We start from the raw sequence: 121,896 nt of genomic DNA on the forward strand, positions 1-121,896 counted from the left end.
GTCATTATTTTTTAATTAGCACCGCCAGCGTCTGCTGACAACAGCTGTGTGTCAACAACTGTTTGCACTGCTGATAATGCTGCTGCTGTCAAACTGGAGGCCTGTTTGTTTCTGAGAAAGCCGACATTTAACTGTCTCGCGTTTAGTGGTCTTGAGTTTAATGCACGTATTAACTGTTCGTCTCACCTCCATCACCACCAGGCTGGGCTGATCTGTTATCGAAAGTTTAATTTGATCCACTAATGTGAAGACATGCTAAGCGTTCATGTTCTCCATATCTCTCTCTCTCTCTGTGTCTCTCTCTCACACACACACACACACACACACACACACGCACACACACACACACACACACACACACAAACACACTATGGCAGGTCTGCAGGTCTCTTCCAGGGCAGTTGTTCAGCCCCACAATCAATATGTGTCAGAGAGACAGCTGATGCTCATGGCTCAATGAAATGTCATTAGTTTTGTAGGTGGCGCTAGAGGAAAAGCCAAAGTCATTGAGGTACATCATCTGGGAACTATGAAAGCTTTTTACAAAGTGTTTTGCCAATCTGCACCAAATTCCACGGCATTATGGCACAATAATTATTGAGATATTTCAGCTGGGACCAAAGTGTTGGACCGACTAATCAGAAATGTCATTCATAGAGCAATGCCATTAGTGTGGCTATAAAAATGGAAAAATAAATACCACCTGCATATTTTTCAACATTGAATGTGATTTCTTATAATTATCTAGGTATTTGATGTGAATAAAGCATAATGCTGTTAATATCAGTTTGGTTTTGGCATTAGGACCAGTTGACTGATTTTTTAAATATTAATTTTTAGCTAGTAGGTCTGTCAATCCATTTAAATATTTAATTGCGATTAATTGCATGATTGTCTATGATTATATTTGATTAATCGCAAATGTTTTAATGTACCTCAAAGAGAGATTTGTCAAGTATTTAATGTTCTTATCAACATGGGAGTGGGCAAATATGCTGCCTTATGCAAATGTATATCTATATTTATTTTTAGATATCAATTAATAACACAAAACAATCATAAATACTGTCCAGAAACCCTCACAGGTACTGCATTTAGCATAGAAAATATGCTCAAATCATAACATGGCAAACTGCAGCCCAACAGGCAACAAAAGCTGTCAGTGAGTCAGTGTGCTGACTTGACTAAGACTTATCCCAAACTGCATGTGATTATCATAAAGTGGGCATGTCTGTAAAGGGGAGACTCGTGGGTACCCAGAGAACCCATTTACATTCACATATCTTGAGGTCAGAGGTCAAGGGACCCCTCTGAAAATGGCCATGCCAGTTTTTCTTTGCCAAAAAGTTTGGTGTGTTATTTAGCCTCCTTTCCGACAAGCTAGTATGACATGGTTGGTACCAATGGATTCCTCAGATTTTATAATTTCAAACGATACCTTGAGTAGCTCTAAAACTGAGTCTAATACAACCTAAAAGTCGCAAGCATTAATGTATTATCATGTTAACTTTGACAGCCCTAGTTGCAATATGTTTTAACTTTTTGATGACACTGAAGGCCGTAGGTGTGAGTGTGAGCGTGAATGGTTGTCTGTCTCTGTGTGTCAGCCCTGCGATAGGCTGGCAACCTGGCAACAGGCTGTACCCCACCTTCGCCCAATGTCAGCTGGGATCCCCCCGTGACCCTGAATAGGATAATCGGTTACAGATAATGGATGCACGGATGGATGGATGACACTGCGGATGGATGGATGACACTGAAGGCCCTTTGAGCTTTCTCTCTCTCTCTCTCTCTCTCTCTCTCGCTTCATTTACAGCTAAATAAAAGTTTCAGCTGGAGGAGATCTTGGGTCTGTCTGGTCTGTCTGGCAGGTGCACTATTGAATTTGAGTTGTTACTCAGGTGAAGCTTGACTTCTTTCCATGACATCTGGACCTTTGGAATATTAATATTTCAGCTTTTTAGGAGGTTAATGTCTGGGGCACAAGTGTGGAGGAACAGAAGCAGGATCTGCTATAGACCTTGTGCAGGAGGGTCATTGTGACTCAGAACTGAGACTGAGGGCCGGTTGAAGATAATCCAGTGTTTGCTTGGGTTACATGACAAATAATGATATCCTGCAGTTTGGTTAGGTTTCGATTTGAGCTGTTACATACACGTCTTTACAGAAAATTTTTTCTATAGATCATGCCAACAGAGAAGGCCTCAGTAGTCGCAGCCGGTTCTTTGTTTGTGCGTGTTTACAACATCAGGTCATTTATGATCTCACAGACATGTCTGTAGTCTGAGCCACAGTTAGTCCTGAAAGGAAAAAGGACTCAAGTCTTTGATTTCGTTGGCAGCAGAGCCAAGAGGTGATGTCTGCTTCCACAGTCTCCTCTCATTCAGCAGACAGTCTACAGACCCTGGCTTAGACAAAGATCTGCCCAATTGTTTGAAAATGTCCCCTTGACCTTACTGAAAAACTGTTTGTCTAGACATTAAAACAACAACATGACAACATGATAACTGTTTTAGGGTCAGGGTCTCTTCATGCACCACTGAGCAACTTTCATAGGAATGAATGGGAGCCCGCCGCCATGGCTGTATCCAGTTCTCTTTATACATCCATGTGCGATATATGACTCAGGTTAGCCAACGAGACCAACAAATGTACAGGAGTCCTGGCCAAAAAACACAGCCACAAGAAGAGTTCGTGGAGGTGCCTCATCCAGGGCCGGCTTAAGTCATAGGCCATATAGACGGTAAAAAATAACTCTAAAATAATAATAATAATGATAAAAATAATAATAAAAAAAATAAAAAAATTCGAGGTAAGAAAATGAAGAAAGAAAGAAAGAAATGCATACACTTTTAACCCCTGTAACTGTCTTTCTCACACTTTTTATCTGCCTGGCCGAACATATTTTTTAATAAAAGTGTAAATTGTAGCGAAACTGACTAAAAAATTTTAAGCCAACAATATTCGAGACCAATTGTTTATTTATATTATAATAATGCAGTTATTTATGAAAAAAAATCTTAATAAAAGAAATCTAATTACAAATCCAAATCTGAATTTTACATGGAGGCCTAGATGAGACTCTGGCCTTATCTAGCATTATTATAGTGAAAACCTGTCTTTGGGATGGATTGAGCATATGAGTGAACAGCTTCACTTCGATCATGCCTCATGAGTGTTTTTATGTCTTTTGTATTTCTAACACATACTCCATTCTGTACATTTCACCCTTTAGCTTGTTGCAACTGATTTTCTCTACTTTTGACCATGTACATTTTAAGTAATAAGTCTAAGTCTAATAAGACCAAAGATAGCTCCTGTATTATCTGCTCCATATGTAAACAAACAACAGCTGTCAACAATTTTGGCAGATAAGTGAGCCCTATGGGCTTTAACATATGTGTCTTTAATATCACCACTGTGCTCTGTATTAGTTCACCACAAGTAGTACTGTAGTTTACATGCCACACCCCAAACTGCAGTTGACTGACCACCATATTATTAATGTTAAGGTATTTCAGAAAGTATCTTTCAGTATAAAGTGTGATAAAGTCATGCAAAAAAAAAAAGTGTTAAAAACACAATGATGAAATGATTGCGTAACAATAATAATAATAATAATAACTTGGATTTATATAGCGCCTTTCAAGAAACCCAAGGACGCTTAACAAAGACATAAATAAACACAACAATGGAACATAGCAGTAGCTAGAGGCCATAGGCCTTGGTGAAGAGGTGGGTTTTGAGGAGTCTTTTGAATGTGTCCAGCGATGGTGCGTTGCGGAGCTCTATGGACAATGGCTTCAGTCTAGATCTAAACATGGCTGAATACAGTGCTGTATATGATGCCTCTATTATTTACACTGAAGCTAGGCATGTTGTCTGTGTGTGTATTAAAGGGATAGTTTGGGTGTTTTGCAGTGGGGTTGTATGAGGTACTTATCCATAGTAGGTGTATTACTTACAGTAGATGACGGTTGGCGCGCCCCCAGCATCGAGAAAACAGACAGGAGCACCGAAGCAAAGCAATACAGTGCTGTGGACGGGGACGGCAGAAAAACATATTTTAGCCACCTAAAAGAAAGGCACACACTGTAAAAAAAAAATGTCTGTGAAATTTACATTAAAAAGCTGTAAAATCATGACATGAAAAAACTGTAAATAAAAAAACAATGAAGCAATGTTGGATTTACAGTAATATTCTGTAAATTACTAAACCAAACACAACTGTTAATTTCAGAGTATGTTAAAATAATCATATATCATTGTAGAATTTACAGATTACTGTAGTTTAAACACAGAAAAACTGTAATACAACAAGCAATCCAATACAGTTAAAATTACAACACGACTGTTAAAATAATGTTATAGATGCTTTTTTATACAGAAAGCAACCGTATTATATTTTAAACAATTTTACTTTACAGATAAGAATATTTACAAATACAGTAAAATTGGGTTACTATGAAGGGTTTAAAAATACAGCTGATGTGTATGTTTAGAACTGAGTAGGCTTATATATTAACAATAGGCTAGTAAAACTATAATAATAGGTACTGTGAAACTATAAACTATTTCTATAGCCTCCCTGATAAAAGAACTCATGAGTAAGTTAATAACCAATGGATTTTAAAACATTCAAGTGTTTATATTCCTTAAAACCTGCACACTTTCCTATTTATGTTCTCTCTACAAAATACACATTATTACAAATTATATCCGTTTTAGTGTACGCTATATTTAAAATACTTTCCAAACTGGGGGCACGCCGACCACCATCTACTTTAGGTAATACACTGACTCTGGATAAGTACCCCATACAACCCCACTTCAAAACACCTGAACTATCCCTTTAAAGTCTCCACAAATCAACACTCTTCCCTGGGCGTAGAAGTAGTTTGGCTTCAACCTGGCTTTTTTATGGCTGAAATAATATTTTCACGACAGCTTGAGGGACAGTGACAGGCTGTATGTGTTCTGTGGCAGGTTTGTTCAGGTTTTTGCTCAGAATTTATGGATTTTACTTCTTTAATCACTCAAATATGCAGACATGTATAGATATAAGGATGTGTTAATATTTATATTGAACATTTAAAAAACTGGAAGAGCTAAACAACTTAAAAAAAGAGCTGTTTTCTTATTGTTTTGCTGTTATGAAGCTGCTTTTTCTCCCCGAGGTCATTGCTGATGGCAGGTTGTTTCAGTGTAACAGTGTCTCTGTCTAACTCCTCTTTGATTCCCTCTCAGTAGCATCATCATAAACCAGAATCAATATTGCTATAACAGTATACGCTATAGTTTTTTCAAAAAGCACAAATGCATGCTTTACCAAGATGGGAAATATCAAACCATTCCACCATCATTTGATTTTTTTTCCTCAATTCCTTCATAGTTTCTCAAATTAGCCTTTCGCTAAACCTACTACCTGCAAACAACTAACTTGCATGTCTTTGGACTCGGGGAGGAAGCCTGAGAACCCGGAGAAAACCCACGCTAACAGGAGGAGAACATGCAAACTCCACATAGAAGAGCCCCAAGCCGGGTTTGAAGCTGTGACCCAATTCATGATACATCCTGTATTAATTCATGCATTAAATCATTATGAGTCATGCATTAGTTAAGCATTACTTAAGTATATGATTTGCACCCTTATTATAAAGTGTTACCCATTTATCTCAATCCTTGTCAAGTGTAGGCCTAGCATTAGATGCAATTTGAGACGATCACACAAAAGGTAGAGCTACGTTTGCACTGCCAACAGTACAGGCTAAGTTACAGGGCTAACGCTTTAACCAAACCACAATATCTTCCTAAACCTAACCAACTTAAACCTAAACATTTTTTGTTTTTGTTTTAATTTGCAACGTTAAGTTTCACCTTTACTTTCACAACGTGGTAGGTGCAGTTTGGCCCAGGGTTTGGCATTTTGGCTGTCGCCATCTTGGTATGACACGAGAGGGTAGAGTTAAGTACAACCGAACGGTGAATAAGACATTTGTAGGCGACCAAAAAGGTTATAATTAACTTTCATGAACTGAAAACACACTTTGAAAGGGTTAAAGTTTTACGGCGAAAACACGGACAACACCGAGACCGGACAAAGCTGTTGTAGCGACCTGTCAATCACAAGGTAGCCACGCCCTAAAGCATCCCCTGCTTTATGGTCTATTTGACTCTAAATGTTTACAATGTTTACTGAGGTAACGAATCAAGTGAGAAGTAGGCTCATTTTCTCATAGACTTCTATACACTCAGACTTCTTTTTGCAACCAGAGGAGTCGCCCCCTGCTGGATACTAGAAAGAATGCAAGTTTAAGGCACTTCTGCATTGGCTTCACTTTTCAGACCTGGAGGAAGCCCACTGATTTGGATGGAAACTTCACTGTTGTCACATTGTATGTGCCGTGCAGAACGGAAAGCTTGACAGGCGTAGCAACAGTAACTAAGGGGGGGGGCGGGGCTTAGCAAAGAAAACTTCTCATTTGTTCATTGTATCACACACACATTTATCTATTTAACTCATATCCCCTGTTATTTTTTACTCCTTAAATCTCTTCCTCCTGTGTCAGTATCACATTATCAGTTACGTCTTTTTTTCTGTCCCTCTACTCTGTTTTTCTCTCTTCGTTTTTTTATCGCCCTCTCACTTACAGTGATGTTGCTGATACAGACGACTGATGAGTTCTCAGCTCAAACATGCAGCACTGCTGTTGTAAGAGACTAAAGGTAAATCAAGCTCATCCTCTAACTCATAATCCTTAACACCAGAAGTACGGATATAACCTGATTGCCATGACTGCTCAGGTTTTTTACGATGATGTCATATTCTGGCCGTGGCCACGGCAAGGTACTGTAACTCTGCCAAGTCTGTAAAGATGTCTGGGAAGGACACTGCATCTGTGCATCCTCTGCCAGAGGAGACTTCATAAAGTTTCTTTTCCCTCCTCCACTATTTGGAGAGCTTACAGCACAGTGACACCAACATTAATTTCCAGATCGCAGGAAAGGAGCAGATGATTCTGCCAGTTTGGGTTCCACACCAACTCCAACGGTCCAAATAAATGTCATAATGGAAGCCAAGTTTGACTGTGTAGTACCAAGCTGGAGAAAATATTCTTTTCAATTTAAGGGATACACTAAAAGGATATTATTATTTGAAATTTATTACCTACACCTACCTATAAAGCACATATACTGTCTAATATTGCATAGTGTAGTGCTCTAACTGTATCACGTGCTTTATGTCTTTTATCTATCAATTTTATTATAGTATATTGTATTATATTGTATATTTTTGCGTTCTCTGCTGCAGGTCAGCTTTCCCCTCCGGGCCAATAAAGCCTGAACCTTGAAAACCTGTTTCGTTGCTGTGTTATTAGGGAGCCTAGGCAACAACTCATAACACATATTTGCAAAGACTTCATGTCCGCTTAAAAAATAGCTCTAATTTTGTCTGGATCTACAAGGGTGATTTCATAAGTGCTAAACCATTTACAGACATCACTTGCAAAGAACAACAGCATCAAAATAACGTGCTGCAGGCGTCCACTGAATGCACCACAAAATTATTAAAAAAAACAGTTTGATCAATGTTTTCTCGCAGGTGCGAAAACCGAAAGGTGTACTGCTGATTTAAAAGGACGGGTTCAGTTTGACGTCAGCAGCATTTACAAAGGTGGAAAGTAACTAAGTACATTTACTCAAGGACTGTACTTAAGTACAACTTTGAGGTACTTGTACTTCACTTTATATTTCTACTCCACTACATTTCAGAGGGAAATAAATATATTTACTAGTTACTTATCAGAATAATAATACATATTTATTTATATAGAAAAGCATATGATAAGCTTATAAAATAAAATGCATTGTTAAAACAATGCATTTTTGGCTTTTGAACCATTAGAAAATCCCCCCCCAAAAAATGTAACCATCCAATATTTCACAAAAAAAAGCAAACATTAGAGAAAAGTAAAAAAAACAATAAAATGAAATATACAGAACTTATTTCTTTTCTTCTTTCCTCCCCCGATAATCCTCTCTTGACCCCAGATTTATCTTGTGATCCTTTAGAGGGACCCCTAGATTGGGAACCACTGGATTAAACTACCTAACTGTATATAGGGAGTTAAAATGAGTTCCAGCTCAACCAGCTACAACAGTAAAATGCTGCTTACACATTGATACATCAATATTAGCTTAATAATGTCATATATAATATCAGTCACCGTGGTCATTGTTCTGCAGAATGAATACTTTTACTTTTGATACTCTTACATTTTGCTGATAAAATTTCTGTACTTTTAATGTAATTAAAATTATAATCCTTAAGATTTCCATCAACTATCTACACTCTAACAAAAGTCCGTAAAAATACAGGCCAATGTACCGTAATAATATGAAGGAATTTTCTGTATTGATTTTTCACAGTAGTTTGACCCGTATTTTTAGATACGTATTGCATTGTGGGAACAAGAACCTCCGCTAGCGCGAAAGTTGAAAGAGGCAGAGAATGTCACACACGGCAAAGTTTAGTTCAGATTTCTGATTTGGAGAAAGAAGGACTTAACATTAGATCAGTACCATTTTAGTTAGAAAGCCGTTTTGTTGTTTAGTTCAGCTGTTGTCAACCATTAACGTTACCAGATACGCAAGGAATATTTTGCTGACTCATTTTGAGGCTAACGCAAGTTTGGTATTGTAATTTACGTTTTACCAATGCTTATATTTTAGACTTCAGTGGACGTCAGGTAGAGTTAGCCCCATATTTAGTCTCAGGCGATCCGCAAAGACCGATAGGTAACGTACAGCATCTGTTTTCCCTCCACAATGTAAAGGTTGGGCCTGCTATTTGGCTAGGTACGAAGGATATACTGTAAATCAACAGAAATTTTCATTTTAGGGTTGAAGAAAATATCCGTAAACTAAACGGAAAATTAACTGGTATTTTCTGCAAGGACATTATCTGTTTTTCTACGGATTTTTTTCTTAGTGTACTGTATAATTGGCTGGTACTAGCAATAGCCATTGTTACATGCTGTGTTGTTTGTTGTGTTTCAGCTCTCTCTCAGGTGTCACCCTCCCCCAGCATGCAGCTGTGGTGAGCGGCTGGGCCCAATCACCCATCAGGGCCGGGTGGCATGCGTGGTTTTGAAGGAGTGGCCGGGATAGCCGAGGTGGCCAGCCCAGATGCCACACCAGAATTTCTGCCACATCATTGGCTTTTACCTTGCTTTGGGACGGATGTTTGGCCAGCATGTTCGGTCGTGCCTGTATGGTTGAATTTGTACCGTGTCCCTTCGCAACAACATCAACCCTAAACGGGGGAACGTAACAGCCATTCAATCTATTTATTTTATTTTTACTTTTACAATTACCTCTCTGTATAGTAGCTTTCATTGTTAGTGGCGGAGTCCACATTGCCGCACAGAATTCACATTGCCTTCACATGCACAAGGGATTCATAGGAAATGGGGCATTGTATTGTATTTCTGACAGAGGAACTGTTCCCTGCCCACAGAGTTCTGGGAGTTGTAGTATTAGGACAGAAATCGTAAGGACTATAATATTAAATAGGATTTAGAATGCAGGACTTTCTATATTGGTTCTTTAACTAAAGTAAAGGATCAGAGTACTTCCTCCACCACTGCATGTTTGAGTTTCAAACTGAGCTGAATCCGGCGTGCCGCATTTACTTTGAATTACAGATCTCACATCACGCTGCATCTGCCGATCCACAGTCACAGCGGGGCGGAAACAGCAGAGAAATCTTCAAGACAAACACAAAAAGCCCCTATTTTCCTATAACTCTTTTTATTTCAAAGTGGGTTTCTATGTTGAATGAGACTGAGTAGTTCAATTCTGACTCATCCGAAAGGTGAATCTGGAAAGATGCAATACAATTCCTGGATTAGTTGTGCTGAAAACATAAATTCCTGCTCTTTAAACAGAATATTTGAAACATCTAGAGGTGGCAACCAGCGGGAAATTACACAAATATCGGCGCATCCCGAGCTAATCCTCCACCATCCACACACACAGACACACACACACACGCACACACACACACATGCATCATTAATTTTACCTTAAAAAACACACACATACACTTGGCAGCTATTGACTCTATATACACACACACTTGCGTCATTTCACTCTCAAATGTAAGCACTCACATGCCCCTGGCGGTGGTTCACTGTAAGAAAACACATGCATACTCAAACACACACACACACATACACATACATCTATATACCCTGGGCAGCTGTTGAGTCAGTCAGTGGGTTCGCTGGTCCGTGGTAATAACAGAGGGGCTGATGGGAAGGCAGCTGAATGTTTAGCGGCTGCAGCGGAGGGCAATCCCAGCATGACTCCTCCTGCCAGCAGCCCTCCCCACACACACACACACACACATGCTATCTGCCAACTCCTCCAGTCCTCCCACCCCTCCCAGTCTGCAGCTACTGGAACATGACTGTCCATTCTCATCAGGGAGGAGGGGGACGGGCGGACGGAGGAGATGAACTGAGACAACAGTGTGATATTACCCAGAGGGAACATTCAATAGCGAGATGGAGGAACACGAGGAAATTGAAGACGCAGCTCGGAGAAAAACAGGAAATATAAGTATGAGACTTCATTCATACATCTGGGATTAATAGTCCATTATGGTAATTCATTCTTCATGGGGTCGGTACACGCAATGAGCGGGGGGGAAAGTAGATTCAAGTTCCTGCTGGTACTAGGCTATACCCCAACCTTCATCTCTTGATATTGTTCTCCTTCCACCCCCCAGCTTCATGCATCTCTGAACACACGGTTCTTGATTCTTGTGATATCACGCATTGACTACTGCAACTCCCTATTGGCAAGGCCTCCCTGCATGCACATTCAAACCTCTGCAGATGATCCAGAACGCAGCAGCGCGACTGGTCTTCAACCAACCCAAAACAGCACACGTCACTCCGCTGTTCATTTCCCTCCACTGGCTCCCAGTTGCCGCTCGCATTAAATTCAAAACCCCGTTGCTCGCTAAGTCGCTAGCTAAGGCCCTAAGTTGCTAACTAGATTCTTCTCCTCTGTAGTCCCCCGCTGGTGGAATGAGTCTGTCTTGCCTCCAAAATAACAGGCATGCTCCAATGGCTTTTTTCCATTTATTTTAATAGTCATCAAGAACATTCATACTGGATCCATTCGATCTGCAGAGTCCCTTTCTACCTTTAAGAAAAAGCTAAAATCTAGCTCTTTCATGAACACCTTCGCACCTAATGACACTGATGCTATTGATGACATTGTTGATGTTGTTAATGATGATGATGACAAAAAACATCTGCTTCTATACACCCTGTGCATTGCCTGTCAGCACCGGTGTCCAATCAGACTTGAAGCTGTTGTTGCCACTTCCGTTGTTCCCTCCTATCTAGATCCTTGCTCGTATACAAAACTCTAAGATGTAAAGTTGCTTTGGACAAAAGCGTCTGCTAAATGAAATTGTAGTAATTGTAGAATCAATTCCTGAATGTGTGACAAGTTAAAAAAAAAAAAAGGCTATAAGTGTATTACTGTTAATACGTTACAAAAACATAGTAAATTCATAGTAAGTATTGATGTTAAAATCTGTAATGAGGTTAAAAAGATCATACATTACATCATACTGTACATACAAGGATTGTCTAAAACCATTAAAAGTGGGCCAAATAGTTAATATTTATTTGAAAGGATATCATCCTACTGTTTTGTTTCTGTAACTAAAAAAGCAGTTTGAGTAACGTAAATTGTCGGGGAATTTTTTATAATTACCGTCTCCCTTTGTTGATGATCCTGTTTGTCTCACTTCATTATGAGCTGTTGGAATAAATAGTTAAAACCTGCAGTATCTTATAAAGTAAACAAACATAACATAAACAACAAAATCAAGGTTGTATTTGTCAATAATATTGCAATAGTGGTACAAGTTCGGGTTTTTTTGTACAGTGCTTTAAGAGCTGGTTTAAAGACTACAGTCTGGTCTAGCATACTGCAAAATACATCGCTTTAACCCTTTCATACTGCATACTACTCAGGAACGCAGTATACAGTATACAGTCCATACTGCATACTGCGTTCATCAGTAGTATGTAGTGGGCGTTTTCGAATACAGCCTACGTTTATTCCATATTCAAACCTACACAGGTGTCTCCTCCTCTGGCTCATTAGCTGTTCTGGAACGGCAAGAGGTCTCCAAACTGTCTGAACCAATAAGATGACAAAGATGTAAATTGCCCTGTCCTAACAGGTGTCACAAAACTAATAGGGGAGTGAGGGAGATGTCAATCAAGAACAATGTGTACTACGGGCCCACAGAGTCCTGAGAAGAGCTCTGCAGGCAAATAGAGTGCTGCAGGAATGAGTCCTAAAACCCGCAAATGAGTCAGCATTTTAGCACTTCCAGGTTCCCTCGTCTGGAAGTAGATGGGTTTTTAGTTAGATGCTTGAAACAAGGTCTGTGGTTAACACAAGCTGAAGAGAATTTAACATTTTATTCTATGAGATGAAATACATCAATAAATACCCCACTCGTGAATTTTGAAGCCTTTTATGTTTCTTGAAAAAGGCGGTTGCTAACAAGTGTCTAAATGAGACTACTAAACGTCATCACGCCGACAAAACAAACATGGCGGACGACGGGCAGGAAGAATTAGCGATGTTAGTTTTTGCACTAGTTTGTACTGAAAATTCACGAAGAATGGATGGATGAAGTCATGAAAACACGCTAAATAAACACTCGTGTTGTTTCCACAGATCTTTCCTTTTACTTTATGCTTCACATTTTGTATTAGCTCATACATTTGCCGCAGCCGCCATGACAGTGGTGGTTGTCCTTTCACTTCAGTCAGCTTGGTTTTCAATTAGCTATCGTTCTTTCCCATGTGACTGCGTCATCGGCTGTCCTCCGGTTTCCCCACACACAACAGGATATCCCATCGTAAATATTGTTTAATATTTACGATTTGAAATCGATGTGGCCACGGTGGACTTTTTGAGCCGATCGGGGGATATAAAGACACTTTTAACATCCGTCACACCACAGGAATATCTGGAAAGATAATCTTTAGCACCATCAAAAACTCAGAGCTTTGCTGACAATCGTCAGGAGGAATCAGGCCCAAAATCGTCTTGATTCTCGTGTACTGTGTGCCCGGCATTACCTTCCCTTCATTAGGATATTTCAGAATTCAAATTTCCCAGGCTTGGGTAGGCTCATATTGATTTTTGAGTACTTATCAAACAACTTATACATGCAACCTTTTCTAGCCTGAGACTGATGATAGAACTGATGAAGATGTTTCATCAAAAGTTCAACCAGTTCATTACAGTCTGAAGAAATGCCTCCAGTCTCATACAGCAGTGTAATCAGACCCAAAAATAAGGCGAGTTTCTCCAGCCAGCGTCGGAGACTAATGAAGGCTGAATGAAACAGTAAGCTGACTACGGAAGTAAGGATTTCCTTCCAGAGGCAGGGCAGTATAGGTGAGATCTAAAGACAAAAAGACATTAAACAGGAAACAGAAATACCTAGAGAGCAAAGAGTATGAACAGAGGAGAATATAGAATATTTTCTACTGTGAGTGTAGTAAAAGAAACCAATGACTAACCATGTGTTTGTGCGCACAAACATGGTGTAATGAATCACCATGCAACTGCATCCTTCAGGCAAGAGCTGTATTGACAGGTGTCGTCAACAGGGGGCCTAATCTTGTTTGGATTTTCGCCAGTAGCGTTTGTACCTGTGTGTGTGTATGTTGTGGAGGGGAGGAGTTGTTGGAAGAATTTGTGTACGTGTTCTACATGCCTGGCTGTGTAGATGTGTGTGTGTGTGTGTGTGTTTGTGTGTGTGTGTGTGTGTGTTTGTGAGCGTGTGATGCCTGTGGCGTTTCTCCCTGGCTGTGCCGGCCCACAGAGTGCCGTATCTGGATACGTTTGCATGCAGCAGCAGAGCACTGGACTTCACTTTATTCTCTGTCTCGCCTCCAAAATAACAGGCAACAGGCTTCAACGGAAAATAACTTTTACTCTTTATGTTTATTTTATTATTCATCAAGAACGTTCATACCTGATCCGAATTATTGACAAGGGATCATCAGAAAATTAAAAAATCAAAAGGGGAGCAAAATCATTCATTATTGGTATTTTGGGATTAATTAACGTCTGTGAGGGAGACAGTTTGGGCACTTTACAATCCCACCTACTGATGCTCGGTGTGAAGCCGCAGAGACTGACGAAGCACAACGGGAGGAAAGACTGCAGCTCTTCCCGGCTTTGACTGCCGCTTTTCACTTGATCGCACTGAACTGGACGGATATAAATGACAGACACAGAGGAGTCTGAATAAGGCGACATATATTCTAAGGAAATGGGATTTTTAAAAAAAACCTGAAATTAGTACCAAAACATCGACTACGTGTTGTGAACATGTTTGGGCACCTAACAGCATCCGGCATGAGGACTGGCTATTCAGAGTACCTGCAAAATATAGCTCTGTCTGAGGTGCATGCTCAGTATGCTTCAAACAAACTGCCTGTCAGATTGTTGAACAGTGACTAGAACTCCATCCTTGACATCCAAATTTTTGTCAAGGATGTCTGAAAATTTCTGCAACTAACAATTTGACAAGCATACCCACTCTACGTAATGATTGGCCAGGTGTGTTGAGGGGAGAAAGTCGGCGTCAAGTTGTCTTCCATCACTTTCTGTGTGTACAACCGAGTGCAACACCAAGAAAGGGTTTGAGCAAAGACTTTCCAAAAGTGTGCGCTTTTATCCCCATTTGTACAAATCACTGCATACTGTACAAACACATACTGTATAAAAGAAGGCAGGCTTGTAGATACATGTAAATAAGTTTCCCTTTAGACGTGGTAGGACAACATGTCATGGGTGTGTTTCTGCAACTACGATCACTTTTGACTCTACCAAATAAAAACAATATCAACCTCTGAATTTTAATTTTAACCATCAGAGTATGTAATAAATATAAAGAGGGACACAAAATGACATATAGTGGTAAGATTTTAATCTGCAACATGTTTATTTTTTATGGTTTTCATCACTTGTTCTTACTAAATGTCCTTACCGCAACATTACAATAATGTTCATTTTATACATTTTGCTTTTTTTAAATTCTATAATATATTTTTTAATATTTTTAATTTTCATAAACCTTCATGCATCATTGTAAATATTGATATAAAAACATTTTTTTAAAATAGGGGATTTCATGATTTTCTCTACACCCTGAAAAATGTACACAGTAACCATAGATGTCAGTTTTATCACACAAAATATATAAAATATGTTGTTTATTTATGACAGATATTGCAATTCTAAAGTCTTTACCGCAAGACATGTTGCGGAAATTACATTTTTGCTAATATTGCAGATAAATGGCAGTTAGCAATGTCTGCTGCGTTAGCGTTGACTCTTAGCATCTAATATACATGAATTCTAAATGTAGTTCACTAAGCTGTATGGTAAGGACACACATAAATACTACAGAAGAAAAGATGCTGTTAACTTTGTTTTTCTTGATCTTGAGGGTCACCTATGTGGGCGGCCCAACCTGTCATCCAAGAGCTCACTTGCTAACTTCTGTTTCCATAGAAACTAGATTTGTTTGGCTTTGAATAAAACTTTTACTGTGGTATTTGTTCAGTGTTACGGTAAGGACTCGGAGGTGTGGGACAGGCACATTTAGATGAAAAAATCATATAAATGATTAATAAACAAAAAAATATTTTAATGTGGTGTAAAGCAATATGTATATGAAACAATTCCATTTGAAATAATGTCATATTATAATTGTATTAGTTCATTTTATGTATCTCAACATTGAGAATTTTATTAAATCACATTATTTAGTAAATATTTTTTATGTCAAGATGGGTAATAACACTGCATGTATATTTATCAAGCACTGCACCGCAAATTAAAAAAGAAAAATCCTAAATTTCATAGCTGGGACTGTTTGTTTTTTTAGATACTGAACCCTTATGGAAACCTTAAAATAGTACCCCATTATTTATCATTGTTAAATCTTGATTTACAACAAAAAACAGACAAAATGTGTCTTTATCAAAATAAAACTTATTCCAAGAGTTATGCCTGTGGCAACTTTGGCTGATTGGCTAAAAACCTGATGAGAAGCTTGGCACTAAAATCATCCGTAGGTCTACTAATGGGTTTTATTCAGTGATCCGTAGATTTTTGATTTGCACAGTCTGAATATTTACTGAGGTGCATTCAAAACAACAGTGTAATCACTTCCTGTGCCAAGAATCACTCAACTCTCATGGTAAGCAACATTTTATGCCTCTGAACGTTCATTCTTTTTCTCATAAATTGCTCAGGTTGTCTACAGGTTTTGGGAAGTGCTACTGTATATGTAAGAAAAAAATGCTATTCGTCTGATTTTCTGTTAAATTGCCTCATGGGATGTCACTTGAGTCAGCTTCGGTTGGGTGCTGAAAACTACAAGTTTGAAAATGAAAAAGATGTGGTGGTGTAGAGTTAGTTTACCAGACCTCTGTAGCCCGCTCCTCATCTCTGCTTGGGACCAGCGGCTTGAGGCTACATTAGCTCCTACTAGCAAAATACACCCAAATCTCCAGACTGTCGGTTGTCGAGTTGCATTGTGGGCAATGTAGGCACCAGGTTTTACAGAGGAAGAAAGAATGGAATAAAAAAAGAGGATATCTGTGATTCAGCTGCATCAATGTGATACTTTTTACTGTCCATCACGGTCTGACAGTGATATAGGAGTGCACACTAAAAACATTTTCTACAGGGAAATTAAGGGTTGACAATATGCTCTATATACATAATCTCCAGCCCAGTGTCGCCATGAATTGCATCCCTATTGGACTAGCTCATGCCTCACTATTTACATCCAGTGCCGACATTCAGAAATTAGTGTGCCCTGTTTGTGGCAGAAAGTAATGTTCTAAACTTAACCAAGTATTTTAGTTCATCAATATACACTTGTAGTGTAGCGATACGGTTGTTATCAATCCATCCCTTTGCTCTTCTTCATTTTCACCATTTCTGTATCAAGCTGCTGCTCTTTTGTTCATGCTTTTCATGGTGCACTTTTAATGTTTTCATGAATAGGCAATCACTTAAGATTAAAAAAGCCTTTTCTTCAGTGCTTGTGCACATACATTTGAGAGTGCGTACACCAACCCACAAACTGTGAAATAAGACAACCCAGTCAGTTTTTTTGTAGGCTGCCTAGATCAGAAACACGTGATTCAACAAGCCGATCATATTTGGCTCCCCTTCCTATGTCGCATACAGGTTAATTAGAATATACCGCCTACAGCTTGAGAACTACCTTTGCAAAGGTGCAACATATTTATACAAGTATGAACCTGAAAATGAGCATGATAAGTCCACTTTAAGGGTGCTTTATAGTGAATACACGGTGTTGAAGTCATGCTGGCAGGGGGAGGTGTGATGGCAAGTGACGGGGAATTAGAGAAGCGAGAAAATTGAATAGGAGTCTTGAAGGTGGCTCCTCATAATCGAAAAGGCAATTCCAATCCAACATAATTAAGGCACAACAATGCAATAACTGTCAGCTCATTACAGAGAATAATAAAATTCACATCACAGTGTCACTCTCACAAATGCCAACTTCAGGCGCCAACTGTGATCATGCAGCCAATCCTTCCCTCTTTAACAAAGAAATTACAACGGAGCTTTGGGCGAAGGCCCATCTGCTTCGACTTCTTATCTGCAAGTCCTCTCTGTCACTCGATGAGGATCGGGTTAGATGAGAGGATGAGGAGGTGTTAAATTGCTATACTGACTGTAATTAAAAACATCCAAATAAGTACGAAATAAAGTGGGAAAACTTTATGTCTAAACAATGGTGTGTCCTTATGAGACTTTATTGTTATTTACTCTTCCCATAATGTCTTTTTCATACTTTCTTTTACATTTGAAATAGATGAGACGGTGTGTGTGTGTGTGTGTGTGCTCAAGCATAACACAAATACACTTGAAGCTGATCACTTTTAGTCTTTACTAATTTACAAAAGAAGGCCAGGTTGGCTTAAAGGCATGCAGGAATTTTCTAAAAAACAATGTATAGAGTCATAAAAAAAAGAATCCCTCTCACTCATCACTTATGCCCCACTAGAAGTGTGTGGTGGTGTCTGTTTCTGCAGAGACCCTGCAGCCCTCTGCCTGGAGGCAAAAAATCTGTCTCTCACCTTCCCGCAGGGTTGTGCGGAGTTAGTTGTGTGTATATTTGTGCCTTAGAACGTAACCGTATTTCTGTGATTCACTGCTTTGTCAGCCGGTTCACACGAAAAGTTGTATAAATGCCACGACAATGCTCAAGACATTTAGCGTGCAAAGCCTTTCTTGATTTCTGTGTCATTTATACGCCATGTATCCTTTACTGACTGTAATGTAAATGCATCCGTGTATAAATACTATGGTAAGAATTTACTTAGTTTACTTACTAATTTTAAGCCCAACCATGACGTTTTCCCTTTCCCTAACTAAGTGGTTTAAGCAGAAGTTTGTGTGGCGTATAAATGAATAAAGGCTAAAATGCGTTCTTTTATCATTCATTTGTACACCTTCCCGTGAGACCGGGTTGGCTTTGTTTATCACTAATGCTGCTCCCTCTCTTCATTCACTCTATAGCTCGCTCTACCACCGCTGCTCTCTCTCTCCCTCCCTCGCCAAGGAGGAGGATCCAACTTGGAATGCCGTGTGTTTGCAAACACCAACCGACAACTGTAACATATTCTACCTTTACAGAATAAGTCTGCTGATATTCTATACTTTTTAAACAAATTAAGATTAAGATTTTTAACAAATCCCATGAAAAACCTCAAACCAACATTTTTTTTTTTTCAAAACAACGAACACAACGAGCCCTTCATACACTGGTTGAGTGTAATACAATATCAGGTAGCATAACATATGCCGGGTACACACTCCACGAGAATCAAGACGATTTTAGGCCTGATTCCCCCTCCTGGCAATCGTCAACAAAGATCTGATTTTTGAATGGTTCTAAAGATTATCTTAAGTGTGAGGTATGTTAAGAGCGTTTTTTAAATCCCCCGGCTCGGAAGTCCATCCTGGCACCAATCTCAAATCGTAAATATTCAACACGCTCAATATTTATGATGGGATATTCTGTTGTGTGTGGGAAACCCGAGGACAGCCGATGACGCAGTCACGTTGGAAAGAACGATAGCCAATTGAGAACCAAGAATTGAGAACCAACGCGGCTAATGCATGAGCTAATGCAAAATGCGAAGAATAAAGTAGTAGTAAGATGGAGCTCACAAATGGAGGACCAACTTGTCGATTTGTGGCAACAACATTTTTTAAAGTGTCTCTATGACTTCCTCCATCCATTCTTTTGTGAACTTCCAGTACAAAGTAGTGCAAAAATTAACATCACTATTTCTTCCTGCTCGTCATCCAACATGTTTGTTTACACTAAAGTCACGTTTGATCGTGAGAGATTTTGTGAGATTTCTGTTTTTTTTAGTCGGGACTCTTGTTGTTCATGAATGAATCTGTTAGTGTGTGTTGTGCTGCTTTTAGCCAAGTCGTTGCTCTCCACACACTACAGGAACTAAACTGTTAAACATAACATGTCGTTATGTGTGGGATTTCCTCACATTTTCAAAATCTGTTGAGATCTGAAAAAGTGTTTAGTTTAGTGTGGGCCAGCCTTGAAACACTTTAGGTTCAAATGAGTCCGTGGGGGCAAATGGAAGAAATCCTGAGAGTGACACACCGGCAACATGACCGTCTCCTACTTACCGTAAAAGAGAGTGACACACAGAGAGAGAATGGCGGGAGGGGGGAGGCAGGGGGAGACATGATCTCTGGGAGCACATACAATTTAATTATAGCTGCAATCAATCTGATTTACAGGCACACACACACACACACGCACACACACACACACACACACACACACACACACACACACATGCAAGTGCACACACAAGTCTCTCTTTTATTTAGCACGATCAGACTTTCTCACTTTGCCTTTTGTCTCTCTGGAGTCTACACACACAAAAGACAACAGAGTGTTTTCCTCTGGTTTCATATCATAAAAGCACAGACAGAAGACACACACACACACACACACACATACACGTACATACATCTCTCCCCTGGGAGCAAAAGCAAATAAAATTTGTTGGATTGATTGATTGACTGACACACACACACACACACACACACACACACACACACACACACACACACACACACACACTCACAAAAGTATTGTTCTCAGCAGTAATGTAATCTTGCCTCAGCTGCTGGCTTCATCAGACTGATGTAATAGGAAACTGGTATTTATGTTTTTCAGAAAAGATGGATTGAGCGGGGGGAGAGAGGAGGGTGTGAGGAGGTTACAGCCCTGAACTGACTCCACTCAGCCTGCCAGAGGCCTGAGGGGGGGATGAGAGGGCTGGAGGAAAGAGAGAGGCAGAGGGGGAGATTGGATCAGAAGTGGAGAATGGGTAAAGAGTTGTTAAATGGAGGGAAGGAGAGAAGGACAGGTTAGTTATGCAGGGAGAAAGACGGAGAAATTGTACAAGGAAAGGTGGAGGAAGAAGATGAAAAAAGAGATTGGAGGCGGTGTAGATTAAACAGATTAAAGAGCGAAGGATTGTTTTTTTCTTTTCATTCCATGTTGGTTTTACTTGCCGTGTGTGCGTGTGTGCAGTCATGAGTGCAGTGTAGCATCCCAGTGTAGTGTGATATGGAGCAAGGCTATTACATGGGAGAAATGCCCCTGGGGGGGAATCGTAATGTGTAAAGGAATGTAATACTATGTCAATAGGAGCAGAGTGAATGGAACTATTTGTGTTACACAGATGTAATAATGATAATGAATACAGGGAATGCACACTGCCATGACAGCCAGCAGTGTCTCCATATACTATGTGTGTGTAAGTTGGTGCTTGTGTAAGTGTAAAAGTACGTATCAGGGGGTTCGTCAAGGGTTCTTTGGTTTAGCTAGTTGGCCAGTGTACAGATGGAATGATTCCAAGAGCTCTTTAATTTCTTCCAATAAAATAAAGTGGCAAAGCATGATAATGAAATTAGTGTGGTTCTTATTTTATTACTGCTGATTGGACCACATGATACTGCACTAAATGGTAATCATTACACTCTAAAACAATCTTAGGGATCTTTATTGCATTAAAGGTTTGGGTGTTTGGGAGTCTGTCTTACTACAATACTAACATGTTCATGTACTTTTAAAGAATTGTAGGTAACTGGAATCATTCTTCACTTTGCTCAAAACAAACAATGTGTCTTCCAACCAAATCTGAAGGCTAAAGTGTCAACACAGTGTTACGGGAGTTTGTGAAATAGAATCTGTTTGATTTGTGTACATAGACACAAATTTCCCTTTTGTTTTCGTGACGCTCAGCACGACTTTCAACAACAGATTTTTCATGCTTTTTCCTACAAATGTTCAGCAACATGTGACGCACGTCAATTTCCGCTCCAGTCTTTTCAAAATAAAACTACTTAGTTAGGTATAGGAATAGATCGACTTGGTTAAGATTAGGCAACAAAACTACTTAGTTAGGTTTAGGACAAGATCGTGGTTTGGCTTTAAATAACACCACAGCCCAGGTCTGCCCAATGGGGCTGAAAAGTATCACTTCATTACCGAGGTTGGAACTGAAATAAAAAAGAATAACCTACAGGCTACCACAAAGTTTATATGATAAATATTGAGTTATTTTTTTGAGTTATGGTGAAGGAGTAGAACCATTAAATGTGTATTTCTTGAAACGAAATGGGTTTCACTGTCCACTCATATTTATCATCATGAATTCCAATTAGTATGACTGTATGAAAATATTATGCAACAAAGACGTATAGTTTGTTTTCATGAATGGCCGAATGGTGCCTCGCTTTAAATGTTGTGGCCGCAAGGAATTGTGGGATGTCATTATCTCCTTTCCTTTGGTAAAGGATGGTCCAGTGTATCCTATGCTAAAGGAGATAATAAAGGAATCCTCGAATCACCTTTTCTCAGCATGTAGAGAATTCCACCAGCTTTTATCATGGCTGCTACTTAGATACTTCTGGGTCATTTCACTTAGTTAGGAACTTTCCTAAGCAAAAAAAAGACTTTTCGACCGCAGCCCAGTATCCCCTGGAAAAGTAAGAAAGCAGAGTGAGAAGAGTGAGAAGCTCTAACCACCACCTAACCAAATTGTTTTAGTATTTTATCAAAGTCCTGCATTTTGGATGCCAATCATTTATTCTGACTGCCTCCCTATGACCTCTGTACATAAAATAACGTAGCTTTTCCTTGACTGGACAAATATTGAAACACAATCCAAGCAGCTATTCCATTTCCTCCCAAAATACAACTTAGTTGAATATAAATGTAACTTCAAGAAGTCATGATTGAGTTTTAAGAGGACGAATGATTTTCACACGCAATAACTGTCTCGTTTTACTTACGGCATGTAAGCATTGTACTAAGAGAGACGTGAATCCACTTGTATACACATTCTCCCATTTCCTTTTCCCTGAAATAAATCAAAGTGATGCTGAATGGAGCCAGTTGGGATCATTTGCTTCTCTTTCTCGTCGCTGCCTTCTCAACAGCTGGGCTCCGGGGCTATTTCTGTTTAAATAGTTGTATCTTTGTTCAACACAGTCAGCATTTTCTCCTTTCATGCTCTTATCTTTGGAGTGGCGTCGCCCCTGGCCTCGTTTCATATAGTCTGTTCATTACACCATGTACTGCTATCGACTGGCTGACTCACACGCCACTGGCAGGAGGAAACCCATTCAGCAAAGAGTGGCAGCAAAAGCCAGGTAGGTTGCCATGGACACTGCAACGTTCACGGATAGTTGTGCTTGTGCTAAACAAATGAAAGTACTTTTTTTGGAAGGGGGGGTGGTAAATCTGTTTTTTTGAGATAAAGAGTCTTTAGGGTTTTTACAAGCGCATTATCTCATTTTTACTGTTTGTTGTTTGACCAGCTTCACTCACTCTCCCCCAATTCTCCCCCTGCTACCGTCATGACAACAAAAATTACATATCGAAGCCGTGATTTATAACACTGAGGGCACGAGATGCTTTTGTGCGACTACAAGATAGAGTTTGTACTGATGTTTTAAGTACAAAAAAAGCTGACATAACTGCAATGGGTTGTTTTGTTTGGTTGTAGCAGGCTTCAAATAAATGAGTCTTGTTAAAGCTAGGGCTGTTAATCTTCTTCAAAATCTTTTTTTTTGTTATATTTGTTGAAATTCTCTGTACATGCTGACAGCAATCATTGAATCAAATGCTCTGACAAAAAGAAGAAAAAGGTCTGGTATCTGCTTACCTGCTTGTCTACCTACCAACCTGCATGCACTCTGCCCGTGAACTCATTGTGCGTCACCGGAATCTTCCATAAACTTCTAGCTTGACAGCTGTGAGTACTAACAATAGCCATGTTGGTTGTTTAGGTTCATTATGATGTGTTTGAGTTCACTGTGAGTTCAATGAGTTAGCATTTTAGGACTTCCAGTTCCCTCGTCTGGAAGCCAATGAGTTTTTAGTTTGATGCCTGAAATAAGGCCTGTGGTTAACGCAAGCGCAAGAGATTTCACTCATGAATTTTGAAGCCTTTATGTGTCTTACAAAAGGTGGTTGCTAACAAGTGGCTAAATGAGACTACTAACGTCGTCACGCCAACTCGTACGCCTTTACAGCTTTGTTGTGTATACTCGTGCTCATGTGACCGTGGTGTAGTTTTTTTTATATACTAGACCTTGGTGTAGTTCATTTATAGCCTAACATTAGCTTTTTACTTCGGGCAATTGCATTCACGCTTCAAAAATCATAAAAGTGGTATTCATTTGTGAAGATTATCTTGCTGAACATAACGTGTAAGTATCATAAACGTGTGTTTGCAACAAATCTTTTTTTCTACAATAATCCAAAACCCAATGGAAAAATCCCATTGGCTTTTTGTCAAGGGAACCCAGGGTGATGCTAACTTCCTGGTTGTCCTACAAAAATACGTCATTCCTGGAGCACTCTATAGTAATGTTAGTTTTTTTACTTTGATTGTGATATGTTTACATTCATAATGATAATTTTGGGGGAGTGGCTTTGGAGGGAGGCCTGAAGGGACGGACTGTCAGTATTGCCGACTTGGCGAGTTTCTCTCTAGATTAAAGGACTTTTGGAGCTAGTGCTGCTAGTTACTTTAATTTAAAAAGAGTTGGCAACACTGGGCTGGGTTTTTCAGTTGGATAATTTTTAAAAAGTAGCGTGCTCTTATTAGTTACTTGCTAGTTTTGTTGTTGTTTGTTTATCAACATTACCAACGCTAGCTTTAATTAAGTTTTTTGCCAATGTCATAAAGAGAACCTACCCAATTAATGATGGTTCCATTCCATTGGGTCATTTCAGTGGGCATGTATAAGAAAAGGGCCCTGACACTTGAACACCCAGATGGAAAGCACTCCTTTTTAATGTATGTAGTATAGTATAGTAGTTATATAGTGACTATAGTTACACCTGTGTTTAATAACAAGTCAAATGCACAGAGGTGCACTGAATGATGGAAAGATTTTTATTTTTTTAATAAGCAGACTTATTGCTGCCACTTACCATAGCATTGTTTTAATCCACCAGAAAGACAAATAATGAGAAATCAAAAGGCTGAGTGAAAGAAGTGCCATAATGTGTGACGACTAGACAAAAATAAATAAATACATTTGCATAAATGTCATATTAGATGGGAAACAGCAATAAAATGCCATGACACTTTGCAATCTTGTCAATCAGTCTAGCAGTCAGTCAGCATAGGAGTAGCTGATAAACTTGATTTTACTTTTGTCAACTTTTTGGAAAATTAGTTTACCAATGATATAACATTTGGGTAGAGTGGACATTAAATTGGTTCTAATGGTGTACAAATACAGAGCGAAGAGATATTAAAGTTGCACCAATCAATGTTTTTAATATTAACATACAGTATACTGTATAATATCACACCCGTAGTTACAAACCCACAGATATCCAGCTAAAAAGCTCTAGAGCTAAGGCTTTAAGCATTTAGTTTTATTTTTGGGCCTGCAAACCTGCCTGCTCTCTCACCTCATTTCAGCAGCAGGCAGCTGTTCTCAGTAAAAAAAAAGCTCTGATAAACCCACTGTACACTACCTGCCAAGCACCAAACAGATATAGTTAGAGACTAGCTGGTGAACATAGTGGAGCATTTAGCATTAGACAGCAGTTGGTGGAGACCAAAAACAGAGCTAAAAGTAGACATTAGACTTAACATTTGTCAAGTGGCCTGAAATATCACTCTATGATCTTGATCTACTGCTCTACCTTGATAATTAGACTTCATTAAAACTCAAACCGCGTTTATTGAAAGTGATTCTCAAGGGAAAATCGGGAGGGTTGGCAAGGTTATTTAAGAATTGTCCTCACAATGCAGCAGAAATATCATCACAAGGCAGAAATGTCCTCACAAGGCAGAAATGTCCTCACAAGGCAGAAATGTCCTCACAAGGCAGAAATGTCCTCACAAGGCAAAATGTCCTCACAAGTCTGAAATATCCTCACAAGTCTAAAATGTCCTCACAAGGCAAAATGTCCTGTCATCCCTTTCCCATTTTTCCAACTATTCATACTGCTTCAGTTGCTTTTTCGTGCATTTTCAACTCTTTACCTTAAAATACTTTTAAATCCAGTAATGCAGTGTAGTGTTAGCTTTTCAAAAAAACTTAAAATATTCCACATCTTTAATATACTATTGGTAATATCCAACCTTTCAATGACATTCATACAAATTAAACCCATTTCCACTTTTCCAACTATTCGTACTACTTCACCTTCTTCATACAGATTAAAGCCAATAATGCAGTGTAGCGTCAGCTTTTCAAAAAACCTTAAAATATTCCACATCTTTTATACATTATTGGTATTATTCAACTTTTCAATTCGTAATCCCACATACAAAGCTTGGTCAATTGTCTCTCTAACCAAGAGAAACAGCCGTCACTGAGCACATCACCAGACCTAGAGTATTTGAATCGCTGAACAAATCGAAGATGTGGATGAATGCAACCCAGCTAGCGCTGCCCCACGGTGGCCAAAAAAATCAATTAGCTGAGCTTTAAAGTTTTTATAAGAGATTAAACAAATCTAGATAAGGTTCTTACACAGGTGTACTGACTGTATGTGAACTTATTATAAACACAACTTTATGCCATGCCGTTATGGCCACTTTCTTCCTACTTAGCTATGTGTGATGTGTGACTGTAGTGCAGAGGGGAGGTGGTGTCGGGGGGGAGCAGAAGAGGTTAAACCCTCGCTCTGGTTCCTCTACTTGTCCCTACGGGCTCTTTAAGAAGCTCAAGGCTTACACAGCCACGAGCCAGAGAGGAAAAACACACACACACACACAAACATCCACACACAGACACATACGCAACGTGGTGATAAGGAGCTACTTAGGGCCACTTGAGCTTTCCCACTTGAACACTTGTTTATAGGCTGTAAGCACACCTAGTCCTGCAGCTGGGCTCACTGTGTATTCTCCTGAGCAAACAAAACCAACGCAGGAGGAGACAAATAAATACCCACATGACTCATTCATACACATATGCTTGCATGTGTTTTCTTAGAGAGAGAAACTCCCTTCCTGGCAGCACTTTTACCTCTTCCTTGTCTTCGTCCCTTAATGAGGCACTGAGCAGCGATCTGGTTGGGGCTTTTGTCAGCGGGTGCGGGAGCTCCACAGACAAATTAAAACTCAATTATGTTTTCATTTCACGCTCCTTTATTGGGTCCGATAATAAAAAAATTGGAATAGCGACGAAGGGGCGGAAGGGGGGGAAGAAAAGGAAGGAGGACGGATGGAGGAGGCCGAGGGGAGGAGAATACAGAAGGGGCTGTAACTGTTAACTCCTCCCTCATGATTTGCTTCTGTATTATACTGTCTGCTTCTGCGTGTGTGTGTGTGTGTGTGTGTGTGTCTTATTCTCTCTTGAAAAATAGCCATAAAGCCTGCAAGGACATTAAAATGAGATATTAAGGCCATACACTCCTACACGCCTATAATGAAAGTAATGTATAGTTGTACTTTTATGTGGCCTCCATTGAATGTCATCATTCATTCATACATATACTGTGCATCTGTGGTCCCCAACCCTGTTTTATCTGAAGTAGCCCCACAGCACCGTCAGCTGAACTCAAGTGCCCCTTCAGCGACGCCACCCCTCATGTTCCAGATGTGTTCATTTGAATTGTTGAATTGAATATTATAAATTATATATTATATTATATATTATATAATATTTTTCTTTCATACAATTGAGCTGTCAGTGTTTAGGTTGGTCTGGTTTAGGGTGACCAGATCCCGACAAACCAAATGTGGGACAAAGAGTATGTTTGTCTGGGACAATGTGGGACACGTTACCAGTGCTGAAAGGTAGTCTACAATTTTGTTCGAATTTCGATCTAACTTTAAAAAATAAACATTTCTATTCTGCCCTTTACCTTGTAACATTTCTATGCTTTTCCCGAATGCCTCCATAGATCTCTTTTTGAGGCACACGTTTCTTGTGAGACTCACATGTACCGTGTCGCTTCATGTCATGTCATGTCATGGCAAATTTCGCAAAAAACTCTTGAGCATCGCTTTGCACCGTCTTCACCCACTTAGAAGTAGTTTCCCAGTCTTTGTTGTAGCTGCATTTCCTTTTCTTTTTGGTGGTTTACAGCATATTCTGCCTAAATGTGCGAAGCTTGTGACTTGTGGTTTTCCCCATTGGGCGTAGCTATGTGACAGGTTAACCTGCACTTGACCCACATGTGCGCAGTGTCATTGACAGCAAACACAGCACTGTGATGACATCCAGCCATTGGATAAAAGCCAAATTTCAGAAAAGCGTCTGTCCTGCAGTGGATTGGCTTTTGAAAACTAGAGCCAATGAAAATATGGGACATCGTTTCAACATGAGGGATGTGGGACAAGGGATAAAATGCTGTGCAGTCCCTCATAAAGTGGGACACCTGGTCACCCTAGTCTGGTTTAGATATTTCAATTATTTACCAATACCTCTTTCACGCCAATGAGCAGGGTCGGACCAGGGTTATCTCACCCATGTTCAACCCTCCTGGTCAAGACAATTCAGATACGACCTGGGTCACAACCCGGGAGCAATATGATAATATAGACTACATTTACAAAACGATTGGAAACTTCTGAAGACTGAAATGTATATTTCACTTACTCTACCATCCCAGCAAACATTTACTACATATAGTAGACCTACTAAAGTTTTTTTCTGCTGGGCATGTGGCAACTGTTGGAGAATGTAAGAGGGTTTGGTACTTTATAACAGATGAAACAGGCGACAGATGGAGTTTTTTTTTGCAGGTTTGTTTGGAAAATTAAAAAAGTTTAAAAAGGTAACACTACAAATAGAAAATGTGCAAACGTGCTTTATCAGCATATGTACTCACAGATGGCGGTACCGTGAGGTGGTCGGCTTGCACGGTGCGTTTCTGTATAATGTTACGACGGATACCTCTTCATCGGCCTTCGTATACACTACGTTGTCTCGCACCGTCCCGTCACCTGCCGCTTCATTTCTTCATCACCGCGGACGGCCTGGAGCTCCCACACCTCAAAGTCTCGCCACATATCCATGTTTTTCAAATCGTCCGTTGTTTCTGGAAACATTCCTGCTGCCGTCGCACCGTTTGTTTGAGCGACCTGTGACAACTACATCAGGACTATGCGCTCCCCATATGCAACCAAATCAATTTGTCCCGCCCAGGTTCTGACTCTGGTGCGTGCCGTTCACATCGTAATCGACCCCGGTCTGACCCACCTCTCGACCTGTGTCGCAAAGCTGAGTCGGTCAACGCGGGTTAACCCTTTCAAACACACAATCAACGCTGGTTCAATCCTGGTTGAGTCCTCGGTGTGAAAGGGGTAATACTAGTTTTCACACTCTCAGTCTCAACGTGTTCAGGCTGTTTTTTTTTTATTGTATTTCTTTATTATATATACTATATATATTTTTTGCTCCACAATCTCTCCACATACTCCCTGGCAGAAGTACCCCTCGAGTGTAAGTACCACTTGTTGGGATTCACGGTTGTAGGCTACAGTACATTGATGACGGTGATAAATAAGCACACATACAGTACACACACTGTATAACATATACTGTACTACCATCGTACATTGTCATGAATTGGTGGCTTATGAGGAAATCCATCACATACACACACACACACACACACACACAGGCTCCTCTTGCCCTGCAGTACACTGTCTGTGGTAATTGATTGATTGTACAAGAGAACACAACAGACACAATTAGTTCACCCCGGTCATCTCGTTAGTAGCTCCCTGAGGACCCTGTTGACATGTTAGACACCCACTTGTTCTCTCTCACTCTCACACACACACACACACACACACACACACACAATTTCTTTCCTTTACCCTCCCGTTGCTCCATTTTTATTCGTCCTCCAAATTCCTCTTTCCAATCATACTCAAGGCTTTGACTTCTGCCCTTCACCTGCTTTTCGCCACACATCCCCTCCACCCCGTTACCCCACCCCACCTTCGCCCCCTCCGTCAATCAATCATCCCGCACCTCGTCACCCAACACCTACCCATCCTTACTGTACCTCCCTCCCGCTGCTGTCGCTGCAACACTTTTAATTACGGCGAGTTAAAAATTACGAGCCCGGAACAGCGAGTCGCTGGCTTTAATTGCCTTGTGTTGTAATTCCGGACAGAGGAAAGGGGAGGGCGGGGAGGGGAGGGGTGGGGGTGGGTAACACTTGGGTGGCAGAGTGAGACGGAGAGAGAGAGATTGACTTTCAGATGACCTCCGTGATCAATCGACAGCCAATAGTGTAGTAGAGCACTGCGTCTGTTTCCTCCCTCTCACTTAGTCTTCCCCACCCTCCCCCCCTCCCCATTATCCACTCATATCCCCCAACACACACTCCCAGAATCCACATCAGACTATTGGTAATGCAATAGAGGGAAGCAGGAATGATTCCTAAAAGCTGGAAATGAGTTAACATTTTGGCACTTCCGGTTCCTTCTTCTCAAAGTCAGTGGGTTTTTAGTAGGGCTGTCAAAGTTAACGTGATAATAACGCGTTAACGCAAATTCGTCTTGACGGCATTAATTTCTTTAATACATTAACACAATCGACTTTTGGAGGGTGTAGCGGGCTCAGTTTTAAAGCTAGAGTGAAGATACTGGCATCATATCAACCTAGAAAACCTGATGAATCAATTGGTACCAACCATGTCATACTAACTTGTCGCAAAAGAGGCTAAATAACACTCCAAACTGATGCTAAATTTTGGAAGGAAACACTGTCATGGCCATTTTCAAAGGGGTCCCTTGACCTCTGACCTCAAGATATGTGAATGAAAATGGGTTCTATTGGTACCCACGAGTCTCCCCTTTACAGACATGCCCAATCACATGCAGTTTGGGGCAAGTCATAGTCAAGTCAGCACACTGACACACTGACAGCTGTTGTTGTCTGTTGCGTTTGAGTTTACCATGTTATGATTTGAGTATATTTATTATGCTAAATGCAGTACCTGTGAGGGTTTCTGGACAATATTTGTCACTCTTTTGTGTTGTTAATTGATTTCCAGGAATAAATATATACTGTACATACGTTTGCATAAAGCAGCATATTTGCCCACTCCCATGTTTAGAGTATTAAATACTTGACCAATCATGATAAAAGATGTGCGATGAATCACCATTAACTATGGACAATCATGTGATTAATTGTGATTCAATATTTTTAATCGATTGACGGCCCTAGTTTTTTGTTAAAATGCCTGAAATAATGATTGTGGTTAACACAAGCTGAAGAGATTTTAAAGTTTTGTTCTATGATTTAGAATACATCAGTAAATACCCCACAGGCTTTTACGTGTCTTAAAAAAGGCGGTTGCTCACAAGTGGCTAAACGAGACTACAGAGATTGTCGGGGGACATTAATTCAATTCTGCCGATCGCATTTACGCTTCAAGAAGACTCAAAACCCTTTACATGGCAGGACCGTGTTTGGTCAATTTGTGAATTAGTGGCTAAATTGTTACACAAATAGTCAGTGGTCATGTCTATAATGTTAAATCAAACGCACATGTCCACCAAGTCTGGCGAAGACACTAGGGGACGCGCTGCTCCACTCAACTGGCCGTTCAAGCGGTGACGTACCCGATCGTGGAATGAACCTGATTGGTCCCTGGTTTTTTGCTTGCTGTTTCAAACAGGAAACTTCCTGTTATTCCATCTAAACAATCCACCAAAATCTACTTCTGAAAAGGACTGTTCCCTGCCCTTTCATTTTGAAAGGGCAACGGCCGATAAGTAAACTCCAACACTTGGCCGACCAATCGTGTAACTTCATCACTCAGCCAGTCACTCGGTGACAGACTTTCGCATTTGTAAGGCTGGCCCTCTGCGGTCCAGCCAAAAATCATAGAAAGTTGTAACGTGTACATCATAAACTTGCCACAGAGCTTATTTTCTGCAATAATCCAAAACCCATTGGAAAAATCCCATCGGCTTGTTGTCGAGGGAACCCCAGGGTGATGCTAGGTTGGCCTACAAACATCCATCATCCCTGCAGCTCTCTTTATGAGGCCTGCATTAAATCTGGTGGATATTTTCTCCAGTTGATGTGTATAACTATCCCAAGTAAGCCCCAACCTGTCTCATTGGTTGACTGTGCCTCACAGCTTGAAGCTAGTGTTATTAATAATAACCCTTTTCAGCGTTGGTTAACTGGCACCTCTCTTGGTGGTCTGCTCGGTAATTAAAATGAAATCTCAATGGCAGTTGCCTTTGGCCACCTTCCCCTTTTTTGATTGAAAACAAAACAACAAACACACACACACACACACACACACACAGCAGCCTGTACTCCCAACCATGAATTCATAATGATTTGAAATGATTTACGGCTCCACCCTCCCTCACATGGAACCACTCTGATATATTAAAATGGAGCGCACCCCTCCACCATGGTCTTAAGTGGCATGGTTAGCCAACCCAAACAAGCCATAAAGCTCTTTTAGCTTCAGCGGATCTCAGACCATGGACTATCTGCAGCTGGATGACCACTCCACTCTGGTTTGCTCTCTGCTGACTCCACCCATCTAATGATACAGATATATTTGTGTCCTTTGCAGCAAATGTGCATTAAGTTGTAGGTCGCTGCGGGGCTAAGTGGATGTGTGTGTGCGCAAATGGTGACAGTGACAGAGATGTAAACGCCGGTGGCATCCGACCAAAGGATCCATATAGAGATGACATCACCCTCGGAAGAAAAAAGAGGAAGAGGAGGAGAAGGAGGAGGGGTTTTTAGCAAACTATGAGCTCAGAATATCAATGTAGGAGGACAGCTCCAACCCTCTCCTCCCTCCACCGTCCCACCCCTCAGTGTCCATAACTCCTCTATTGCCAGCCTTTTATCATGGGGCCCTGACACCTGTCCTTTTTTCCACCCTACCTCATGTTCACGCGTCTTTCTCTCAGAATTCAGATTGCCGGCTTCCATACCTGTCTGTGCCTTTTCACAGCGATGCCACTTTTCTTTTGTTTGTTGCCTTCATTATCTCCGTTAGGCTGACAGAGAGGACACTTCCAACACTGACATAGGTACACCTAGTCACACCTAGTCAACAGTGTTGAACCTAAATTAATTCATTAGCTTTCACTTTTACTTTATCCTTCCTTGGGACGGTTATTTGTTACTTCGACCTGTCCTCTCTCCAGAACCCAGTAACCTCACCTGTGACTGATTATAAAAGCCAAATTGAATGTATGCCCAATCATCTTTTTTGCCCAGTAAAACCTACGGGACTGCGAAGGACATCAACCTGCCAGAGTGGTTCCACATCTTGATAAATTGTTTTCTGTTGCTGGTCTCAATGGTGATGTGAAGTAACATGTTTGAGTCCGTGCAGCCATCAGGTGTGTGGCAATCTGAACCCTGCAGAGTCCATCCCAGCTCCATACAAACAGCACCAGGCAATAGCTGCAGGACTCATCCGGACTGGCTCTTTGGCAGCCGTTTAAAACCCCCCTCCAGGGTTTTTTGTTTTTTTGTTTTAGTCATTTCCTGACTAAGTTGATTAGGCACACTGTTTGCCAATTTCTTTTGACAAATAACTTAATTTTGTGCTCAACCTTAAAAAAAGGTTGTTGCTGAAATGGGAATACGACGTGTGACTATAATAGAAGCTGCAAGTCCTCCAAGCTTGCGCAGGTGCAATCATGCTCGTTTCAGTCTGAGCAGCGGCAAACTGACAAATCTGTTTATCTGTCTGTATGTTTTTCTTTCTAGTTAGTTAGCTAGTTAGGTGTAGTTAGCTAGCCCAACTCTCAAAACTTTCATTTTATTTTTCAGTTTCCTCCACCTTACTTTAGTGTGTTTAGTTTCACAATAGCATTTGTGTGCCCGGTGAACGGGTGCAATCAACGCAGTGGATTACATGAAATCCCACCAGCAGAATCAACATAACACACCAACTGTCTCTCTCACTCGCTCTCTTCTTTACTGTCTCCTCCTGCTGGAGATAAATTAACGGAAAGCAGCTGATGCCGTTTTGGAGGTTTGCATGCCTGTAACGGGTCCGGACGAAGGGGAGCGCACAACTTTCAGCCAAAAAGAAAAGAAGAGAAAAGTCGAGTTAGAGAAATAAACGAATCATAGTGCAACCCGGTGCAGTGTCGATATTGGGAGCTGAGAGCCACCAGTGCCGGTGGATGGTGCAACTCCAAAACATCCCAAAACTGCATTTCAAACGTCGGGCCGCAGCAACATGTCTATCCATCCTCCGGTGCGGCTCCTCAGTGCAGCACCAGCCAGACGGCCGCCTTTCCAGGAGTAGACGTTAAAGAAGAGAGCGAGTAATTCTTGTCTCATTTGTGGTCTGATAAACAGTAAATTCATCGAAATAGGTTCCATCTTAACTGTGTTAAAAAACGATGCAATCTGGTTGCCATAGTAATGAATTACGTCTATTAACCACACCCTCCATTCTCTGTTTGAGAAAGAATGCTAACCAAAAAACAGGAAGCTGGAAGGGGGGCTTTAAACATTTAATATCTGCCTCAATCGGGAGAAGAGGGTGCACATTCTTGAAGGGCTGGATTGGTATCCCCTGATACTGGTTTGAACTCCAGAAAGGTCTCTTGGGTTGTTTGGGTTGAAGTTGTGGAATGTGCCTGGAGGTGCTCCACAAAACGGTCCCTTGAGTACCTGGGTGACTTACTCAATAACTTGGCCACATGTCCAGTAGAAATGAACTCTGTCCCATTTGGACCTTCAGGTGCTGTCAGCGCTACCACCAGCAGGTCTACATTGAGGGCAAAGCTACTTAGTACCGGCCCACTTCAAGCACGATGCGCACCAAGTCTGTATTTTCTGTCTCAACACAAACACGTCCGTGTTTGATTTTCTGCATTTTTTCGCATCCGTCAAAAGGCAAATGCGGGATGTTTGACCACCCAGAGCCACCGTCTGTGCAAACGTCATCAACCAACATGGCATCTGATAAACTCATTCTAAATTCACGTCGTCTCCCTGCACAAAGCACTGTACGATAAAGAAATAAAAGAATACAGAGAAGCAGAATTTAAAGATATATTGTGGCAGGTGATTGTGACAGAACAGTTTGGAATCGGGGATGGTTGAAAAACAAATGATGTAAGAAAGATGAGACAGTAGTGATTGTGCTCTACGGAGCTAAACGATAGCTGTCACAAATGTCATTCATTCATTAACCCCGTTTGGGACTAGCGCTATCCAATGCACCCACGTAATTAATTCAGCTTTATCTTGTATTGCGAATTTTCGCACAAAGAGAATAATAGAATGCATCGGACTCAGAGTACAAGGTTACTCCTCCTCCAACCAGCCTCGCAGAGTGAATTTCAAGATCAGGAAAATATCAAACTGTTGAAGCTCTGTGTGCGCCTGTTGTTGCATGAATAATATCTCTTTTGGACAACAGCTGTTTTTGCGGAGAAGCTACACAAAGCAGAGTACTAGTATGAAAGAAGTGGAAAGTTTGACTAAAGAATAAAACTTCATCCAAGGTCCACTCACTGTTTTTCTTTCACTGAATGTTATTCCTGTTGGTTATAGGTCCTCCTCCACATCCTATTTGTTGCCCTTTAAGCTACTTTCGCTCTTTTATTCAAAGAAGCTCCATCTTTCTGCTGTCCTTGAAAAGTTTTCACTTCACATGACAATGTGATGCTTTTTAAAACATTAAAATATCATTATCAAATTCATTTTGATACATTTATATAAGACCATGATGGGAAGCTTCTATTACTTCAGAAATGAAGAGGAGGACACCACAGAGGAATGAAGAATGGCGCCTGTTTTACGCCATAAAGGCATCGAGCAGTCAGCGGTGTTCATTGTAAAAGAGGCTGGTGGCGGCTGCCAATCATGTGGAAAATGGTCTCATTTGTTCATCGTAATTACAGCAACATCTCAGAGTTAATGTGCTGCCGATCTACTGAAGTAAAAAGGCTACATGCACATCTTAAAGTTGCTTCCTGTGTTGTTTCTTCACAGCGTGTTGTGATGCATATTTGTTCTGCCTCCTCCTTCACACACTCAACCGCCGCTTCATCTCTCCGTTTCCCCATCATCTCTCTCTGAAGCCTCTTTCCATCCATCTCTTTCCTTCCAGCCATATCTCTCCCCCTCCATGCCTCCCTCCCTCCCCGGATGTTTGAAGGAGAGCTCTTTGAGGGTCCGCTGACTTAATTACTGTAATGGGGTTTCTGACACTTGAGACTAAAGAACTAAAAAAGACGGAGAAGAGGGACTGGGGAAGGGGAAACGAAGGGACATTATTATTAGTTTTATATAAAGGCCTTGGTCCGTGAGCATAACAGAAAGCACTCCAAAGCTCCGCAGAGAGACATTCTTTTGCAGCAGTTTGTTGCGCTTTTCATCAGTCCTTCGTTATTGTGAAAGTTTAATTGCGTGTTCGTGCCTGTGTGAGCATATGTGTGTGTGTGTGTGTGTACGTGCAGGAAGAGAATGTACAGCTGTGTGTGTTGCTGCTTTTTTCACACATTTACATAGCGGTCCACGATGTTCAGAAGTGTTCAGAAGAGTCTCTCAGAAAAACGGTTAATTAAGCAATTATTGAACATTGCAGCTGTGACTCATGGGAGACGTGCTGGCGTGTTATTTGAGGTTCTTGTTTTGCAGGTTGTTTATGGCAGCAGTTCTTAAACTGCGGTTCAAGGATTTCCAGAGATTCTCGAGGGGATCAACAGGGATTTTTTGCAAACAAGTTTTCTAATTTTAGTTATTTAAGCAAAAGTTAGCTCCACATTTTGGGATTTCTCTGGGGTAAAAACCCCACAGACGTTTATGCCTTCTGCCCTCTTTTTTTTTTAGAGGGGTAGTGGTGGGGGACAGGGGATGTTCAGGGGGCAATAAAAAGTCAACAGTAGATGTCACAGAGAAGTGGTGAACATCATCTGAAAGCTGGGAACCTGGAGATTAATTTGAGATGCAGCTCAGCACTGTGTGTCAAGTTGTTCTAGTCATTAATAAGACATACAAATTAATGAATAAATGAATTAATCAATTAAAATAAATTGTGAAAGTGTATTAGAGTGTAGAACATGATGATATAAATTTGTGATGGCCATCCCAATGCTCTATTGTGTCTCATGCATTGTTGCATACATTTTTGGATTTGTTACACAGATTTGGTGCTAAATTTAATATTTTTGAGTATTGATAAAAATGATCAATAATCCCTCCAATATAACACATTAAAACACCAAGACCTTGAGGAGCACCATAGCAAAAGCCATGCTGTGATTTGGTATCAAAAACGTTTGACATTTGGAGATTTCTGCAGAATTGCATTTTTCAGTGATTGGATGGCGAGCACTCTGGAAACTGTTCAGAAACCCCCTTATTATCTATCTATGAAAAACAATCCATCCTCTGGATGTAAAGTTTCATGAGGCTGTGATTATCCTAGAGGTCACAACAGGTCATTTTATACAGTGAGGTTTAAAAAAATGGTCTCAGTGCAATGAAATGTCTACTATGGGGACTAACATCAACACACATGAATACAATTGGGCTCATTGGATCCACAAGAGTCTCAGCTTTACAGTGATACCCAATTTATGTAATTCCAAGACTGTATAGGGACCCCAGTATGTAGAAATATTCAAACACACTATTTTAGAATAAGTGAAACTATTTTTTTATATTAATACAGAACTGCATTCAAAAAACTGCATGTGATTATCATAAAGTGGGCGTGTCTGTAAAGGGGAGACTTGTTGGTACCAATAGAACCCATTTTCATTCACATATCTTGAGGTCAGAGGACAAGGGACCCCTTTGAAAATGGCCATGCCAGTTTTTCCTCACCAAAATTCGTAGCATTTCCTAGCATCACATGGTTGGAACCAATGGCTTTGTTCGGCTTTCTAGTTTCATATAATACCAGTTTATAGATCTCAGTCCGCAACAACCTCTGAAAGACAGAATAGTGGCCCGGGCCCGCCCAGCGCCAGAGTGTTAAGGGGTTAATGATATACCATAGTTTATGTCCGTTGTGAGACACCTGCTTGATTAAATGAGTCAAAGACACTGTCATCCCCCAGAAATCTGGTTTCCTGTGTTTGACGGGAAAATAGAATTGACCCCTGTCGTCACCAGCTACGGCCTGGACTCAGATGACAGGAGGAGGAAGAAAAGAATTTGCACGAGAAAAAAAACGATAGGAAGAAGAAAGCTGAGGAGGAGGAGGAGGAGGAGGAGGAAGGAATGAGAGCCAAGTTCTTGTCCATCTTCATTATGGTTCATTTCAATTTTAGTCAGTCACAGAGACATCTCAGACGTCTGGCTCGATATACTGGCACACAGACACGGACGTACACATGAATATTCAGATGAGGCTCAATTCACTTTCAGTTTAATTAAATCAGAAAGTGAATCTGTATTTCAAAAACGTGCAAAACTTACACCACAAAAAGCTTATTTTAATCTATAATTGAACAACTAAGATTACTTGTACTGAATTCTCTGCTATTCTCTCTATTACAAAATGACAAATTCTTTCAAACTTCATTTTGAGTTCAGTGAACTGAAGGAGACCTGGCTGCTCACACCAACACATACAGATATTTACAGTCACATTACACTTTGCATATATGAATATTGCCACATGGAAACTTTAGAATTCCTTTCCTGCTCATTAAAATCCCCATGGGAGAATAAATGTGCTCAACCGAGCTTGTGGTAATATTCCTATCAGATTATGGGATAGGTTGTGTGAAACGTTGACATTCTGGCCACTAAAATTCACGGCACTCTGGCCCCCAATTCCAGCTATACAGCCAAGGCATGATCATCATTAGTTCTACGTCCTTTCAAATAAAACTGAACTTTAACTTTGCCATTAAAACTTTAATACATCTAAATCTAAGATATATGATTTTCTTGGGCAGATTGTGCTACATCTCATTCTAAAAGCAGCAACAATGTGGTTTATATATAAATATAATGATTAATAAGACTCTCAAAAAATAAGCTATGCATGAGATCTAATGACATTTTTATAAATTGGCATGGGTCTCTTAGATATTTATTTGTTAAAAAAATGTGAAAAAGTATAATTTGTTTTTAAATTATGAGAGTTAGAGAATCAGCAAGTTCCCTCTTGAGCTATGACACAATCTTCAGGTAAAATGGGCCGATATAAAAAGAGCGCAACACAGTAATTTCAGGCTGAAATCACTTAACAACACCATAAATACATTTCATGCAATAAAAAGTTTCTATATAGTTTATATATAGAGTATATATATCAGATATTTAAACCTGCCATTGTCATGGTCCTGGGATTTTGTTAGTTTGTTGTCCCCTCTTGTGTTTTTGTCTGGCTTTACTTCCTGCCTTTGTTTGTTTCCCGCTTTTTTGATTGTCGCCCCGCCCCGATCAGTTTCACCTGTCTTTGTATTAATTCTGCTCTCACCTCACCCGGAGCCCTCTACTGGACTCTATGGGTAACACTCTTCTCCGCACGCGTTCGATCACTGAGGTTTGCCTAAATGTAACCGGCCAATCAGGAGGTGCCTACCGAATCCATGCATTACCGCAATATATACGGCGGCGCCTAGCGCTGCCTGGCATCCCACACCCTCTTCAGCGAGTGGCGCCGGAGCTGCAGGGCCTCCTTGGTAGAGTGCTCCGCCTGTGCTTATACAGCTAAGGATTACAATATCCCTAACCACCTCAGATGTAACACCATTGATCTGGGTGAAGCCATATGCCTGTAGGGGTCAAAAACAAACAGTAGACACCCTGCACACCACATTCCCCCGGGTCATCAAAGGGGTCCCAAAGGGGGTCAGGTGCAACACAACTGACACACACACCCCGCCCTTTCCACCAGCCAGCGGGCAATCGGCAATCGCTGAAGAGATAAGGATGCCAGGCAGTGCTGGACACGGCTTTATGTGGTGAATTAGATACGCTCGTCCTTATGTAAATCTCGGTGGGCAAGCGCGTGCGTGTGATTGGAGGAGAGTATTACCTATGGAGTCCAGTAGAGGGCGGAGCCTGTTGTGAGATAAAACACCAAGGTTCAACAGGAAGGTTGCAGGTTAATGGGAAATATGGCTGTAAATTGTATCAACATCAGTGCTAATGCCACTGGCATGAGGCAGAAGCTACCAGTGGAATATAAAATAAATATTATGGTAATTATACTAATTATATCAAATATGCATTATAATGATATATTGGCATTAAAAGATGCTACATATTGAAACTTTTACCTTAAAGCAAGAGCTCACCTAAAACTTGTCTCTCATTGGAAGTACAAAAACACACACACACACACACACATCTATGTAACCCCTCCGGGGGGTAGAATGAGACAGCTGAGGTAGGGTGCCGGTGGGGGGGATGGGGGTGGGGGGGGGAGGAATATAAATGATGCTCCCAGTTGCCCATTAGTCTGTCTGAGTGGAAGATGGAGGGGGGTGGATGTGTGGGGTGGGGTCAGACTCAGGTGCTGAGCAGACAGCAGCAAACAACATCCCCTCGTCCTCCTCCCTTCTCCCCTTATCTAAGTTGTTGCACCTTTCAGGCGAGCCACCTCTATCCATCTTCAGTTCGGCTAAACCCCGGAGCTACCTGGAGGCTACCTCTGTAATTCTATTACACCCATCCCCGAGGAAGGTGGAGTATATATCACCGGTCACACCGGCTCATATGTTCTTGTGAAACCGGCGCACTTTCCACTGAATATAATTTAAGTATTATCATCTCTGTCTCTGACTTAACTTCCTTTGTGAGATGCTGGCCTCATCGGGGACCTTGATGAATCAAGTGAACCAGGACAAAAAGGATATTTTTAGAAGCTCAAAAAATAGACTAGTATTCTGCAGCTCATATTGACTCTTCCATTATTGTCAAGAGGAAGTGTTTTGGGGAAGTTAGCGCAGATGTGTCTGTGTTTGCTTGCATGCAGTGTTGTTGTTTGTATATGTGTGAGCCAGAAAAAAAGATGAGTTCCCTTGCTTGTCCCCGTGGCAGCAGGTGTGTAAATAACACCCTAATAAAAATGAGGATGAATCAAAGAGCCGAGGGACCGGAACGCCGCTCATCCATACACTCCCTCTCCTTCTCTTCGTCAAACTCCGACATTGATCCCAGCTCATCTGCTCATCATCAACATCCCCCGGCTGCACAGGGCTCTCTTCCTCCTCCCCGGTCTGCTGGGACACTCGTTATAATTCTGGGTCTGTAGGCCGCGAGTGTTGTAGCATAATTTTGCCAAGTGTCCTGCTTCTGTGCGGGCTGACAGCTGAACCCAAATCCACTGCTTCACTGAGCCGGATTATAGGCCAGTGTGCCTGGTTCGCCTCGTTTCCCTCACTGTTGTTACCTGTTAGCATAAATGAGCCCGTGAACTGCTTGGGAAAGTGGAATAAAACTGCCCCAAGCTAAAGGTAAATTAGCTGAGGAAATCACATCCATAAGAGGAAGGAATGAAACACTCAGTAAGCTACAAAGTCATTTACGGTCGAGGTAAATGAGAAGGTGGGCGAACAGCCAGCAATTATCATGAAGTAATCAGTGATTTCAGGGAACTTCACTTTGATTATAAATGTGTACAATAGCATATACCAAGGTAGTGTAAACGGTTACAGCCTTAAAGCTTCAGTAGGCAGAATGTTTTTGGCATCACTGGGCAAAAAATCCATAATAACCTTTCATCATATTGTAATTCAAGTGTTCTGAGAGAAAACTAGACTTCTGCACCTCCTCATGGTTCTGTTTTTAGAAAATCTAGCCTGTGACGGGAGACTTTGGCCAATCACAGGTCATTTCAGAGAGAGAGCGTTCCTATTGGCTGTTCATTCAACGGAGGCAGCTGTCAATCACTTGCGAACTACGATCAAACGGTCAAACTAGGCGGCACTGATCAAATTTGTTGCACCGCAACTCTGGTAAAACTCCCAAGATTTTATCCCGACATTGGAAATATGTTAGCGACAGCAAATCGCTCGAAAAGTTGATTGGTGTAAGGTCGGCATAAGTGGTTTTGTTGACTATAACCTAACTTCCTGTGAAGACGGACATTTATTTTGTACACTATGCATGTAACGAGCATATATTGTCAAGCCATCTGTGATCAAAACTGACACTATAAAAATATTGATAAGTGCAGCTTTAAATTTACTTTAAATGTTAACATTTAACCATTAACCAAAAATCACCACACTGATGATAACACCAACACGTTCTCACTCCCAACTCGTAAAATACGGCAGCTTGCTCAGTGGCCCTATGCTTCAAACTATGGGTACTTGGTTAGGTTTAGGAAAAGATCATGGTTTGGGTCAAAATAATTATGTCTGTTCTGATTGGTCAGCTGGGCCACTGTTGTGATTGGTTAATTGTACCAAACTCTTTGGACTCCACAGCAGCTCGGCTCCAACTGGCTTTGTTTGAGGGCGTGCTAAACTAGCCGCTAGGGAGGTATTATGCAAACATTACGTAAAAAAGGCGGGACTTGAAGCAAGGCGTTTCAGGCAGTTCAGGAGCAGTGTTTCTGTGGTGGAGAGTAACTCCTTTTGGTGTGGACTTTGTAACTTTGCAGAACTTTTACATGCACAAAAAACTATATAACACACTAAAGGAAAGTGAAAAAGCCTTAAAGCATAATAGGTCCTATTTAAGTAGGCTAGGTACGCGACATAAGGTAAGTTATGTAATGTTAGGTAATTAACGTAAGTAACAGATATAACTTAAAATAATTCAGCACTGACTTTTGGTTTGTTGTGGACATTATCACTCTTGATACAACATCACCTGACTTCTTCCTTTACTCTCGCCATAACTACGGCCACGTAGAGGTCCTAGTTTGACGTGTAGAGTCACTGACCAAGCTGCTGTATTTGACAACTTGATAGTGAGAACAGGCTGATGCCATTTGGCCCGTCTCCCTCTTGTTGATTGTTCATATGACCTTTACCAACCTTGTCCTTCCACACCTGTTTCCCTTAGCCAGTCACCAGACTGTACTCTAAGTCCCTCATTACCCATAAGCCCCACAATATGTGGCAAACAATTCCTTCCTGTTTTTGCTCCCTGCAGGGCTGGCTCTAGCCCTTTTGGTGCCTGAGGCGAAATTTGGATTTGAAGCCCCACTCCACCCCTGCCGCCACCGCGAGAGTTACAGGGATGAAAAGTGTATTTATTTATTTATTTATTTATTTATTTATTTATTTATTTATTTGTTACGCCAATGCAGAAAATGAGGAAGGGTGCCCACCAACATTTTTTTTTATTATTATTATTTTTTAGAGGGCGACAAGTGACCCTTACATGGTGGCACCCTAGGCGAACGCCTATATGGCCTATGTCCTAAACCAGCCCTGAGTCTCTATTCTGTAAGCCTGCTTGTTGCCTCATGCCTGTATGTTTGACCTACTGCCTGTTGCCAACTGTAAGCCTGTTCATTTACCACAGATTTCCACAAAGCAACTCTAATATGAACTGCTCTGCTTTAGTGTCTGCAATTGTGTCCTCTTCTTTGCAAGCCATATGTGTCATTTTATCAAAGCTTAAGCATGTCACCTTGACAATCGAGTGCAATTTTGAAAATCGGCACCTTCTGTTGAACAGCTTTCTATTTTGTTAATAAGTCAACAAAAGGTCAAAAATAATATATTTGTGGTGAGAGTCTCCAAAATCAACCAACAGTCTTTCCCTTATAAGCTCTTTCCTCTCACTGAACAGGGTCGGGTAATAAAATGGTCAGTTATTTACTCGACTGATTTGCATAATAATATTTAGTCGACCTTTTGGTTTGATTAGTTTGGTTTGTGTGACTTTCAGGCTACATGGAGATTAATGTTTCCGTAGCTGATGTTTAGCGGTCGAAGATTTATTAAAATAGACTTTGTGATTTGGTAGTATCATAAAATGTTGCAGCCCAATAATATCAATCAGTGGAATAGACTTGTTCATTTGGGAACAAGTTGATATTCTCTCTCTGAGCTGGTGGGATTGCATAAATTCAAATGTGCTTCTTCTTCATTCATTTTCTCAACATTAACAGGAGACTAATAGCATAGGTGTTACTGGCCACATCCAGCTGTTCATTAATCATGTCCACGCAGGTACAGTATGCTGCTGTGAAGTCGTGGATTATTATACTGTGAGATACAGAGTGATTTATTCTATTCTTTTTTTACTTTTATCTTCTTTAAATGGAAATATAGTGTGAATGTGCAGGAGTTGCCGATGGCATTTTTCTTATGAGTTAAGGATGATTTGATGAATAATGAGCATCAACATCAAAAGTTTCAATTTCAAGTCAATCTTCTTCCAAAAAACAGAATAAAACTATCAATAATGAAGTATTTGCTCCAAAAATATTGAAAAAATAATATAAAATGTGCATTTGTCTTCATAATCACTCACACAAATACCAATTATTTTAAAATACAACCAATGAGAATAATAAAAAAAGCACAGCCAGTGGACAAGGATTAACATCTGTTTCACTTGTGTGTGTGTGTGTGTGTGTGTGTGTGTGTGTGTGTGTGCCTTACCTTGTTAATGAAGGACTACCTCCCTCTCTCTCTCTCTCTCTCCTCCCTCTCTCCTTCTCTCTCTCTCTCTCTCTTTCTCTCTCCTCCCTCTCTCTCTCCTCCATACATCGGAGGCTGTGAGCTGCAGTGGCGCCAGAGAGCGGTGCGGATCCCGGTGTGTGTGGATCTCCGGAGGGGAACAGGATAATCCAGTCGGACCTTCAGTGGAGAGGATCTCCGCTAGACGCACTCAGAGAGCAAAAAGGCACTTTTACGTTCCCACGGGGGATTTTGATTTACTCGCCACAGGTATGGTCTTTCTGCACAAGTTTCCATCGCTCTGGGGCTGAAATCCATCCATCCATCCACACCTCTGATGAGCCTCCAGCAGTCAGAGTACTATAGCCGGCAGGTTAAGGGTTCTTGTAGGATAAATCACGTTTGATCATGGTGTTGTTGTTGTTGGTTTTTTTATTATTATTATGAAGAGAGAGGACAAAGTAAAAAACTGCCACAGATTAACTTGGAAGTCACGTCTCAGCTGCCGGCACGTTGATGAGAGATCCACTCATTGTGTTTTTACGCACATGGTCTCTCAGTTATCAGTGTTTTCCTCGAGGTGTCCATGAAGGGCTCTAGAAGTTTTGATGGTCAGTAATTAAATGAGATGAAGTGTGATGTGTGGATGCTGAGCCGGTCTGTCTGTGTGGGAACGACTTAAGTTGACTACTAACTGTCGTACTTTTTACAGAACAAATGATGTATTTCAATGGACAATAACTGTAGCCTATGGATTTATGTTTCATGTTTTATCATATGATCACGTTTATTTATTGGTTTCCATATGTGCGTCCTTGGTGACGATTCGCCATGCAGCAGATGAAATGTATCTAACGCAATTTGGAATTTATCATGAGCAAAAAAATGATTATAATGGACTTTAATGTGCGTAAAAGTAGAGACTAACTGTGCTTCACACCTCCTTTCCTTTTTTGCTCACCGCCAGCAGCAGCAGCAGCAGCAGCAGCCTGGTCTGCGTCTTTACGCACCACGAGTTTCTGCATCGCCAAAAGTTTGAGATCAGTACAGTCACTTTCTATTAGTCTTGACACTGCTGCCTTACTGGCATACAGATGTTTTAACTGCTCTGTCCACCGCCGGTGACGCGCTTTTCTGCCTCAAACAGAACCTCGTTCAAAATCAGTGCAATTGAACACTTCGCTCACCGGTAAACAGACACACCTCAGAACATAACCTAAGACCTTATATACATGTACAGTATACAACAATGTTTAATTCGGCATATAACACAACCAGTAACAGCAGCATTTATATGAATAAAATGTTAACATTTATATTTTCTTTGTCAAGTGTCCCTCCTCCAAATACTGTACATGAAGCTGGGTACCTAACAAAGTGAATAACTTCTGATACAGTAGTTGAGTAGAGAGATATACTACTGTAATAGTAGTACTAAGTACTAATATGGCAGGAGCATGAGGGCTAAAGGTTAGCCCGTATACATTAAGTGTTAAAAATATCAATAATTTAAATGTAGTTTGGCACACTGCTCTATACAGAGAAGGAGTTTGGGGAGTCATTAAAGATAATAGAGTTACAGTATATCAGTGCCTGTGTGTGTGTGTGTGTGTGTGTGTGTGTGTGTGTAATAGAGAGAGGAGGGAGTAAAAGAGGGAGAGTTCTTCAAGGGTTCTTCTTCAGAATGACTCAAACTCTTCTGTTTTTATAATAAAATAGAAATAAAGAGCCCTCTGTGCTCCTTTGAAAAAAGTTTTTTCTTTTAATGCTAATGGGGGACATTTCATACATACACAACACTTCTAATGGCAACACAAAAGGAGGGTTGTGCTGGTACAAGCCTTAAGAAGTGTCTCCTGGTACTATACAGGACTCTTGAGCTGTGTGTCCAAATGTGTCGTCCATACAAACGCACCGTAGCACTCTACTGCAGCCTCTGGCGACCGGCGATAAGGCTCGAGGGGGCTGACTCCCACGCTCAACCCTTTGAGTGCCGTGGAGCTTTTGGGGCAGGCACTGTGACCACTTTGATTAGGGGATAATAAACCCATTTATAGAAGGCTTTCAGGTGACGTAACTTGCCGGAGAGGAGATAAAAGTACAGAGTTTCCCCACTAAGCCTTTATTTCTGGCTACCACCAAATATCATCACAAACTGCAGTTAGCTCTCAGTGAATTCATGTTAATGGTAAAGTTTTGAGTTAGGCTTTTCTGGAAAGTGACGGATATACATTGTTGTGAAGGAAGATCGGCTGTTAAAAGTGTATGCATTTGCTTCCTGGGTAGTTAAACTGCAAGAGATGCATAGTGATGGTCGAGCAGGTTATGGATTTGGTTACAGACCGGAAGGTGGAACTTTATTTGTTACTATTGATTCGACAGTAAATTAGACTGACAGAGTAAATATTAACGGCTATCTTTTATGGTCTTTTTAATGTGCCCTCTAGCAATCGTTTTTGCAACTCTGTTGCTAGACGATGTCGACCGCTGGTGACTTTACGTCTCACTAGCAACAAATCTGACTGCTTTCTCACACCACGGGGAACAATTTTAATGTGTTGATGTGTTAACTCCCATAGCACTAAAGCCTGTAATTCAGCACTGAGAGTCTGTGGCGATAATTCAGTGTAGCTCATCCTGATACACATACAGCTCTCATTTGCAATGAGCAGGAACTTTCGAGGAGTTTGAAGTAACATCAGTAAAATGTTCACTTTCACTTGTTACTCGTGTGTCAAAGTCAACGCGATCAGTACACGTTAACGCAAATTTGTTTTAACAGCACTAATTTTTTAATGCATTTACGCAACATGCGATATTTTGGTTGTAACAGGCTCAGTCTTAAAGCTAGAGTGAAGAAACTGCATCATATGAAACTCAAAAACCTAAGGAATCCATTGGTACCAACCATGTCATACTAGCTTGTCGTGAAGGAGGATAAACAACGCTCCAAGCTTACACTAAATTTTGGCGAGGAAAAACTGGCAGGCCATTTTCAAAGGGGTCTCTTGACCTCTGACCTCAAGATATGTGAATGAAAATGGGTTCTAAGGGTACCCACGAGTCTTCCCTTTACAGACCGGCTCACTTTATGATAATCAAAATCAATAAAGGGTTTGGGGCAAGTCATAGTCAAGTCAGCACACTGACACACTGACAGCTGTTGTTGCCTGTTGGGCATGTTGTGATTTGAGCAATTTTTTTATGCTAAATGCAGTAGCTGTGAGGGTTTCTGGACAATATTTGTCATTGTTGTGTGTTGTTAATTGATTTCCAATAATAAATATATACATACATTTGCATAAAGTAGCATATTTGTCCACTCCCATGTTGATAAGAGTATTAAATACTTGACAAATCTCCCTTTAAAGCTGCAGTAGGCAACCATTTTTTGGAATCATTCGGGCAAAAATTCCATAATAACCTTACATCATATTATAATTCAAGTGTTCAGAGAGAAAACTAGACTTCTGCACCTCCTCATGGCTCTGTTTTCAGGCTTTACAAAATCTAGCCCGTGACGGAAAACTTTGATCAATCACAGGTTATTTCAGAGAGAGAGCGTTCCTATTGGTCGTTATTGGTGAGCGGTGCTTGGTATTACCTCAACTGATCTCAACATGGCTGCCGGGTCACAAACTTTCTAATTTTTCAGCTAAACAGTACACTACAAGATGTTTCTGAAAACATTTGAGGCGAGAAATAGGCATTACAGTAACAGAATATTGATTAATTTTTGATCAGCGCTGCCTAGTTTGACCGTTTGATCGGAGTTTGCGAGCGATTGGCAGCCGTCTCTCATAGGCGGAAGCTGGACGGCAGACTCCAGCTCGGCTCTGATTGGTTGTTTTCCTCCGGTCTGTAAAATCTTGCAGATGCCATTAGGAGCACCGGAGGACACAGAAGAACATGATTTTTTTCAGATTACCTGTCATGCGCTACTGTCAGGATATAGTGACCGTTTTATAAAAACAACTTTTTTTAATTTGCTCCATTTCTACCCACTGCTGCTTTGAGGTACATTTTGAACAGATAAAAAAATAGGCAATTCATTTTTTGATTAATCGCGATTAACTATTTTAATCGATTGACAGCCCTACTTGTAACTTTAAAGAATCAACTAACTCACACCCTTACCTCTATGTGAGAAGCATAGTTATTGAGCCATTGCGCACGGCTACATTTCCATTGGACCTGCTACATTTATGCCCCATCAGAGGCCTCCACTTATTGATTATCCATCGATCTTCTCTGAGGATTTATTATTAGTGGTGAGAGAAGCAAGAGACAGGTCTTCGAAGTGTGCAGTTTGCTACACGTGCCCCCTTCACAAATTAAAAAATTTCCAGATTCCCCGAAAATTTGTGTCAATCCCCATAGACCCCCATGTTAAAATGCCCAACTTTACAGCAGAAATAAACGGGTTTACAGCTCTATAACTAATTTACCCGCTAATGACAACTGTACGGGAGATGAATTTTTATATAGCTCACCCATTAAACTACATTAAAGTGGCAGTAGACAGAATATTTTGGAATCATTGGGCAAATATTCCATAATAACCTTTCAGCATATTGTAATTCTAGTGGTCTGAGAGATAACTGGACTGCTGCTTCTCCTCTTGGCTCTGTTTTCAGGCTTTAGAAAATCTAGCCCGTGACGGGAGACTTTGGAGGCAGCTGTCAATCACTCGCAAACTCCAATCAAACGGTCAAACTAGGCAGTGCTGATCAAATATGAATCAAAATTCTGCTACTGTAAACTTAGAAAGTTTGCTCCAGCTGGTGGGCGGTGCTTGGTATTTCCTCAGCTGATCTCAACTTGGCGCAAGGTCACAAACTTTCTGATTTTACAGTTAAACAGTACACTACAAGATGTTTTTTTAAACATTTTATGCAAGAAATAGGCATCGGAGGACACAGAGGCACATGATTATTTTTCAATCATATTTGCTCCAACTTGCCTACTTCAGCTTTAATTCATGTTTTAACAACTATACCGACCAGTTACAGCTCACGTCTCATTTGCTGTTTATATGTGGGGTGTGTGGGTCGTGGAGGGATGAGCCTGACGTTGCTTCGTTGTTCAGGGGAGTGTCCCAGGAGACATTGTAGATTTTTCAAAGGAGTTTCGGGGGTCTAGAAGGGATAATTACTTGATTTTCTCCGGGAAAAAGGAAAAAAAATATCTGTTGTAATGAATAGTGTAATAAAGTGACTGTACGTGTAATTTTCTCAAAAAAAAAAAAAAGGGATGAAAAGTAGAATTAAGTTACCCTTTGAAGATCGTGTAGTTCATTTAGATTTATTAGAACTTTCTGTCCATTTGGTGCCATCTGCGGGACCCCTAAAGGTCCCTGGACCACAATTTGAGACCCCCTGCTATAAGTGAATAAGACATTGTCTGTTGCTGGAAAGATGTATGGGAAATGCTTGACAGCTGACAAGGTGCTATGTATCATCAGGATGGGGTGTGTTTTTGATGCATTTTAATCGTCCATGTATGTGCTGTGAGAGAGACAGAGAGTGTGTGTGTGTGTGTGCGTTTGTGTGTGCATGCGTGTGTGTGTGCAGCAGTATTAGTACAACTATAAGATATTAGGCCCTGTCATGTTCGGTAAATAGCCATTCATCACGCATGCCGCTCCCTGTGATGGTACCCACAAGATCCAATCCATTAGCCATCGCTGGGTGTCCACTCACACAACTGTGATTGTGTGATTGTGTGTGTGTGTGTGTGTGTGTGCGTGTATGCATCATAATTTATTATAATGCTTAAGGAGTTGTGACTTATGTGACAGTGCACCTGCGTTTGTAAGAGAAAAGGGGAGAATTCTTACATTTTGAGCAGCTATTCAATGATATTCAGATCATAAGAAATGATACGAGTATGTGACCGGAAACAGTGCCATAGATACAGCATGTTTCTAATTGTGTGTGTGTAGCAAGGCAGAGGATTGATGGATGATAAGTTGAATTGATAATGACACCGCACAGAGACAAACTACCCCCCCCCCCCCCCACACACACACACACACGCACACACACACACACGCACGCACACACACGCACACACACACACACACACACACACCACCCATTTTCAACCACTATGGAATGGCCAGTCCCCTCTGCACTGCACGTCCTCACTACTGTTGTTGGCATGGGGAGAGTGTATAGGCAGACATGTGCTACACATGTTGTCACCAGCCGCTTCTTTTCACCTGCGATCCATGAGCTTCACCAGGACAGAGATGCAACACTGTGCAAGCACCCAAACCAAACAGTAGGGGTCGCTAGAGCGGTGACAAAGCAACTCTATCACCAGACAGAACGTTGATATTGGATGATTCGGCAAAACCCAGAATTACATACAATGACGATGTCTTTTATTTGACCATTGAATGCCCACATTTTACAAGCATGCAAGTTACATTACACACCCATCCACTACCCTTACCTCCACACCCTTAAAAGACCATGTCGGTGTGTGTGGCAGTTTTAGCTCTTTAACTACAAATCATATATACTTTACATTCTTGCTGACCATTGTTTTATACATAGCCTACTGCATATTTTTTAGGTTTTGGGATCCTTTTTTCTTACCATTTTAGGCAGCCACTGGTCTTCATTAATTTCCGTAAAGTATGAAAATCAATTAATGAAATTAAATTGCATTTTTTAGGTAAATCTGCTCTGTCAATCAGCTGTGCTCACCTTTGAGAAAAAAAAAATCAGAAACCAAAAGTTTTATTTGCTTCTTTTGGTTTCACGATGGCGCCCCCTAGTCTCGCAATGATTTGTATGAATACTGTTAGTTCTCCATCTACAGAGATGACAACTTGTTTCCATACATTGAACAACCACCACATTAGCTTTCCTGTTAAAATCTATTTCTTATCCAACTTACAACATGAACACACGTCTTGTCCTGCTCCATAGCTTGTTGAACAAGCTACCAAACAAACTTTCACTTGGGAGAAGTGCACCTCTAACATCTTTTTACAGGCTAGATAGCTAATTAGCTGCTCAGTTGCAGCACATTAATCATCACGTAAACAGATCTGCAAATGTCTCTCGGGTCCTGTCCTTAGGGGCCGTTCACATGCTGTGTCTAAAATGCAAGGAAAACGCCAGCCGTGTCGCTTTCATCGCTTTTATCCAAGGTGCTTGGGAGGTTGCGCTACTGTCATGCCTGCCGTAACTAAGTAATCAAAACCTGCATGCTGCGATGGCGATGATGAAGTTACGGTAATTTAGCAGTTAAAGCCTCACTGACTAAACTAAACAAAGTCAAAACAAAGTTAAATGTATTTCCAGCACCGTAAATCCCTCACAGTAACATTACTGCTCGATTTCTCTGTGTCAAGTTGTCTTTCAACCGGATGTTGTGACATCCTTCAACGGAAAGGGTGAATCAAGTAAAAGAGTCCGTGGAACAGACTGTAAAGCTCTGGGTAGTCCTGAACTAAAATGATAAACTTCTCCTCCATATATTTACCATAAACTGATATTTACGGAAGAAAGAAAATATATCTGCCGGCTGTGATTGGTTGTTCCTCGTCATATGATATGCGGTGCGCGCTGCAGCACTCCAAAAGTTTAACCATTTTTATCTTGGAGAGCAGCCGTTGCGCCCTGAAAAATAGGCGCTTGGGAACGCTTGCGCACCGTGACGGTGTCGCTCCCGCGTTTGAGCGTGCCTGCTGCGCTTCTACATTGACAACAATGGATTTGAGCGTGCAAAAGACACGGCATGTGTCCTTACTCTTCAGTACCGCTAACAACACACTGTCTGCCCATGACATGTAGGCTACAGCGCATGTCTGTTTACTTTGTCTCTTGTTCCCCTGCTGGGGCTCAGCCTGCCAGCTGCTGTCAATCAAACACTGACACGCCCCTCCAGCTGAAAAAAAGCCAATGGATGTCTTGTGTTGGACAAACTGTTTTGCATTCCTAAAACACTGCAACATGGTTTGCAAAATGGTTAGCTGCCATGTAAAATAAACAGGATTTTGAATAAATGGTGTGGCCCTTTAAGTTCCTGATGCACTCAAAACGGATGAAGACATGGCAGGTTATGCAGCCCTCATGGCTACATGGATTCTACCTTGCGTTGTGAGGGGCTCAGTAAATCCTGCATTGGCACTGAACGTGAATCACACACTTCAGAATCATCCAATATGAACATTTTTCCTAGGGCTGTTGCAATGAGAACCCCTAGTCAATTGTACTATAGGACTTGAACCCCAGATGTCTGCAATGGTAGACAATCATTTTATCTCTAGAACAATGCACTCTTGTCCCTGTATTCTTTCTGTCATCCTTCCCTATTTCCCCTAAAACATAATAAACCACTCACCACCCATTTTCCATTCCCTCATGAATTGTATTACCACCTCTCACAGGACGAGATACCCACTTCTCATCTCTCTGTTTACCTGTGATCACTAAACTTCTTATTTCTTTCTTTCCTTCTTTCTTTCTTCTTCTTTTTTTCCTTCTTATCTACATACAGCACTCCCATAAGGCGAGGGAAAGCTTGTTAAAGACATCAGTGCTGAAGTTTGCTATTCTCAGAGGAGATAACAGGGATCAATTTTCACAGATCGCCTTCACAGCTTTCAGCAAGTTCAGTGCATCTAGCCACTGAAAACACACACACACACACACACACACACACACACACAGACACACACACACACAGACAAGGGCTCGCAAGCTCACATCGGGACAGCATCCAAAACACAATTTATCAGTCAGTCTCTCTGTCTAAAGGCTTGTGATACTGCCTACAGGCTATGTAGAGTGCATCAGCAGAAGCAAAGGAGAAGGCAAACAGCTCAAAACAGTCTGTGTTTGTCTGGTTGTTTTTGCCGCATGACATGAATGCATATACATGCTATGAATCCACTGTATTCTAGGTCTTTGTGGTCAAATGTATTCATCCTCAGTGTAAACAAAGAACATATATTGCTCAGAAGTGAAAGTCCATTGTTCCTTCTATTGCAACATCAGTATAACAAGTTGTGCCCTGTGCTTTTGCCCTGTGTGTGAGTAAATAGACAGCCTACAACTACATTAAATTATGTTTATGTCATGCTACTGGCACTACTAGCTACTGGCCGATAGCCGGTTGTTTGGGAACAGAGACGTTAATACATCCACCACGGTACAGCCTTACAGCATACAGCCCATGGGAGTATGGGAGCCCATTATTACAGCCACATACAGCTAGCAAGTAGCTGCACTGTAAACAATTGCTGTTAATTTACAGCAGGATTTCAACAGTATTAACCTGTTATTGCTAAAAAAAAACAGTGCTTTACTGTTAATACAAAAGAAAACCTGTTAAATTATGCTCATAGGCCATTTTTTAACTGAACTATAATGCATTCTTAAAAAACAGCTGTAGACATACATTTTGGGAAGTGTCAACAAGTCTATTATAGCCTTTTTCCTAACAAGTGCCTTTAATTGTATTTAGTTTGACTATTCCTATGTCTGTAACCTAGCTGCTAAGTCTATTCATCTTGGCAAAAAAATATTTTTTATTAAAATGTATGTAAAAAATACAACCTAAATAGTGCATTAAAACAAATCAGTAAGATAATGTAAAGGAAGGTGGAAAAACAGCTATATAATGTATCTTTAAACAGTAAATTAACTGTAAAATACTGTGAAATTAATAAAAAACAATCAGTTCAAACTGTATTTTTCATCAACCGTATAATAATGTTAATTTTACAGTAACATAAAGGCAACCCTGCTGCCAGTTCTTTACTGTTATTTTACTGGAAAATTTTTAACAGTGTGGCAGAACCGGATGTGTCATATGAGCGTGCAGGACGGTGCAGTCCCGTGGGTCTGATACACGTTCATTATGACGAGGAAACTTTTAGGACAAAACAATTTAAATGAGGGCTATTTAAGTGTTCATACTGGGAAGTTGTTGGAAGTTAAAAAATGATCCTCTGATTTACAGACGTTTCTTTGTACATCAATGGCAATGGACTCATTGGCGTTTTCAGTCCAACATGGCGGCAGCGCTACCAAAGCGCCATCTAGCGGCTGTTGCCAAAAAAGCACCAGAGTTTTGTCACTTTGCTTCTGTACTCTTTGGTATAAATGAAAACACTTTGTACATATGATTGATATGTTGGCAGCTGCTTGTAATGTGATAGCGTGTTATTGCTTTAAAACCTCCATAGAAGATCAGCTGGTGCCCTACATGATATGCTGTGCTCTGTGTGTGTGTGTGTGTGTGTGTATGTGTGTGCGTGTGTGTGTGTGTGTGTTTCTTCAGTAGTCTGGTGAGACAGAGGACATAAATTCTCCCTGTCCTTCTGTAACAATAAAAAGTTTTACATCAATTCCGACTGACACATCCATGCCCATCTGATGATGCCCACCTGTCTCCATTGATCCATCCACAGCCGTGAGTCACCCGGGGACATCGTCTCAACGCGGGATGACTATCACCAATAAATCCAACAGCTTTAGCTGAAAACAGACAAAAAACAGGACAAGACAGAGTGGGGAAAATGTGCCCAAAAAGATGCCATTGTGTCATTCTCTGTGTTGTAATCGTGGATTCAATTTCCTATTTCTCTCTCGACTTACAGTACCTCTTCTATCTCATTTCTATTTTTATCGACAGGTCACCTGTAACTGGTTGGAGAGAAAGAGGAGAGGAGAGCAAATGGAAAGGGAGCAGAGAGAAAGAGGATGAGAGAAAGAGAGTGGGAGCTGGACCCATGAGATTCCTCATGCACAATGGGAGCACCTCGCTCTGTCGGCTTTTGATTTGAAAAGAATAAAGGGGACTTTGCCTAAAGAGGGCCAACAGGATTTTGACATCACTTCAGTGTTCTGCCCTTTGGTGGGAGTCCTCCCTTTTGTCTCAGTAGGAGTAGTCATGACTGTACACTAAATAACTCCTCTTTCATCCCTTTCTCTCTACGCCCTGCTCCTACAGCACTTCTTACCTGGGGACAGTCCATTGCCATGGAGAAGACATACTCACTAACTGCCCACTATGATGAGTTCCAGGAAGTGAAATATGGTGGTCGCTATAGCAGCGACATCCTCAGCAATGGCATGACCCTTCACCTGGGAGGCAGCCTGGATCGTCATATGGGGCGTGGCCGGGGAGGGACCACGTCAAACGGTCGAAACAGAGATCTAAGCAGCACCAGCAGCAGCGGAGGGCTTCCTCGGTGGAGCCGGAGGGAGATCTGCCTCCTCTCTGCTCTGGTCTTTGCAGCAGGCATGTGCGTCATCTTAGGCAGCATGCTGGCACTCAAGTACATTTCCCTGGACGCCCAGCAGGATCCACAGTGCCGACAGGACTGTCAACGCAAGCGCTCCCTGCTGCGGGCGGCACGCTTCATTCAGGCCAATATTGACCCAACCATCCAACCCTGCCAGGACTTCTACTCCTTCGCCTGTGGTGGCTGGCTGAGGCGCCACGGCATCCCCGAGGACAAGCTCAGCTACGGCATCATCACCGCCATAGGAGAGCACAATGAGGAGAAACTGCAGCGCCTCTTGCTGGAGCCGATACGAACGCGCGGCCCCGACTCTGCGGAGCGCAAGGTCAAGGAGTTCTATCGATCCTGCGTCAACATCCAGGAGATCGACAAGCTGGGCTCTGACCCCATGACGGATGTGATAGACAGCTGTGGGGGGTGGGACCTGGTGGGGGCTCCTCCCGGTGCTGCTGGGTGGGAGAGAGAGGGCGCACCGCTGAGACCTGACTTCAATGAGCTTCTGTACAGGACCCAGGGTGTATACAGCACCAACGTCTTCTTCTCCCTCACTGTCAATGTGGACGACAAAAACTCCTCCAGGAATGCAATCAGGGTGAGAAAAACAAGCCTATTAATCTGTTGTCAGGCTATTAAATAGGCATTATCCCTCGCTATAAGCCCCATAGATGTGGGTCAGTAGGGGCCTACTACACCCACTAGTAGGTTTTATCCTCTATTCACATGGTAGATCACCGGAAGAAGGTATAAAAGAACACAACCTCTAGAGACCATAGTAATTACGACAGGAGCAGAAGTGGAAGTCAGGTGCTGTAGTATAGACTGTGTGAAACTCAATAAGGGATGGAGGTTTGTTGCGTAAACCTAAAGAAGTTGAAGTTTTGTTACCTAAACTAAAAGAAGTTGTAGTTTTGTCACCTAAACCTAAAGAAGATGTAGTTTTGTTGCGTAAACCTAAAAAAGTTGTAGTTTTATTGCCTATACCTAAAGAAGTTGTAGTTTTATTACCTATACCTAAAGAAGTTGCTGTTGCTTCCGCTCTAACCTGTTAACAAGGACGGCGAAATAAAAGACAACAGGTAGCCTAATGCAGCCGCCACGCGCTGCTCACGCTGGCGGTCTGGACAAGCCGTAAAGAAGCCTTTTTGTTTGTGTTCAAAACGTGTTTCCTTAAGTTTTACAACATGTTTGAACATGTTGCTTTTAAGTTTCACTTTCACTTTTACAACATATTAGGCGTAGTAGGCCCCTAATGACCCACATCTATGGTGCTTAGAGCGCCTGATAACACCTATTTAATGGCCTGATAACAGTTGAATCAGGTGCAAAAAACGATGTTGGGGTATTTGGGTTTCTGTGTGTGTTTGTGTGTGTATGTGTGTGTGTGTGTGTTATCCTAGAAATGTTATCTTGCCTGGTGGAAAATCCTCATAAAAAGCACAGTCACAGGACACTAATGACATTCCTTTACGGTGCAATAGCTCCTTAAATTAGAGCGAGTGAACTTGAGCATGGAGGTTCATTCTCAACCTTGGGAACACATCTGTGATAAAATATTCTAAACTCAAGGTTCACTTGCTTTCCAACTTTTTGCCAGAGCTTTCTCACAAACTCTCTTCAGCAAATGGAACTTGGCTGTTTAAATTCTGCCCCTCAGGCCGTGTGATGACACCAGAACAAGTTGCACTTGCTGAAAAGGGCTGTGAGATATGGATGACAGCTCCAGAAAAATCTAGTAAGTGAACCTTGAACTCAGAATATTTTAACTAAGTTTTGTTTCAGTTTTTATAGAGTGAAACCCTAACATCTGGTCTGATGCACAGTTTGACAAAAAGTAATAATAACTAAAACATATCAACAAACTCTTATCAGGGGAATCCCAAATTGGCACTGGCCTTAGAAAACCATGTATCTCCAAAATCAGCGGTACTGGAATGAGTTTTGAAGTGTGGGAGCCAGCTTTGGATGACACAATACAGTGTTTCCCACAGGATTCTGACAGCGGGCAGCAGCGAGGTCCGGGCGAGGACTGCTGTAAAATTCACATTCAGGCCTTTCCAAGCAGACCTCGTTCGCAGCATACCAGACGATGCGCCCGGTGAGGAGCCCATCAGTTGAGAAGTGTAAAATATTTTTGGTTCACTATGAAACTGTAGCGAGCTGGATGTCAGATCATTTTGATTTTCTTTGAATTAGGCTACAGGTTGATGATTGGATAAAGATCAACAGCACACTCTGCTCCGCCAGCTGCAAAATGTGGATAAATATACTATTCATTTTTTTTTATTGGGCATCAACCTCGGGTTTACGCATGTATTTTTGAAAAAAAAAAAATAGACTCAAGCGTAAATAAATGCTTCAGTTCAAGTTGCGGTTACGTGAGACACAGCTGAGACGGAGCCGTGCAGACAGCTGCTGACCAGATTAAAATGAGAGCGTATCTGTAGAGTAAAAACACTTCTGACACCCTCCACCCTCTTGACATGCACGGGCTGGACGGGAATGATTGAAACGTCTTTTTAACGTGTTGCAATAAAAGTGCATTTGCGGGTGATTCGCGACCCTGAAAAAAAGTGGGACAGAGCTGTGAGGTGGGTGGGCGGTCCAATGGCCTCTTGGCCCTCCTACTTCCGGTGTCCATGTCCAAGATGTCAACTTTTCAGGAGCTGGAAAAACAGCCCTGTTTTCAGTTTTGTGACAATACATTTTTCAGAAAATCAAATGGGCATTAAAGTGGTTTGTTTGGCTTAAGAAATAGGAGAAGCCCATGAAGGAATACGTAATCCGTCAGTTTATCTAAAAAATTCAAAATCAACTAATTTGAAGATGCATGGTTTGCACTGAACATTATTAAAGTCATATTAGTTGGCCAATATCTGAGATTTAATAAAAGATGAACATCAGTCTGACGGACACAATGACTCCACGTGTGGGCATTATTTATTAAATGTTATAAATAATTGACACGTTTTGCACATGGTGTGTTGAATGGCTTGTGAATGATGGCATCATTACAGATTATTAAAATATTAACCAATCCTTTGAATGTCCATCTGTTGAGGGCTCAGCAACACATATGTGACCATATAGCAGAATGAATGTGATTCCTGCTTGAGCTGCTGACTGTGTGTGTGCAGATTGATCAGGAGGGGCTCACGCTGCCGGAGAGAAGCCTCTACCTGGGACAGGATGAGGACAGCGTGAAGGTAAACATGCTTCTTTAACGCCATCCCATCATCTCCCTCTTTCTGTCGTCACCCTACATCTTTCAATTTCCCCTTTTTCTCCCTTTCTTCCTTCTCTCCTTTTCTTTCCCCCTTTTAGTTAACCCTTCTCCGTCCCCCCCCCCCCTACTTCCCTTCACCTTATTTTCTCCCTGGATTCCTCTTTCTTCCCTCCTATCCTCACTTCCTATTTCCCTCCATCCATGCTCTTCCTCTCCTCTTCCTCCCAGCTTTTCTCCCTCCTTCCTTTACTAGGGAAGATCAATATCGATACTTTGATACTCACAAGCTACTCACAAGCTACTCATTTAGTATCGATTCCTTTAAAACAATATCGATTGTATTAATGTTTTTGCCAAAACAGCCCTGACATATTTAGCTGGCCCGTGTCACATGACTGTGGAAACCATGTGACATCAGAACCTAGCGCACAGTGGCGCACAGTCGCACACCTCCACATCAGACGTAAGAGAATGGCAGAGAGGAAACATGGTGTGGTGTGGTGCTGCTTGTCACCTGTAGATAAAAATACCTTTGGTCCATTTTCTTCTGAGTGTAATGATTTTTTTTTTTCTGAAAATGACTATCATAAAAATCACATTTAATTTTATAATTACATGATCAGTATCCTGACTTGGTATCGCCCATCACTATCCTTTACCTCATACTTTTCTTCCAGTTGGCTCCTTATCTCCATCCTCCCCTCCTACTGCCCTCTTTTCTTTCCTTAATCCTTCATTCCTTCCTTCACTCCTCTCCTCCTCCACCTCTCCTAACTGACTCGTCTCTCTCTCTCTCTTCTTCATCAATCCACCTGTTTTCCTCGGTCACTCGCTGTGCCTTTGTTATCCCTGTCCACTCTGCCACATGTCACCCCCCGTCACCGGCCATTACCGATGATGCCTCGGCCCCTCCTGTCTGTTAACGCTGATGTTGTTGTGCTTCTCAGATCCTGGCGGCGTACAAGGCCCTGATGGAGCGCTTGCTGAGCATGCTGGGAGCTCACAACGCCACGCAGAAGTCCAAGGAGATTATACAGCTGGAGACGCGTCTGGCCAATGTGAGCTGTGTGTGTGTGTGTGTGTGTTCCTGTGCATGCATGCGTGCATGTGTGTGTGCGTGTGTGTGTGTGTGTGTGTGTGTGTGTGTGTGTGTGTGTGTGCAGTGTTGAGTAAAATCTCTTCTCTCCCCAGATCACTGTGTCAGAATATGATGACCAAAGAAAGGACATCAGCACCATGTATAACCGCATCACCCTCAGGCAGCTACAGCGCATCGCTCCCAGTGTGAGTGCTGCAGTCACACACACACACACACACATACACAGCACATACATACCCATCATTTACATGTGTGTGTGTGTTTGCCATGCATTTTGGGTAGAAGCAGACGTGATGAATTAAGATTTGAACTCCAACTGAGCTTTTTAAGTAGTGTGGCGAGTGTGTGTGTGTGTGTGTGTTTGAGGGAGGGAGGGAGTGGTGAAGCACTACACACACACACACACACACACACACACACATAAAGGCCTAAGTGACTCACAAAAGATGTCCACCCTGCAGGGGTAGACGGGGAGGTTGAGGGACGGAATGAAAGCAGTAGGTAGAGAGAAAAGGAGGAAATGAGGAGGTGTTGGGAGTGATGGAGGGAGGGGAGAGAAGAGGAGAAGACATTGGAGACGCTGGCAGGGAGGGAGAGGAGAGGGAGGAGGCTCTCCTCTGAAGCGGCGGGAACACTGACATCAAATCCTCAAGATGTTTCATGGTCGAAAGAGGGATGAGGAATGGAGGGAAGGAGGAAACTGGGCATGTTCTGAGAGGAAGATAAAGTGTTAGACTTTAAGCTTGTCTGCCAACAAAAAAAATGACACAAACTTGTGAACAGAAGTGTGAATGTGTGAATAAAAGGAGTACAGGGAAAGAAGCAGATTAGAGGATAGAGATTCAACCAGAAGACGATAAATGGCTTCTGTGTGTTGCTGCTATTTATTTGCTTTAACTTGGATGTGGAGTCCAAAACTCTGCAGTTCTGCTGCTCCTCCTCTGCTTATTTGAAAAGCCTCATGTATGTCTTTACGGTCTAATAAACATAAATGAGTGCATATGCGAAATATCTCTAAAGTGACCTTTTACAGCCCCTATATCATTAAACAAAACATAAAAAAACTTTTAATTTATTAATGAAGGAATCCACACTGTGCGCTTGGTATAGTGTTCCAAAATTCAAATCTATTGATATTGCTTTACTCTTTCTATATCACTGTCACTATCATGGCAGAAACCACTGTGTTGTTTATCCCCACAGCTGCTGTGCAACTCTATAACCTGGTGGCCCTATTTCCCCGTCAGCAGTAAGCTCTGAGTCTGTTTGATTACACATTGGGTCACAGGTCTTACATTGATGTGTCAGGTCTGGAACTGGCTGAGAGAAAGGCCTAATTGTGACTAACACACACAATTAGGTGGTACTGAACTTTGGCGTTGTGAGGCAGGTACAGGTTTGCATGACTCTGGTGTGGAGATTTTCAGTAATTTCATGTTTTTACCAGCTGCGACATCAACACTGGTATTTTGTGGTAATTAAAGTGCAACCAATGCAATCTTCTAGCCATAGCTAATTTGCAGACCTTGTCCCTGGTTAGGCTTTTAAGAAAAAAAAAAAAATACATAATACCACATCATACATAAAATCACATAATACAACATCGTACATTACAATCAATTTCCATACTGTATGTTCCCAATCAATAATCAGTGATCACAGGTTTGGTTTAGTTTCAACCAGTGTTTCACCTTTTCATTAAACGTTTTCAGGTCAGGTTGTATTTTTAATTCCGTTGGTATGGCGTTCCAGAAATGTATTCCTTTTACTGGAAAATATGACTGACCGAAGGTCATGTGAAAACCTAAGGAATCCAATGGTACCATGTCATACTAGTTTGTTGGGAAGGAGGCTAAATAACGCTCCAAACTTGGGCTAGATTTTGGCAAGGCAAAACTGTCATGGCCATTTTCAAAGGGGTCCCTTGACCTCTGACCTCAAGATATGTGAATGAAAATGGGTTCTATGGGTACCCACGAGTCTCCCCTTTACAGACATGCCCACTTTATGATAATCACATGCAGTTTGGGGCAAGTCATAGTCAAGTCAGCACACTGACACACTGACACACTGACAGCTGTTGTTGCCTGTTGGGCTGCAGTTTGCCATGTTATGATTTGAGCATATTTTTTATGCTAAATGCAGTACCTGTGAGGGTTTCTGGACAATATGTGTCAATTTTTTGTGTTGTTAATTGATTTCCAATAATAAATATATACATACATTTGCATAAATCAGCAAATTTGTCCACTCCCATGTTGATAAGAGTATTAAATACTTGACAAATCTCCCTTTAAGGTACATTTTGAACAGATAAAAAATGGGCGATTAATTCGCAATGAATCACAATTAACTATGGACAATCATGCATTAATCGCGATTAAATATTTGAATCGATTGACAGCCCGAGTTTATCTACAGTAAATGTTTGTATCAGTGGACAGATTTTGTGACCATGATAGCGTCACATCTGTGCAAGAAGCAGTCATGAAACATTACAGGTGTGTAGTTGAGATCAAAATGAAGGCCGAGTTCGAAGACGGGTCTGGTCCAAGCAAGGACGCTGGAATTTGGGGGGTAGGAAATGGGGAAGGGGCCATTGTAGTGTTTCAAACATACACAGGACTTTTACTCAGGGGGCCGACGTTCATGTCCCGTGTGAAACCAAAATGTTGAGTGATTTAATACTAACGATGTTACCGTACCTAACTGACACTGTTTCACAAAGTAAAGGCTGTGTCATTATAGTGACGGCTGTCCTGACAAGAAAAAAACAATTCACATATATTTGTTGTATAACTGTTCCATATCACAAAAAATAATCATGGTTTGCCTCATGGTTTTTGTTAGGTTGGGATTTAACTTGTAAGTCAGTACATTTAGATTTATTTTTTTCAAAGGGGCAAATTTTTGACTCTACCTAAACTAAAACAACATTATTCCTCCTCTCACCATAGCTTCACTGGAAACGCTTGCTGGACAGAATCTTCTACGACAACTTCACAGAAGACGAAGAGATCGTGGTGCTCGCCACCGATTACATACAGAAAGTCTCTGACATCATCAAGACCACTTCGAAAAGGTAAAGACAGAGGACGCGTGGCTGGGTGGGGGTGGGGGGTTGGAGTGTCGGAGAGGGGAGAGAAAGACGAGGGTGCAGAGGTGTATGGAAAATCAATGAAATTAGACGCAGGCATTTTTAAGTCTGAACTTTTTGAGTGTGAGTAAGCGCTTTTGTTTGAGGTTGTTTCGTGTGTGTGTGTGTGTGTGTATTTCCTTATAGGGCTGTCACTATAGTTTGGGCTACAACGCAGTGTCACGAGGTGTATGGATTGGTTTTTGAGTGCAGCTGTGCATGTATTTGTGTGTGTGTGCGTGTGTTTGTGTGTGTGTGTGTGTGTGTGTGTGTTTGAGGTGAGTCTCCGTTGGGTGAACTTCCAGTTCTACTGCAGCTGATTATTATTGATCTATACCCACACCTTTCTACCACCTGCAGACCCAGACAGACGCACATGGACGGACACACACGCACGCACACACACACTTTCTTTTCCCTTCTTCTTCTTGACAGACTCCAGGGGAGGCCTCAGAGGGCTGCTGCACGTCAGGATGTGTGTCACAGCAGCTGACAGCTCGCCAATAGTCACTGTGCTCTACACAAATACACAACAGCACTCAGCTCTCATGCACGGCTGACTGGCTGGATGACTGGCGGGTGGATTACTTGCTTGTCATTTATGTCTGAGACTGGATACATGTCCGTCTGTCTGTCTGTCTTTCTGTCTGTCTGTCTGTCTGTCTGTCTGTCTGTCTGGCTGTCTGTCTGTCTGACCTATCCAGACATTTTGGTAATTTCATGACTCACCAGTTCATGACATTATGGTACCTTCAGTGTTGGTCATTTTATTACCTCATCTCATGATTTATCAACTCACTGTATGCTCTAACATCTGATTGATTTAACCATACATACAAACAATCATACACTGGATATGTAATAAACTAATCAATCAAGTTTGGTTTTAATTAGTTATTTGATGCTATAAAAAGGTGGGTGAGACGACATGATTGGCAGCTGTTTATCTCTGTTGCTGATAAGCTGCGGCTGTGCTCGGCTTGCAATTGGTTTGGGCGAGTGACCTCAATACCGCGGCTCCACCGCACGATCACTGCCGTGCAGACTCTGGCCAAGCCCCCAGGAAGAGCGCCGGGCTTTGAAGCTAATTTTTGTAGTGGCCAAACAGTGGAATTACAACTTCCGTGTCCGTCACGTGATGCCATTGGGCCCAAAGAGGACTTTTCCCCTTAGACTTACATTGGGAAAGAGACGTCTGTAAATCGGCGGATCATTTTTTTTTAGGTAAATCAACTTCCCAGTACGAACACTTGAATAGACCTCATTTAAATCATTAGGTCCTAAAAGTTGTAAAATGCACTGATAACCAAAATCCAGAGTTATTTCCCTTCCACCGTTCATGTGAATGAGCCCCAGACCGTGAGCTGGGAGGCAGGGTTAAAGGAAAACGCTAGTGCGTTCGCTTTAACATAACCTCCCAGTTGTAACTCTCTGAAACCCTGGGAGGAGATGCTTGTGTCACTCCACTGTCAGGCACCGGACATTAATGTGAGGGTGGGGAACGAACCCTGCTCTGCCACAGAAAGAACCAGGAACTTAGCAACCAAGCCACCAATGCCACACACACTTAGGACTGTTCTCTTCGTATATTTGACTTCGTCATTACAAGTTAGACCTGAAAACAGACTGTGCCACATAAGGAACGAACCCATAACCTTCAGTATTCCAACCAGATATCTACCACACTGAGCTATCACACAGGATATTTGTCCACATGATTGAGCAGGTCTTTATTATTGTAAAAAAGTTGTTTTTGACCAACACGAAGTTCAGGTCTTTTGCCTTTGTAGGGCACACTTTACTATACTATGAATCTTTTATGACATTTTTATGACATACTATACTATCACTTTTTACTGACATTGTATACTATGACGTTTTTAATTACTTTTTTACAACATACTATACTATTACTTTTTTTTTATATTTTTTTATGACATACAGTGGTATCATGCAACAACACACGGACTCGATATTTATTACAAACACTTTTACTCAATTCTTGACCTGCTTTTGGCTCTTTTTTCTTTCTGCTTTCAAATTTTTACAGGATACGAATAAAGATTATTCTTCACTTTAAATTTCGTCAGTGTCTTACACTGCTTACTTTCATCAGCCACAACAAAAGATAGGATCTTTTTGCAGTGATTTAGCTCAGCTCCCATCAGTGTAAACCTCTCTTCCATGTCAAATCGTCTGTTTTGCACTTCGCAGTGGCGGTCGGGTAAGAGGGGGGTTACGGTTCGTGATCTTTTTTATCTGGTCTCCTGCAGCGCTTCCTTCTTTGTGAAATGTACTTTTTAATCACAATACTCCAACACGCATATGCATTGAGTTGAGGTGTATCATTAAGTGATTCATAATCCCCTTTGTAAAAGTACAGCTCCCATCGCCACTGTCACATCCATTAGCTCAGGTTCACCTCTCCTCAGGTTGCAGAAGCCAGGGTAGATGATCTGTCTCTTCTCTTGTTGTTTACCAATCTTCTCTTTGAGTTGTCTGTCCATCTATACCCCCTGATGGCTTTAGTAATAGATTCTACACTACGTTTCAATCATCCTCTCTCCCTGCCTTTTGTTCCCTCCACCTGTCTATCTGACATCCTGTCTTCTCTCCCTTTTATCACGCTTTCACTCAGCTATAACGTTCGTCTGATACGAGCTTCGATGTGGAGCTGCACCCTGAAAGTTTAAATCAACTTCTTTTGTCTCTTCAGTTGTATTTAGTGTTGCGGAATCAAGTGCCAGTCATATCTTAAGCAAGTGACTACAAAAGATGCTGTATTTATCTAGGTAAACATGTCTCAGATCACCTTTTATTGGTTAAAAAGAACAACAACATCGTACAAAGATGACAAATTGTTTAAAAAAATATTTAAAAAAACATGGCCCCAAAAGAGACTCACTGGGTTTATGAAATAGTGTAGAATGTGAAGCAGAGGTCAAAATAATCTTTTAAACTGCACAAGCTAATTTTGCACATTAGTGATCAAATTTTGGTGGTCAAATATATGGAAGCCCATTTCTGCCAGGAAAGAAAAAAAAGTTGAAAAGGTAGGGGGAAAAAGGAATGATAAACATAAAAATAATGAATCAAAATGATATCTAAATTAAATCACAATATTGAGAACATCAACATTTTTGGCCTAGAAAGACAAAGAATTGTTTAAGAATTTTGACTTGTGAAGTCAAAGCTAGAAACTAGTCTAAGGTGAAGAAGAGGTAAACAAAACATTTTTTTTAAATATATCATAAAAACTTAAAAATTTTGACTTCCTCGCTACTCCTTATCATAGTATTGACTTTAGTCTTTGATTTTATTGACAATTTAATTTACGTCCACTGAAAATGCTTTTTTGCCACGACAGGCTCTGATTGTGATTAAGTGTCTGACAAGAATATGGAAAGGAAAGATTCGCGCTCAAAGCCAAGTCTTGCGAGGTGACGCGTTGCCGGAGGACAAAGGTGGAAACGCGAAGCCAACCGGGCTGTGTTGGAGTGCAGAAAGCGTGGCTTAGTGTCATCTTAAAGATTTTCAATGTCATGGCTGAATATTTAGATGATTTCAATGAATCGGGTGAGGTCCTTGATTTTGATGGCCACCCGTATTATTTGAGCCAGAGTGTACGGATGAAGAGCTTCTTCAAATTGAAGAGCAGACGAGGAGAGAGGGGGGGGGGGGGCAGGCAGGGGAGAGTGAACCAGCTGCTGAAAGGCCAAAAAGCTTAGGAGACTGGTGGTGTTCCTGTGGTTTCAGATTACCTGTCTCATGCACTACTGTCAGGATATAGTGACTGTTTTATAAAAATAACTTTTGCTTCATTTCTACCCACTGCTGCTTTAATCTTTATGTGTAAAAGTGGTAGAGAACCCCTTTAAGAATCATAATTTTGATTTAAATCTGACTTTGTATCTCTTAATTTGAGAAAGCCATGAATATTTTCATTTTTGTTATCCCTAGCATTAAATCAATCTTTTTTTTTTTCCTGGCGGGAGTTGCCTTCTGTACTGTGACAGTGGGAGGTATCAGTTTGAACTTTTAAGTCATCCTGTCTCACTGACTCTGTAACTTTGGGACTCAGTGTCTCTCTTCACCAAGCTCGTTTCTCTTCAGGCTCTGGCTCCCCAGCTCTCTCCATCTGTCTCCCTCTCCTTCTCAACTTTGCATCCCTTTCCCTCAATTCTGCCTCAATCTCCCAACAACCACTCTCCCTTATCTCCATCTACACCTCTTCCATTGTTTTCCATCCATCCTTGCCTCTGTCACTTCTCTACCTCCTGCCATCCTCCTCCTCCTCACCTGCTCCCCCTCTCTCTGACGCTGTTCTTTCTCTTTTTAATCTCTTTTCTTTTTTCGCTTTCTCATTCTCCATCTTCCTCCCACCTCCCGTCCATCTCCAGGTTCTGTCTCCCAGGAAGTTCTTTATTGGGGTTTAAACAAAGGTTGGCGTTGCTGGTTCATAAACACACACACACACACACACACAAACAGGTACACACATGGAGGAGTAGAGCTATTTCCTGAGGGGTGTTGCTCATTAGCATAGCTTATGAGAACTTTAAAAATGCCCCGGTTCCTCACATCAAGGGGTCTCTACACCACTGCCTGTTATTTGCCAGTCACACAGCAAGCAACAAGCCTCATGCACATAAATAAATACAGAGACTGGGAAACTGAAGGCAGCACTCACAGTGGGATAACACGAGGAATTTGAACCTGACGATGCAAAAATCCTGTTGAAAAAAAAAAGATAAACATTCCACTTCCTTCTCCGACTGCTTCATCTGTTCGGTGTATTACAGTTATGTGTCTACATAAATTATGTTGAAAATCATGTGCCTCTGTGTCCTCCGGTGCTCCAAATGGCCTCTGCAAGATTTCCCAGACCGGAGGAAAACAAGCAATAAGAGCTGATCTGGAGTCTGCTGTCCATCTGCCGTCTATGAGAGCCAGCTGTCAATCACTCGCAAACTCCGACCACGGTCAAACTGGGCAGCGCTGATCAAATATGAATCAATATTATGTTATGTTAATGCATATTTCTCGCCTCAAATGTTTTCAGAATCATCTTGTAGTGCACGGTTTAGCTGTAAAATGAGAAAGGTTGTGAGGTCTGGTGAAGGAACGCCAAGTTCCGGTCACATGACCAGAGCACAGCCAATAGGAACGCTCTCTCTCTGAAATGACCTGTGATTGGTCAAAGTCTCCCGTCACGGGCTAGATTTTTCTAAAGCCTGAAAACAGAGCCATGAGGAGGAGCAGAAGTCTAGTTATCTCTCAGAACACTTGAATTACAATATGATGAAAGGTTATTATGGAATTTTTTACCATTATTATGACTAGTTAAATGGTTATTTTATATTTGCCCTAAAAGTGCAGATTCAAAAAACTTTGAATTAATGTTTCATTAATTATGTTTGTTCACAAATAAAAAAAGTTATGACGAACAGTTCACTAATTATTTTACAAAAAGAACATGAACACCCTTCCTAACATATAGCGACCGAGCAAACTCTACTGAATGGAGCGCGAAAAATTGTCCAGATACTATGAGCGATGTCTCTCTTTATTACATAGAGTGTGATATCGATTAACCGTCAGTTACTGTCAGCGTTGATTTTGACCAGTGAAGATAAGTTGGAGGTGTGCGAAATTTTGCATAAATAGAGCCAGGGTGAGAAATTTTTCAAACAAGCAGCCCATCACGTAGCCTGTTCGCTGAAGCAAGGAGTAATCTGATGTCTGCTCGTTCGCATCAGGTCCATTTAGGAAGAGATGTTATGAGGTGCGGCGCAAACACACAGGCGCTGCGCTGTTACATATTTCCATTATGAATCTCCCAGAGAACCTGATATGGAGAGGGCACAAAAGAGTACCGGCAGCTTGAGAGAAGTCCTGTTACACATGAAAAAAAACAAGGTACGCCGAGGAGTAAACTGCGTACCGGTCCACTTTGAGCACTGCTTAAGTACTGTACACCTCTGTCTGCGCTGAAAGCACAGATTTGGATCAATTTATTAATTTTTTTTTATGTGGGGTATGGAGAGTTGGTATTTTCTACAGTACCTTTGCATGTGTTTGATAAAACAAGAATGATTGCTGCTAATCCATCTGAGCAAAGCATGCAGTCGTCATGAGAAGTGCAAAAAGAGAAGGATTCCAGAGAATTGCTTGTCTATGTTTATATAAATCTCCACCACGTCGAACCACACAGAAGAGTCCATGCCATTGTTTGGCTTCATGCAGTGGGGGTCAGGGGTCAAGGCAGAGGTGTTGGCCCGTTGGATCATTGTCCAGTAGAGCAGATGAAGAGGAGGTTTTGTTCCTCTCAAGGCCACTAATGGACCACAGAAAAACTCTTTTGTACTGTTTCGTACTCTGCTGGATTCTGTCACTCACTTGCATGCACACACACATACACACATATACTGTCCGCGAATACACTTGAAGATATAGCACAGTTGAAGAGGCCAGTACAGGCTGACAAATGCAGAGAAAAACAGAGGGAAGTTTGGATTCTTGTTAAACTGGAGGAACAGCGTGAATTCACACTGAGAGGTGAAAAGGTGCCGGACAAGTAAAAAGAGCACACAGACGGGCGCTTCATCTGTCTGTTAGACAGTTGTTTCAGGGTGATATGATGGACTGTTAAAAAATGAATGGATCATCCTTACTTCAACCATCCTCTTTCTTTTGACCCTATTTCTTTTTTCCGCATCTCCTTTCCTTCTTCCTTTCTACTTCCCTCCTTCCTTGAGTTTCTGCTGCTTTGTATTTTAGTCCTTTTTCCGCAAATTTTCCTCACATCCATCCATTATCTGTAACCACTTATCCTGTTCAGAGTCGCGGGGGGGCTGGAGTAGATCCCAGCTGACATTGGGCGAAGGCGGGGTACACCCTGGACAGGTCGCCAGACTATCACATAGAGACAGACAACCATTCACACTCACACTCACACCTACGGGACATTTAGAGTCTATAATTCACCTGCATGTCTTTAGACTGTTGGAGGAAGCCGGAGAACCTGGAGAAAACCCATGCTAACACGGGGAGAACATGCTAACTCCACACAGAAGGGACCCAAGCTTGATTCAAACCTGCGACCCTTTTACTGCGAGGCGACAGTCCTAACCACTGCACCGACGTCTTCCTTATCATTCTTTCTCCCATGTTATTTTTGGCTGGACTGCAGAGGGCTCAGGGGGCTTTCGAATCTGTACAGGATACAACACGCCAAACAGATAGAGCCCGAGCATCACGACCTCCTCTCCACACAGATAGATAGAGCCCGAGCATCACGACCTCCTCTCCACGCAGATAGATAGAGCCCGAGCATCACGACCTCCTCTCCACACAGATAGATAGAGCCAGAGCAACACGACCTTCCCTCCACGCCAAACAGATAGAGCCAGTGCAACACAACCTCCTCTCCACGCCAAACAGATAGAGTCCGAGCAACACAACCTCCTCTCCACGCCAGATACATAGAGCCACAGCAACACGACCTCCTCTCCACACCAAATAGATAGACCCAGAGCAACACGACTTCCTCTCCACCATGGAGTCTTGAGAGAGAGGACCAGACTTTTGTATTGACACTTTGTATTGAGTCAGGATTGGTCGGCCGAGTATTGGTGTGTCCTCATTGGCCGTTGCTCTTTCAAAATGAAAAGGCGGGAACAGTCTGTTATGCAAATGAGCCCGTCCAGCATGACGCATCCGGCTCAGGAAACTTGGACCAAACTGTCAGACTAGGCGATCTAGTTCTAAAATGAAATCATATTCAGCAGTGACATAGCCTATTTCTCGCTTAAAATGTTCTCAGAAGTAGATTCTGGTCGATTGTTTAGACGGAATAACAGAAAGTTTACGAGCAGGCCGCCATGTTATTTCCTGTTTGAAACGGCAAGCAGAAAAGCAGGGACAACTGACTATTTGTGTAGCAATTTAGCCACAAATTCACAGACTAACCGTACACGGTCCAGACATATACTCGGGCTTTGACCGAGTCCTGTTTCTTTGCTGCGTCTTTGTCTTCCAATCGTTTTTACCTTACTTCCTGTGAAAACCCCAGGCATTTCTCTTCATCCATGCATCTCCATCCTGCTCCTTTCCTTTTACAACCCATCATTCTCCTTCAACACATCATTTCTTTTCTCTCTTCTTCATTCTCAGCGGTTTGAGGTTGCCATTGACAACTCGATCTATCCATCGCACTCCCATTTTCTCTCCGTCCATTTCTCAATCCCCCCTCATCAGTGAGAATACACATGCTCCATCTTCACGGGCATCTATTGACCAAGTCTTCATTGTTCCCTCCTCCCACCCCCCCTCATGTTCTCCCATTGATGGCTTTCCCATCATACAAGTCTACTGACAAGAGCAGTCACACCTCCACCTCCTCATCCTCCATCCATCTTTCTTTTCTTCTCTCTCCCTCCAGTGTGTGTGTGTGTATGTGTGTGTGTATGTGTAGTCCACACACACTGCAGTGACTGCAGCCAATCCCATTAGCCAGATGAGCAGGCCTCCAATGAAGGGGAAAGCATAATGACAACACCAGCGTCTCCCACACACACACTCCTCCCTCGCCACCGCTCTCTGTCTCTCTCTCCCTCTCCGTCTGCTCCCTCCATCACTCTCGAGGGAGTGTGTATGTGAGTGTGGGAATCCGGTGTGTTGTTTTATCCTGAGCAATTTGAGGGCTAGCGAGAGAGTCTATCATTTCACATGTTTATTTAGCTGTGTTTCAGTATACAACATGTCATGAGTAATCCACAGAAGTGAAACAGTCGAGCATTCACTTCCTGCTGGGGTCTACTGCTTTTAAAAAATACACACTCACGGTAGTTATGAAGCATTTTCAGATGAAGTGTTTTTCGTCAAATGGTGGATTTCATGGCACTATAGCTTTCAGCAGTCGAGGTTTGATTCCCAGCAGTGCCTCCTCGGTTGAAAATATATGCAGTCATGCTACTATGAGGTGCTTTGGATAAAAGTCTCCGCCAGAGTAACAAAGAAATGTGTGATTTTCCGTCTCTGTGCTGTTTGTGTTTGCAGCTTGAAAGCTTGTGTACAGTTCTTCTGCTTCATTCAGGGCTGCCAATCGATTCAAATATTTAATCACAATTAATCACAAGTTGATCGCACATTTTTTATCTGTCCAAAATGTACCTTAAAGGGAGATTTGTCAAGTATTTAATACTCTTATCAACATGGGAGTGGGCAAATAAGCTGCTTTATGCAAATGTATGTATATATTTATTATTGGAAATCAATAACAAACACAAAACAATGACAAATATTGTCCAGAAACCCTCACAGGTACTGCATTTAGCATAAAAAATATGCTCAAATCATAACACGGCAAACTGCAGCCCAACAGGCAACAACAGCTGTCAGTGTGTCAGTGTGCTGACTTGACTATGACTTACCCCAAACTGCATGTGATTATCATAAAGTGGGCATGTCTGTAAAGGGGAGACTCGTGGGTAAAATGGACTGGACTTGGACTTATATAGCGCTTTTCTAGTCTTCCGACCACTCAAAGCGCTTTACACTACATGTCAGTATTCACCCATTCACACACACATTCATACACTGATGGCAGAGGCTACTAAGGTGCCAACTTTGCCCATCAGGATTTAATCTAAATACTCATTCACACACCGATGGCTATGCCTCCGAGAGCAATTTGGGGTTAAGTGTCTTGCTCAAGGACACATCGACATGTGACCCGGAGCAGCCGGGGATTGAACCACCGACCTTCCGATTGGTGGACAACCTGCTCTACCCTCTGAGCCACAGCCGCCCATAGAACCCATTTACATTCACATATCTTGAGGTCAGAGGTCAAGGGACCCCTTTGAAAATGGCCATGATAGTTTAACTCACCTAAATGTAGCATAAGTTTGGAGCGTTATTTAACCTCCTTCCCGACAAGCTAGTATGACATGGTTGTATGTCATGTATCTTAACTGTAGCTTTAAAACTGAGCCCGGTACATGTTTAGAAAGAAATGCCTTTGGCGTTAAAACGAATTTGCGTTAACACGTTATTATCATGTTAACTTTGACGGCCCTAGTTTCATTTTATTATTTAACATATAAAATGATAAATTTCTCCTTACCGTCAGTCTGAAATTAGAGTGCACCTCTAGTGAAGTTTGGAATAGAGGACTCCCTCCCTCCTCCATTACCTACGGGGTCATTACCTGTGCTAATGTGTTGATGCAGTGCAAGGGGACAGTGTCTTTTCATCTCCCTAACTAGCCCCATTAAAATCCATTCAGCTAATGAGCCTTCACTCAGTCCTCTGGTGATTAAGACCTACTGCTTGATCTGTACAGCGCTCTCACCGTCAGGCTCTCTGCTTTCATTTAGCTCCGGTGTGACTTCATTACGGCACAAATCGCACACTGGCATACACACGTGTGACCACGTAGGGGTGGCGTGGGGGTGACTGAGAATGTAGGGACGTTTTCTAAGGAGCCAAAGACAATTGATCCTGGGTTACATGTTTGGGAAGAGTCCATTTTGGCAACACATTCTCACTCCCAACTTCAGTGGCCCTACGCTTCAAACTATGGCGCTTTAGGTACCCCTCTAGCCAGCAGCGTAACATATTTGTGATTGGTACTGGTGCAAATTTTTTTCTTGGGCACAAAGGAAGGCACGTACACACACAACCACTCCAGACAATTGCAAAGCAGGAGATTGCTATGCCACAATGGAGAGTCTCTTCATTCAACTCCCATGCTGCAAACAAGCCTTAGATCAGCACCACGAACAGCAGCCGGTGCGCCAAATTCATCAACGCTAACTTAACAGCCCGCCCTGGACTCATTAGCCATATGTTATCAGACACAGATTTCAGTAGGTGCACATTTTCTAACATTTGATACTTAAAAATTACAGTGCTATAGATTTATATCCCTGATCCCACTCCACAATAACAAAGAGAAACCAGTTACTACTCACCCATTACAAGTTTATCCTACGGGTTTTGTGCTCCACAAAGTCATTACCAACACTGCTTCAGAACCATGTCCTTTTTGTCCTGGCCGTGAGCGACGCATTGCGACATGGCACGCCATTTTGAGCTGAACTTTTATCAGACGCCCAGCTATCGATATTTACGCCACCGCCTAAGGAACAGAATTAGAAACCTAATAAAAATTTAACTATGACATGTTATATGACTAAAGCATGTTAGTTAACTTTACATGTTAGCAGCACCATAGCTGTGAGCTTTAAAAATATTGTCCTATGATTATTAACAATGGGGGCCCTTCTGTGTGGAGTTTTCATGTTCTCCCTGTGGTAGCGTGGGTTTTCTCCGGGTTCTCAGGTTTCCTCCCATAGTCAAAGACATGCAGGTACATTGTTGACTCTAAATTGCCCGTAGGTGTGAATGTGAGCATGAATAGTTGTCTTTCTCTGTGATAGTCTGGCGACCTGTCCAGGGGTGTACCCCGCCTACGCCCAATGTGTAGCCCCCCCCCGTGACCCTGAATAGGATAAGCGGTTACGGATAATGAATGAATGAATATACTGTAGGTGCGCAACAACACAACCGGACTGATCCTGTCTGTATCTTTAACTCACACACTCAATTATGTCAGTTTTTTCAATACCGTACATACGCAAATGTACATGGTGTGATACCAGTACACTATTACAACCCTATTACACGTCAAGGTTACAGAGATACCATGTGGGGACTGACAGGACTTTGGCTGCTTGTGTTTCTGATGCCAGAGGAGATTGATAACGTTAAGGAAGTTGTAGAAAAGCTTAGTAATCTTCTCTTCATAACACACAATCTAGCAATCATCTCCACCGCAAATATTCTGCTCACCAACACTGTTACTCTTTATCACAGCGAATGATTGAACACTGGTTGCACAGGAGTGGTCTCCTATTCAGTAACAACACAAGACAAAATAGTAGTTACCTGGATGTAATAGGTGCTGGAGGCGGCTGTAGCTCAGTGGGTAGAGTGGTTTGGTGGTTCGATCCCCAGTTCCTACTGTCTGCATGTTGCAGCGTCCTTAGGCGAAACACTGAACCTCAAGTTGCTCCTGCTTTACATCAGCTCACTGCTCCTAAGGATGGGTTAAATGCAGAGGTCAAATTTCATGCATGTACCTGTATGTATATGACAAAAGTTTACGTCGTAGTCTATATTACACATTGCATGAAAGAATGTAAACACGGTTACACGTTAGTGGGAAATTTAATTATGGCAAAATTGTATCACGACGCGGCCAGACCACGTACAATACATTGTCTAATATTGTGGTGGTGCAATCAGCGGGGGAAATCAGAAAACTGTAAACCTCCAGTTAACCCCTCGTGTCAAGTATGAATCCAGCTTTACTTATTATTGTCATTAGTTTTCCTCAAAGATGCCTCAAGTCAAATGTTACTCATCTCTCCCACACATACATACAGTAGAGAAAATGCTGCAGTTTTACCATTATCATATAGATGACTTCCATGCATGTAGCGGCACACTCCCACACACATATACACACTTATATATATAAACTCACACCTGTCCAAGTGTGACGACGCGAACGAAATAATCTGCAACAAGCAGGCGACAACAAAATTACACTAACATGCTAATCAAGCGAAGCAGCCACACCTGTAACACATGTTGATTAGTTGATGGTACTGATGATCAAGGACACCACCTGGGTCTCCAGTCTCATTCATTTACTCACCCTCCCTTCCTCCACCCTCCCGCCTCGCTCCCCCCCCTTTTCCCGTCAATTAAATTCACTTCACAAGTGCTTTGTTGGCGGGACCTCGGGGTGCTGTTGCCAAGGCGCTTTTGATTTAATATCTGTCATGCATAGGGAAAATAAAAAAAAAAAACAGGGGAAAACAACAACATGCCTTGAGGTCCACATGGAGCCTCGCAGTGGGAGAGGGGGGCATTTGTCCCCGCAGGGCAGAGTAGATGTGTGCACCCAGTGGGGGCACGAGGACACACCAGTGCTCCATCGTCTGCGGGGGGAAGAGACACAGCTTGAATACATAAATGAATGATCCATTTTCTCTCCTCCCGCTCGACATTTTCCTCACCCCTCTGCTGCCGCTCCGCTGTGAGTCACTATGGTTTAGAGGGAGCTGCTCTTAAACTGTTGGGCCCTCTTGACTCCTCACCGTTCGCTCTCCATCACTGTCTTCCTCTTGTTTTCTCTCTAACTTTTCTGACTCTTAAGGGGCTCAGAGGGCAGATGGAAAAACAGATGGAACAAGATTACAGTTCGACACAGTGGATGTCACTTCAGGAAGAGTGCTAAAGTCTTACATTAAAGCGAGACGATGTTAACTTTCGAAAGTAAAAAATAAGAAATTATCTGTCTTACCGATGGGAAATTTAATTCATAAGAAACAAAACACAACCTTATTCAGTTCCATACCCTCAGGGATTTTGCACCCTTAACGTGGCAGTAGGCAGAATATATTTTTGGCATCATTGGGCAAAAATTCCATGATAACCTTTCAGCATATTGTAACTTAAGTGTTGTGAGAAAAAACTAGATTTCTGCACCTCCTCATGACTCTGTTTACAGGCTGTGAAAAATCTAGCTCATGACTCGAGACTTTGGCCAATCACAGGTCATTTCAGAGAGAGAGCGTTCTTATTGGCTGTTCATTCAACGGAGGCAGCTGTCAATCACTCGCAAACTGCGATTAAATGGTCAACGTAGGCAGCGCTGATCAAATATGAATCAATATTCTGTTACTGTAATGCCTATTTCTCATGTAAAATGTTTTCAGAAACATCTTGTAGTGCACTGTTAAGCTGGTGGGCGGTGCTTGGTATTTCCTCAACTGATCTCAACATGGCGGCCTGGTCAGAAATGTTCTCATTTTATAGCGAAACAGTACACTACAAGATGTCTCTGAAAACAGAAAAAGGCATTACAGTAACAGAATATTGATTAATATTTGATCAGCGCTGACTAGTTTTCAGTTTGGTCGGAGTTTGTGAGTGATTGACAGCTGCTCAGAGACGGCAAGGCTCCAGCTCAGCTCTGATTGGTTGTTTTCCTCCGGTCTGTGAAATCTTGCAGATGCCATTAGGAGCACCAAATTCAGAGTACCTGTCTTATGAACTGCTGTCAGGATATAGTGACCGTTTTATATAAATAACTTTTTTAATCATATTTGCCTCCAGCTTTAACTGGTCTGGTATGACCAGGACTTTATGTTAGAAAAGATGCTTAAAACACACACGGCTTAGACTCCTCTCTACTTGTGCTACTATTTTTCAATGTTTTAGCGTTTACTATTATCTCGTAATGTCATTGGGGCCACAGTGGCTGCCGTTCAGTGAGTTACACAGTCTCATTTTAGGGTTCTTTGGGTTTGTATCAAAGCAGAAGCTGTTTTTGATGTCTTAATTAATCATTGGAGGGAACTGTTAAAGAATTTGGTTTTTGAGTCAACTCACATATTAAAGAGATTATGCTTTTGTGCTTTTTCCTTTAGTGTGTTACATATTTGTTTATACATGTAAAAGGTCTGCAAAGTTACAAAGCCTAAAGTCCCCTCCAAAGGGAATTAAAACTGTAATAGGCAAGATTGGAGGAAATATGATTAAAAAAAAGTTATTTTTATTAAACTAGGCAGCGCTGATCAAACATGAATCAATATTTTGTTACATTAATGCCTATTTCTCACCTCAGATGTTTTCAGAATCATCTTGTAGTGCACGGTTTGAAAGTTTGTGTCGCGGTAGCCATTGTGAATTCTCTTGAAGGAACGCCAAACCGGCGTGACCGGAGAACAGCCAATAGGAACGCTCTCTCTCTGAAATGACCTGTGATTGGTCAAAGTCTCCCGTCACGGGCTAGATATTTCAAAGCTGCTTACCACTAAGTCTTCCCTCGAAGGCATCCATGTTGAAATGAAGTACTTACAAAAATTCAGAGGTAGAGCACGACCAAGCGCCGCGATGATGGAATTTTCTGCCACCTCGCACCGGCTTCACTACGACGAACATAAACCAGGCTTTACTCTCCACCACACAAACACTGAATTAAATCCAAACCAAATCTATGATAATGTAACTGATCCATCCTCCTTGTTTCCTCTGTCCTATAGGGTTCTGCATAACTACATGCTGTGGCGCATTGTGGCGGCGCTAAGTGAACATCTGTCCACCGCCTTCCGCAGCACCATCCACGAGTTTTCTCGGGAGATCGACGGCACCGAGCAGCAGCTGGAGCTGGGCAGGCTCTGCCTCACTCAGGCAAATAAACACTTCGGCATGGCCCTGGGAGCCCTGTTTGTCCAGCAACACTTCTCCTCACAGAGCAAGGCCAAGGTATGAGTGGTGGGGTGGAGTAATGGATGGTTAGTGGGACAGTCAAATGATATGTTGTGGATGAATTCAGCTGGACGACACCTCTCTCTAATCTTTCCTAATGTCCGAACTTTTCCATAATTTCCACGACTGTGTCAGCACTGGAACTCGTCACTTTTTTCTGATATTGTTTCTTTATTTTACTTTCTAGTTCATCATTATATTTGACTCTGGGGGGGGGGTAGTGTAGAGCGGTCCACCTGTGTATTATGACACGGCTGAATGATTTTGATTGATTCCTGTATACAGTACCCATGCCAATCAGAACTGTCTAGTCTCTACCTCTCACACTTTTTTGTTTCTAATTTGCTCTCCGCCTGGGTCAGTCACTACTAATCCCCCACCTCTGCCCTTTGGTCCCCTTCTCTTTCACCATAATCCTCCCCCATATGTGTTCCTATCTCAGTCCCATGTCCACCCTATAACATGGGGATACGGTTCCCAATGAGATTCCTAACCTCTTTAACCCCATGCTCTTTCTTTAAGCCCTCCATCATCTCCCTTTCACCTTCTTCTTCTTACACTCTCACAGTCCACCCTACGGGCTTTATCCTACATTGAGCCGTCTTTCTTCTTCTCTTGCAAACTTTGAAATCTCTGCCAAAGCTCAGGACTATAAAGCATAAAGCAAGTCTGATGCAAAAATGGATACATTCTGGGCTCTAATTACTTTCTATGTAGTGCACCTTAATTGAAATTTAAGTTCCCAAGTTCCTAATGTTCCATTTAAGATTCTAATAAGATACTAAAGTGTAAATTTCAACAAAGCTTCAAGCTAGTGGAGCTTTTCTGATTAATTAAAGAATAGAGAGGAGGGGATTTTTAAGATCACACGTACAGGATGGCAGCTTTTAGCCAGATGAAGTGGGTGTTAATCTCATGAGCATCTAAACACATGAGCGGCCGGGAGTAGGGGTTACCTTTACGGCCCTGTCACACTTTCTTTTTAAGGTCACGGATCACTGTATCCCCGCAAATGCCCCTATTTTGCAACATCCACCCTGTGCATGTCAAAAGTGGAGGGTGTCAGAAGTGTTTTTTCCTCTACAGATAGTCTCTCATTTTAATCTGTGCAGCAGCTGTCTGCCACGGCTCCGTCTCCGCTGTGTCTGACGTAACCGCAACCGGAACCAAAGCGTTTATTAACGCTTCAAGTCTATTTTTTTTCCGAGAATACGTGCCTAAACGCGAGGTTGATGCCCAATAAAAAAAACGCTAAATAATATATTTATCCACATTTGGCCATCGGCAGAAGTGTTCTGAGGATCTTTATCGAATCATAATCAACCATTGTGTAGCATAATTCAGATGAAATCAAAGTGATCCGACACCCAGCCAACCCGGACCTCGGCGCTGCCCGAGGCCGTTGAAATCTTGCTGCGCAGTGCGCCCTCTCTCCCTGTGGGGAGGGTCAGGACTCCCGGCGTGACTGTCAAGCGGGACACCCCTCAGTGCGAGGGGTCTACGACGATGTCAGCACCCCGTCTCGTTTCCCGTGCTTTTGCGTGTGACGATTTGCCATCAGCATTCATAACCATACAACCTTTATGATTCAATTGTTTACTAGAGCACCAAGTTCTTCAGAGATCTAGCATCGTAATCCTGCTCTCAAGTTGACCAGTTTGATTCTCTCAAAATCCTGTAGGAAACACCGTATTAGCCTACGTCATGCAAAGCTAGCACGTAAAAACTCATTCTGGCGCCGCTGTCTAGACATCATTCAAACCATCCTTGTTGTATGTAATGTAGTGTCTAATGTGGGTAGGACAGACAGTCTCATGCTGGGTTATTGCATTTTTGGTGCTGTCCATGTTCACACTGATCATTTCACATTGCTTAGACATCAGTTTGTTCTACAGTATGTTGGCATGTCCACACAGGTTGGAGACCTCATTATCAACACGAGAGGTAGCGGGACCTGTAGCCAGTGGCGATGTGTGTCAGCCTCGACTGACTCGCCGATGCTGCTTACCTCAGCACGAACAGGAATTAATGAGTCTCTGAGCGACGGGAGACAGAAAGGCAAAGACAAGCTTTCTTGTTATCCTGATTGTAGAGTGAGCTGGAAGGACACAACAATGTCCCAGTGTCTTTTAGGAGTAGCAGACGTGTTTGCAGTAGTTTGAGAAAGCACCGATATAAAGCTTTAAAAGTTTCTTGAAGTTTGGACAGCAAATGTTCCTCAACACTATCATTAGAAAGATATTGGACGATTCTGCAAAACATTACGCCTAATGCCAACGTTTTTCAAATTCTCACATTGCAATATCTACGCATGGCAACTATGCTATATGGTTCAAAGCTGCAGTTGGTAACTCTGAGCAAATATGATAAGTTATTTTAATGAAACTGGAACTATATCCTGACAGTAGTACAGAAATATTGAGTTTTAGAGACTTTGTTTCCTGCATTCTGGTGACTTTAAAAGAGTGAAAATAACAAAATAATAAGTACACTGCAACAGCAATTTTATGTTAAACCTTTGATTTTACCTTAAACTACCAGGAAAGAAAACAGAATAATTCGCCCGCCTGGTGTGAACTTGGCTTGTGAATCTAAACTAATATTCATCCGTTTTTATTTATTTTTGCTCCTGCTCGAGTATTTCTTTCTCTAAGTACTCTCCATTTCTCTCTCCTTCTCTCACTCACTGAAGGTCCTTTCAGACACAACACAACAACGGCTCCACTGCGCTATGAAACACATTATTTGTAACGGCTTGTGCCGCACCACGACAGTTTTTCGCTGCATCGAGCAAAGCCCAACTTTGGGCGCTGCACGCTGTGGCGAGCGCAGCTTAAACATGAGCTCAAACTGCGCTGTGTCGCGAGTACAGACTGCTCTCTTCCAACGGGAAACGACAGTTGGCGTAGCTCCATTGTTGTCTGGGTGGAAACAGTAGGGATTATACACTGTTCAGTTCCAGAAACAGGCTAAGATAACAAAATGGAAAAAAGTGTGAACATTTGTCATAAATCGGGAGAAATACTAATTAAAGGGACTGTATGTACGTTTTTACACATATATCCATGGAGTTTATGTTGGAGTCTGAGTTGTGGTGGGGGCTGGTCATTTGTTGGTGTTAGAGAACTCCATTTCTAACCGAACGTTAGGTTACACACTGTTAGCCCTGTAGCGGAGCTGAAAATAAAGGCACTAGCGAGCGTGCACATCCATTGAATTTTCCGGAGAAAAGGTCCCCCATTCTTCACATTAAAACAGTCAGGTTGATAGAGGAAACCCAGAAAGTCGTGGAAGGTCTCATATTTTAGGTTAGGTTACAACCTGTTCACACATTGGCAATGAAAAGGATTAAAACACGTTTATACGTGTGAAAACTTACATATAGTCCCTTTAAGGTGGAGGTGACTTCATCTTTCTGGATTCTTCTGGAAGAAAAAAGGATAAAAAAGGATAAAAAAAAGACAGTGGCTTAGTACTTACTCACATTATAACTTGCATGTTGCACTGCAACTACAAGCCTTATGCCATTACAGGCCGCAAGTTAAAGCGTCCCATTTCAGTCACTTTGACTTGCGTCGGTGCTGGCAGCTGGAAAATAGAACCGTGTCCCATGCTGTTTTTGAAATGAAATCGAAATTCAGTAATGGTTGAACGCTTCCACTTGTGGTTTGCGGTGTGTTTCAGCTGCAAATAGGGTCAGTGGCAATAACATATTGGACGTGGGATTTGGCATTACACAGAACTGACATCAAAAACTGCAGCAGTGGGCCTACAGAGGTGGAAGAAAATCCACCATTGTAGGTGATCTGACAGAGCAGAAATCCAAATCGTCATTTAGTAACACAAGCACTATCTACTGAAGTATGCTTGACCCTATACACTTTAATTACACCTTTAAATTGTTGGTTTCGGGAATTCCAACAAGTTAAAACCCCTGAAAATCTTCACTATTTCTCTAAAATATTCATGACTAAATAACAGGGATTGAAAGAGTACTAGAAGAGTATACTCAAGTAAAAATACTGCTAGTTTAACCGTTTGATTGGAGTTTGCGAGTGATTGACAGCTGCCTCCGTTGAATGAACAGCCAATAGGAACTCTCTCTCTCTCTCTGAACTGACCTGTGATTGGCTGAAGTCTCCCGTCACGGGCTGGATTTTTTAAAGCCTAAAAACAGAGCCATGAGGCAATGCAGAAGTCTAGTTTTCTCTCAGAACACTTGAATTACAATTTGCTGAAAGGTTATTATGGAATTGTTGCCCAATGATGCCAAAAATATTCTGCGTACTGCAGGTTTAAATGTCAACAGCATACACTAGTGGAACAACATCACGCCACCAACTATACCGAGGTACAATAATGCTAACCCTAACCATACCCCATGACAACGTGATGCATTTTTATACACACCCCTGACACTCGGCCAGTGAGTGTATACATTAAACATGTATCTTTCCAGAGTGTCAGCTGAGTACAGAGTGACACTCTGTGGACACGGGGCTCTGTGGAGTTCTGCCCTCCTGTGGCCGCAGACACAGCAGCAGCTTCTCCTCTGCTGCTGATTTGGCTCCTTTCTTTTGTTCCATTCTCGCACAGTTTGACTTTTTACTCCGTAATAAATGCAAATGTTGCTAAATCCTGATTGGTTCACGCCAAAGTATATGACATCATATTTGTCCAGCCCACTTCAAACCAGTGACAAACACACATTTTCTATCTGTTCAAAATGTACCTTAAAAGGGAGATTTGTGAAGTATTTAATACTCTTTTCAACATGGGAATGGGAAAATATGATTGCTTTATGCAAATGTATGTATATATTTATTATTGGAAATCAATTAACAACACAAAACAATGACAAATATTGTCCAGAAGCCCTCACAGGTACTGCATTTAGCATAAAAATATGCTCAAATCATACCCCTTTCAAAGGGACCCCTTTTGAAAATGGCCATGCCAGTTTTTCCTCGCCAAAATTTAGCGTAAGTTTGGGGCATTATTTTGCGACAAGCTAGTATGGCATGGTTGGTACCAACGGATTCCTTATGTTTTGTAGTTTCATATTCAGATTGTTGCTTTAAAAACTGAGCCCGCTACAACCTACAAATCGCAAGTTGAGTTAATGCCTTAAAGAAATTAGTGGCGTTAAAATGAATTTGCATTAACGCGTTAATTTACTTTGACAGCTCTAAAAAAATACAAAAATGTTTCACGTGAAATATGATCTATGTTGTAACTAAATGTATTTATATAGGACCCCAGAATTCATAGTAAGAAGCTGAGCTGAGATAATGTGTTTTAAAACTTCTCCCATGTGATTTCCCTCCAGGTACAGGAGCTGGTAGAGGACATAAAGCACTCCCTGGACCTCCGGCTGCAGGAGCTGGACTGGATGGATGAAGCCACCAAAGAGGCTGCCAGAGCAAAGGTTCAGAGCCTTACTCAGCTTTTGCATCACAAAACACCACTCCCCGCCAGATCCGATTAGTATTTGAAAAGGATTTAATTATTTCTTTGCAATTCCTTTCTTTCCGGGGAGTTTGATTGATTGCTTGCTTAGATGGAAGTGTGTGATAGAATACATCAAGGGCTTGACATTGAGAAGTGGGGATCGCCTAATCCGGATCTCTCTGTGGCGCTGATTTGGGGTCTGCACTGCAAGATATCCCTTCTAATACTTTTACAATCTGAAGTTATAATCCCTTTAGAGGGCCATGCTGAATATAAAGAGCTTCTCTGTAATCCTATTACATTGAGTTTGCTTGATTAGTTGATGCTTGTGTGCGTGTGTGTGTGCGTGTGCGTGTGCGTGTGCGTGTGCGTGTGCGTGTGCGTGTGCGTGTGCGTGTGCGTGTGCGTGTGTGTGTGTGTGTGCATGCCTGGGTCCAAACACAAGTACATATGGGTGCTGATTAGTTACCGCGAGTGGATGTGGGGTGATGTTGGACCAGTTGTTTCAGCTCCACTTCCTTCTTCCATCCATCCCACTCTCTTCTTCTTCTTCTTTTCCTCTCCCAGCTGAAGCACATGATGGTGATGACAGGATACCCAGACTTCCTGCTCAAACCTGAGCTCATAGATCAAGAATATGCGGTGAGTCATGAGCCTCTGCGCTGTCTGGTCATCCTCGCCACCCATGAGCACCCACAAATCATACAAACATACAATTTCTATTTCCCAGCATCCCTCTCTCTCTCTTTGTCGCTACAATGATTTCCCATCAGACATTAACATACAACCTGGGTGATTGTATTCAGATGGAGCAAAAATACATCACGCCCAGGGGTAAATGAGCCCGTAACACACTGCTGAGACTGCTCTTATAACCAATATACTTTATGTATGTTGATGCAACAGGAGGCACATGTAGAACCTGGTCGCAGGCAGCTCAGCTGTCAGAAACTAGTGGGGGCAACTGTATAAACAGACGTAGGCTATAGAGAGGTGAAGTACCTCCACTTCTGGTGGACCACCATTGGACCTTATTTCCGGAAAAAAAAAATATGATCGGTAGTCAATGGTGAGAGACAAATATTTTTTTGATCCTATTTGAATTACTCCATGAATCACACATATTATGTTTGGCAATTTAAAACATAATTTTACAAGTCAACAAAGTCGCAGTTTGTTGTAAAACTGTTGAAATATCAGACTGTAAAAATAAGTAATTAGAAAGACTACACACCCAGATGTCGCGTCAGTGACGTCTCTCTCTCTGAAGCTACGATGCCGGTGTGTTTCCTACTGGGATGAACTCACACCAGCAACGGGTCTGATCGTTCTTTCGCTTCCTGGCTGATAAAAAGGCCAGGAGTCGCTGGATAAAACACATCAGGTAAGATAATGTTTACACGTGGAACATACAGTAGCTAAGTTAGCTAGCTAGCTGGTGTTGGTGGTATATTGTGCGAGACGAGAGATGTAGTTCACTGAGCGGTTTCACACAAAACTAAATGATACTACGACAAAACCTATGACAAACTAAGATTTTGAAAATTATGTTTTAAATTGACAAACATCATATGTGTGATTCATGGCGCGATTCAAACAGAATTAAAAAAATACTTGTCTCTCGCCGTTGACTAACGTACATACATGTACTCTATGTACTGAACATCTGGGGACAACTGGAATGAGTTTAAATGTTAATGGAAAAGATCCAAGAGTAATCCAAATTTGAAACCTGTAAACTGATCGAGTGCATCATGGAGGTGGTGCTTTAATACAGTTCTGAGGTGCTTATACTTTTTTTTATATAGTATTCCTTCCTTTATGTTGTTTGACATGTCAGAGGAAAATATTAGTACATTTTTAGCACTAAAAATATTAAACTGATCGGTCTAGCAGTAGCCTATGCAAGATTAGCTGTGGACAGACAGACACAGAGATGCACACACAACCGAATACATAATCTCCTGGCAGAGAAATGCCTGCAATGTTAACAAAAGTGAAAAATAATGTGTATCTGCCCCGTGATTCGGATCCGCTCCAAAATGTTATGTTCCATGCTACACCAAGTTTCATAAAAATCAGGCCAGCAGTTTTTCCGTAATCCTGCTGACAAACTAACCAAACACAAAAACATAACCTCCTTGCCGGAGGTGATAATAATCCTGTAATACAATAATGTAACAATCGCAACAAAAAAATGACGAACTACTCCTTTAATACATAGCGAACAGTAAAGGCGTTCACAATCATCAATCAATCAATCTGTGTTTTTTTGCAGTTCGTTGTGGACGAGAAGACCTATTTCAAGAACATCCTCAACAGCATCAAGTTCAACATCAAGCAGTCAGTCAAGAAGATCCGGGAAGAAGTGGACAAGACAGCGTGAGTGTCATATCTCCTCGCATTACAACAAGCTACACTGGCCAGCCAATCTCAGCTTACTGACACTGCGGTGCAAAGCAATTAAAGAAGGTTAATAAATTTGAAATCCAGCCTGAGCTCCTGCAGCTGAGGCTCACACCGGACGCTGCGGTTAACGCCACTCTTGAGTGTGCGTCTCTCTAATATGTTTGACATGCCTAACATGTGTCCCCGTGAATCCCTTTTTAGTTTGACATACTTGTTGACGCGCCTCTAAATTAAACCAACAGATACCAAATCTACACACGCAGCTGCAGAAAATCCATTTGATTTACTTATCTGCAGCAGCCAGGCAGCGGAAAAGTGCTGTGGGACATTCGGTTCATTTTTCTAAAAACCTGTACCCCTGGATTGAGTGACTCTCTGCTATGACAACACATTACAGTCACATTAGTATTCCGAGGTGCTCAAAAACAACTGTTGTCGTTAGCCCACACTCAACGCCCTGAAGAGTTAAATCACACACTCCTCCTTTATCACCAAAAAGTGAACCTTTCATCGCTCACTCTGTCTTGTCGCTGAGAAATAAAGAAAGAAAACAGTCCTCCTCCTCCTCCTCCTCCTCGTCCCTGCGTTGGTCTCCCCTCCATCTCTCCGCAGTCAATGCAGAGCCATCAGTCTTTCGCTCCTAGAACAAGGGCATCTCGCACTTTCAGAGTTAGTCATTTGGGGGATTTTGTGCCGATCGATTGGTCTGGCTTTAAGTGGATTACCATAAAGGAACTGTCCGTGGTTTCATATGCAGAGGAACTGTGGGACCACACACACAGAATATTTCTCACTAGGGGGTTTAGAGAGAGAGATAGGCAGAGGTGTTTGGCATTCTGTTCAGGATCGAGGTGTTTCGAGTAGGTAGATTGGTGATTTGAGTGAGTGTGTGCGTGTGTGTGTGTGTGTGTGTGTGTGTGTGTGAGGGATCCCATCTCTAAAACCCTGTTTGTTTCTCCTCCAGGTGGCTTCTCCCCCCTCAGGCCCTTAATGCCTACTACCTCCCTAACAAGAACCAAATGGGTGAGTGCGTGACTCTTCATTGCACATACTGATATTTGTGTTCTCTCTGTCATCTGTATCTACACACGCAAACACACACAAAATCCTTCCCCACATTGCTATTCTGCACCACGACATGGACCGCACATTAGTTACACGCAATTACACCATGTTGCCGCCTGTTTTCATCAGGTCAAACATGTGGAGGAAAAAAAAAGTATCCACCTCCTCATATCATATTCCTTCTCATTGCTCACTTTCTACTTCGATCTCAACCTCACATACTTAATACCCCCCTGGAGGGAAAAACAAGAAGTAACACCGTCCCGAGTTTTAACAAATCTGGCCTTACGCTGTCACCCCTCCTCTCCCTCCTCTCCCTCCTCCCCTCGTCTTCCTCATGATCGGCCCGCTCGTCTGTGTCTGCCTGCCAGCTGGATTAAATCTCTCGCAGAAAAATCAATGGTGTGCTCGCAAGCTGATGCTAGAGGACAGGAGGAGTCAGACAAACACAGTCATCAGAGCCCCCTGGGTCATTTTCTTTAACCCACACACATTATTTCTCTCACTTAAACCAGCCGCTTCAGCTCTCATCTCTGTATTCAATTTCATACTCTCCTTTTCTTTTAAATCTAATTAATACTGCCCACTTAAGTTTTACCTCCGTCTCCTTGGCTTCCTTTATTCAATTTCTCGAATCGGGTCCTGTTTGAAGAAAAAGAGACAAGGACAGAGATTTAATTAAAAGCAGCTACCTAACATAACAGATTTTTTTCCGTTCATGGGCTCACAGTCAGATTTCACTGAAACTGATAATGTAAAATCTTGACTACCTGCATGCACATACTTTTTCGGCTGAAATTATAATTATTGAAATTACCGATTCATTTTGTAATTTTTAGATTATTCGATTTGTCTATAAAATCTAAAGCTCTGTGAGGCTGTACTATGGATGTATAAAGAGAACTGGATACAGCGTCGGAGGTGGGCTCCCGCTCATTCCTATGAGAGCTGCTCAGTGTCGCGTGAAGCCAAAATGGCTCGACTGCCGAGTGATAAAGTATGCGCATCTCCCGGTGATCTTCCGCATACCTTGCGGGTAGTGGTTAGAAGGGAACCACCAAACTGGGGAACGAGAGAGATTGTCAAGGTTCGGCATTGACCTTGTTAAGGTTCGGCGTTGACCTTGAATAGTTACGTTTAGGCATTGACCTTGAATAGTTAAGGTTAGGCATTGATGTCAAATATTTAAGGTTAGGCATTGGTCTAGAATAGTTAAGGTTAGGCATTGACCTTGAATGCTTAAGGTTAGGCATTGACCTTGATTGCTTAAGGTTAGGCATTGACCTTGAATAGTTTAGGTTAGGCATTGACCTCGAATGCTTAAGGTTAGGCATTGAATTTAACTATTCAAGAATAGTTAAGGTTAGGTATTGATCTCGAATATTTAAGGTTAGGCATTGACCTTGAATGCTTAAGGTTAGGCATTGACCTTGATTGCTTAAGGTTAGGCATTGATGTCAAATAGTTAAGGTTAGGCATTGGTCTAGAATAGTTAAGGTTAGGTATTGATCTCGAATAGTTAAGGTTAGGCATTGACCTTGAATGCTTAAGGTTAGGCATTGACCTTGATTGCTTAAGGTTAGGCATTGACCTTGAATAGTTTAGGTTAGGCATTGACCTCGAATGCTCAAGGTTAGGCATTGAACTTAACTATTCAAGAATAGTTAAGGTTAGGATAGGTCATCGGGCAGCGAGTCTCGCAAGAGTTTTTGCAAGTTTTTGCAGATCTCATATCAGATTTCGCAATTTGCATTCTCTGTTCTAAACACAACGTCGATTGGGCCCATAGAGCAAGCGCACTAGTGTTTTCCTTTATACCCGCCTCCCAGCCCTCGGTCTGGGGCCCATGTACATGAACGGAGGAAGGAAAATAACTCTGGATTTAACTATTTATAACTTCTAGGACCTAATGGTTCGCTAAGTTACAGACGTCTCTTTCCCAATGTAAGTCTATGAGAAAAAGTATTTTTGGGCCCAATGGCATCGCACAGAAGTTGTTAATTTATACACATGCCGCTGACTTCCTGTGACCAGTTCAATGACAATATTCTGTATATGATCACTTAAAGCTCCAGCAGGAAACCTCAAATACTGGCAGCGGCAAGTGGTGACAGGAGATAGCTTTTTGAAATGTCTTATCTTTGAAAGAGTGCAACAGATAGTAATGATTTCAGTAACCTAAATGTCTTCTTTAGGGTGTATGATGTTGTGGAAGATCAGAGGTTAACAAATCGTTGCCGCTTCCTCTGCATGAAGCAAGAAGTTGCTTCTGTCGAGGAGACTGATTTGTATTTTGCTCATGCTGTGTGCAGATAGAAATGCATTTGGGCAAATAGAGAGACTTTCTGTCATTGTCCTCTAAAGCAGCTGCACTATATTTTACATCACCGTCCTGGCTTATGCAGCTTTAAGACATCAGTGTTTTCCATTTCCTCCTAACTGTCCCTTTCCCTCTAAAGGAGACTGTATCAGTGTGCTGACTTTGATAAAAAAAAAAATTCCTACTAATACTGAAACCAGAGTGTGTGATATTCATACGAGTTGTATCTAGATCACTTCCATCATGTTGTTTCTTTATCTCTTTTCCAGTCTTTCCTGCCGGCATCCTTCAGCCCACTCTCTACAACCCTGAGTTCCCACAGTAAGTAGCCCTCCTCCTGTCCTTGCTTTTTCCTGCTGCTGTCCGTTGGGAGGCAACAACCTGACCACGGCCAACACAAAGGTCATTAACAGCTACGTTAATCTGGCAAACCTCTGCTTCCCCCAAGTCCCAACACACCTGATTAAACCAATTTAACTACCCACCAAGAGCTCAATTACTGAACAAGGTCCTCCTAATGGAACAGGTGTCATTGAGAGGTCGCCTCACTGAATTTGAGTCCATCGAGTTATTTGATGGTGCATGAAAGTATACAGCCTCCCCATCTGCATTCCTGAAGTACAGTCACTGCATTATTGGACAAAACTAGTCTTTAAAAATATCTTTAAATCTAAATCAGAACACTTCAGTTGGACATTTGGATAGAAGCTCTTAAAGGGGACATATTATGCTAATGTTCAGGTTCATACTTGTATTTTGTGTTACTACTAGAACATGTTTACATGCTGTAATGTTAAAAAAATATATATATTTTCCTCATACTGTCTGCCTGAATATGCCTGTATTTATCCTCCGTCTGAAACGCTCCGTTTTAGCTAATTTCAACGGAATTGCAACGGAATTACGTTGCTAGGCAACAGTTTGGGTCCATGTTTACTCCCTGTCAGCTGATGTCATTTACATACACTGCAACCGGAAATAAACTGGGACACATTTAGAATGTTTACGTTTAAAACCGTGTAATGGTCAATACTTCCACAGTATTTATATGGCACTTAAACCTGCTTTATACCATAACAGACATGACAATCTCACTTTTTACAATATGGGACCTTTAAAAGGTTCTCAATACAATATTCATCATTCAGAGTATTAATATAGCAGCAAACAACTATTTGCTATGTAAAGACAGAGGAGTAATGTCTACCTGAGCAACATATTCTCACCTCCCAACTCGTCAAATATACCGCCGCTTGGTCAGTGCCCCTCGACATCGGAGACCAACGCACGGGGTACCCCTCTTGCGTTGGTCTATATTTTTTTCCATTAAAATGATCGGCAGCTAACTCAGATGTAGCACTGTCCTTGAACACACCAGCAAGAAAGTGTTTCAACAGGGTTTTTTTTTTTTTAACTTTGACAACTAAACAAAGATTTTAGAAAACTTTTAGAAAAAGGAAAACTAATTGTTTATAGTGATGGATTACCTGTCACAAGTAATCAACAACTCCCTGCAATTTGATTTTCATACAATACTGGCATGAATTAAAACCAAATGGCTGCTTGGAAGAGCAGGAAATCAATCCAGAACGTGTTGGTGTGGTTTAGAAAATGGTCAGTAAGAAACCGATGCACCGCAGCGCCGAGGAATGTGCAGGTAAACAACTAATTTTTTCCACTCAACGTACCCTTTGTTAACCAAAGCTATTCACTGAGAAGCAAATCTACTGCTGCCAGTATTGAGCATTATTCTAAGCCAATACATTTAATACAGTCCAAATAGCTGCACCGCCTCCATTCATACCAACTCCCCTGAGTAGCCACACACACACACACATACACGCACACACACACAAACACTCCTCAATTAGCAGTTTATGTACCCAACATTAGCTAACACTTCTATGTCTTCACTAGAGGTGATCACCACTACTTCCACTACCTGCTGCCGTGTATGCTAATCAATATTAATTAATGATGCAGGAAAGTGTGTATGTGTGTGTGCCCCTGTCCCCTTGAAGTTATTACTGCAGTAGCCCTAACATCCCATAAACTCTCGCTCTCTCACTCCCACACACACACACCTCCACCACCACCACCACGTCGAGTATAATGAAGCTTCAATCAGCCAGTTAGTTTAGCGGGGGGAGTCGGGCCCGGTGTGAGGCAGCGTATCGACTAGCTGTCAGAAAGTCATTTTCAGATGTAGCCATGTGAATAGCCCCGAGTCTGCCCCTTTCATCCTTCTCTATATCTGCATGTGGCGCAAAGACAGCACTCCAGCTCGGCCCAGGGTCAAGGAGAGGTGGTGGGACCCGCTGTTTTTTTGGAAGCAGCGGACCACGTGCAGGTTTGCGGGCCGGTGGGTGCTGCTTAAACAAGGTCGGGACGTGTTACGGGGTGTTGTATTTTCTTGGGAAATTAAGATTTATGTTTTCCGGCTGAAAGGTCCCAATGCTGATTTTCCATCACATGTACAACAGATGTTTTCTAATCAGTGTGAAATGAAAAAAAAATGTAGCATTGAGCTCCTTTTTATTCAATACCAATCTGAGCCACATGGATTCAGAATTAGATCCCAAGTGCAACTTGCATTTTATCTGGCTTGGCTGAGCAGAATTAGTAATGATGACAATGGGACAAGGGAAGAAAGACAAGGAGCTGTCCGTAATGACACCTCAAATCAGTCACAAGATGCTTTGTTCTAAAGTGAGTGGATAAGCCTACAGACCTATGTATGAACTTCTGACTAGATATTACTACAAAAAAATGCCAACATCTCTAATTTCATGATAAATGAAGACAGTTAAAGCTGTGTCCAACATGCTTAAAGGAATACCTCACCCCCAAAATGCCCATTTGTATATCAATTACTCACCCTGTGTTATCTTGAATTCATTAAAGAAAACTTAGTTTTTTTCTAGGGCAGTCAAAGTTAACGGGATACCACGTTAATACAAATTAATTTTAACGCCACTAATTTCTTAAACGCAGTAAAGCAACGTGCGATTTTTAGGTTGTAGCGGGCTCAGTTTTAAAGAGTGAAGATACTGGCATCATGTGGAAATAGAAAAACTAGAAAGAGGAATCCATTTGTACCAATCATGTCATACTAGCTTGTCGCAAAGGACTTTCGCTACATTTTGGCGAGGAAAAACCGGCATGGCCATTTTCAAAGGGGTCCCTTGACCTCTGACCTCAAGATATGTGAATAAAAATGGGTTCTATGGGTACCCACGAGTCTCCCCTTTACAGAGGTGGCCACTTTATGATAATCACATGCAGTTTGGGGCAAGTCATAGTCAGGTCAGCACAATCGTATTTATTTTTAAACGTCAACAACGACAATTTCGGACCAAAAATACAGACTTGGCGTGCAAAGGCTTTAACACACAGATATGAGGGTGGCATCAAACTTCTAACTTTTGGAAAGAAGGCAAATAAGCGCATTTCTCAAAATGTTTGACTATGCATTTATAACAAAACAAAGTAACTTTTTGCTGAACAGTAGCCACTGTGGCAGTTACAGAGAAAACTAAAACACAGCATGACAGTAGCACAAGTAGAAGAGTCACAAAGTCAGCAAACTGTGTCAGTAATGTCAGTTACACAGCAAAATCTAAAGTTTGCTAACCAGACCAGACCAAGTACAGCTGTAGCAACATAATTCCTGAGTGTATTCAATTGATTAAGATTGTTTTTTATCATTTAGAAATTCAGCTTTTCTTTCAAAGGTTCATAGTCTTGCTATACGTATAGGCAATTCAAGACCAATAAAGTTTTAGCTTTGAGTAATGTTCCATATTTCTCCTTCCTGCTGCCAGGTCTCTGAACTATGGAGGAATAGGAGCGATCATTGGCCATGAGCTAACACATGGATATGATGACTGGGGTAAGAATTACAACCTCTTCACCTATAATCCCTTACAACAATGCTCATACACCCCCCCGTTTTCACCATTTTCAGTGGTGCTCCCATTATTGCATTGAACTATTCTGTTTCGCAGAAGGAGCAAGGGTTCCCTGATGATTTGTGTAATTTTATGACATTTGTAGGATGCCCGAAACTGTACAGCAAATATTGAGCCACAATCTCTAACTTTCATTTCCAGTCAAAAGTGCTGCCCTTTGAAATATATTAGTAGACTTCAGTGAGGGTGTCAAATTTCTGCCAACCACCTACCAAATACTGGAATAACTGCGATTGTGACTGGTAGGTTTGTAACCTACCAGCTTCTTTGGCAGACTCCACAAATTTAAAAGCAGTTCAGTCGGCTCTTGAACTGAATACATCAGCCAAGGTCAACCCAATAACATTTGGCCTCCTAATGGTTTGACTCCTGCAGCAACAAAAAGCTTCAAAAGATGACATGCTGGGCAGCCTTTTGGACTGTGAAGGAAAGTTGCGGGTTGCGTTGTCTCCATGCTAACACTGCCCCCCCCTGCCCTTTTGCCCTTCATCTTAGTGATGCAATGGTTCATGTCCCTAGGGGGCCAGTATGACCGCCATGGCAACCTCAAACAGTGGTGGACGGAGGAGTCCTACAGAAAGTTCCAGAAGAAGGCTGAATGTATCGTCAAGCTCTACGATAACTTCACGGTTTATAACCAGAGGGTGGGTCTGCACGCACGCACGCACGCAAGCACGCGCACACACACGCACGCACGCACGCACGCACGCACGCACGCACGCACGCACGCACGCACACACACACACACACACACACACACACACACACACACACACACACACACACACACACACACAGCAAAAGTCCTTACTTTCACATACAGTCATTACATAGATATACAGGACAGCTGATATTTTGGACTGATATAAGATTTATATTGAAAATTATATGTCCACAAGTCAGTGTCCTCCTCTAACATGATGCAGCTTGATTTATTATTATTCCGATGAGTTTACTTAGGAGTACTACTTTGCTTGTAAAACAGTCAACAACATGCCTTCAGTGGCCCTGGAGGAGCTTTGTCAGGTCTGAGAAAATAACCCTGACGATGTCACAGTGATGTCATCGGGGTTATCTCGGAATGTGCTAGAAGATTTATTACAGAGAGCGTGCATTACAAACTGTGGGAAATTCAGTTTGAAAATCCAGGCATTAACCTAGGCAGGGAGATTTTAACAAAAGACCACATTGAGTCGTATTATGGGAAATGTAGGATCCAAGGTTTTTGGACCTTGCTTGACCACAGCTAGGAACTAAAACACTGAATATATCTGCTTCTGGTGCTTCAATTTTGACAAAGCTTTAAAGAAGCGCAATTGCTGGAGTACAATTTTAAAGGTTATCTATATAATGTTCAGAGCATTAATATAGCATCAAACAGAAACTATAAGCTATGTTAAGATATAGTAATGTCTACCTGAGCAGAGAATTAAGTCACTCTCCCTCTGTGTGTGTTATAATCCCAGCTTTGCTTTGTTGAGCGGCTGTGCATGCTTTTAGTACATGTTTGTGCATGTGAGCGTGCCTCACTGGCTAGCTCAAGGCTGCCGCTCTGCACTGCGCTGATACGAAGGTTACAGTCGGTTACAACGAAAGCATAGCACCCACCCACCAGTTACTACCTGGGTTAACACTGTTAGGTCTGTCAGCAGCGTTGCGATTGTTTTCACGTTTAGCGCTGTTAGCTACGTACCGCAGCCTCAGCCGTCGCCACGTTTAGAGCTGTGCGGAAGCAGTAGAAATGCTCCCAATCTCACATTTAGCACCTTTAATAGATTAATTTGAGAGTTTTGTGGTCTGGTGGTATTGCCACCCTTGTAAAACACTGAATATTTGATCATATTTGTTGTACTCGAATGGTCAAATGTAAAGAAATAGCTTGACGTTTTGGGAAATACACTTATTCAATTTCTTTCCGAGAGTTAGGTGAGAAGATTGATACCACTCTTAGACAGGAGAGTGGTATTGATCTTCTCATCTAACTCGGCAAGAAAGCAAATAATAATGAAAGCAAATGTAATGTAGAACTTTTCTTTTAAAATTAGGCTATTGAATCCTAAGAAGGGATCAGCGAGAAGGACCTTCACTGAAAAAACACTGATATTGGTCTTTTAATCACATGCCATATCCTAGATTGAAGTACATCTTTGAAGTACATGCGGCTACATACTAGCACAAAAGTATTGGGGCAGAGATGTTGAAGACCTTTCAGCATTTCACAAGTTTTCTTTCTGTGTGTCTAGGTGAATGGTCGTCTGACACTGGGGGAGAACATCGCAGACATGGGAGGGCTCAAGCTGTCGTACTTTGTAAGTAATATTCGACACCATCAATGTTCAAACATTGCAGTTACGTGGCTTCACAGACTCTAAATATTAGAGTTTGCTCCATCAGGAGCACCTCTGTCCATTTTCTGTCTTGAAAATCTGTCTCTTTATTCTTCATAAACCACTCTGCTTTATTTGTGTGAAAGTAAAGAGCAGAAGTGCCCCAGAATCAAGATAAAAGATAAACGTGAATTCCCTTTCTCTGCTCGTGTGTGTGTGTGTGTGTGTGTGTGTGTGTGTGTGTGTGTGTGTGTGAGTGTGTGTGTGTGTGCGTGTTTGACTGGACAGCAGTGCACCTGGGATGCTGCATAATTCAATTCCATATTGAGCGTGTCAGTCTAAATTGAAGCTTTTTTTTTTGCACGCAGAAACAAAAGTACAAAGAGAATGAGTGAATGTTTTTAAATAAATCATAATATCAAAATGCAACAATTATGTCATAATGCTTATTAGTTATGTCAATCACTAAGAGTGGCTGAGGTAAACAAGTTTCCAAATGTCCCAAAATGTCCCGTTTGGTTTGAGATTTTAGTTTAACTTACAGAGAATATGCTACTTTGAAGATGAGGTGAGGATCCTAATTTCATTTGTATCTCGTCTTTCATTATTCACTCCCTCCTCTCTGTCTCTCTGTCCAGGCGTATCAGAAGTGGGTGAGGGAACACGGTCCAGAGAGGCCCCTGCCTGGACTCAAATACACACACGAACAGCTGGTCTTCATTGCCTTTGCACAGGTACAGAAGCCTCCCAATAGTTTCACACCATTGTCTTTCATTACATTTACATGTTAAATCATTTTAGCTGCCACTCTCAGCTGGAGCGACCGATCATAGAGAGCAGGTAGGAGTTATATATTACTCCAACATTAGCTGATGGATGCATTAACCATCGGAAGGATGAAAAAAACGCAGCGTTGATGATAGCGTAGTGGCTCTAAGCACTAGACCACCCCTGCTACTCGCAACTATTACGACTATCATTGAAATTCAGTGGTTTCATTGAAATTCATGGCCTTAATGTAACAGTGGCAAAATCTAGACACACTTTTTAATGCCATTTGCAGAGTTTTAGCTTTCAACTTTAAAACTCTTGCCACAGGGAAGTGATATAAAAACCACGTATATATGTGCGTACATTCATATAATAATATGTATTATTATTATTAGGGCTGTCAAAGTTAATGTGATAATAATGCATTAACGCAACTTGCAATTCTTAAGGTTGTAGCGGGCTCAGATTTAAAGTCAGAGAGAAGATATTAGTATCATATGAAACTAGAAATCCTAAGGAATCCATTGGTACCCATATATTCTACGTCATACAAGCTTGTCGGGAAAGAGGCTAAGTAACGCTCCAAAGTTACGCTAAATTTTGGCAAGGAAAAATATGGCATGGCCATTTCCAAAGGGGTCCCTTGACCTCTGACCTCAAGATATGTGAATGTAAATGGGTTCTATGGGTACCCATGAGTCTCCCCTTTACAGACATGCCCACTTTATGATAATCACATGCAGTTTGGGGTAAGTCATAGTCAAGTCAGCACACTGACACACTGACAGCTGTTGTTGCCTGTTGGGCTGCAGTTTGCCGTGTTATGATTTGAGCATATTTTTAATGCCAAATGCAGTATCTGTGAGGGTTTCTGGATAATATTTGTCATTGTTTTGTGTTGTTAATTCATTTCAAATAATTAATATATTTATTATATTTGCATAAAGCAAGCATATTTACCCACTCCCATGTTTATAAGAGTATTAAATACTCCATAAAATCTCCCTTTAAGGTACATTTAGAACACGTGCAAATGTGCGATTTATTTGAGATTAATCGTGATTAACTATGGACAATCATGTGATTAATCACAACTAAATAAAAATGTATATAAATGTTAATACTTATTAATCAATGCATAAGTAGCATTTTACTGTTGTAGCTGGTGGAGGGGGAGCTAGTTCTAACTACTTTATATACAGTCAGGTAGTTTAGTCCAGAGGTTCCCAAATTAGGGGTCGGGCCTCCTCCAAAGGGTCACAAGATAAATCTGAGGGGTCATGACATGATTACCGAGGCAGATAAGAAGGAAAAAACAAGTTCTGCTACACAAGTTTGTATTGTGTTATTTTTCTCTAATCTTTGCTTTTTGTGAGATATTGGATCTTTGGGCCTCAAAAGGTTATTTAAATTAATCATCTGAGAAGTTTAGAGGGAAATCAGTCTTTTGTGGAGCTGCTAACAACTCACATGTGAATCATGACAAGTGGCTCCAACTGATTTTTTGTAAGTGGTTGTGAACCACTGTTTTGATCTTGAAACAATGCATTTAATGAGCTTAACACATCTGTTTTATGTCAAATCTTATCTGAAAAGTAACCAAAGCTCTTAAAACAAATGTAGTCAGAATATTTAAATATTCAAGTAAAGCACCAGTACCTCAAAATACTGTACTTAAAGGCAGGGTTGACGATGTTATCCAGTATCCACTATTTGTTATATTGGTTGAAATGGTCTTTACACCCCGACAGCAATCCATTACTTATGAGCTCTGAAAAAAGACCGGAAAAGAGCCGTCATCTGTAGCTGCTGTAATCCTGTAAAAACGTCTACCAATCACTGCCTCGCGGTCCGCTTGGAAAGAACCAATCAGATGCACCCCTGCCTCCCTGTTCGTACTCTACCCTTGGCGTGCACCAGTCTGAACTCAAAGCGCGTCGCCGCCGCAAGTTTACTGGAGAATGGAAGAGAAAACAAAAGTAGCACTGCCGTGGTTACTTGTCATGAGGTAGCGTTGTTGAGTTGAGGTCCTCTCTCCGCTCTGTGTCTGTGAAGTAGTTACGATGCAGCGGTGTTCGTGCATGTGCATTTGTGTGGGGGCGTGCCTTGGAAGGAGCCCCAAGGGGAAAGGGGGTGGTGGGGGGGTTTAGACGGAGCTCCTGAGGCGATGCTACTTTCAAATTATGCTAGCTTTCCAACATCGCCCACCCTATCTTTAAGTACGGTACTTGAGTGAATGGATTTCGTTACTTGGCACCACTGGGAACAAGATTCTCCCTTTTCACTCAGGGGTGTCCTGCTTTGGCTAAACTGTTTCCAGGTTGGGTCACTGTCGTGTTAATGTTGTCTTTTCAGAACTGGTGTATGAAGAGAAGATCTCAGTCCATCTACTTGCAGCTGCTGACTGACAAACATGCACCAGAGCATTACAGGTACAGTATACCCACTCACATTAAAAACACAAACACCCAGAAAGTCATCAGCATATTAACTTTGTGGGCATTGCTTTAACATTTTAAGAAAAATTTCAACTAATAATCTTCTACAACAGGGGCCGTGACTAATAAACAACACGAAAATGTGAAATACTCGCCTACGAATATCATATGTCTAGGGCTTTTATTGTGAAAGGTAAGAATGGAAGGAGTCGATCAGGTCTGACTTTGTCAAGGTTAAAAGGAGTAAAAAGGAAAAGTAGTAATAAAGTTTGTCGTCTTGATTTGGACTACAGAGCCTCCGTGTTGTTACATAAATATAGGCGCAAAAAAAAAAGCTTTTTTGCCACAGATTATTCATGTTCTGTGTGAAAGTACTCATGACAAAAACAACAGTTTGAAAAAATATATTGGCGTGTGAATTAATCGCATGAAGGACAAAAAAACCCCGATGTGTAAAGGCCTTAAGGAGTACACAGATCATGGCTTGAATGTGCCCATTTCCTGTGAAAAAAATCATAAACACTATACTTAAAGGAACAGTGTGTAGCATTTAGGGGTATATATTTGCAGAAATGGAAAATAAAATGTATAACTTTGTTTTCTTTAGTGTATAATCACCTGAAAATAAGAATCGTGTTTTCGTTAGCTTAGAATGAGCCGTTTATATTTACATAGGGAGCGGGTCCTCTATACTGAGCCGGTCGCCATGATTCTATAGTAGCCCAGAACGGACAAACCAAACACTGGCTCTAGAGAGGACCATTCACGTTTTCACGTTTCAGTGTCGGCCACTGTAGTTCACCTACATGCTTGGCACACTGGAGAAGTTTCAGATGGTTGCAATCTGCAACATCACCACAAGTTGCCGACAAATCCTACACACTGCACCTTTAAACTAGGGCTGGAGATACACCTATCTCCTGATTCAATACTATCACGATACTTGGGCGCCGATTCGATATGTATTGCGATATTTAAGTATTGCGATTCTACAAGAATTGCGATTCGATATTACGATTTTTGTTAACTTTTTTAACACTGACCATGAGAAAAAGTTGAATCATACACTTCTAGAGACCTTTACTGTAGAAAATATCTAAATTAATACAGTATATATGTTTGATTTTCAGCATGTATGTAGTCAGAGAAATATATCAGTCATTGTCAGGAATTATTTTTCACATTTTTTGTGAATCCAATCAATTTTATTTCCATATATGTATTTTGTATATACAGTTCCCTTTGTTACCTTATTTTCTCACGGAGATGAGAGTGACGGCCGGCTTGAACGCACGTTACCTCAACACAATGACGTTTCCTGTCCATGACAGAGTTAGCATGCAGCTTTAGCCGTGATGTCTAGCTCTGCCTGGCAATGTGTGAAACCCAAAGTGTTTCCATACTTTACTCGATGTGTAGTGGTTGCCACACTTGATTTAAAATGTGAGGGTGCAGGTCGCATCCACGTGGACCCTCCGCCGTTTTCTAATTTCTCGTCTCGGCTTGCTGAGGTTTGTTTTGGTTGACGGATACGGAACGGATATGACGTCACGTTACTATAATAATAATAGCAGTAACTTCCTTCTACCTCCACATAGACTCAAATGAAGCAAATATATCGATTCTGGCATTAAAAAAGCAATTTCAAAATCGTAAAGAAAAAAATTGCGGTACATAGGTGAATACATTTTTTCCCTCTCCTACTTAAAACTGTCTCATATGTGGAGGCACAGATGTTTCATGGTCTCCACATTACAACTGAACTTTCATGTGTTTCCTCCCCCTGCAGAGTGATTGGCAGTGTTTCCCAGTTCGATGAGTTTGCCCGTGTTTTCCACTGTCCAAAGAGTTCCCCAATGAACCCCGTGGACAAATGCTCCGTGTGGTGACCTCGCCACGCCCACCTGTTGACCTTGGGATGAACTTCATCTTCACAGCCCCCACTTCCCACCCATCACACAACCTGTCCTACATCACACATTCATCAGAGCCAACAGGATGATACCGAGTGCATAAAGCCTATTCTTGCCTATAGAAGATACAGGAAGGAAATGTATCTTTTCAACATTATCTGTACACATGTTTTCAATTAGGAAGTTTATACAACTGTCCATTGTCTGTACTAACCAATCTAAAGCATGGGTCACGTGACCATTGATATGTATATTATTTGATTATATATATTTTTCTATGTTCAAATTTACTTTCAAATCATCTATTTTTCTATTTTAGCAGAAATATCACGCAGATTATGCATAGAATTCATAAGCTATTTGTTTTTTAATTAAGCAACATATTTCCTCAATTGTTTCTCTTCTTTGTAGCATCAAGTAGAAAAAACTTCAGTAAATCAGACGATGAAAGATTGGCCGCAACAGTGATTTCAGTCCCTGTCCAATTTAAAATTAACTGAGATCAGTAGCATCCTTGTGCCTGCCAAAACGCTGATGTCTTTTCAGTTTGGTGTTTGGAGTTTGATTTGTCTCGCAATGCTGCGCTCTTGTGGCCGCGGAGAGCAATGGTCACTGTTCAGCCGTCATGACTGTTGTGTTGTTTGCCTGCATTGGTCTCTTGTTAATGTGAGTGTTTGTACGGTTTTTAAGATTTGTCAACTTTTTTTAGAAAACAGAAGGTGGACTCACGGCGGATGTTTTTCTCAGGATTTGTAGCAAAGCGCGGCGCCAAATGGAGGATCTTTGCATCTATCTACATTCAACTCTTCAGTCTACAGTACAATCACAAAGGAGCTGGTATATTTATCAAACATTGGATTGAAAAAAAGAGAAAAGAAGAACAATTTGACCCTACTGGATGATCTGATTTGAGAACCCTTTCTACTGGAAACGGAAGAACCTGTCTGCTATTGGATTATTCAAATCTCTGTATTTCCTAATGAACCTGAGTGATCTTATACAACCTGGGATTCAACGAGAGGGAGAGCGTGAAGACGCGATATATTTACAGTTAACTCACCAAATAACAAGCCGACACTCTGTACATAAGAAAGTGCAACTATGGTAGATGGAGAATCATACATTTGTACGAAGTGTTATTTCAAAAAAAATACTTTTGTATAAACAATCTGCATTGTTACAAAAAAATATGACTCTTTGTACAGTGGAGAAGTATATGGTTATGGTTGTACAGTTTGTTTTGATGAGAGCGCATGTTTCCCTCCTGACCATCATTAAATTCGGATCGATATAGATGGAGGACATCACACACACACACACACACACAAGTCTGACTCTATAGCTGCTATTTCACACATGGCTGCTATCTCTTCCTCTCTGTTGGTCATCGTTTAATGTTTGAATAAACACAAAGGATCACTGTGTCATGTTGTTTTAGTCTTCAGTGTTCAGGTGCGTGCTTGTGGGACATACGTTGCTTATTTATCAGTGTGATTGTGTTGTCAGCTGTGTCCTCACAGGCTTGGATCCTCCAGCGATGTGAGCCAGCTCTCTCTTGGCCTCCCAGCGTCGGATGGTAGACGTCCACCTCTCCCACTCTGCCTCCCGTTTGCGTAAAACCTGCAAAACCCAGCAGGAATCAAACAACACATTCACAAGGCCAACATCAACAAGCTGTGCGAACCGGAGTGTTAAACCAGTTACGATCGATCTGCCAGTCTGAAACACTGTTTTTTCCTAGTTCCTCCCTGAGGGTTCTTCCTTACAGCTGCATGGGCTGCACCTTTTGTAGATTTAAAATCTAAACTCATACCTTTTTTCGGTTTAAAGTGGACACTATTTCAGGAAATATATATGAAATATCTGTGTATTAAATACTTTAAGGTGCATTTTGAACAGATACAAAATGTTCGATTAACTACGGACAATCATGCGATTAATCGCAATTAAATGTTTCAATCGATTGACAGCCCTAGAAAAAACGCAAAAAGCTCTCTCTAGAGCCAGTGTTTGGTTTGTCCATTCTAGGCTTCCGTAGGAACATGGCGGAGCAACATGGAAGACTAGGGATGCTAATTTTGAAACATTTTCTTAACCGATAACCAACCCTCGTTAACCAATTATTAACCGTTAACCGACAAACAATGTGTGTGTTTGTGCTATGTTAGCAGCTGTAGCTCTGCTGGTAGCTTCGTGCTCACCATTGTCACACACATACGGTCTGTCAGCGCGGCGTAACTTCAGCAAGTTTCCGACAGACCGTGTGTGTGTTGTCGGTGGCGTTATAGCTGTGAACGTAGGTGTTGCAGACAGTGTGTGTACACTTTATTTGTCGGTGAATAAATGCTACGAGGCTACAACTCCCTGTATCTGTAACTCCGGCTCAGACTCTCTTAAGGTGGACTCTTAAGGTGGACCAGCTTTTCTCCTTTAAGTAAGGAGTTTTTCTCAGCTTTTTAATTAATTATTAAAATTTCTTTTAACAGTTTTAACCGATGGTGTTAATCAGTTAAAATGCTTAATGTCGGTTAGCGGTTAAACGGTTAATTATTAACATCCCTAAGGAAGACTCCGTGAAGAGGACCCGCTCCCTATGTAGATACGAAGGGCTCGTTCTAAGTTAACGAAAACACAATGATTCTTATTTTCAGGTCGTTATACACTAATGAACCTTCCTGTGGGTATATACCTTATTGTGGTAGGAAGGTTTGCGTGCCACAATGACCCTGAAGGCTATGCCGTCTGGAGAATTGAACTCCAGGTAGGTGCAACCTTGGCGGACAGGCGGATGGGTAGTGGCCAGACGAAAAGATACCCAACCTTACCCCAGCTATGGGTCAAATAGTCGGCGAGACGAGAGCCGTAGCCTAGTAAGGCAACTCATCTAAGAGAAGTTTCACTCTGAAATCAAAATCACGGGCAGAACGGGCTCGTTAGCTGTGGCAGGCAACCCATCTATTGGAAGGAAACCATAAATAAATTACCCCGGTCCACCAGGATGGAGGTTGAACAAGAGGGTAATCTCCTCTTCTTGTAAAAAATAATGTGATTACGGAAACAAGGACTAATAATATGTTGACTCATCTTGAAACCTCAGAGTACCAGCAGAGTTTTGCTAGCATGAATGTCGTCAGTGAAAGCCAAATGGAAGCTGACAACAGGAAGAGTATTCTGGGCAAAAGATCATTGATGAAAGTAGGTTGCTGGAATATTCGTACAATGTATGAGACCGGAAAGCAAGCACAGATGTTGAGGGAAATGAAGAACTACAAGCTCCACATCCTTGGTATCAGTGAGTGTAGATGGACAGGGTTTGGAAAGAATGTGGCACAATCCGGAGAGTCAATCTTGTATTCTGGAAGAAAGGATGACAAACATCGGGAGGGTGTTGCTATTATTCTCAATAAGAAAGCTGCTAAATCCTTGATTGAATACCATCCAGTCAGCGAGAGGATAATAAGAGCACGTCTGAACACCAAGCCGATAAAGACTTCCATCATTCAATGCTATTCCCCAACCAATGACGCTGAAGAAGAGGTGAAACAGGAATTTTATGAGAGGCTACAAGCAGAAATAGAAAGAATCCCAAAGCAAGACCTCACAATTATTATGGGAGACTTTAATGCAAAAGTGGGAGGAGAAAATTTGGGAAACGAGAGGATAATGGGGAAGCATGGCTGTGGCACTATGAATGAAAATGGAGAACACCTTGTGGAATTCTGTGGCCTAAATAACCTTGTGATAGGTGGAACTTTATTCCCACACAAAGATATCCACAAACTGACATGGGTGTCACTTGGAGGAAAAGACAAGAACCAAATTGATCATATAATGATCAATGGCAAATGGAGAAGGTCTTTGCAAGATGTCAGAGTGAGACAAGGAGCTGATGTAGGAAGTGACCATCATCTCGTTACTGCTAACTTCAGGCTTAAATTGATGAAATCTGTGTCACCACCCATCAGCAAAAGAAGATTTGACATTGGAAAATTACAGGATGCAAAGGGAAAACAGGACTTCAAACTGGAACTAAGAAACAGATTTCAAGCTTTAGATAGTTTAAATAGAGAGGATGACAATATAGAAACAGTAAATGATCAGTGGCAACAAGTGCAAGATGTGTACAGAAAGACAAGCGAGAAAGTCTTGGGTTACAAACGACAGGTGCACAAAGAATGGATAACACCTGGAACTTGGAAATTGATAGACAATAGAAAAGACCTGAAAAAGAAAATATGCCAGACACATTCAGAGAGAGTGAAAGAAAGACTCCGAGAACAATATTCTGCATGTAACAGAGAAGTCAAAAAAGCCTTAAGAAAGGATAGACGAGAGTTTACAGATGGATTAGCTAGAGAGGCTGAGAAGGCAGCTACAGAACAGAAGATGGGGCAGGTCTATCAAATAACGAAGAAACTGTGTGGAAAGAAAAACAACAGGAGTATGCCAGTGAGAGACAAAGCCGGTGTAATGTTAACATCAGAAAAGGAACAACAACTTAGATGGACGGAACACTTCAAAGAGGTGCTCAACAGAGCAGAGACAGAAACAACAGCAGATATATCTGAAGCCGACGAAGATCTAGAAATCAGCACCGAGGCACCCGCAAGAGTTGAAATCGAATTAGCCATCAAAAGTTTAAAGAACAAAAAAGCTCCAGGAAATGACCAACTATCAGCAGAACTATTTAAAACTGATCCAACCATTGCGGCTAACATTCTACATCCATTGTTTGAGAAGATATGGCAAAATGACACCATCCCAAATACTTGGCAAGAAGGAACCATCATCAAGCTACCCAAGAAAGGAGACCTAACCAATTGTAACAACTGGAGGGGAATTACATTACTTTCCATCCCAAGCAAAATATTCTGCAAAATATTGATGAACAGAATGAAAACAGCAGTGGACAACATACTGAGGAAAGAACAGGCAGGATTTAGGAAAGGAAAAAGCTGCAATGACCATATTTTTGTATTAAGAAATATCATCGAGCAGTGTACAGAGTGGCAGAGACAACTCATCATCAACTTCATTGATTTCGAGAAGGCCTCCAGGGACAGTCTTTGGAAAATTCTCCGACATTATGGAATACCAGCAAAGATAGTATCACTTGTGAAAGTGTTCTACACTGACTTCAGATGCATAGTAGGATGCACGAAAGACACTAGCTTCCTTGTTAAATCAGGAGTGAGACAGGGGTGTGTGATGTCGTCCCTGTTGTTCATTGTAGTTGTGGACTGGGTAATGCGAAAAACCCTAAACAACTCAAACACTGGCATCAGATGGACCCTCTTTTCCAACTTAGAGGACTTAGACTATGCTGATGACCTTGCTCTCCTATCACATCTACCAAGTCACATGCAAGACAAAACATCTAGACTACAGAAGAATGCAAGCATGCTGGGACTTAAGATCAACATCAAGAAAACAGAAGTCATGCCCCTCAACATGAAAGAAACACCTGTCATAAAGCTAAATGGACAACAACTGACATGTACGTCATCTTTCACATACCTCGGAAGCCGGGTAACATCAGATGGTGGAGCTGACCAAGACATTATGGCTAGATTAGGAAAAGCAAGGACAGCATTTCTAAGACTTGGAAACATCTGGAAGTCAACACACATAACTAGAAACACCAAGTTAAAGTTATACAACAGCTGTGTACTATCAGCACTTCTATATGGTGCCGAGTGCTGGAGAATGACTGAAAAAGACATAGGCAAGCTTTCTAGCTTTCACAACACCCGCCTCAGAAAGATCATGAGGATATTCTGGCCTAGAAAGATCACAAACCATGAACTACACCAAACGACAGAGTGCTTAGACATGGAAACAATATTGATAAGAAGAAGATGGAGATGGCTTGCACATGTATTAAGGAAACCATCTGATGACATGACAAAAGTGGCATTGCGTTGGACACCGGAGGGAAAACGCAAAAGAGGGAGGCCCAAAACAACCTGGAGGCGAACCATCGAAGGAGAGATGAAGACGAGAGGATACAGCTGGAACAGCATTGAGAAGAAAGCAAACAACAGAGATGAGTGGAGATCATTAGTCCTTGCCCTATGTGCCACTAGGCGCAACAAGGACTAAGTAAGTAATACACTAATGAAAACATAGGTATGCATATTATATTCCATTTCTGCCAATAGATCCCTCTACATCCTGGTCCTATAATGTCATGTTGTTCCAAGTTCATCTCTGCTTGTGTCAAAGCCTGAGTTCACAGCTGGTCTACATGCTGCCAAAAGTTCCCTTTTGCTTTGTCAGTGGCAGCGGTATTGTTTAATTTTGCTGTAATTAAAAATGACATGGAGAGCGAAATAATTGCTGCTCTGCGACAACATCCCACTTTTTGCCTTTACATGTCGGTTATCTCCGCTTTGAACTGATGTGACCTGTGCTTGATGACTCAGGTCTGTGTTTCAAAGTCATGACCAAGCAGTTCCTGAACCAGTCCTTTAATCTCATCGTAGCTCTGAGATGGTTTAATGAAACAGCTTAATCCTGGTTCAGTCTCTTAGACACATTTAATGCCCTGCTTTTAACAATAAGCTCTGCTTTTCTCAGCCGTCTTTATAAAACACCCCTCAGGATCAATTGTTAATTAAGGTGATGGAAAACAAATTATTCTGGAGCTCCCCGTGGTGCAGTATGCACCAGGTATTTGCTTTGACTGACCAAACAGGCACAAGACGATGGGATTGGTGTGACCACTTAGTAAATCTTGAACTTTCTGTGCTACAAGATTCAAATTAATCTATATAATCACAGATCTTACGATTAAAAATGTTCAGGCAAACATCACGATATCAACAAGTCAGATAACCGCCATCTTTATGTACTCATATCCACTGCAGTTCAGTGACTTCTAAGTTTAAACTCTCTGAATCATTTTGATCCATCTGGATGTAAAGTAACAACTGTGACCCTGAGGCAGATCTGTTTGTCTCCTCTGTACAGCTCCATGGACTGATCCTGTTTTAATTATGTCTTTAGCCCGCTGAAGTGAAGCAACTTTATTACAGCTGCTGTGTTGAACCAGACACAACACACTGAGAATTTCAACTAATGTCAGTTTTCAGTGGTGCAGTGCAACATCTTCTTTTACAAACAATCCTTTTCAAGCTTGGTCAGTCTTTTTCTACAAGCAAAAAAAACTAAATGTCAGCTCTTCAGGGAGTAAAAAAGTTCTGTTGATAGCTTTGCTGACAATGAGGTTTTCAATTTATTATCTTAATATGTATGTAAGACCATGACACTTTTCTAAATTAAACCCTTCATTTGGAGTAAATATTAATTTTGATCATGAGAGAACAAGTCAGATGCATTCCATTGAGAAAATCAATAGCTATATTATGCAACTGAAAATGCCCTCCACTCATACAGTATAAGACATCAAGAGGGGCAAACATTTAACTGGAAGCATCGACCACGGAACGCATTAGTACAGAACAATTTTTCAGTCCAACACGCAGGCCAGGCCAGGGTGAAGTGACTGAGGGGGTTGTGAAAAATTTAATTAATTAAAAAAAAAATTTAAATCATGAAATAAAATGAATTGATTTAACCATGCAGTAGCCTCAGAAAGGCCAAATAACAACAGCATAAGGCTACTGTTTCAAAATCACAGAATATATTTATTAATCTGAGTACTCACATAAGAACGTAGCACTAACAGAGCGGCTAAATATTTTTTTAACTTATGAACGGTTCTCTGTCAAAATCAACAGGGGGAGGCCTTAGAAATAGCTGTTTGTGGCTTTCAGTGCTCTCTCTCTCTCCCTCTCTCTCTTTACAACCACGAATAGCAAGCTGGCTAAGAAACCTAACTAACTTACATTTTCGGTCTGTCTATCGATCTTCTTCACTCCGTTTCAGTACTACGGACAGCACCGCACATGCACACGTAACCCCAGCTCCTATGCACAACAAACAGCGTTGTCCATGGTTCTGAAACAACAGCTTAGCGATAGTTACATGTATCCCAGCCAATAATTTTTTTGTTTCTTGCAATTTTTCTATAGATACATAAAGCTTAAACAGAGAGGACACCACACACCGCCACATTTACATGCATGATGGCGCCATTTACTAACTCGCGACGCTCACACGTCAAGAGATCAAAATACTTAATCGCATGAATGTCCATAGTTAATCACGATTAATCACCAATTAATCGTACATTTTTTTATCCGTTCAAAGTGTACCTTAAAGGGAGATTTTTAAAGTACTTGATACTTTTATCAACATGGGAGTGAGCAAATATGCTGCTTTATGCAAATGTATGTATATATCTATTATTGGAAATCAATTAGCAACACAAAACAATGACAATATTGTCCAGAAACCCTCACAGGTACTGCATTTAGCATAACAAAATATGCTCAAATCATAACATGGCAAACTGCAGCCCAACAGGCAGCAACAGCTGTCAGTGTGTCAGTGTGCTGACTTGACTATGAATTGCCCCAAACTGCATGTGAGTATCATAAAGTGGGCATGTCTGTAAAGGGGAGACTCGTGGGTACCCATAAAACCCATTTACATTCACATATCTTGAGGTAAGAGGTCAAGGGATCCCTTTGAAAATGCTCATGCCAGTTTTTCCTCGCCAAAATTTAGCGTAAGTTTGGAGCTATTTAGCCTTCGCGACAAGTTAGTATGACATGGTTGGTACCAATGGATTTCTTAATTTCATGATACCAATATCTTCACTCTAGTTTTAAAACTGTGGTAGCTAAAACTGGGATACAGCTATGCAGTGGGATCAAAACAAGAGCACAACACAACACTTACTTAAACACAACACAATTAATGTTTACAACACTAGAACTATGGATATAATATAATAATTCCTTAGGTTTTCTAGTTTCATATGTTGCCAGTACCTTCACTCTAGCTTTAAAACTGAGCCCGCTACAACCCAAAAATCTCAAGTTAAGTTAATGCGTGAAAAGGGGAGAAAAAAAAATTAAATGAGACATTTTTACCTGCTGGCAGTCCATCCTGACCTCCGGGGGCTTGCTGTCAGTCAGCTCCTTCTCCTGCAGAAAGCATGCATTATGTAAACAAAGAGTCTTGTGATGAAGCCTGGCAGCCTCTACTGTTTTGTACACTGCATCAAAAAGAAAACAGTGTACTCAGAGGTAAGGATTTTCAATAAGGATTATGCATATCCATACATATTTACATATTTACACACTTCAGTAAATCTCTCAGCAGCTTGGAATTGTTTTTGGCTGCTTCCAACTTTAAATCTCAAGTCCTATTTGGAGGTCTTTCAACACCAATTTGAGGCTGGGATACCGTTTAATCAGGGACTTCACAAGATCATTTACACTGGAATATCTTGTACCTGCACAGGATCTATAGCTGAAATCACAGAAATTCTTTCCTTAAAAAAAAAATAATAATCTAACAGAATGAAAGATTTCTGCCATATGGTACCTCTGAGATTTCTCGATGCATCTTCATGGAAGATTCATAGTCCTCCCTAGTTTGTTGCTTTACAGCGCCTAGTGCTTCAGACAAATGACTGATCTTAATCCGGGCCTCGCACAGCTCCTTATCTCTGCAATATATACGGTGACAGCATGCAAGACGTCATTAATACATGCCATATAAGATGTCTTGCTCATACATACATGTCATGTCACACACATGTCACCTCAGTGTGATGGCAGCCTGGTACCGGTCTCTGGCCTGCTCCAGTTTGCGGTGTAAACTGCTGTTGGTCAACACAGACTGCTCCAAACTCTGGGCCAGCCTCTTGTTGTCCACTTTGGCTGTATCCGAGGCCTTCTGCAAGGACTCAAGCTGGAAGGTTCGCACACACACACACACACACACACACAGTATATACACAGTTTTAATTATACAAACATTTTGTGAACGTAGATGGATTAACCCACTAGGGGAACCTAGCTCTTTGTGCACTGTGTGTGTAACCTGTCAACTTTGAGTTCCCATAAGGCACACAGCAGACTATACATGGCACCTTCATTATATTTTGCCTAGAGCACAGTATTCAATAGTATACAAACACCTCACTCTTCTAAGTTTGTTGTAATTTAATTCAGCAGAAATGTATTTAGGAATATAAGCCATGTAAGCACAACAGAAACGGAAATAGTACAGGTCTTAAAACTAGATTTTGATGAGGGCCTCAACAAAACTAATTCGTATGCATCCATCTCTTGTTATACAAACATTTGTTTTATACACATGTCTAATTATTATTTTGTGATCTTGCCTGAATCTGACCGATCGTAATACCTTAATAAATTAAGGTTGATCGCCGTCATGTCCCTTCAGTCTTCCCCCATCTAACACCGTGGCCGAATATTGCTTATCCAGACATCTCTACATATTTGATTGAATCCCGTTAGGCTAAGTGATGTCTGTAAATAACCAACATGTTACTAGCAAACTGTTTGATCGATAGGCTGAGATTTAGTTGGAGACGACAGTCTGATGCTGCTATAACGTTAATGTATGACTGTATTACTGCAGCAGCCTCACCGTCAAGCTAACGTTAGCTAGCCATGCTAGTCACTGTCACCAGCATCACTTAACCATTTACAACACTGACAGTGAATATTAACGTATCATATGTGCCTCAAATCTCAGTGTGAAAGCCTCGGTTAAGCCGCTACACAACAGCTTTTCATTCATTTCCATTTTCTCTCCTGTGACAGCGAGTTTCTTTCCCCTAAAAGGGAGCGCAGCCTCGGCAATGATGCGATGCTGGTCTGGTCTATAGCTTGGAGCAATAACGCCCCTCAGTTATATCTTTTTTAGGACACGGCAGGGGAACAAATCAGAGATCAGCGTTTTTGGATTTATTGTTGGTGCAACCAACAACACAGCAACTCTTCAGCATAGTGTTATTACTGTTACCGGTTTGTTTAAAGTTAGAAGTTTGGAGACATGTTTCAACTTCTTCTGTTACCTTCGATGAGGGACACGGGATTGGTTTCCCTAAAAGGGGGCGTGACCTTGTGAGCCTACCCTGGATGACGTATTGCCGGTCTGATATACAGGGCCTATGACATCACATGTTTGAGACTTACTTCTCTGGTTTCTGGCTTTGGGAGAGAGTAGCTCATGTTCACAAGTATTGAATGAACTTTCCTATGGAAATACCATATTGGAATTTTTCATTTAGGTGTTGGTCCCCTTTAAGTCCTTCACACACCAGGGACGTGACAAATAAACAGCACAAAAATGAGAAATTATCGCCTGAATATTATATGTCTCTCATGGTAAATATGAATCTACAGCGAGCAGCTGCTTCACTTAGCTTAGCATAAGGAGAGGGAAACAACTAGCCTGGCTCTATCCAAAGGAAACAAAAATCAGTTTTCCAGCACCTCTAAAGCTCACTAATTAACACAGCTTATTAGGTTTGTTTAATCCGTAGAAAAGATAGATGAAGTGTAAAAACAACATGTTGTGGTTTTACGAGGGGTTATGGGCTGGATCATTTCTTGGCCGGGTGCAGTGATTTACTAGTGAGTCTTGTCTTCCAGGCAACCAGTAGAGGAAATGACTGTGTCCGGCCAAGAAAAAGTCTGGCACACCGTACAGACAGGAGAGTGGTATTGATCCTCTCGTCTCCCCTCTTGGAAAGAAAGCTACTAAGTGTATTTCACAAAATTTCAAAGTGTTTCGAGGCCCTTATTGTTTCAGTTGATGTTTTGCTTTATTTACACATATTTCAATTAAAGCAGCAGTGGGTAGAAATGGAGCAAATATGATTAAAAAAAAAGTTATTTTTATAAAACGATCACTATATCCTGACAGTAGTGCATGAGACAGGTAATCTGAGAAAAATCCTGTTCCTCTGTGTCCTCCGGTGCTCCTAATGGCATCTGCAAGATTTCACAGACGGGAGGAAAACAACCAGTCAGAGCTGATCTGGAGTCAGCCATCCAGCTTCCATCTATGAGAGCCACGTGTCAATCACTCGCGATCTCCGATCAAACGGTCAAACTAGGCAGTGCTGATGAAATATGAATCAATATTCTGTTACTGTAATGCCTATTTCTCTCCTCAAATGTTTTCAGAAACATCTTGTAGTGTACTGTTTAGCTGTAAAATGAGAAAGTTTGTGACCCGGCAGCCATGTTGAGAACAGTTAAGGAAATACCAAGCAACGCCCACCAGCTGGAGCACAGCCAATAGGAACGCTTTCTCTCTGAAATGACTTGTGATTGGCCAAAGTCTCCCGTCACGGGCTACATTTTAGAAGTCGGGCTAGAAGTCTAGTTTTCTCTCAGAACACTTGAATTACAATATGCTGAAAGGTTATTATGGAATTGCCCAATGATGCCAAAAACTTGTTGCCTGCTGAAGCTTTAATTTAAACAAAACAACTGACATGTTGTGAGCCTCTATCTTTCAGGGCCCTTGAGGGTTTGGGGCCCCTTTGGCCTAGTCATTAATCAAGTCTTGTAAACAGAAGTACTTCGGAAACAGAAATAATCTCACTTGTTCATCGTTTTCATTGCTGTGTTCTATGAATTGTCCTACCCATACCTTTATATTTCACCTGTAATCTATACAGAAAAAGACCCTGAAACTGAACAACATCTAGTTTTGACTTATATAATTGCACAGCTACACCAACTGTCTCAAAATGACTTGTTCTGACTGCTTTTGAGAGACCGAGGTGAGATGGCAAAAAACTTAAAGTAAAATGTAAACACACAATTCCAGGCCTCAGAAAAGTGGAATTTCCTTTATTAAAGTGAGTTAAAAGAGTGTGATTTCTATATAATATTTTTGGTGTATAATGCATATTGAAGATCAAATCTTTTCATTAACTCCTGGCTGAACAACAGCACTCCAGACATACTACATCAGATTAGTTACATTTACTGGCCTTTCACTAACTAACACTAGTTACCTATTCTGCTGACCTCCCGAGAAGAGCAAGGACATGAGAGTCTCTACCAATCTCATTTTTAAATAGTTTAGAGTTCCTTCTTTTCAATCAATTTGCAGTCCCCAAGTGCTGCTTTGCCTTAGAAAAATGTATCTTCTTTATTACAGTCACCTCAAGTATATATTTCAAAGGTGAATATAAATATTTCCTGACATGAATAATGACAAAATATGAGCAACTTCATCTAAAAAATATAAAAAGTATATGTGTAAATTTCTAATTAGATTTATCAGAAACAACAATACCCATCCAGTGTCTTCAGATTGGTTATATAAAGTGTGTATGTGAATGCATCTGTTAAAGAAATGGTGTGTCCTTACAGCTCTGTTGCTCTTGGAGTGAGTCGATGTCAGAAGTCGCTGGAGTTTCTCCACCTCTACTTGGTGTTTCCTGATTTCTCTCTGAGCCTGCAGCCTGCGGCACAGAGGAAAGCAACATGTAACATCGCGAAAGTCAAACTTTGCCATGCAGTGTCTGTGAACCCCGCTCGGCTCTGACCTGTCCTTCTCGAGTGTGGACGGCTCCTGATCTCGCCCCCCCAGCTCCTGCTGCAGGGTCTGACTGTTGAGTTGGAGTCTGGTTTGGGAGGCCAGGATGCTTTCAAGGGTTTGACCGATGCCCCCTGCAGGACCACAGACATCCTGCAAGGCCTCTAGCTCACTGATCTACAGCACAAGACCAGTGACTCGGTTTACTTGTAAATACACTCAGAGGACGTATTAAGGTTAAACCAATCGTTTTGGCTATTTGTAAGAAAGGCAATATAGACCTGTCAGTGTTGTTCAAGGTTTTGTTGCCAACCCGGAGTAAAAGTCTGTGAAGCCTACAATATAATCTGTTGCACTGTTTCGTATAAAGAACTGCCAACATAGTAATATGGGTTTATGGTTTTTGGCGTCATTGGGTAAAAATTCCATGATAACCTTTCAGCGTATTGTAATTCAAGTGTTCTGAGAGATAACTAGACTGCTGCACCTCCTCATGGCTCTGTTTTCAGGCTTTAAAAAATCTAGCCCGTGACGGGAGACTTTGGCCAATCACAGGTCATTTCAGAGAGAGAGCGTTCCTATTGGCTGTTCATTCAACGGAGGCAGCTATCAATCACTCACGGACTCCGATCAAGCATCAAACAAATATTAATCACTATTCAATTATTGTAATGCATATTTATCAGCTCAAATGTTTTCAGAAACATCTTATAGTGTACTGTTTAGCTGTAAAATGAGAAAGTTTGCTCTGGCTGGTGGGCGGTGCTTGGTATTTCCTCAACTGATCTCATCATGGCGGCCCTGTCACAAACTTTCTCCTTTTACAGCTAAACAGTACACTACAAGATGTTTCTGAAAACATTTGAGGAGAGAAATAGGCATTACAGTAACAGAATATTGATTCATATTTGATCAGCGCTGCCTAGTTTGACCGTTTGATCGGAGTTCGCGAGTGATTGACAGCTGCTCATAGACGGCAAGGCTCCAGCTCGGCTCTGATTGGTTGTTTTCCTCCGGTCTGTGAAATCTTGCAGATGCCATTAGGAGCACAGGAGGACACCGAGGAATTAAGATTACCTGTCTCATGCACTACTGTCAGGATATAGTGACCATTTTATAAAAATAACTTTTTAAAATCATATTTGCTCCATTTCTACCCATTGCAGCTTTAAGTATAATTTAAAAAATGAGAGGCCAAAATGGGTGTCAGTGTTTGTGTGTGTTGTACCTTAAGTTTCCCTTTCTCATGGTCTCGCATGTTCTTGTCAGTTAGGTCCTTCAGCATCTTGTCCACATGCTGCACTGAATGCTACATACATCCACAAACACACACCGAATCTGAACAACTGGTCCATACACCTAAAAATACTTTAAGTGTGTATAAGTAGATCCACAATGACAGATGACATGCTGATTGTAATGTCTCTCACCACCTTTCCCATGAGCCTCCTGTTCTCATCCCGCTGGCTCTGTAAGGCTGAGCTTAGAGATCCCACCTCCCACTGCCAATCACAGGTTCACAGGTCAGTACTATGACCAACAGGCAAATGTATATAAGATATTACATAGGGTGGGATGGTGTTCTAGCCAAGCATACCTTGGCCTCACTAAGCTGGGTCTCCAGACTTCTTCTCTCATCGTCCAACTTAGTGACAACAAGACGTAACTGGTGGCAAAGGAGAGAAGGGACAGGGACACACAAAAGAGTGATTGTTTTACTTCATTGTACAACACTCATGCAAAAAAAAATTGTATAGCATTTGTTGACTATACCTCGTTTTTTGAACCCTCCAGGTCTTTCCTCATTGCCCCCTCTTTTGTGGCCGTGCTCAGCTCCTCCCGTAGCCTCTGAATGGTTCGCTCCAATAGTTCCCTCTGAGTAACCGCTGTCTCTTGTGCAATGGAGGAGCTCTGCAGGAGCTGTACGTATTCGCCTTTGAGCTTCTCTCTGAAAAAGAAGTCTTTTTTTTTTATATCTAAAAAGGCGCTTCCAAAAATGTCCAAAATACATCACTAGCGTCAATGTTACACCCTCAGATGATAGTGAATCTCTTCATTAAATGCCAAATGTATACTAGTATTTTTAAGTGCTTGGGTTTGGAGAACAGGGAGACAGTTCATTAAATGATGACACCAAGGAGGAGTCAAAAACTGAAAAAAAAACCTGATTCATATCAGAGATGGATGACAGAGACTGGCTTTGATTTTTAATAAAGGACAAATATAAAATATCAGTCTGAGATTTTGCAAACCAATATATCTGTCTAGTCCTGTCTAACCCTTTTAATGTTACTTTTTTTTCTCCTCCCCCACTAACACCCATCTCTTATGACAGTGGTTCCCAACCTATTTCCCTTGAGCCCCCCCTACTTGTATCTAAGAAAAGCTGAGCCCCAACCCCGACATTATCACCCTAGAAAATTACAAATCCTCGAACAGAATCCTCTATTGGAATAAGGTGTATTAAATGAGTTAGTCTTTTTTATTATTGTATTTTTATTTTTCTAATTTTTTTAATGAATAGAACTTTTCAGTTTCGTCAACATAAATAAAGTGATGACGTCTTGACGGAAGTGAATGCAATTACATAATATGATCTTTTTTTTGTAACCACTTAATTAACTTACTATAATAGTATAAGAGCCAAAATCGATTTTTTGTTATTGTGGTTATATAAATGTAATTTATGGTGGTGTTAGATTGCTGCTAAACCGCCCTGTTAATACAGGTAAACAGTACAGTCAGTAATGCAAAGCACAAAGTCAGCAAAGCAGCACCATCTGCTGTTCAAACCAAAAAACTACAGCTCAAATAATTCAATGTTAATTAGACTGATGCACGAAAAATAGAAATACCATTGACATATCCTGATATATATCAACAATAGGAAATAATACTATTATCATGCTGATATTAATTTCAGTTTAATCGCCCCATTCTTTCAACAATTACTATGTTTTATCTTTAAAGTTTCACAGAATCCTCACTCAGACAGGATTATGCCACCGGAAACCTCTCTTATGTAAGTCTTGCACTAAAAAGTAACATAATGAACACTTACAAACAGCATGTCACTTGTTCATTTTTCCTACCATTTATATCATAATTACAGCAATAACATGGTGTGAAAGATAGCGCATCAGCTCTGCCACTTGGTAACAATCATGGTGATTAACCACATTTACAAATGAATATCATTAGTTAAAAGTGTAGTGGTTTGAGACTCACAGCTCCAGCTGCAGGCTAAATTTATCTGTTAGCTCCACCTGCAGCTCAGTGTGGATATTGTGTCTGGCTGACTCCAGCAGCAGGTCGCGCTCTTGCAGTTCCTTGACCACCAGCCTCCTCTCTCCCTGAGAGACGCAGAGAGAAGAGAGGGAAGAGAGAGTCATGCTGTGTGTGTGTGTGTGTGTGCGTGTGCGTGTGTGTGCGTGTGCGTAATACCTTTAAGTTGGCCTGCAGTTCTTCATTCTCCACTGAGAGTGAACGTAGGGCAGAACTGAGCTGGGAACACTGACTTTCCAGCTGCTTATTCAGGGTCTGTTTATGATATACATATACAGTAAGCATACGAACAGCCATAAAGAAGAGTGCAGGGCATTATACATCAGCAGAATGTAACACTATTACATTGCACTTGATAACCAATGTTTTCAAAAGGGCACCAAAAGTGGAAAGTTATTTGGGTTACTGTAATTCATTAACATTTCAACAGTTCAGTCATATTTCAAAGCTTAGAAAACATAGTGTAACTTTCAGGTTAGTTGACTTTTCTCAGTCCCCCCCTGATTGTGGTGCAAGAACCCCTCAGTCTAACATGGTGGCATGGCTTAATAAAACAGATGAAGACAAGATATATTCCTGTAAGGCTCCTGACCTGGACTCTGTCAGCAGCAGATCTCAGCTCTCTGCCCTCCATCAAGAGTTTACTGTTTTCTGTCTGCTGCCTCTGAAGGACCAGAAAAACACTCTGAATACAACACACACATATAGTATATACAATATTCACAAACAGAAACACAGATGAGAATTTACTGAAGAAATATTCATCGTCTTTCTCAACTTACTTTCAGTTCGGTTTTCAACTCAGACACAAGAGAGTCCTTCATCGCTGCGGAAATGAAACAGAAAAATGCCGTTCAACATCCAAATATCATGTGTAGCTCTGGGAAATATTAAGAATGTAAATATGATTTGCGTAGTACATGACTAACCTTTTAGCTAGAACTGGTTTCATATTTTGTAAAATAAATAATAAAAACAAATAAATAAACAATATAAATGTCAGCCTTTCCTTAAGATACACTACAGTTTGCAATTCCTTTTTGGGAACACTGATACCACTGTAGTATGTATGTCCCTATATGAAGCTACAGCCAGGAGACGGTTAGCTAGCCTAGCACAAAGACTGGGAGAATTATACACTTCTTTTCTGTTTTACAAGTTTTCTGAAATTTATTTGTTGAAATATGCAAATGAGGCATTCATTAATTTAGGAAAAATCTACAGATGCAATTGACAACGTGTAGTAAAATAAATGTTTTCTTTCCACTGGTCTGAAAGAAGACATGTTATCGAAGCAAGACAGCCCAAAATGTCAAAATTGACCAGTCCATTTTTGCCTTTGTTGTCTCCCTTTAAGCAAAAATGCCAGTCTCTAGTTCCAGACTCTCAAATGTGAGAATTTGCCGCTTCTCTCTGTCTTGTTTTATTGCAAATAAAATGTTGAGTTTTGGCGGTTGGTTGGAAAAAACAAGCAACACCGAAGATGTCACCTTTGGCTCTGAGAAATTGTGATTTTTTTGTTCTGTTTTCTAGCTGTAGCCTTAGCCCTTAACTTGATGATTCAGGTTGATAGGGAGTATTTTTACGGCTTTTAGAGTAGGTCACCAAAAGCATTCAGAATCTGTTCAATACTTATCTGTCAGCAGGTGAAATATACTGTAATGTGTACTTTTCTTTCCTCAAAAGCCTTACAGCAGCATTCTGCGATGGTTGTAACACAGCCACAGCAGATTGGTTTTGTATCCCTTGACACTTCTAACCTGTCTGTTCTTTGAGCTGCCGACGGTGCTCCTCCAGCTGTCGGCCTCTGTCTTTTTCTTCCTCCAGCTGCTGCCGGCTGGTCTGGACCTGCACATGTAAGGCCTGGCAATCCGACTGCAGCAGCAGAGCCTGGGAGGCCAGAGGCACACGACATGTCAGCTGCTGTTTTTACACATTCTAATTACTCAGTGAGCTCTCTTACAATGTACCTGTCTCCTCTCTGTGTCCACCACTGTCTCCATCTCCTCAACACGCTGGAGAAGCTCGCAGTGAGATTTCATGGCTTCAACGGAGAGGCCGGACTCCTGTCTCATCTGCTCTTTCATCTGAACGGAGGGACGTTTCGTTAACAGGCTTATAAAATTATGATGATGTTTGACAGTGGGGGAGGGATTAAAGGGCTAAAGTAAAAGAAAATGATTAGCCACTCACCTCCATCAGTTTCTGACTCATCTCTAATTTGACAATCTTCAGCTCCTCGGCAGCAAAAGCCACATCCATCTGGAGCAAATGACAAATGGTAATGATCACAAGCCATGACACAATGATCGCTGCAGTGCTCACTGTGCACCTAAAGCATTTTTGCTAATATGAAGTACTATTCCTTTTAAGAGGAACACATCTGTTTAAAAAGATTTTCACTCAGATTTTATGACCCCCTCATATTTTCTGCAGCACCAACAAGATAGCATAAGCACAGCAATAAGCACATTAGCATTCAGAAGAGAAGAAGAGAGAAAAAATTGGCAAGAAAACAGAAATGGGCTGCTGATAAAGTAAGTAAAGTAAGAAAAACAAATTGTATTTTCAAAATCTGAATTTCACACTGATTCTTGTGCTCTTGCCTTTTCGTAATCTTGTCATCTGATCTGTTTTTCAAAACAGCAATAGCTACATTTTCAGATTTGTTTGTTTTCTTTTAGTTTTGAAAGTTTAGAAACAGTGAAGTGAAAAGCCACACAGAGCCAAGAAAGCCAGTTAATTGATTTCTAAGAATCAGTGACCCAACCAAAATTTGAGATGTATGTCTTTATCTCTACAATGAAAATTGAGAGTAAAAGGTACAAAAATAAGAGCCAAGCTGTAAATAGACTGAATTATAGTATTACCTTGGCGGCAGTAGCTACCTCCACTGTCTCCCCCAGCCTCTGCACCTCTGTGCGAGCTTCGTCTCTCTCCTGGTAAGCCTGCTGAAGTTTGTCCCTGAGTTTCATCACCTCCCACCTGGAGACCTGTTGCTCCTCCTCACTCTCCTGCTGCAGCGCTGCCAGCTGCTGCTTCAGATGAGCTGCACCGGGAAGAATAGACTTAATATCCATAGCTCTAGTGTTGTAAACATTAATTGTGTTGTGTTTAAGTGCCCCTCCCCCCTTTCTGCTCTTGTTTGGATCCCACTGCATAGCTGTATCCAAATTGTAGCTGCCACTGTAATATACCAATACACTTAGTGACTTGAGATCACCTAATGTTTTCCCTTATCTCAGTTAGTTAACAGGATTACATATCAGCCATTACCTGTGTGAGAGGGGTCCAGCTCTCTCTCAGTCTCCAGGCGGAAGATGGTGAGTTTGAGGGTCTGTAGCAGACTTTCCATGCGACACACCCGGCTCCCTAGAGAGTCACACTGTTGCCACAGCATGCCCTCAGCCCCAGGGACCCGATGCATCTTAAGAGGACTTACAGGACGCTGACTGGCATCCATTCTCTGAGTAGATCCCAAGATTTGGTCCCTGGAAACCCCCAGTGCCACCATGTCTTGAGCAAGAGCCTCAGCTTCCTCCTCGGCCAACATCAGGCGCCGGTGCAGCAGGGACAGAGTCTCTGGGGCTGCTGGGGCCCCAACACTGAGGAGCGGGGTGGATGAGCGGGACATTCCCAGACAGACAGGGGGACCGGCTACAGGTGGGGGTGGGTTGAAGGTGGGTTGCAGGTGGAGGTGGGTTGCAGGTTGCAGGTGGGGATGGGTTGAAGGTGGGTTGCAGGTGGAGGTGGGTTGCAGGTTGCAGGTGGGGATGGGTTGAAGGTGGGTTGCAGGTGGAGGTGGGTTGCAGGTTGCAGGTGGGGATGGGTTGAAGGTGGGTTGCAGGTGGAGGTGGGTTGCAGGTTGCAGGTGGGGATGGGTTGAAGGTGGGTTGCAGGTGGAGGTGGGTTGCAGGTTGCAGGTGGGGATGGGTTGGAGGTGGATTGCAGGTGGAGGTAGATTGCAGGTGGGTGTGGGCAGACAGCCCTAACAGGTGCACCTGTGCCCACTCTTAAACTCTATCCATGAATATTTTTCACACTTGCTGGAAAATGAAAAAGTTCTTCTTTGAGATAAATGGCAAAATATAGTTTGTTAAATATCCTGTTACCTCATTTCACAGTAAGTTAGATATAGAGGCCATAGGCTAGCAAACAGGAGCCAAGCTTGCATAA

At 41.6% G+C, this 121,896-nt stretch overlaps 2 protein-coding genes across 5 annotated transcripts; one reads left to right on the plus strand and one right to left on the minus strand.

The window, feature by feature from the left end:
* Positions 1-44,371: 44,371 nt before the first annotated feature.
* On the plus strand, positions 44,372-102,410 carry LOC119490785 (endothelin-converting enzyme-like 1). Of its 2 annotated transcripts, XM_037774253.1 has the most exons (19): positions 44,372-44,510; positions 54,900-55,121; positions 55,218-56,104; positions 58,647-58,715; positions 59,683-59,793; positions 59,927-60,019; positions 62,792-62,916; positions 78,096-78,318; positions 83,651-83,749; positions 84,340-84,414; positions 86,051-86,154; positions 87,146-87,204; positions 89,836-89,887; positions 93,391-93,458; positions 94,033-94,181; positions 95,781-95,846; positions 96,503-96,598; positions 98,991-99,067; positions 100,863-102,410. In XM_037774253.1, exons 3-19 carry the CDS (start codon positions 55,247-55,249, stop codon positions 100,960-100,962), a joined length of 2,424 nt encoding a protein of 807 aa, XP_037630181.1. In that variant the 5' UTR covers positions 44,372-44,510; positions 54,900-55,121; positions 55,218-55,246; the 3' UTR covers positions 100,963-102,410. The 2 variants fall into 2 exon arrangements, with proteins under 2 accessions (XP_037630181.1, XP_037630182.1); XM_037774254.1 differs by having other exon boundaries at positions 54,900-56,104; positions 94,057-94,181; positions 100,863-100,962.
* On the minus strand, positions 102,362-121,476 carry ccdc150 (coiled-coil domain containing 150). 3 transcript variants are annotated; one of them, XM_037774257.1, is made up of 19 exons: positions 120,997-121,476; positions 120,591-120,769; positions 119,914-119,982; positions 119,691-119,807; positions 119,481-119,610; positions 118,503-118,546; positions 118,313-118,405; positions 117,880-117,975; positions 117,664-117,788; positions 116,209-116,383; positions 116,033-116,101; positions 115,869-115,937; positions 115,664-115,744; positions 114,446-114,612; positions 114,268-114,361; positions 110,666-110,814; positions 110,446-110,569; positions 109,989-110,042; positions 102,362-102,606 (listed from the first exon to the last, which is right to left on the minus strand). In XM_037774257.1, exons 1-19 carry the CDS (start codon positions 121,352-121,354, stop codon positions 102,472-102,474), a joined length of 2,328 nt encoding a protein of 775 aa, XP_037630185.1. In that variant the 5' UTR covers positions 121,355-121,476; the 3' UTR covers positions 102,362-102,471. The 3 variants fall into 3 exon arrangements, 2 of the variants coding, with proteins under 2 accessions (XP_037630185.1, XP_037630184.1); XM_037774256.1 differs by having other exon boundaries at positions 115,866-115,937; XR_005207482.1 differs by having other exon boundaries at positions 102,591-102,606; positions 109,989-110,113; positions 115,866-115,937.
* Positions 121,477-121,896: the final 420 nt, after the last annotated feature.

Source organism: Sebastes umbrosus, chromosome 7 (assembly GCF_015220745.1).
Source record: "Sebastes umbrosus isolate fSebUmb1 chromosome 7, fSebUmb1.pri, whole genome shotgun sequence".
Lineage (NCBI taxonomy): Eukaryota > Metazoa > Chordata > Actinopteri > Perciformes > Sebastidae > Sebastes > Sebastes umbrosus.

Bases quoted from the DNA above. Each gene is read 5' to 3' on its own strand.
- ccdc150 (XM_037774256.1), bottom strand. From the start codon at position 121,354: ATGTCCCGCTCATCCACCCCGCTCCTCAGTGTTGGGGCCCCAGCAGCC. The intron at 118,406-118,502 runs GTAAGTTGAGAA...TGTTGTATTCAG, and splicing joins AGTTGAAAACCGAACTGAAA to AGTGTTTTTCTGGTCCTTCA. The intron at 110,043-110,445 runs GTACCATATGGC...TGCTTTCTGCAG, and splicing joins TGCATCGAGAAATCTCAGAG to GAGAAGGAGCTGACTGACAG.
- LOC119490785 (XM_037774253.1), top strand. From the start codon at position 55,247: ATGGAGAAGACATACTCACTAACTGCCCACTATGATGAGTTCCAGGAA. The intron at 84,415-86,050 runs GTGAGTCATGAG...GTTTTTTTGCAG, and splicing joins TCATAGATCAAGAATATGCG to TTCGTTGTGGACGAGAAGAC. The intron at 86,155-87,145 runs GTGAGTGTCATA...TTTCTCCTCCAG, and splicing joins GAAGAAGTGGACAAGACAGC to GTGGCTTCTCCCCCCTCAGG.